Source organism: Caretta caretta, chromosome 10, assembly GCF_965140235.1.
Source record: "Caretta caretta isolate rCarCar2 chromosome 10, rCarCar1.hap1, whole genome shotgun sequence".
NCBI lineage: Eukaryota > Metazoa > Chordata > Testudines > Cheloniidae > Caretta > Caretta caretta.
Window position 1 is genome coordinate 16,786,817 of NC_134215.1, and position 139,695 is coordinate 16,926,511.

Here is a 139,695-nt window from a genome sequence, read left to right on the forward strand (position 1 = left end):
CTGGGTGTTTGAAAACTCCTCCTCACCTGCTGCTCTGTTCTTCCCCCACAGGCCACCATGGGGAGACAGCTGCTTTCAAAGAGACTCGCCTGAGACATTTGTCCATTTGATTTTCTCTTATAGTCTGGGATCCATGGAAGGGGCAGAAGCTTCTGGTACACAAGCAGGTGAGAATGAAACCAGAATGAGTTTTAATTCCCTCCCAACCTGTTGCCTCCTTTCCTGTTCTTCCATCTTCCCACCATCACCCCAGTACTTCAGGAAAAGCCCCAAACTCTGCATTTGAAGGGGCTCCAAGCTTTGGGCATCCTCTTGTTACCACTATACCTAAGACCAGATTACTTGTCTCCTTTCTAGACCTTTGTCACCCCACTTCTCAGCATCCAGAGACACCTCTTCTTTTGGAGGGTTGGGTATTTTGATACATGCTGCATTCTCATAAGATCTGGAGTGGGATACAGGGCAGATGGCCAGAGGAGAGAATGTCATTTCAGGGGAAGAGAGCTGGATATTACTTCATTCAGAAGACCTGCAGAATTTAGGATTGGCCCTGAAGAGCTTTATGAGAAATGTAGGGGTGCTTCAGGATAAGGTTTGTAAAGTTTCCGATTCTCTCTCCTTACAGAACAAAAAAGTCATCCAGACACTTTCGCTGGAGATTATGGAAATGGACCAATATCAGGTGAGGATAGAATCAAGAGCATGATCCAAAGCCCATTGGAGTCAATGGGGAGGTCTTTCCATTCATTTCAATGGGCTTTGGTCAGGCCCTCTCTTATTTTATGCTTTTATTCTTCCTGTCATGTGCTGCAGGGTGATCTAGTGTAGTGAATACAGGGCCAGAAATCAGGAACTTGGATTCTAATCCTCATTATAGTACAGACTTTCTACGTGATTTGGGGCAAATCACTTAGGAGTATGTTCACACTAGCTGGGAGTACGTCTCCCTGCATGAGCAGACAGACATAAGCTAGTTCCGTTTGAAATAGCGCACTAAAATGGCAGTGTGGACATCGTGGCATGGGTGGCGGCACAGGTTAGTCACCTGAGCTCGGAGCTGGGTGGACTCATATTTGAACAGCTAGTCTGTGCTGCAACATCCACATTAATTTTAGAGTCCTAGCTGGAGCGGAGCTAGTGCAAGTCTGTCTGCCCAGGCTGGGAAGCACTCTCCCAGCTGAGGCGTAGACATACCTTTTGGGCCTGATCACAAACCACATAAGAATATTGACTTCAGTGGATTTTAAGTTATGCCTTTTATCTTTCTGTGCTTTACCCTCCTCCATCTGTAATATGGTGGTAATCTTTATAAAGTGCTTTCAAATCATTGGAGGGAAAGTGCTGTGTAAGTTTAAATTAGGAGTAGTATTTCAGCTACACTGCCATAGCAGCCCAAAGTTTACATTTTCTTAAAACAGGGTACGGCAGATAAATCAGTTTTAACACAAGAAAGCTTGTTTTAAAATGCTTTTGCGGCAATCTCATCATTTTCCAGGCTTTTGGTCCAGAGGCAAGCTGAGGGTGGAGGGTTCATTTTGTGATCTGCATTATATTTGCTGGTGGAGTCAAGTTAGAATGAGCGGTCCTTTATTGTGTACTATTTATATTATGCATTTTAATGAACAGTGAATGCTCACAGTATAGCACCTAAAGAAATTAAATACATTTGCCAAGCACCAGTCCCTTCCTTCATGCAAGCAGCAGTGTGTAAAACCCATCTGCTGGAAATCTGGATATGAATCTTATCCAAAAATATTGACACAGGAAATTAATTTTCTCATATGAATTTACAGCTTTCTTGAAAGCTCTAACAGTTGGTGGCCTCGCTATGCTGTCATTTCTCTACCTCGTTCTCTTCCTTCCATGAATGCATACAGCCATTTAAAAAAATTATTCTAAAGTAATATACAATGTAAGCAATATTTGTTTGTTTTGCTCAATACAGTGTGTGAACTTTTAGAAACAGGCTTCTGAGTGTGTTGAGAAAAAGCTATTTTAGAAATATTTCTTTTTAGATTATTTATGGAATACACAACATAACTTTTACATAGGCGTGTTTTCTGGCACCTCTTCAGCAGCCCATCCCTATTCAGAAAAGCACTTAAGCGTATGTTGAACTTTAAGCATGTGGGACTTAAGTGCTTTGCTGATGAAATGAATTTAAGTACCTGCTTACTTGCTTTGCTGAGTTAGGGCTTGTTTTGGTGGAGTAAGAAAATCACAATATCATAATTTCAAGTAGTAAAATGTCCCTCTCACTTTCCAAAGGGCAGTTTCCAGCACTGGAAAAGATCTCTGAACATACTTTAAGTGCTACATTAAAGACCAATATTAAGATGGGAGAACAAGGATTAGGTCTTATAGTAATTCAGAATGGACCATATCTCCAGATAACAAGTCTTGTTCAGAAAGGCTCTGCAGCTAAGAATGGAAGACTCAAACCAGGTAAAAAAAAAATATAACCCTAATCTTCAGAATTCCATAGGTGTGTTCCATTCCAGAGTTTATACTTTGTTGCCCTGCTTTTGACCTCATTTATGCTGATGTAAATCAGGAGTAATATTGCTTAAATCAGTGGAATTACAGAGGCATAGAACTGGCTCAAGCAATATGAGAGTCAGGCTCAATGTCACAGAAATATCCAACTGATAAATTAAGCCAGTCCAGTTTTATATTAAAATTCCTATTGTCTTAATTTGATTAAAATTGGCTGACAGAGGTGACTATTTTTGAATTAGATCAAGAAAAAAGCATATCTAAATTGCACACACTTTTATATATATAATATAAACGGGATTGGAACAATGTGTTATGCATCTTACTTTAAGTATTCAAGACCAAAACAAATTGCTTACTCGTGTTTCATATATTTCATAGCTGCATTGTAATGTGCAGTTTTCTTACACAGGCATCTATAAACATGATAAAAATAATTAATATAAAGCAATCGGAAAGGATTAAAGAACAAAAAAGAATCACTCAAAGCCCAGCTTAGGTTGTCATAAAAATTAACAATGGAAAAGACATGTATTAGGTCATCTGTTTTCCCTAGACTAGGTTATCCATACTTCTTTTGGCAGCAGAGGGTGGATTGCCTAGTGGTTTAGTGAAAAAAATTGGTTGTTTCGGCATAGTCACTCCCCCCCCCCTTACTACCCTAATGTCTGAGGATAGTAAGAGAACCAGGGTGCAGCAGATGAGCAAATGTCAGAAACCCCACTACTGCGGCTGAACTTGGCAGCCTCCAGTTCTGCTGGTCCTTATGCCTTGTGAACTTCTTTTGATATTTTACTTCATTATTATTCCTGGTTCTTGGACCCCAATAACTGAAGTTCATGAAGAGAGGTCCTCTGTTGAAATGGGCATTTTTATTTATTTATTTTTTTTATAAAGGTAGCCCCTCTCCTATTATAATGAACATTTGCTTGTGCACAGGAATGGGAAAATGACACTTTGCTATAAAAGGGTTCTACTGTACTTAAAATTTCTCCTTTCTGGACACTGGATGCGCTTTCACAGCTGACAGCTTTTAACAAATAATTGTTCTTCATGTTAGAAGTCTTGATATAAGACTTTCAAAACAATAAATTCATGTCTCCATAAAATTAGGATTGTCATCATATGCTGCCTCTTGGAACAAATGTAATAGTTCTTTAGTCATCTGACTACTAGCCTGATTATAGTTAACATTTTTAACTAAAGTGAAAATATCTTAGGACAGTTTGACAAAAGGAGAATAAGGGTACTATTTAATCAGGGGTATCAAATTCGTGCAACCATTTTAAATTATGGTCTGTGAATAAAAGATATACAGTAACTCCTCAGTAAGTGAAACAATGTTAAATGAATCCAATTTCCTGATCAAAATAAATGTAAATGGGGGGGGGGTTAGGTTCCAGGGAAATTTTTTTCGCCAGACAAAAGACTATATATATACGTACACACGTATAAGTTTTAAACAATTTAATACTGTACACAGCAATGATGACTGTGAAGCTTGGTTGAGGTGGTGAAATCAGAGGGTGGGATATTTCCCAGGGAATGCCTTACTGCTAAATGATGAATTAGCACTTGGCTGATCCCTCAAGGGTTAACACATTGTTGTTAACATAGCCTCACACTCTACAAGGCAGCATGAATGGAGGGAGGGGAAACAGCATGGCAGAGAGAGACACAGACACACACCATGTATATGTGACAGAGAGAGATGCACATTGCCCCTTTAAGTACGCTGACCCTAAGTACATTGCCTTTTTAATTAGATCAGTTAGTTGAGACAGCAGCTGCTGCCAGAAAGCTCCCTCCGGCCTGAGCCCTGCCATGTGCCCCCCCTGCTCTGTGGAGATGGGGTAAAGGAGCAGGGGGCAGGAGCAGGGGTTAAGGGGACATGCTGACATTAGCACCCCTTTCCCCCCCCCCCAACCTCCGTCTGCACAGCAAGCAGGAGGCTCCAGGGAGCAGATCCAAGGCAGAGGGCAGGGGCAGGAGCAAGCAGGAGCAGCACACAGCAGCGGGGGGAGGGACACCTGAACTGGCCGACAATTGATAGCCTGCTGGGCAGCTGCCTTACAGGGAACTTAGGGGAGTAGGGAGCTGATGAAGGGGCTGCTGGTCCACCCTGGTTCCAAGCCTCCACCAGCTAGCTCCAACGGGCTGCTCTTTCTGCAAGCAGTGGACAAAGCAGGTGGCTGCCAAACAATGTTATAAGGGAGCATTGCGCAACTTTAAACGAGCATGTTTTTTAATTGCTTGGCAACGTAACCATGAAACAAGGTTAACTAGGACGACTTTAAGTGAGGAGTTACTGTCTAGAGTTGGGATTTTTATACTGAACACTCTTGAATTTTTCCCCTGGCAGGTGATATTTTGATTAAAATTGGACACGCTAACGTTTTAGGATGGACACTGCGAGAGCTTTGGCAACTTTTGCACAATATTCCCATAGGATCAGTTCTACAGATCAGGGTTTACAGAGATTTTGTTGAAGTACCTCAGCACTGGCAAAATGCACTTGAATTAGTTCCTGAAGTAAAGCCTCCTGTGAAGACAGAGTAAGAAACAAATGCTATTTTCAATGGGTTTCTTCACAATATATAGTTTAGTTATATTAGTCTACTGAGCAAGACAGGGAAATGACGTGGTAGCATTCTGGTTTTAGTTTCATTACTAATCAAGTATAAAAGGTAGAGTTCTTTTAAAAGTGTACCTCTTTCCAATGTAATTGTCTCCTACTCTTAGAAATATCTTGAAGGTAGTACAGCTACCCAGAAACTTACTTACCTGGAAAAGTCAACAGGTTTTCCAGTGTTTGTTGCCTAGACATTGTTCAAAAGTACTAAGATAAAACACCAAATTTCAATTTCAGACTTTTTCCCATCCTCAAAGGGCAACTGTCATTGGGAGAGCACCTCATCTTGTATAAGCTGGTTTAGCTTCCTTGACTTAAATGCAGCTATGCCTATTTACATAGTTAAGGACATAGATTATTATATGTACCTGATTTTACCAAGATACAGGTAACCAGAGACCTGTAACCAGATAAACAGTTTAATGGGTCACTAGTCATTCAATCATATTAACAATAAGGCCATGGCTTACTATGTTTAGTCCTCATGACCTCTTAATTGACCTTTCCAGAAATGTTTACATAGCTGTGTAGTGTTATGCTCAGTTTCTACAAAGATAAGTATTATGAGGCCTTTTTAAAAAAAAAGTCATAAGTTCTCATCTCCTAAAAATAAGCCTCACTATGACAAGTAGTAATCGATGCTAGACGGGGCACTAGGCAGTAAAAGTTTTTCTAAGGCATGGGGACAGATGTTCTAGTAGGGAGGGAAGACTAAAGCTCAGGAACAGGAAAGAAGATGGAGTTTACAGTGAAGAAGGTAGCTGGGAATGGGAACATCAAAAGCACCTGATTAGGGCACAAGAGTGATAAGAATGAAGGAGGAAGTTCAGGCAATTAGAAAGGGGACTGTCTGGAAGGTTAGTTCTTTAAACTTGCATTGCAACTAGGGCTGTTTTTGACAAATTCCTGCTGTTATTTATCACCTTATTATCTTCTAGGTGTTTGCAAATTGATTGCTTAATTATTTGCTCCATTATCTTTCTGGATACAGAAGTTAAGCTGACTGGTCTGTAATTCCCCAGGTTGTCCTATTCCCTTTCTATAGATGGAAACTAGATTTACCCTTTTCCAGGAAGACTGAAGACATTCCAGAAGCCATGACTTTCCAAAGATAATTGCTTATGGCTCATGTCCTAAATATAAAGGGAAGGGTAACCACATTCTGTATACAGCACTATAAAATCCCTCCTGGCCAGAGGCAACATCCTGTTACCGGTAAAGGGTTAAGAAGCTCAGCTAACCTGGCTGGCACCTGACCCAAAGGACTAATAAGGGGACAAGATACTTTCAAATCTTGGGGGGGGAAAGCTTTTGTTTGTGCTCTTTGTTTACATGGTTGTTCTCTCTTGGGACTGAGAGAGGCCAGACAGAAATCCATCTTCTCCAACCCATCCTAATTGAAGTCTCCAGTATTGCAACCAGTAGGGGTAAGCCAGGCAAGGCGGATTAGTTTATCTTTTGTTTTGTGTGAATTTTCCCTGTGTTAGGAGGGAGGTTTATTCCTCTCTTCTGTAACTTTAAGGTTTTGCCCAGAGGGGGATCCTCTGTGTTTTGAATCTGAATACCCTGTACAGTATTTTCCATCCTGATTTTACGGAGATGATTTTTGCCTTTTTTTTTTTTAATAAAATCCTTTTAAGAACCTGACTGATTTTTCCATTGTTCCAAGATCCAGGGGTTTGGGTCTTTGATGATTTTCTAACTACTTGGTTAGGATATTATTCTCAAGCCTCCCCAGGAAAGGGGGTGTGTAGGGCTTGGGGGGATATTTTGGAGGAAGACATCTCCAGGTGGTCTCTTTCCCGGTTCTTTATTTGAAACGCTTGGTGGCGGCAGCATACTGTTCAAGGACAAGGCAAAGTTTGTACCTTGGGGAAGTTCTTAACCTAAGCTGGTACGAATAAGCTTGGGGGGGGGGTCCTTCATGCAGGTCCCCACATCTGTACCCTAGAGTTCAGAGTGGGGAAGGAACCCTGACAGCTCAGATATCCCCTCAGTCAACTCCTTGAGTATTCTAGGATGCATTTCATCAGGCCCTTGTGATCTGAAGACATCTAACTTGTCTAAGTAATTTTTGACTTGTTCTTTCCCTATTTTAGACTCTGATCCTACCTCATTTTCACTGGCATTCACTAGGTTAGATGTCCACTCACCACCAACGTTCTTAGAGAAAACAAAAACAAAGAAGTCATTAAACACCTCTGCCATTTCCACATTTTCTGTTATTATCTTTCCCTTCTCATTGACTAACGGGCCCACCCTGTCCTTTGTTACATAACTGCACTCAAAAACAACATAAAACTTTAGAGCCTACAAGTCCATTCAGTCCTACTTCTTGTTCAGCTGATCGCTAAGACAAACAAGTTTGTTTACATTTATGGAAAATAATGCTGCCCGCTTCTTGTTTATAATGTCACCAGAAAGCAAGAACAGGTATTCGCATGGCACTTTTGTAGCTGGCATTGCAAGGTATTTACGTGTCAGATATGCTAAACATTTGTATGGCCCTTCATACTTCAGCCACCATTCCAGAGGACATGCTTCCATGCTGATGCTCGTTTAAAAAAGGCAGCGTGAATTAAATTTGTAACTTAAGTCTCCTTAGGGGAGAATTGTATGTCTCCTGCTCTATTTTACCCGCATTCTACTGTATATTTAGTGTTATAGTAGTCTCTGACGATGACCCAGCACATGTTCTTTTTAAGAACACTTTCACAGCCGATTTGACAAAATGCAAATATACACCAAGGTGAAATTTCTAAAAATAGCTACAGCACTCGACTCAACATTTAAGAATCTGAAGTGTTGTCCAAAGTCTCAGAGGGACGTGGTGTGGAGCATGCTTTCAGAAGTCTTAAAAGACCAACACTTCAATGCGGAAACTACAGAACTCGAACCACCAAAAAAGAAAATCAACCTTCTGCTGGTGGCATCAGACTCAGATGATGAAAATGAACATGTGTCAGTCCGCTCTGCTATGGATAGTTATCGAGCAGAACTTATCAGCATGGATGCATGTCCTCTGGAATGGTGATTGAAGCCTGAAGGGACATATGAATCTTTATCACCTCTGGCATGTAAATAAATATCTTGTGACACCAGCTACAAACATTCCATTCAAACGTCTTTTCTCACTTCCCTTGTAAACAAGACGTGGGTAGCATTATCTCCTGAAAATTGTAACCAAACTTGTTTGTCTGAGTAACTGGCTGAACAAGAAGTAGGACTGAGTGGACTTGTAGGCTCTAATATTTTACATTGTTTTATTTTTGAATGCAGTTATTTTGTACATAATTCTACATTTGTAAGTTCAACTTTCATGATAAAGTGATTGCACTATAGTACTTGTATTAGGTGAACTGCAAATATTTGTAATAAAAATATAAAGTGAGCACTGTACACTTTGTATTCTGTGTTGTAATTGAAATCAATATTTGAAAATGTAGAAAGCATCAAAAAATTTAAATAAATGGTATTCTATTATTGTTTAATCACACAATTAAACAGATTAATCCCTTACTGACTTAGTTGCAATTAGGGCTGTCGAGTCAAATTCTTTAATATTCTAAATGAACAGGTAAGGATAGCTTTGTTTTTATTTTACTGAAAAAAGATATTTAAATTGACACTCCCTTTTGTTGTTTAAAACCCAGATGTTGTAGCATTACGTTAAGTCCAAGCAGAAGAATACACAAAAAAAATTGCACAAATCTGATTTCAATTTTGACACCCTAATCACAAGTAAAGAACTTGTAATTAAAGCTATGTAACTGTTGTACATTTTTAGCATTTCAAGTAAAGACAGTGAGACAAAAGACGACACGTGGACAAGTAGTGATGATTATGAAGATGCAGACTCTGACAGAAGTCTTATATATGAAACTACACAATCATTTTGTTCTACCAAAGAATTGCCATCAATATCGAAAACTTGGCATGCATTTAAAAGAAAAAAACACACATTTACTGTAGGTGCTGACATTGGATGTGACATTATAATTCATAAAGATTTTGATGCATGGTATAGTTCTGACTTTGCTACTGATGGTATTAGATCTCTTTCATACTGGACTATGGAAACACATGACAGCGAGTCAACATCATCCTCTTCCTCTATATCAGATGCATTTTGGCTTGAAGAGTTTGCCAGTATTTTGGAATAACTAAATGGTCACATCCAATTTCAAGCCTTCAGAAACTGGATTTTTCTGAAACACTTTATCAGCAAAAGGTTCACTTTCAAAATATTGATTTTGAAATTAGCTAAACTGAAGATTTAGCATAGCATGCCTTGACTGCCTAGGATATTTGAAAAATCTGGATTCTCAGATGAGAGCTGCTATCCAAAGCCACTCTTCCAGATCTTAAGCAAAAACCTGCTAAAGTCTCCATCAATCCTACCCATGAAGGGAACATTAAACATTCTGCTTCGTTGAGTCCAGTGATCAAGGTACAGCAGGCAAGTGCTAGAACTGCAGTATATTGCTTTCAGCTTTTACAGGTAAGTCTGATAATTTACTTCAGGTAGATATGGTGCAAATGGCAATTTTACCAACAAGTATTCTTGAATGTGTTAAGGATATATAACTGGGATATTAACTGTGGCAATTACAAATTTTACCTGCATCAAGAATGTAGTTAGACTACTATTATTCTCTGGTAGTTTTTGCAAGGCACACACCAAAATGCCAACTAATTGTTTCACTATATTTAAGTATTTTTAATTGATAATGTTCAATGTTTCCATACTTATACATACCTTACTTTCAGTAGATAAATATTAACAAAAACGAAGCATATGAACGTAGCAATTTATTCAATATATGCAAGCCCACAAGTTAATTATCTATTAATTCAAATGTCAGAATATTAATCTAAACAGGCTGATTGTAACTTATGTATAATGTCATTGGCATACAGTGAAGAGTCCAGTTTGAATCTGCCTCAGTTTTTTTTCCTACTACAACTCATCAACAAAAGGGGTATTTCCCAAGTTCCCGCTAGCTGCCATTGATTTCTTCCCATCAACAAACTTCTTTGCAGCCTGAAAAGAAATAAATAAAAATTGGACATTAAGGAAACATCCATTAGGCACACTGAACAAGCTTATCTCATTGCTTCAGAGTCCCAGCTTCAACTGATTTATGGAATCAGCAATGTAATATTTCTTATGGCGATGATTTTTAATAAGCTGTCTAAACTGTCTCAGTTTGACAGATTAATGATATCAGCCTGAAGAATGTAGAAAAGTAGCAACTTTTCCCAGCTCTCTGAAGTGGTCATACATATGCCTAACGTAGAAAATATTTTCTATTTGGGTCAGAAAAGCAGCAGAAAGGTCGAGTGTATCAATCACTGAAGGTAGAGTCAGGAAACCTAGGTTCTATTCCCAGTTTGACCAGTGACCTCCTGTGTAACCTGAGCAAGTCACTTCGCTGCTCTATGAACTCTATGTCCCTCCCACCTTTTGTCTGTCTTGTCTATTTATATTATAAGCTCTTTGGGGTAGAGACCATCTCTTACGATAGGTTTATACAGTGCTGAGCGCAATGGAGCCTCTAGGTACTACTGTCATTCAAATGAGTAATAGCAGCTTTGTGAAGAGATTTTGATGTTCTAGATTTGTTTTCCCCACTAGATTTCCAGATGGAATTTGTTCAGTTCAGAAACCAAGATTATAATAATTGTTATTACCACTAGCACAGCGTCTCAATAAAATCCTGTGAGGTATTCATTTTGCTTCTTACAATCACACCCTAGGGTTGAATCCTCCATAACCTTACTCAGGTGGAGGATTCCCTACTGACATCAGTGGGACATCTCCTGACTGTAGTTTTGTATGATTAGGTAAATAGCTGGAATTTTTCCTATGTTTACTTGTAATGGTAGAATTCAGCTAAATTCTCACAGCTATATTGACTTTGCCATATACAATATTAAAGATTGTTCCCATCAGTAAACTAAGCAGACAACTGAAAAGGCATAGCCAGCAGAGATTTGTAAGCATCATAGAACCACTTTTTACAGGGTCCCTGTATACATATTCTATACACCCAGAAGAGTATGCTAGTCATAATTGTGCATAGCAAAGCTTATATGGAATCATTCTGTAAACAATGTATATGGACACATTTACTTACATTCACAATATCAGCAGTGGCTATGGAGTCAATGTTTTGAATTACAGCTGTTGGGGATGTATATATACCAGATGCCAATGCCTCGGAACCGATTTCATCAAGTAACCCGTCTGAGGTCTCAACTAACATCAAGTATGTGGCTTTCAGATGATTTCTGCCAAACAAAGTGTTGAGAATATCTGAGTAAGTAAATCTTGCAATGTTACTCAGTAGTTATAGACTAAATTAGAACTCCCAGTTGTGTGTAGTTTTATGCAACTTCGGGCTCTTAACTTCACTTCTGCTTTAATGCCCACCTCTGAAGCATTAGCATTCTGGGGATAAGCACCCTGCGATACTGGGATATTTTTATGGCTCTTCAACTCAATGATTTAAAGTCTCCTGCTGTGTTGAAACAGAAGCTTTCTCTTATGAGTATGGGAGTCTAAAACATATGATCAGCTGAAGAGGTAACAGAACTATTCAAAAAGACAAATTCCAGAAAGCTGAGAGGTAAGGTGGCAGAGGACCTCCCACCCCCTGCAATGGTAAGAAAGCTCTGGAAAGATTTTCAAGGGTCAGATACCAACTAGAGGCAGAAATAAAAGATGGAACCCTCAAGCAGGGCCTAAGGTAGGTATCTCAGCACACTACCCTTTCTCCAGTAGCGAGGGAATTTTTTTTTTTTTTAAAGCTTCTGGCTGGAATGTGAATATTTCAAGCCTTGTTGGGCAACTTTCAAACAAATTTAAAGAATGTGATCATTTCAGTATTTTCTAGCCATAGATGTTCAAGTTTTAGCGTTGGCAGTTTTTTGAAAATTAGAGATTTCTGGTTTTAGGTTTAAAACTAATTATCAGGTCTCACCTAGAAAAGTATAGACAGTTTTACTGCAAGGTGTAAACAATTAACAAAAACAATTAACACTTTTCTGTATAATAGGTTAGTGCTTCATTTAAAGAACTGTAGCATAATACTTTTTGTTCCCTTATTATTTATTTGCCTCAAGCAGGTTCCCATTGCTAGTCACAATCTAGTTTATGAAAGTTAGTGTTTATTTTTTATTTTTAAAAGTAAAATATTAACAGTTTAATCCAAAATGATGATCTATGGCACACACTATAATTGAGAAGTAGTGTTAATGTTATGACTGAATTCAACTAGGGCCACTAATACCTGCATCAAACAGTAATAATAATTATTTTTTTTTAAACTACACCCCAACTACAGGAAAAATTAGCAACATACTCCAAGGAAGATAATACGGAGAAAAACATTGCAGAAGAAAAGAAGTAGTGAAATTTATCTATATATATTAAGAAGATTTGTATTCAGTGCTATAAATAAACCAACAGGTAGAAGATTTAACATCTGGCTGATGAGAAAGGATATGATAATTTGTTTATCATGTTTTGTATGCAATCATGCAAAGTGTAACACCAATTTTCTTTAAGTTCTACATACAATCTTATAATAAATAGATTTTATATACGCAAGGACTCAGTCACTTCTATTCACTGTCTGCAGCTGAATCTCCTGTGGGCTGTAATACTTTGGCCTAATTTTGGCTGTTAGGTTTAATGTGTAGCAGTGGCCATTATATACAGAAGATCAGATTAGATGATCTGGTAGTTTCTTCTGGCCTTAAACTCTATGGGTATGCCTACACTGCAATTAGACACCCGGGGCTGGCTCGTGCCAGCTGACACGGGCTCAGGCAAAAGGGCTATTTAATTGTAGACATTCAGGCACGGGCACTATGATCCTGTGAGTTGGGAAAGTCCCTGAACTTGGGCTGCAGCCCAAGCCCGAACATCTACACAGCAATTAAAAGAAAAGGAGTACTTGTGGCACCTTAGAGACTAACCAATTTATTTGAGCATGAGCTTTCGTGAGCTACAGCTCACTTCATCGGATGCATACCGTGGAAACTGCAGCAGACTTTATATATACAGTGGGAGGAGGTATTGTTTCATATTCTCTGTGTATATATAAAGTCTGCTGCAGTTTCCACGGTATGCATCCGATGAAGTGAGCTGTAGCTCATGAAAGCTCATGCTCAAATAAATTGGTTAGTCTCTAAGGTGCCACAAGTACTCCTTTTCTTTTTGCGAATACAGACTAACACGGCTGTTACTCTGAAACACAGCAATTAAACAGACCCTTAGCCCAAGTCAGCTGGCACAGGTTCAGCTGCAGGTTTTTAATGGCAATATAGCTAAACCCTATGACTTGGGATAGTAGTTGAATTTTACTGCTTTAATTTAGAACAGAAAAATCACAATACAATCCCAGAAATTAACTGCACCTTAATTATTACAGTTGTACTCCTCTGTATTATTAGTTAGCTATTGTGTTTGCAGGCCTGCAAATCAGGAACTTCCAAAACTGTTAGTTTTGTCATCAGAGACGTGGCAATATTACTTTCTTACTTTATAGGGCTTTCAAGATTAGATACTTAATGTCCTTGGATAACGCACCACCATCAATTTAATGCTTTACGTTTTCAAAACATTTTAAAAATACCATTTGCAGGTCCTCAATATTAGTGTTTTGAAGATGTAAGTGCATGCTAAATATTGCTGGTTGGGGAATCATCTCAGTGTTATCTTGTAGGGAATTTCCTAAATAAAGCAGTTTAGAGAAGTATTTAAACTGGAATTGTATACTCTTGTGTGCTATAATTAAATCACAGCTTCTGCTGACAGCTGTCATTTACATCTAATGAAGTAGTTAACAATAAGCTATTCTTTAAGAACACTTTTTGCTGATTTAAAAAGTTCCTATAGGAATTGCTGCTAGCATAGAATTTGCTGTCATTTTCTTAACAGCAACAGCAATACTTTAATTGGGTAGGTAGTGTATACCATTCCCATCCCTGCATGCTTTTGCTAGGTATAATTACAGAGGAATGAGTCTCAACCTAGGTAGTTATACCGTACACCTACGCAGTTGAAACTGTTGCCCTACAGAAGCCTCTTTATAAATGCTTACTGACAGGAAGCTGAGCATCTGATGTTAAAACTCCACTTCTATAACAAATTAAAGCAGTGACACTCAGACCTCAGAGCCAAACTAGTGATCAACATTACCTAAAAGTTACAGTAGTGTAAATTCATTGTTTCATTTACTATAGTACTATATATTCATATTTAAACAGTATGTTAATATATATGAATTCTCACAGAAAAATGATTGACCAAATATTATTTTATCAACTACAATTGGTTAATAACAGAAAAAGCATCCTGATCGGTTAATAATTAAATCAGTGTTTTAATATCAATTGCTATAAAGAGCCACTTGCAGCTTGAAAGCCCCAGTCTGAGTATCACTGAATTAAAGTGTTTATTAGACTTTTTTGTATCAACTTACTTAGCCCTTGTGACATCTTCATCAGTGATACTGCCCTGAGCAATTGCCTTTACCTGGTTCAGAGCAGCCTTAATGACCTAGGACAAAAGTTAAGCAGTTTTTTAAATTTGGCACTAATGGCTTGATCATTCCCAACCCACAAGGAGTCTTCTCTTTACTGAGCAGAAACAAAAGACATTAAGTTTGAAAGGCTGCTTCATCTGTTTCACATTCCATTTTATTGGATCATCATTCTTCTCAACCTCCTCATATATTAACAGCCTCCTCCAATAACTATTCTACACTGTATTCAGTCAGGGGGGCTAACAAAAAAGTTTAGTCTGTGCTTTGAATCTCATACTGCCTCCAAAATGATCCCAAGTCCTTACACCAAATAAAATGCGATCACACTCTCTTCCCCCATTAGATTCAAACCCAGCTCTCACAGATGATCAATTCAGCCAGGTTTCTGCCAGCAGCCTAGTTCATTAGCATCCACTTCAAAATGGATACATTTAACTACTTATATTCAGCAATCTCAAGAATGCCTTCACTACTGCTACTTTATTTTTGTACTTGTACTTCCCCAAAAACAAGCCCTATTCCGTGCTTTGAGGAGTTAAGTCTTGTATCAATAATGCAATGTTAGTTTAAATCCAAGTCAAAAGAAACATTTCAAACTCTTGTTCAAACTACTAGATAGTTACACTAATAACTAGAATTTAATAAGCGAATATATCTGATCAAACCAACAAATTCTAATCAGCAACTTACCTCCCCAGCAGCAGAAGCCTGGGATATAGTATAAATCCCAAAGAGTCCAGAATCAGAGTAATTGACATTAAATGCTGTAGCCTGTGAAACAAAATTTTCAGTTACTGTTCCAATAATGAAGATTGGATACTCAATTTCTCCTTCAACAAAATAGCTACCAGTGGTATCCAATATGCTAGAATTTAGAAAGATGGGTTCCTTCTGTTGAAATGAAACCAGACATTCCATGAAATATTTTTAATTTGTGTGCTAATGATTAAAAGAAAGGTTCTAGCATATGGGGCTTTAATCTCTCAAAGGACAAGAACGGTTTGGTATATATTTTTCTATTGCATTTGTTTTTTGTTGGGAAGGAAAGTTGCAATAAACCTTTAAGCTTACATCAAATGGTTGATTAGTTGTCTTAGCGATAGCTTGGAACAGTTTGCTGGAAATATTGCTTCCCCTTTTAATAAGAGGTCCTGCACCTAGAATATGCTGAAGGACACTGAACGCATTTGCTTCTGCACTTCCAGTAGCAACTCCTTCTGCTACTATGGCAGCATGGACAAGGCTTTCACCATTCTGTTCCCTGATTTCACCTGAAAATAAGAACAAAGAAATTATAGTTAAAAATATAATGTATTAAACTTAATATGTGAATTAGTTTTTATCATATACCTCCAACAGTGGTTTCTAGTCAGTAAAGAAGAAAAGCCATTAATGAAGTTTAGTTGTAATATTAAGTCCACAGGATCTTGTTCCAAATATTGACAGTGGACATCAGCATTGACAGTTCAAGAAAAATAATCCCCTTGTTTTATAAAAACAGAAAAGGTGTAAGCCTTACTTTTTCACAACTTTCCCATAATCAAAGGGCCAAATTCAATGGAGATATACTTGCGTATTCCAGGTCTGAATATGGTCTAAGGGCTTGTTTGTATGGTGATTTAGTGCATGGGAAGCCAGGGTATGAATCTACAGTGCACCAGCCTGCCAGGCACTAACTGGCCATGGGGACCATGCTGCTGCACACTACAAGTTTGTAGTATGTCAAAGCGCACATATGGAATTAGTGCATGTCTGCAGAGTTCACACAGTTATTTAAGCGTACAGCAGGCTGGTGTGCAGTAGATTTATACGCTAGCTTGCTGTGCACTAAATCACTGTATAGACAAGACCTTAGATCCCCTATTGCAAAAGCTACAAAATCCATTGAATATCTGCCTGAAGGGAACGAGTTCTCACTCAATAGCTAGATTTTGACTGTCTGAAAGATTACTTATTCCACATTTTAGCCAACCCAAATGTAGTCCAGTTATCACCTAATTTTCTGACTTAAGACTGTTTTCAGCTGGTTGCAGAAATAACCAGATTGTTATGCAGAATGAAACTGTTTGAATATTAGTCCAAGATACTGCATCAAAAGACCTGAACTGGTACTCAAAGTTTGTTATGAAATATTTAGTGGCCTTCCTGGAAAGTGAGCTTTTCAATACTCCCCGGTATCCCTTTGTTACCTTCCACACCCCTGGGACACTTTACTGTTTCAAGTACACAAATTCTGGTATGGTGCCACTAGGTTGTGTGTTTTCACTTTATGGAATATAGTGGAAGGATGGCCCTGTGGTTAAGGCACTGGACTGGAGGTTAGAAGATTTGGATTCAGTTCCCAGTTTTGCCACAGACTGTTCGCCATCTTTGTCTTGCCCTTTGTCTATTTACATTGAAAACTGTCTCTATTCCTGTGTTTGTAAAGTACACAGTACAATGGGGGAATCAATCTCAACTGGGCTCTTGAGGTCATACTTAAGTCTTAATAGAGAAGACCAGCACAAACCTTGTAGTTACCAAAAAAACCCCCACCCCAAACATACACAGACTGTGTTTACCTCCACGATATTGGGCCTTAACACCAGAAGAACCAGCCCCGCTCCTGATATTTAGAAATTGCTGTCCAACTTGTTTTAGTTCAGAATGGCTTACACCTGCAATATATTTGTATTAAAAAGAATCACATGTAAATTAACAGTATTAGAAAATTAACTAGAGATGGCTAACAATAAGTAATTTAGATGTACTTTAAGAGTGCTACTTGTAGAGATGAAGTTTGATTACTTGCATAGTTTTCTTTTAGTGCACAGTATGACACACAAGACATACCTAGTCCCACCAGAGCCATTCTTGCACTTGTGAAGTTGTTCTGTACAAACTGGTGCAGCTGCAACAATAATGTTGTGCGTGTTAGGATATTTCCACAAATAATAATAAAAAAAAGGCAACAACCATGTGTCAGGTTACTCATTTGAAGTTTTTCTAGTGGCAAAGATCCTTCTAGGTGTCTATTTTGGTAATACTGAAGAACCCTTTAAAGCAGTGGTCTCCAACTTTAAGCAGAAGATCACTTTTTGAATTTAAGTGCAACCCAGGATCTACCCCACCCCTTCCCTGAGGCCCAGACCTGCTCACTCCATCCCCCCTCCCTCCATTGCTCGTTCTCCCCCACCTGCATTCACTTTCACCGAGCTGGGGCAGGGGTTGCAGGCTCTGTGCTAGGGCCGAGGGTTTTGGAGTGTGGGAGGGGGCTCCAGTCTGAGCCTGGGGCAGAGGGTTGGGGTGCAAGCTCTGGGAGGGAGTTTGGGTGCAGGAAGGAGCTCTGGGATTGGGCAGGGGATTGGGGGGCAGGAGGGGGTGCAGGCTCTGGAAGTTTGGGTGCAGAAGGGGGCTCAGGGCTGGGGGTTCGGGGTGCAGGCTCCAGCTGGGTGGCACTTTCCTAGAGCAGCAGGGCTAAGGCATGCTCCCTGCCTGCCACAGCACCACGCTGCTCCCAGAAGCTGCCAGCATGTCCCTGCGGCCCCTCCCTGCAGCTCCCATTGGCCGCAATTCCCCATTCTCGGCTCATGGGAGCTGCGGGGGTGGTGCCTACAGGCAGGAGCAGTGTGTGGAGACCCCTTCCCCCATGCAGGGACATGGTGGCCGCTTCTGGGAGTGGAGTGGGGCCAGGGCAGGCAGGGAGCCTGCCTTAGCCCCACTGAGCCACTCGACTTTTAGCGGCTGGAGACTGTGACTGACTGGCAGAGGCTCGGTCGATCGCAGTCTATCGGTTGGTGACCACTGCTTTAAAGACTCTTTCACAGAGCAAAGGTGGTGGTGTCACTAGCATGAAAAAGCTGTTACAAATAGAATTGGACGCCCAATGTCTTAGGTTAATAAGGAAGTTTAAAAAAAGATGGTATCTACAATTGCTTTGACTCAAAGGAGTGCTCTTTAAATATTTCCAAAGTTTACCAGGAATCAGGTCATCTACAGAACTGGTTCAATTTTTATAAAAACCATGGAAGAAAAACCTCAAGCCGTGAATAAAGTTTGATCTTGCAGTAGCACTTGTTGTCACTGCAAAAGTGACAACAGTTGCCAGTTGCACAGAGTTTAGGGATGCAGATAATTTCCTTTTTAAAAAAGCATGCTCTAATCTTAATGGGAAATTCTGTCCATCAATCTCTGCAAGGAGAAATTACAAACATACGTCCCTAAATGCATAAACTTAAAACTCCAAACTGTTACGCACACAAATCGTAAGCTGGAAAGAGCCAGACCCACCTGATTTTTTATTGAGTTTATTTATTCTGAGTGGCCTCAAGAGAACTGCAGTTTTAGCTCTTAAACTACTGTTAATTTTCACTGCAGTTCTGTAAGTAGGTGTATCCATTGTTCAAATATTGTAATTCTGACTGCAGCAAGTCTTGATGCTTCCAACAGCAGTTGTGTACAGGAGAGACTGTTTTATGCACTCTCCCCGTAGTGGCAGAAGCGTACTATTGTCCTACGTGGAAGTCACTAGCTCTTTGTACATGGATATCTGCACTTCAGTGCAGGTCCTATTGATAAATAATAGAAAGCCAGACACATAATACAATGTAGCCTTTTCAAAGGCTTTGGAATCACAGTTGATAAGAGCCACATGAAAATTTTATACCCAATAACAATTTACAGTCAGAAAAAGGCTGACTTTACTTCAGCATCAGACTAACATTTGAGATGAGGACGCATCTATATAAGGAGTATTATTTTGGGAGAATTGAATAAGCCAAAAATGCAGCTTTAAGTGTCATGAGAGAATAGTTTTATAAAAGAAACTAGAGTTGCAGATTCACATCTGTCTCTTTATACTGTGGCTACAATATGTAAGATATATATTCTTACCTGCTCTGGTGTCATTTTCCCAATCGCATAATCTGGACAGTACAAGGAGTTAGCAAGAGCATTCCGATAAGCTGCAGCATGCAAGTTTTCAAGAACACCTAAAAAAATGAACAGAAGAAACACTCTTACAAAAATGTAGTTTAATAGCTACTTTCACTGAAGAGTAGAGATGGGATGAACATAGGAACTGCGAAAATGGATCAGCATTGTGGTCTGTCTCATCCAGTATCCATTCAGCATCAGATGCTTCAGGGGAAATCACAAGAAATCCTGTATTAGGCAGAGGTCGAATAATCCAGGAGGTCTCATCTTTATCCCTAAAAATTAGAAATTGTCTTAAACCCTAAAGCATTGCTTTAAAAAAAAATTAGCATTAAATTTTAACAAATCTGGATATTCGTATTATCCATAGCGAAGTCCAATCCCTCTTTGAATCTCAGTTCTTCACCAGAACAGCACTGTGTGGCAATTAAACTGAAGTCATTACGCATTGTGTAAAAAAGTATTTCCCTCTACCACTTTTGGATATCCTGTCACTTGATTTCATTGAGTGGCCCTTGTTCTCATGTCCTGAGTCAGGGAGAACAGACACTTCCTGTTTACCTTTTATAATACTAATAATTTGTGTACTTTATGTTCCCCCTCATACATCTCCTTTCTAAAGCGAACAATCCCAGTTTTTTCTTTATCACACCCCTCTGAACCCTTTCAGAGCTTTATTGTTCTGAATGTTGACTTAATGATAAAGCTGACGTTCAACACTCAATGGTCTTTTGCCTAAGTATTACATACACAATAATACAACATATAATAGTAAGCAACATATAGATCTGAAACCCTTCCTCCAATAGCTACATACAAACAGGATGGGTTTAAGAACAGCGCATACTTAACGTTATATTTTCTTGCTTTAAAGTTACATCCATATTACTTCTTTTTTCTTTAAGACCTGACATGGTAGATCATGCTTACAAACCCTTTTAAAAATGGGAGTGTTTAGGCAGTTTAGTACTTTTACAGAAGAAGCTGTAATGTTTCATCAAAAGTAATAATTGTTTATTGTGCAAATATACAACATATCTATGTTTTTATAAATTATCTTAAGTACCCCTTATGAATACTATTGTATAAAAATATGCAGCTTTTAATAGTTCGATATCTTGGTCACAAAAGAGTTTCATCAAAATATCCTAAGTATGACTTGCAGACAAACCACCTATTTTCGGATAAGCTTAAAGAAACCAACATGATTCAATTTTATCATTAAAAAATACTTATTTGAACATCACCTGTTCAATGTGTCAGAGTTTTAGGAAAAGTGCCTGCGCTTCAAAATAAGCTACCAGTTTCCCAGAGAAAGAAATAGGATTCAACAGGGCATGACAATTTGGAGACTTCAATATGATTAAATGATTCAAAACAATGAGTGTCATACAGGAATACTAGTATTACTTAGATGATAGAGATCTTGAGACTTGAGCCCTAAGTTATGCAGATATCCTGAAACAATCTCACCTCTTTGTTGGGTTATTACTAATATACTGATGTAAGACTAGATTGTAATTTAGATTAATTTAATGAAAATGTTTGTTTTAGATAGCATAGGTAGTAAAATTCCATAGAACTTCAAGAAGCCATTTATCCATTCAATCCTAAATAGCTTTCTATTAAGAAAGTTTTTATAATGCAAATGGCTTTTTTTATAAGATGGGCTTACCATGCTCTCCCTCCCTATTCATTTCTGATTTCATGGAGAAACAGACAGACAACTATGACTTTCTCCAGAAGGGCAAGTGAAAAATTAACTGGAGGGGTCAAATTGCTCAAAGTTAAGTGAAGAATCTTCTTTACATTTGTGGGGTGGGGGGTGTTGGGTAAATATTTTTGTGAAACTGTCATAGCTGGTCATTTAAAGCATACTTACTAACTTGTGGATTTTGAAAGACAACTGCTTTATCAACTTTTAATTGTGCCTGAAGCTCTGTTACTTCCCAAGGTCTGAATTCTGGAGCTGTAGTGACATTAATTAGGTACTCCATTACTGTATCACTGAAACAAAAAGACAAAGTTATGAAGGAATCTAGTTAAAGATTTCTTTAAATAAAAGTGAATATAAAGTAGCACATATCCAAACATATCCAAGATATACTGTATTGATAGACCATTCTGTACAATAGTAAGAGTCCAATTTCATGCTACAAAGCACACACCTGAACACTGCAAAACTGTATGTAATTAAGTACAGTACATTAATACTTTGATAAAGTAAACAATAAGGGCATATGTTAGAAGTGATGTTGTTCCCTCCCCTTAAAATAATGGTATTCTGTAGCTTAACTACTATGGTTTCTTGCAGAATAGGCTTTAAACTCAATTGTTACATCTGGATACTTACACATAGTCACGTAGGCATTCAACAGAATAAATCATGTTTTCTCTAGTGGAGGTTACACTAAACGAGAAGAAATTTCAGAAAGTTATGTTGAAGATACTGGATTTGAACATATGTTCCTTGTTGATGTAAATTCCCTTGCCCAAATTCTGGACCAGAATGCAAAAACTCTATTATTTTTAAAAAAGATTGTACTGGTCTTTTAAACATTCAAATGGATAAAAGAAGTGCTAATGTAAAAACCATCTCCCATCTCTACACAAATTCTGAAAAATGCCAACAGCTATGAGGCATCTGTAATTCAGGTACAATTTGACATTTTACCATTACATTTTTAAATTGCAAACTCAACAGAATTTAGGTAGAATTGCCCAGAAAACCTGCCACGAGAGAAGTGTATTTCACTTTTGTCTTTCTGTTCATATTCAATAAAAACCAAGCCTCCTTAAATACATACTTTATTAAAGTTCTTAAATAAAGTATAAACATATCCCTTTGGGGTCAAAGGTTGTACCTTCAACTTAATATCCACTGGGCAACTTTAAGATACATTGTAATAGAATATATACAAGAATGCATTAAAAAAATCAGCAATGTCTTTTGCATTTCTAAGTGTTAGTTTTTGTACTTTGAACTCCCCACCATCTAATTACAAAAACTGCTAAAAATTATGTACACTTGTATTCTTTTGCAAATTTTTCATTTGTAAAACTATGAATAATTGATTACGATAAAGGAATAGAGAACAAGTTATTTTTTGTCTATTACCGATCTTTTTTGAAGCATTAAAAGAAGATTCATACTTCAAAGTTTACATATAATCACATAAGGCAGATCGGTCCATGTAGTTAATGTTCATTGGGCATGTTTATGTATTTATTCTTTTTTTTTTTTTTTTTTGGCACTTTGGGTCATTTTGCACATGGAAATTTTAGCCATACTACCTACAGTTTCCATTATTTTCTCAGCAATTCAGATTATCTTTAAATAATAGTTACAAACCTTAGGTTACCTCCAACAGCTTCAATGCCACGAGTAATCTTGAAGGAAGAGGCTCCCTTAGTAGTCTATAAAAACACAGAAGCAGTTTTTACACTTTTAGGTATTCCAAGAACAATTTTATTTGCATCAGGTTATTAAATATAATTCTAGGCACAACATTAAAAGATATTTCCAGTCTGTTTACCAAGAAATATTTTTTTCGTTTTCTTGTGTACTAACACATTTTCATAATCTTGAATTTTTAGCCAAATAACTAAAATTAATATGCTGTTAAAAAAAAATTAATTTTATCGAACACACTTAAGCAGTGGAAGATAGCTAAAACAGCCTGGGCAGTATTAGGTCTACAACCATAATTAATAAGGAGGTCAGTACTCGAAAAAGATGATTTCATCTACAACCACAGATATGCCCATATATTAAATCAGATCACCAGGGAGTGAAACTGAACTCAATAAGACCTCGTAAGGCACCCTGGAGCTTAAGATGTTCTTATCAGTAAGAAAAACTTTATTTGGACGTCAATTAAATAGTAAATACATATTAAACATTCAATTTATCTTTTACTGCATTCTGTGTATAGCCTCATTAAAAGATTGGTGCAATCGCTCAATTTCTTACAGAGCAACACTGAATTAATGCATCAACGGTTGTTGATGTTTGAGACACATTTCTGACTACTAGAAAGTAATGTGTCATCAACTCATTTCTCCCAGACAACTAAAGTCATCGAATGGTAACAGTTTTTTCACTAGCCACCTGTGTTCTATATGAACCAAGAAACCAGAGGTGGAATGATACATCATCATCATTCAGTTAAGCAATCCAGTACCTCTAGATTAATTTTAATTACGTGGGTGTCTCTAAAAGATCTCAAGCATTTCACCATTTTACCTATCTTCAAAGAATTAAATAGAGGAAAGATACCTACCAAGTTTGACGCAAGACGGAGCAAATGGGAAGTTCCCAAATTGTTGGTGGTTTCATATCTGCTACCTGCTTTAATGAACACACCAATCCTTGAAGCAGGGGAATAGTTTTCCAGAGAGGCAATCACTAAGCCATTTGGTAATTTTGTGATCTGTATAATAAAGAAAATAAAGACCTATTACAGTTTAGCAGTTCGTTAAAGGTACGGTCACCACACTGTTCCTTTGTGATCTGATTCAGTCCAACACAAAAAAAAGTTTAAAAATATTCATTTGCACTGACCTCGAGATCCTGTGGCTGTAGATGTAACTTTCCTCGCTCTGCAGCTGCTGAGGCTTCAACTTTGGGAGCAACGCTGAGAGAATAAAACCTCTTCTAAAACAGAAAATAACATCAAGCAAGATTAAATAGGAACGTATTTCTACTCTCAAATTATATATCACTGCAGTATCTAATGGAACACATTAAGCAATAATTCAGAACATACAGTTTTGAAATACATTAACTAGTGTATGGCAGAATGGTTACCATATCTTTTACCCCGAGGGTTTAATCTGAGCAGTTTCACATTCCTGTTGGAGCCCATTCAAAAAAATCACACAGGTGAAGAACTACAAATTTAAGAATGATAAAATTAATTCTGCAGTCGCAGACTACTTGGGACCTTGATTATCATCAAAATTGCCATATTACACTGTTGTATTAAATATTTAGTTACATGAAAATTATATAGCATACTCTGTGGTCACTACTGCAACTCACCAAGCAATTAATCACATGGAATTTAACTAAAATATAACATAACATGTGGAAGTGATACTCTTAACTCCTTGGTAGAAGTGGCCCTATCCTTAGAGCGCCACCTACCAGCAAATTGACCCAACTTCACTAATAACTGCATAGATGACATGGACTTTCTTTGAAAGAAAGGTTCTCAAACTTTTTTTAGCTAAACTCCCCTTCGGAAATTCATTTCCTATATATAACACCCTCACCCCACCCCTTGTATATCCAAGGGGCTAATCACCACATGGCAGTCAAGGAAGTCTTCTGCTCCCTGCAGTGGCCCTGTCAGCCCCCACGACTTCCATAGCACAGGCTCTGTCTGATAGCGAAAGCAGACAGGGCTCTGTCCAGCAGGCAGTCAGTAGTCCGGGGGGGTCCTGGTGGTCTGTCCAGCAGAGAAAGATATCTGTTGTTGTACAGTGAGAAGAGCAAGCAGCTATGGACAGAGCCCCCTCCTGAACCCTGGTCCTTCAGCACACTTCGTAGGCCCTTGCACCCTTGATAGTCTTGTGGTGCTCTCCCACCCCCACCCCAGGGAGCGCGCCCCACTGCTTGAGAACCTCTAGTTTAGACTCAGGACTACAACGAAACTACAGCAGTAGTCAAAAATCAGAAATGGAAGGCCTCCAAACTGAAGAGATGGACATTGGCATAAGAGCATCCCACACAGCCTATAAATCCCAAAACCAAGAAGTATAATTGAACTTCAAGTGTGAAACATTATTACCTTCTTCCTCAAATGTTAAGTTTATTTTTCATATAAAGACTCACTTTCTCCCCAAAACCTGAGAGTAACGAGTAAAAATTAAGTGACCAAAAAACCCCCCAAACCATGTTGAGGATCTGATAGAATTTTTAGGCCATTAACTTAAGTTACCATGTCTTTCTAGTTACACTATTACATGCTTTTCACTTAGCGACAGGGCTGGTTAATATATTTTGAAGCTACTTGTATCTCAATATAGGTTTTATCACCACAAAGGTGATAATTACTTCATCTCCAGACTCTTTCCTAGTTCGACTCAGTAGTACAGACATGTCTACAATTTATACAGAAAAATACTAGGGCTCCCAAGATATTTATTAGCCTACCTGTGCCACTATCTGCAACAGACAAGGCACCTTTCCCAGTAGGCCCTCAATAACGGTTAGAATTTTTCCACTACGTGCCGACACAAGTCAAGTCCGACAACCAACGGGCAGGCTAAGGCACTAACTAACAAGGTGAGGCTGCAGGTTTAAGGGCCCTACAGGGAATAACCCTTGCGGGGGAAGGAAGGAGATCCCGTCCAGCTGCCTCCCGAGGGATTCCTCCTCCCGCAGCTGCTCACTGCGCGGCTCCCATGGGAACTCGGAGCGGCGGCCCAAGCTATCCAGCCCGGCCTCCCCCAGCAGGGAACAGGCTGCTCGTTTCTGGGAGGGAGAAGGGCAGGTAGCAGGTCCCTACGGGAGCCCCAGGGAAGCTGCTCTGGCCGGGGACAGGCGAGGACTCCCACCCGCCGAGCGACAGCCGAGCTGGGGCCGAGGTGACCTTCAGACACTCAGCCCCGCTCCCTGCCCCGGACACAGCCGCGGGCTCCGCTCCATCCTCCCCAGCCTCCCACACGCCCCTCCCTCGGTCTCAGCTCCACGCCGCACCTGAGAAGGGGGCTGCCCTCAGCCCCCTTACCCGACAGCAAGGCCAGGGTCAACCCCGCCCGGCCCGGACCCAGCCCCCTTCCAGGTGTAAGGACTCCTCGCTCTGCCCCCCCAACCGCATCCCGCCGCACTCACCGAGAGGGAACGAGCGATAGTCGGGATCGCCTTCATCCTCTCCGTGCCGCTCCCGCAGCTGCCTCTGGTGCCCCCTCAGAGAAACAAGATGGCGACACCGGAGGAAGACTCTGCCTTCCCAGCATACACCGCGTCGCCTTGACCTTCTAGCTGTAGGCGACCAGCCTCTACTGCTCCCTGTTCGGGATTGGACAGCCTAGACAGCTAGACAACCTAGACAGCCCTCTTTCACGGCTCGGCCACTGCGTCCGAATGATGTGCGGCGTGCGCCTGCGTGGGGGCGCAAAGCCCCGCCCACTCCCTCCAGTAATTCCCACGGCTCTTCATGGGGCCCCGCCTTCTCTTGTGGAGCGCCCCCTGCGGGGTGCAGGCCAGGGTTGTGCGCTGTGGCCCGCGATCCGTTCTTGTCTGGGTGGGTCGTGCGGCGCCCGGGTGAGCGGGGGGCGGATCGAGGGCTTATGCCCTGCGGTTCAATAGAGAGCCATCACAAATCCCGGATTCTCCCCTTTCCTAGCTGCGCTCGTACCCGGAGATTCCGTAGGATCCCTCAGTAGCTGGGGTAGGGGTAGTGACCCCACAGCACAGGGCGTGGGATTAGTGAAGAGCCGTTGCAAAAAACTGTGATCCCGTGGGAAACAATGTGCTCCTTTATGGGAAACGCATTGCCCGTGCCCAGGGCGTGTCACCCAAGTGGAACAAACAGGTTGCAGGGCTGGGCTCAGGCGGGGACAGTTCCCACAACGGAGGCTCCCTCTATGGGGCATTACGTTACCCCCTGCCCACACGCACCGTGGGTTTACCCTCTCCCCGTGGCGGGTGACCTCCCTCCGCAGTGAGCGAGACACCCCACAGTAAGGGATAATAATGAGCCGCACAATGCGGGGAGTTCCCCATAAGAGTCTGTTCCTTAGAATAACGGGGAAAATGACACACACACACACACACCCCCGTGACCTGTACCTATGAGATTCCCTGGCGGTGATTCCCCCCTTTCCAAGATAAGGGTCCCATGTCCATAATGATTGGGACGTGGCAGCCGGGTCACATGCCGCCGTCCGGCCCCAATAGGCGAGGATGGATTCTCCAGAGTGTCCCGTGTACCCACTAGGTGGAGCCCCACGCGGCACATTTGCAGCAGCCTGGCGAGGGGGGTGGCAGCGTGGGTCCCGGACAAAACTTACAGCCAAGCGGGCACAAGAGGCTGCAGCCGGAGGCGCACGAGGGTCTGTGCTGCCCGTCCGGCCCGTGTGCTGGTCACCATGAGCGCCGCGCCGCCGGTTTTCCTGGGCTCCGAGGTGGTGGAGAAGCACCTGCAGCGCGCCAGCCTCCTGGTCCCTTCGCTGGAAGCTGCCCTGGCCAATTTCTCCAGCGGCGCGGAGGGAGGTGTCGTGCAGCCCATGCGCACCGTCGTGGCGGTGCAGAAGTACAGCGGGTAAGTAGGGGTGCACGCTCCAGGGATCCCCATCACGGGCACTCCACGAGGGCCCCCCTCTCGTCCTGAGCCAGCGTGGGGAGGTGTGGGGGGAATCCCTTTCTCAGTCCCTCTCCACGGTGAGGGCTTCCTTGACTGCCCCTGCCGTGAGAGTCCCCAGCTGTGTCTGGTTAGAGAGATTTCCAGCTGGGATACTGCAATGAGAGTAACCAGGCAGGCGCCCCTCTCCTGTCACGTCCCCTGCACCCGTCTATTAGTGAGCACTCGTGCAAACCGCTACAGTCTCTGAAGTGCCCGACCCAGGCTGGTGGAGCGGGGCTGTGCGCTGGAGCAGCAGGCAGCTGCGTAGGGCACCAGGCAGTTTGGTGACCCAAATTTTCTGGTGTCCTACGCAGCTGCGTAGTTTGCGTATGGGTAAGGAGGGCCCTGGCTGATGCTTCCTTCAAACGAGTTCTGGAGCTGGCTCCAAATTGCTTTGTGCCTTTAAAATCTATGCTGAAGATCAGAGATCCAGGCTGTTATAACGTGTGCCCATTGGCCGGTACTCTGCAGTAACAGGATAAATCACTGCTATGTCTCTGCGCAGAGAGAGACAAAGCGGGACTGCTAGTGTTTCAAGGATAATAGGGGGATAATAATTAGTAGGAAAAGGAGAAGACTGTGGGTGGAATCCTGGCCTCCTCTGAGGTCAAAGGGAGTTTTGCCATTGACTTCACTAGGGCAAAGATTTCACCCTGTTAGTTCTGAACTAAAGCTGTAAATAGTCATTAACAGCGCCTGGTTAGGAGGAAAGTCAATGTGCAAACCATTAAAGTTAAACTGTACTAGAAAGCTGGGGTGAAATCTTGGCCCATTGAAGTCAATGGCAAAACTCCCATTGGGGGCAGATTGCATCCTTCTTTAGAAAACACACATTTAAATAGCCTAGAAAATGTCTCCCAATTTAGAAGTGGAGAAAAGAAAAAGTAGGGCTATAGAGAGGGTTATTTATTACATTAGAGATCAAAAGCAGTTGCTTATTAACTTCTTGCTAGTTAGCTAACAAATTATAAAATTTGATGTTAAATGTATATTTTTTTCTCTTTCAAAGATTTTTAGGGGTCATGCCTGCTTACAGTGCAAAGGACGATGCTCTAACAACTAAACTGGTAACCTTCTATGAACACAAAAAGGATTCTTCTGTTCCCTCTCACCAAGCAACTATATTACTCTTTGACCCAAGAAATGGCTCTTTAAAAGCTGTAAGTTCAGTGTGCATTGATGCGTTCTGTTTTGTTAACAGTCTCTCAAAATCATACTTTGATTTTAGATGACATAGCTGGTGTAAATCGCCATCACTCCATTCACTTCAGTGGAGTTATGGTGATTTGTGCCAGCTGAGAATCTGGCCCTCAGTCTTGTCTGTTTCATTCTCTTTAATCTGTACTCCTTTCTTTGCTCTCTGAAACTGGTGATTTGAAGTTAAGCTGTTTATTTGAAGAAATCCCCCAACACCATGTTTAGTTGATATTTTAGGGGGAAAGAATAAATTGCCAAATATTCTGAACTGTTAAAGGCAATGCAAGTTTTACTGTTGGCCTCAGTGAGAATGGGATTAGGGGCTGTAATCGGAATTTTGGGATATTATCTTTCTTAATTAAAAATGAGGATAATGGTTTGAGAAGGGCCAGAACAGTGAAAGTGTCTGTTTCTCAGCGAGACTCCAGAATCCATTTTCACATGATAATTGAATATATAGAGCCAGAGTCTCCGTTGTGCTCACCCTGGGTGCAGTACAAGGTAGGGGGGCACTTGATTATGGCTCCATGATTCTCTGCCTGTGCCCTGCTTCATATACATGCTTGCAATAGTCCCCAACGCTAGCCAGAGTGCAGTGTGCTCTGGCCATGCCTTCATTGCTCTGAAACACCCCCAGTACTGGGATTTCCAGGAAGTGTAGTGTAGAAATGGTTATGTTGGATCGATGCCACTGGGATGATGGCCAGTTTCCACTCACTTTGTGCTGACTGAGTGTCATGAAAGGAGTCTAGCAGGGAAGAGAATCTGCCAATTTTACACAGAATATATTTGCAAGTGTTGCATAAATAATCATCTTCTCTCAGGTTTTCCTTGTCCCTTCACATGATAGTGAAGCACTAATTCACACATGGAGAAAGCAGCTGGCATTATGTTTTCAGTGTTCATTTCAGTCTATTTGATTTTCTTCTTTAAAAGGTCATGGATGGCAGTGTCATTACAGCAAAACGAACTGCTGCAGTTTCCGCAATAGCTACCAAGGTAAGTCTGATGCTTTATAAAGTGGGTTGAAGTAGATTATTGGTGTGTGACGAGGCAATCCTTCCTCGGGTGCCCTCCTGCAGCATGCTGCTGCACGACCCATGAACCTGCCACAGTTACCCCTTTCTTCCAGAGTCCCCAGTAACTCCAGGCAATCTTTTCAGGTACCAATACCCTTTCCAGCATTTATTTATTACAAGAGTCCCAAAACTGTAATCCAGAATTCCTCAGCACAGTCCAAATTCCCCAGTTCCACAGTTCAGCCAATCTTTCAAGTCACAACAGTTCATGAACACACCAAGTGCAGCCTTTATGTCTCTCACTATGCTCAGGCTCTCAGGTACAGCTCCAGCATCTCTCACCATGCCTCATCCTAGCCCCTCAACCTGGGTTGCTTCTCTGCCCTGTTTCATTCTCAGGTCTGGCTCTGACTCTCACCTGGAGACATCAGCAAGCTCACCCCTACATCTTCCGCCAGCCTTTAATCCTCTCTGGTCTTTCAGCCAGCAGGTGTCTCCTTCTGCCGCTCTCAGCCTTCAGCCCTCTCTATCCATGGCTCTCTGGCCTGGGGAAACTTGTATGTGATTCCTCAACTGCCTTTCACTTTCACTGGCCACATCTGGCTCACTGCTCAACACGGAACTCACAGCTCCTTCCTTCAGGGGCAGCCCAGCTCTGCCCTCAGCCTCTGGACTCTCTCTTGCCTTTGGGCTGTCTCTCATAACTCCCAGGAGCAGTCCCGCCCTCCTCATTACACCAAACTAGGGCACACCTGGACTGGAACAGGAGAGCTGGGCCAGTTGTCCTGTGACATGGTGTCATATAAAATAGCTTAGAGGTCAGATGCAAATGCGATATAAGAGCCTTTCAATCCATGACTGTTCTCTTTAATCATAGGTCAGTACTAGATTTATGACAATGTTCAATCCTCAAAGAAAAGCCTAAAACTTGGTTGTTCCTGTTTTAATTCGGAGGGAGTTGTGTAGAGTCAAATAGTTTAAGGCCAGAAGGGACCACCAGATCATCTAGTCAGACCTCTTGCACATCACAGGCCACTAGCTCCACCCAGTTAACCCAGTATTGAGCCCAATAACCTGAATTAGACTAAACTATTGTGTACCATAGACAGCAAATAGGAGGGACCAATGTGAACCAATGACCTAGCCCTCTGCAATAGCAGGGAATTGATTAGGTGAGCTATCCGAGATGATCCTAGTAAGTCACATGTCGCAGAGGAAAGCAAATAACCGCCAAGGTCCCTGCCAATATGACCTGGGGAAAATTCCTTTCCAACCTAAAATGGCAATTGGTATGACCGTGAACATGTGAGCAAGACCCACCAGCCAAGCATCTGAGAGAGAATTTTTCTGTCCCACCCTGTCTGGTGATGCCAGCTGTGCCATCTCCAATGCTTTAAAGGAAGGAGAACCACCCCGCAGAATACAACAGGGAAAAAATCCTTCCTAACCCCTACAGGTGACCAACTGAAGCCCTGCATCATGAGATTTAGGAACATAGGACTGGAAGGGACCCCCTTTGCCATCGAGCCCAACCCCCATCACTGCATGCAATGCAGTCCCACTCAAAAATTTTTAAGCTCTATTTTCAGACTAATTAGGTTGTTTACCAAAACAACTTCTATTGGGAGGCTGTTTCAAAACCTCATTCTTCAGATGATTACAAACTTTCTTCTAACTTCCATCCTAAATTTAGTCATGACCAGTTTGTACCCATTTCTTCTTGTGCCAACATTTTCCTTTAACCTAAATAGCTCTTCTCCCTACCTGTTGTTTATCTTCCGATGTCTTCATAGAGAGTAATCCTATCCTGTAGCTCACGAAAGCTCATGCTCAAATAAATTGGTTAGTCTCTAAGGTGCCACAAGTACTCCTTTTCTTTTTGCAAATCCTATCCTCTCTCATCCTTCATTTTGCCAGGCTAAACAAGCCAAGCTCTTCCAGTGTCCTCTCATAAGATACGTCCTCCATTCCCCTAATCACGTAGTAGCTCTTCTCTGCACCTCTTCCAGTTTATGGTCATCTTTCTTGAACATGAGTAAACAGATTTGTACACAGTATTCCAAATTAGGTCTTACTAATGCCTTGTACTATTACATTAATACTTCCCTATCTTTACTGGAAATACTCTTCAGTGTATACATGAATGATATGCCTGAAATGATAGCGCAGAAATTTGCGTACGCTGATGGTTTGGCACTCGCCACTTAGGCCCATAGCTTTAAAAAACTTGAAGTGACCCTTAGATCTGACCTTAAGCTGATGGAGAAATACTTTCAAAAGTGGCAGCTGAGACCAAATCCAAGCAAATCGGTAGTCTCTACTTTCCACTTTGACAATAGAATTGCACAAAACACTCTTAACTGTCAAGTTTCATGGTGAAACTGTGCATTACGACCCAATGCCAACATATTTTGGTGGCATTTTTGACTGCACACTGACCTTTCATGACCACCTCAAGAAAGTAGCCTCGAAAGTGAAAACTCATGTAAACATTATTTAAAAGTTAGTGGGAACACACTGGGGATCAACTGCCCTGGTTCTAGGAACATTGGCCTTGGCCCTTGTGTACTCAGTTGCAGAGTATTGTGTCCTGGTGTCAACAAGAAGCTGCCATACCCAGCTTGTGGAGAGGCAGCTGAATCAGACCATGCGAATCATCATGGAAACTTTAAAATCAACACCTCTACTGTGGCTTTCTGTGTTAACAAACATCGAACCTCCAGCTGTCCGTTGAGATGTAGCCACAGCACAAGAATTTAAATGTGCCAAAGACTATGCGGAACCTCCCATCTGGCAGGTTATGGATTACATAACCCCATCATGCCTGAAATTGTGAAAGTTACTATGGACCACACTTGACCACTTCTAGTCTCTAGATCTGGCTAGGGAATGGCAAAGTGTCTGGACCTCATCTGCTGTTCCAAACAAGCACATTATTACCGACCCAACAAACTGCCTCCCCGGTTTCGACCTGCCAGACAGATTTGGGACCTCATTGACCCACATCCAAACAAACAGAGGAAGATGTAGTTACTTGATGCACAAGTGGAAAATCAAAGACGATGTTTCACGTGACTACAGTGAGAACATCCAAACCAATGAACACATCATAACGCAGTGCCCCAAATGATATCCACAGTGTCACAGATTTCAGAGTAACAGCCGTGTTAGTCTGTATTTGCAAAAAGAAAAGGAGTACTTGTGGCACCTTAGAGACTAACCAATTTATTTGAGCATAAGCTTTCATGAGCTACAGCTCACTTCATCGGATGCATCCGATGAAGTCTCACAGAGGAAGCCTTGAAATGTCTTATGGACCTACAACTGCATCTATAAAATGTTGCTCTGCAGATGCCATACACGCCTGCGAGAGAGACTTGAAATACCTCACCTGATATATCCTAGGACCACATTTGCTTATTTCATAGCTGTATCATGTTCATGGTACATAGTCATCTTGTGATCAACTAACATGACCAGGTATCTCTCCTTCTCTGTCATTTTCAACTGATGAGTCCCCAGCTTATAGCAGGTTTCAGAGTAACAGCCGTGTTAGTCTGTATTTGCAAAAAGAAAAGGAGTACTTGTGGCACCTTAGAGACTAACCAATTTATTTGAGCATAAGCTTTCGTGAGCCACAGCTCACTTCACGAAAGCTTATGCTCAAATAAATTGGTTAGTCTCTAAGGTGCCACAAGTACTCCTTTTCTTTCAGCTTATAGCAGAAATTCTTATTATTGGTTCTTATGTTCATGACCTTGCACTTTTAAATTTCATCTCATTTCTATTACTCCAGGTCATCAGTGTGATCCAATTCTTCCTGTATAAAATTCCAGTCCTCCTGTGTATTGACAATGCCTCCTAACTTCGTGTCTTCAGTAAATTTTACTAGCACCTTCCTACTTTTTGTGTCAAAGTCATAAGTCCCAAGTCTGATCCTTTAGGAACTCTGCTAGGAACCTCCCTTCAGCCCAATTGTTCTTTCAACACAACCATTTGTCTTCTCCCCTTTTGCCAGTTTCTTAACCTCCTTAAAGTTACCCTAATCCCCATCTTCTTCAGCTAAATTACTAATTTTCAGTGTGTATGAAATGCCTTACTGAAGGCCAGATTAGATCTACTTCATTTTCTTATTTAAAAAATCAGTTATTTTATCAAAGAAAGGTATTTATGCTTGTATTGTATGTGATATGGGAGCGATTCATTCTGTGCATTGTTCTGAGAATATATTGGAGTGTTTTTGCTTAGCGATTTTTTTGTTGCCTTATATATGCACCTATAGGGCTTTGGGTAAGTGCAATGATAAATTAAAACTGATTAGACTACACAGTCTCTTCCCCAGTCTGGCCACTATGCCACTCCACATAACTTCAAATTCAAAGTAGGAATATTAATTCAAATAAATCTTTAAATACTAATTTTAAAATGTTTGTGTGGTCTGTTAATGCTGGGAATAAAGTAGATGACCCTTCTGAGGCCATCAGTTTGAAGGAAAGATTTAGTCTTCCAAGCCCTAGAATGAAGAAGATGGCAGATTTGATAAGTGCTAAATTTCCTGGCCCACTAACTCTCCTGCTTTAGACTGAAGACCAGATTCTATTCTCAAGTACATCAGTTTTATGCTGATGTAATTCAGCCCAAATCAGTGGAGTTACAGCCAACACAGAAGTGAGTATCTATCCCCAAGAGCCACTCTATTTGGAAGGGAGAAGAAGCGAACAATGAATTCCTGAGATGTTGGACTGTAGGGCTACTCTCAGCTCCGACCTTCCCCGCTTATAACCAGATCCTGAAGATTTTATACAGGCAAAGCTCCAGTGACTTCAAAGGAGCTCTGCCTGTATTAGAGCTTCCAGATCAGACCCTTATGTGTCATCTGCTGCTCTGTGAGATTTTCAGGACTGTTTGAGCCCAGCTTTCAGTTGTCGTCTTGTCCTCTTTATGGCAGTTCCTCTTCAATAAGACAATGCTTTTATGTAGGGAACTTTTGAAATCAGTGCTACAGAGTCGGTGTAATAAACATCGAAGTGGGCTCTTAGCTTTGAAAAATCTGCTAGATGAGAATTTTTTATTTCTTTGCAGCAGTCAGTTCAACAGGCATTGAAAGCACATATAGTTCAAAGGCTCCGAATACACAAGGGGCTATAACAAATGCACAAACAATAAATGCAGGTGGCTGGGGCTAGGTTCAAACATCCCTTTTATTCCCTCCCCAGTTCCTGATGAACCACAGAGGATGATTAAACAGGGAAATTCAGAGCTACCAGAGGAGTGAATTTTAAGTCTTGAGCCTCAAGCCACCCTTATGTTTGTAAATATTGACTGGTGAACACATACCCTGTTCTTAGGTTTCAGAGTAACAGCCGTGTTAGTCTGTATTCGCAAAAAGAAAAGGAGTACTTGTGGCACCTTAGAGACTAACCAATTTATTTGAGCATAAGCTTTCGTGAGCTACAGCTCACAGGGAAGTTCATCTATCTGAAGTGCTCTAAATCAGGGATGCCAAACAGTAAATAGATAGATGTAGCTACATCAGTACAAATGCAAAAGTGCAAATTGAATCAAGCCCACAAAAGTTTCTTTTAGGGATCAATGACCCCCCTGTAAAAAGTTTAAAAATAAACTCTCCAGTGTAAATGTGTCTCTCCAGTGTAAATATGCCTAAGATTGAGGTGTTTTAATTTAAAAAGCGGATCACCATCACAACTGTGTTTCTTCCATGACTACTGTCATTGATTTCTTTTCTGACTTGATATATTTTAGTTCTTAATGCCAGCTGATGCAGAAGTGCTGTGCATTCTAGGAGCTGGTGTTCAAGCCTATAGCCATTATGAGATCTTCACGGAGCAGTTCTCATTTAAAGAGGTAAGCCAAGGAATGCATCTCAAAGGAGAAGATTTATTTTTCTCAATTATTTTTCAGTAACACCAATAACAAATAATGTATATAATAACCAATAAAGTTGTATCTAATGGCTTGAGCATATTTCAATAAAATGTCTCTAGAGAACATAACACTTCTATAGCCTTTCCTCCTCCCATCTCAAAGCATTTTAATAACACATGCTTGAAACAAAGTCAAGTTTCAGACTTACTCTTCTCTAATTGAGACAATCCTACCATATATAAATTTCTTGGACAAGCTTCCTGCAGCCTTGATCAGTTCAGATTTTCTATTTAAAGTGTATTTTATAAATATAAAGATGCCATGAACTGTTATACTAGCATTGCAAGATAATCATGAAGGTGTACGAGCCCAGACACAAAATCTACTCCCCTGTTCTTTGCCAGGATGAGTAATGATAATGAAGAAAACTCATTGAGCATTTTAAAATAAGTGCTTGTTTGGGAATTTTGCAAGGATGGGTTACTCATATTATATAATCTCTACATGCTTTCCATGTTGCTTTGCAGGTCAGGATATGGAATCGCACTAAGGAGAATGCTGTGAAGTTTGCTCGCTCAGTTAGGGGTCCAGTGCAGGTTTGCTCCTCTGCTCAGGAGGCTGTCACCGGAGCTGATGTGATTATAACAGTCACCATGGCAACAATGCCAATTTTATTTGGAGAGTGGATAAAACCAGGTGCCCATATCAACGGTATGCCAGACTCTCATTGATTGGGGGGTTTCTCTGCTATTATTTATCATTATTATTTTATTTAGCTCTGATGTGCTCAGTGTGGTGCTGTATAATACTCACAAAGATGGTCTCTGCCCAGACTGGTCTAGATTTCTCAGAATAATCACTTCTCCTCTTTGAGCACGGTCCTGCTGGGTGTCTGGATTCAGTTCTATATAGGGATTCTGCTATTGTATGTTTGAGCAGCAGGTAATCTCATTTTTGCTTTTGTGGCCACCAAGGTGTGGCCTTGATATCCTTTTAATCTTAGATTTAAACAACACCCTAGAAACATGTTCCCAAAGTGATTTTTTAGTAGCACTACTTTTTCCCTGGTATTTATCAACCTTTCTATTGCCCTGTTTTGCAAACTCCTTAATTTCTTTTTTGTGGCTGAATCCCTTTGATCTCAGTGAGAGTTTTGCCTGAGTTAAGAACCGTGTAAAAACTGAGAGAACCCCAGGGTTTGGTCCCTTCACTGTGTTCTTTTTTTTAATTGTGTTTTCTGGTGATGATGTTGCTGCCCTAGCATACAGAGCCCCTGGGCTCCTTGGCATTTATTTACATTAATTAATTTGGACCTGGTTCAGATGACCTTGTGCACTTTCCAAGTGGTCTGGTAATGAGACAAAGGCAACTTGTAAGAGAGGACAATATAAAGGAAGTTCCCACATTTGAAAAGCACCCCACCAGTTTTTCAAACTTAGTTTAATTCTTTGTCAGTGATGTTGTTATCTATGCTGTCTCACAGCTGAGGCAAGGCATACACAAAGACCACCTCTCCTTGTTTGTTCCCAGAGGCATTCCTACTGCATGAGGCATTGAGACAACACTGGAGTTCTCACATCCCTACTGTCTGTAAAGTTGTATAGGAGAATTGTTTTACCCTTCATACTATTATTATTTGTGTTTATCTGTACAAAAGAAGTTGCTAGGAGTTTTACTTTTTTTTTTTTTTTTAATGATAAGCCTTTGTTCGCAAAACTGTTTCGGTAAGTAAAGATCTGTAAATGGGCTCCAATTGTACTGCTTCCAAAGTCACAAGAAAAGAATGGAAACTGCCGATTTAGAAATCGCAGATGATAATGTTCAGTCGTCGGTCTGCACGCACAATTCTCTGCAGCAAAGTGCTTCTTTGGTTCTGATATAATAAGGATAAGTGAGGGATCTTTTAATTGCATTTCTCTCTACAGGCACGTCACATCAAGACAGTCTGGATCAAAAACACTTAATAAAAAAGAATTATGAAATCCAAGGCTTTTGCAAATGAATTGAGGAGAGGGAAGTGGAGAGGGGCAAGAGATAATAGGAAAGGGGGGGAGGGAGGAATTGTGTCATTTACCTTAGATATCCACATCCTGCTGAGGAGGATGTTACAATCACAACATCCAGCAGGGCTTTGTCAGGAGCAGCAGGAAGAGGGTGAAGAACAGAAGAAGGGCTGATAGGATAAGAGAGGATATGATACAGCAGCATAGCACCCGCCAAGCCTGTTCTTGGATAGCTACCAAACTATAGTACAGTGTGGTTGTTTGTTAGTTAAACAACTTTATAAATACGCGTGTTATTTGAGAAAGGGTTGGGCTTGGCAGCCTTAGAGACTGAAGATCTGTGATTTATGATGAAAAGCACTATATGAGCACTAAGTACTTTTATTATCTGTAGCAGAGATACAGTGTAGGCAGTGACAGGGTGAGCTTCCCTATGTCGCCTTGCCTTGTTAGACTCGCCCTAAAGGGCGAAAGGGTAGCTGAGTCACTGTTGTACATCTGTCCTTGGTGCTAACCAAGCACTTGGCTTATCTGGTTTTGTATTAGTTTGTTAATGTCTTTGCCTGGTGTGAGATGGGCGGGCGGATACTGTGAGAATGGGAACAAGCTGGACACGGATAAAGCTCTTAGGCCAAACTGGGGAATGCACCTGTGTAACAAATAACATATTTTGCTCAAGGAGTTGCAGGTTTATTGGCAGATATTTCACTGTGATTACTTTGTAAATGCTATGCAGATCTCTACCTCCCTTTCTCTGCCTCCACTATGACCTCTCCTCTTTGGCTAAGCCTTCCAGAGGAGTAGAGATGTAAGCAGGAGGGCCAAGCGTAAGAGGAAAAGGCTGTCTAACGACAAATGCAAACAAAGAATTCTGCTCCCCCTTGTGAGTTCACCCTGCCATTGTGGATTTGCTCCCACATGAGTTTTATTTTTCTGTTAGCAGCCTGATCCTACAAGGCAGGGGTGGCCAGTCTGAGCCTGAGAAGGATCCAGAATTTGCCAATGTACAGCCCTGCCGATCAGCACCTCCCCCTCTCTCCTGCCCGCCGTGATCAGCTGTTTTGCAATGTACAGGAGGCTCTGGGATGGAGTGGGGAGGAGCAAGGTTGCAGCAGGCTCAGAGGAGGGGGCAGGAAAGGGCAGGGGAAAGTTGGCACCTGTAGCTCCAGCCCCGGAGTCAGCACCTATGCAAGGAGCTGCATATTAACTTCTGAAGAGCCTCATGCAGCTCCGGAGCCACAGGTTAGCCGCCCCTGCTACAAGGGGACTCATTGATTTCAGTGGTCCTGGTCGTGTTTTCACGGAATACAAGGATTTCAGTGAGAGTAGGATTAGACCCAATGAGGGCTGAGGGTGCTCAGCAGACATAACAGGAACTCAGCACTTTGGAGGATTGGACCCTAAGGGCTCAATCCTGCTTTGACATCAATGGGAGTAGAAGGTGCTAAGCAGGATCAAGCCCTAGATGCATAATGAATGGAGAGAAGCCCAGGACTTTCCCTAGTCAATCAGGCTGTTCTTGTTCTGTATCAGTGAACTTGTCCTTGGTTAATTTCAGGCTGCTTCTGCGTAAGTGACAACACTGCTGTGGAAAGGCATTATTCACCTCTGTTGAACAAGAAATGTGTTCTGTTGAATCCATTTTAAATATTTCTCTCTGAAGTTAATCACTTTTATCTTTTAGCTGTTGGGGCAAGCAGACCAGACTGGAGAGAGCTGAATGATGAAGTGATGAAGAATTCTGTCCTATATGTGGATTCTCGAGAGGCTGCTCTGAATGAATCCGGAGATGTTATATTATCAAGGGTAAGTCTTTCTTAAATGCTAGAGCTTCTCCCCTCGAATGCTACTTTTGCACTGTGCCATTTCTCATTGCTTTCAGATCCGTCCTGTATTAGATCTACACTTAAAAATGTTTAATGTTTAAAAAATGATTCTAAATCTTTCACTTTCATCCCAGAAGATCCCAAAGCAATTTATATATGATGGGACAAATTCTGCTCTGTTGCACCTATGTATCCCCATGATATATGTTTCAGCATAATTAAATTAGAACTGCCTCTAATGTGTGGAGGCCAGCAGTCAAACAGATGGCTGTCACACTGCACAAAATTGAGGAGAGGGGACCTTTTGTCATGCCCTTACACAAAGTGCCATTGGATCTTTTTTAATGTCCACACATAGCAGACAGGGCTTTCATTTTTAAGGTTTCATCTGCAAAACCAACACACTGTAAACTACATAGAAGTCAATTTATCTTTGTCAGCAAGGTAACAGGTCAATCATTTTGGGTAATAAAATTCAGGCAGATATTTTTCTCTGAAAGCCATGTTGTTCTTCTGGAATTTCTGTCCAGTTTCTACATTACTTGACCTAACAATGATCTGTTTTACTAGTTACAGAACCTTTCAAATTTTTTGTCTTCTCTTTCTTTTAAAATCACTCAAAACCAAGTTTATTTCTCTTGATGGCCATATCAAGCCTAAACGTGCATTTGTTTCACAGGCAGAGATTTTTGCCGAGCTGGGAGAGGTAGTGAAGGGGACAAAACCAGCCTTGCCTGAGAAAACAACAGTGTTCAAATCTCTGGGTAAGAACAAGCCCCTCCTATGTGTAAATCTGATGAGGAAAAATGCCTTTTTATTTATTGGTTTCAGACTAGCAGCCGTGTTAGTCTGTATCCGTAAAAAGAAAAGGAGTACTTGTGGCACCTTAGACTAACAAATTTATTAGAGCATAAGCTTTCGTGAGCTACAGCTCCCTCTTGCATGGGAAAGTTGATGATCTTCAAAGCTGCTGTCCCACCACCCACTACAGAGGACAGTAGCTACAGTATAAGATGAGTATTTTCCCTCCTTTCTCAATGTAACAAGGCTGATAAAATCAAAATTGAAAGGAAAGCAAACATGACAGAAAATTACATTGTCCATTTTGTTTAAGTTCCATTTACTCAACTCATGACTACATTGTTTACTAACATAACTTCATCCTGAACGTCCTACCCTGATGCCGCTGAAGTCTGTTTGATGTGAAGGTGATGTGACAAAGAAGTGCATTATTGAAAGCGATCAGAACACTGGATTACCATGGTCAAAGTAGAATGACCTAATAGCAAGGATCCATTGGTTCCAGTTGTGGTAGCTTTTACAGCATGGATACATGTCCAATGGGAATTGGATTGAAACTAATAAACTTCTTTCACACAAGGCACCTAGCAGCTATCTGATGGTGATAACTTCTTGTCATTATCAGTCTGGTGTCCTAGATTGCAGTGTGAAAGATTCTCTAGTCCATTGTCTAGTCATTCTGCTTCCCTGTGAAGTTAAATTATTTAATTCAACCAAAGTATTGGTTGTAGGTGATTTTAATTTTGTTATATATTTCAGGGATCGCAATTGAAGACACTGTGGCAGCAAAATTAGTTTATGATTCCTGGTCAGCTGGTAACTAAAACGAAGAGCCTGCAATACTAAGAAGGACAAAATAATATAAAGAAAATGGTTCATACTTAGTTTTCTTGTACCATTTCTTTATAAGAAAAGGAAATAATTCCATAGGGAATATAATACTTTATAACTTTCAATAGTCAATATTAAAATTACAACATATATAGCATTTGCTTTTATTCTTTAATATCAAATATCTAATGTTTGTGAAGTTACTAACAAATGTATTTCTGTGCATTTTGATATCCTTTGGAATAAACCACTTTTGCTTCCTAATGTACAATAGCTAGCAGAAAAACTGTGTGCAGATTTCATGTCTGTGGAGAGCTAATTGGTGCTGTGGTAAAATGCACTAGTGTGGAACTGTAGTTTAAATCTGGTATCATGTCACTAGTGATAGCTGTCTCACTTTAAATCCCAGTGGGACAGTTCTCAGCATGATGAAACCACCATCATTCAGACATCTATCCATCCGGTCTCTGGAAAGGCCTGAATCTGAAATGCTGTAGGTTACAGTTAGAGTGTGTTAATCAAAAAGACTAAATAGTTCAGTGCCTTTCTATGCTGGGACTTAGTATTATCAGTTTATGATGGTCATGAGATTCACCCAAAACTTAAGCGTTAAACAGTTTTTTCTTTAAAAATAAATAAATAATATTTCACATATTCTTTTGGGAGATTTCCTGATTTAATATGTTCATAAATTCTCTACTAAGGCTCTCTTAGGTTAGAGTCATGCTGACTTATTTCAGTGGGATAAACTTCTTTCCAGTGTGAAGACAAACCTTTTCAGTGCTGAGGTTTGTTTGTGTCTTGAGTAGGTGAGTGGACTGGTAATCATGCTTTTAGCCATCTGAGCATTGCTTTAAAGGAGCCTCTGTGATCCTTTCTTGACAGGGGAACCGAGGGTGACATGCTAGGTAAAGAAAAGTTCCTGTTCTATGCAAACAACCTAACTGTTTTGCATAGACTGCACATCTGTTAATAGATGTCTCTTGCCTTGGGAAAGAGTTCTGAGCTTGGGCTGTATTTGTGCCATATAAAATTGTTTGTATCTACGTTTTATACCATGCAGGTCATTAAATATTTCTTCATTCCATGGGGATGTATATAGCACAGTCATTTGTAATGCTGCTAGTACAGTATAGAGAAGCAATAGACAGGAGGTACAGTAGAATGTATTGTTAAATCTCTGGGTGGTGCATGAGTAAATTTATAAAGAGAATTATGGGCAAAAGTCACAGGTGACGTAATTTGTGTGTAAGTTACAAGCCTGTTGTAAACTCGTCAGAAAATCGGAGTAAATTGCATATTTAGCATTGAGGGGGTAACAAACCCATAAATCTTTTGGGTCAAATGATGCTCTCTTTTACGGGGGTGCAAAATCCAGAGTAATTCCACTGACTTTTTACTGGCATAAGTGAATGCAGAATTTGTCCTCTTAACCTTTGCATTTTTAAATTGTAATTATGTGACCTTAAAAATTCTGTTATGAAAAAATTAACATTTAATGTACTGAATATTTTGAAATCTGTGCATTCATTTAGCAGTGGTGGACTAACAACACTGGGATGATCCAAGTGTAACATGGGCTACCAGAGTGAGTTTCCACACACAACTCTGGCAAAACAGTAATATCATCTAGCAACACTGCTATCCCAGTGCTATGCCTCTCTTGAACAAGGATTACAGTTCTGGCCAGACTGAGTAACGTTTTGAGATGGGGAACTAATGGGGACTGAAATGAGAACCCCAAATGGTTCATTTCCACATGTGAAATAAGCCAGCCTTTCTGTTTGGTTCTCTGAAGGTGGAACAGTTTATGCACTAACTCGCTGCCCAGTGTTTTATTCTGATGTCTGAAAATAAAAAATGAGATGGATCCAATCGAAGGACTTGATCCTGACCACCTGGAATTTCCATTGGCTTCAGTGGGAAAAGCAGGTGCTCAGAGCCAGGCTCCAAAGCTCCACAACTGGACATTTCTAAACTTTGGGGAAGTTTGGATTCAACTCTGGATCCAGTTTTCATAAACTTAACTAAATACCCAGATCCAAGTGCCCCCCAACTTTGTAAACATTCAGAGCTGAATCTGAACATTACAGCTTGATCCCATCTCTAACGAAAATGATTCTTGGTCATTTTCCATTTGGGTATCATGTTAAATAGTTGCCAAAATGTGACTGTTATCAAAGTGCTGTATCAGCTGATTCACTTTCTGACTTGACATTTCTTTCTGTATTTTCCATTAGCATTTCCAATACCATACTGAGAGGGCCATTTAATTGTAGCAAAATTGCAGCACGTTCAGATGGAATTTCCAAAGAAGCCTAGGAACATTAACTGTACTTCAGTGGAAGTTGTATGCCTTAGCTTCCTTTGAAAATTCCAGCCTAGATTTATATATTTTTCTTCTTTCACAAATCCCAGTGGTACAGCCTCAGGATGAGTGTCATGTGCAAGAGATATGTAAGGTAAAATGAAGGGGAAACTTTTTTATTTGTAGTAATCTTTCATTTTATTGTCCATTATTTGTTAAAACTCTTTTTTAGAAAATCAAAACAACTTTTTCTATCTAATTTGTGCTGCATCTTCCTGTGATTTTTAGCTCTGCAAATATCAACCTGGCTGTCCATTATAGTAAATTACTTGCAGAGGGAAAAGAAAACAAGCCAACTCTGCCTCACTCCTGAGCCTGGACTTTCCAGGCTCTGGTAATGCAGCACAATTTGTATTCACTGTGCTGCCTGTCCAGTTTAGACTGTAAGCTCCGTGGAGAAGGGCCCACTGCTTCTGTATGCTACATAGGGCTCAGCACACTGGTGGGGCTTAACAAATAATTATGCGGGCATAGATTTGGCTGGATACTTTTACCCACAGTGTTTAAAGTCCTTCTAGATGAAAGGCACCGTATAAATGTAGGCCATTATTACTAATGGGTCGAATTTTGGGCCAATTATAAAGACTTCTGAATGGGCAGAGGGTTTGTTTAAACAAGGAGAGCTGCTTTTGAGAGAGCTTCAGGAAATGACACTGCAGATTTCATAAATGAAGAACTAAAATGCATCCCTCCAAATTGAAGCGTATTAACAGGTGGCCAGAGTGCTGTTCTACAGTAGGAGCCACTTATCAAAGATGTTGTTCTTCAAGGGAATTGCTTCAAGAAAAGTTTTTTTGTTTATCATTTAAAATGAAGGAACTTTATCATGTGCATCCAGGCAGTCAGCCCCCACATAGGATATTGCTGTCTGCACCATTAGGAGATGTGCTGATTCTCAAAGCTGGTATCAATAAAGTAGATTTACAAGTGGAAACACAAAGGGTCAGATTTTTAAAGGTATTTATGTGCCTAAAAATGCAGATAAATGCTTCTGAAAATGCCATTAACTGACTATCTGCATCTTTAGGTGTCTGCATACCTTTAAAACTTTGGCACAAAGAGCCATGTTATGCCTATGACTTTGTACTCTGGTCCAATTTCTTGTTGGCTATATTTTAACTGTACAACACAGTACAGAGACTGGTTATGTATTTCTGCTGAGACTCCAGTCAAACAGGCAACATCATCAGCATAGAATTATTGATGACTGTTCTGTGGTAAGGGTGGCCATGTAGCAGTTCCATCTTTAGTGGCTTCATTCCCAGATGGGTTGATGATGTGGTGAGAGAGTCCTAAATAAACACCGGTAACGTGTGGGGGGAGCCAGAGGTGAGGGGAGACTGCAAATTGTAACCGGATTTCAGACATCTGGAAAAGTCAATGCTCAAGTGGAGTTTAGCAGGTAAATAAGGAAGGGGAGGGTAATCATGGGCCCAGTCCAGCAGTCTATACTCAGGCAAAACCCACTGAGTTTTTAAATCAATTTGCCTGACTAAGGATGACAGGATTTGGCCCTTTGCGAGCCTCTTGTCAAATGGCTCAGCTAGGACACCTTCAAGCACATAAATATTTTTAAGATCCTTTTTCTTTCTGTGTTAAACATTTAGTTAATTATCAACTGGGGTTTTTTATATGGAAAAAAATGCTGTCTGGTTTAATTAATGTTCTGAGCACTGCAGCTATTGTAAGTTGCACAGCATGGAACTCCAGAACAACTGCCTAATAAAAAGAAGTGTTGACGCATCAATACATTGCCTTCCGTGGAGGAAAATAAACAATCTAAAGTATGGTTGAGGCAAGAAGATATGTAGTTTCAATAAACTAAGGAACAGGAGGAAGGAGCAAAAAGAGTGGATCATGAAAAGTGTTAAATAGATTAAAAACTGGTGCCAGTGTCCGCAAAGGCAATGTAAAAGTATAACTGGATTCAAAAAAGAATTAGATGAGTTCATGGAGCTATATAGGTCCATCAGTGGCTATTAGCCAAGATGATCAGGGATGCAACTCCATGCTCTGGATGTCCCTAATCCTCTTGACTATGAAACTGTGACTGGATGATGGGATGGATCACCTGGTCATTGCCCTGTTCTGTTCATTCTCTAAGAAGCATCTGGCATTGGCCACTGTCAGGATACTGAACTAGATGAACCATTGGTCTGCGCCAGAATGGCTGTTCTTGATGTACTTTCTAGGATCACAGCTGAGCAACAGCACAAATCCTGTATGTACAGGCTGAGATTTTCAAAGCCACCTAGGGGATTTAGAGGCCCAGCTTCCATTAATGAGTAATGCAGTCTCTCAGTACTCTGTGTGGCTTTGAAAAATCTATCAGACTGTAGCAGCTCCAGCAAAGTCATTGGGTCATAGAATCATAGACGATCAGGGTTGGAAGAGACCTCAGGAGGTCATCTCGTCCAACACCCTGCTCAAAGCAGGACCAACACCATTTGTCATAAATATAAAGGGAAGGGTAAACCCCTTTAAAATCCCTCCTGGCCAGAGGAAAAATCCTCTCACCTGTAAAGGGGTAAGAAGCTAAAGGTAACCTCGCTGGCACCTGACCAAAATGACCAATGGGGAGACAAGATACTTTCAAAAGCTGGGAGGAGGGAGAGAAACAAAGGGTCTGTGTGTCTGTCTATATGCTGCTTTTGCCGGGGATAGACCAGGAATGGAATCTTAAAACTTTAGTAAGTAATCTAGCTAGGTATGTGTTAGATTATGATTTCTTTAAATGGCTGAGAAAAGAATTGTGCTGAATAGAATAACTATCCCTGTCTGTGTGTCTTTTTTGTAACTTAAGGTTTTGCCTAGAGGGATTATCTATGTTTTGAATCTAATTACCCTGTAAGGTATCTACCATCCTGATTTTACAGAGGTGATTCCTTTACTTCTATTAAAAGTCTTCTTGTAAGAAAACTGAATGCTTTTTCATTGTTCTAAGATCCAAGGGTTTGGGTCTGTGGTCACCTATGCAGATTGGTGAGGATTTTTACCAAACCTTCCCCAGGAAGTGGGGTGCAAAGGTTGGGAGGATTTTTGGGGGAAAGACGTATCCAAACTACGTTTCCCAGTAAACCCAGTTAAAGTTTGGTGGTGGCAGTGGAAATTCCAAGGGCAAAGGGTAAAATTAATTTGTACCTTGGGGAAGTTTTAACCTAAGCTGGTAAAAGTATGCTTAGGAGGTTTTCATGCAGGTCCCCACATCTGTACCCTAGAGTTCAGAGTGGGGAAGGAACCTTGACACCATTAAATCATCCCAGCCAGGGCTTTGTCAAGCCGGGCCTTAAAAACCTCTAAGGATGGAGATTCTACCACCTCCCTAGGTAACCCATTCCAGTGCTTCACCACCCTTCTAGTGAAATAGTGTTTTCTAATATCCAACCTATACCTCCCTCACTGCAACTTGAGACCCTTGCTCCTTGTTCTGTCACCACTGAGAACAGCCGAGCTCCATCTTCTTTGGAACCCCCCTTCAGGTAGTTGAAGGCTGCTATCAAATCCCCCCTCACTCTTCTCTTCTGAAGACTAAACAAGCCCAGTTCCCACAGCGTCTCCTCATAAGTCATGTGCCCCAGCCCCCTGATCATTTTTGTTGCTCTCCGCTGGACTCTCTCCAATTTGTCCACATTCTTTCAGTAGTGGGGGCCCCAAAACTGAACGCAGTACTGCAGATGTGGCCTCACCAGTGCTGAATAGAGGGGAATAATCACTTCCCTCGATCTGCTGGCAATGCTCCTACTAATGTAGCCCAATATGTCGTTAGCCTTTTTGGCAACAAGGGCACACTGCTGACTCATACCCAGCTTCTCATCCACTGTAATCCCCAGGTCCTTTTCTGCAGAACTGCTGCTTAGCCAATCGGTCCCCAGCCTGTAGTGGTGCATGGGATTCTTCCGTCCTAAGTGCAGGACTCTGCACTTGTCCTTGTTGAACCTCATCGGATTTCTTTTGGTCCAATCCTCCAATTTGTCTAAGTCACTCTGGACCCTATCCTTACCCTCCAACGTATCTGCCTCTCCCCCCAGCTTAGCGTCCAGTTGATTTCAGGGCTCGCAGAGCGAGGCCCAACAAGCGCAACATGGGTTAAGAGGAGGGATTAACTCCCATCACACAGCCCTGGCTCTCTAGGGGACACTGCATGAGCAGTTCTACAGAGGATCTAATCCTCTGAGCAATCCCATCTTGTAGGTAGAGGTCTTCTCAATCCAGCAACCGGGAAGAGGGCTGGTCCTCCTTGGAACCAAGGCCCTCCCGCATAGTGCCATCACTTCCTTTTGAAGGCCTACTTCCCTAATGAGGGGAACCCAGCTGTGCATGACTCCGTCTAGGACAGAAAGTTATTTTTCCTTCCTCCCTATGGGTATATACACCCTAGCACATACAGCTTCCAAGCTGAGACCATGAGTGACCAGTGGAAAATACTGGGCATTAGGACTACAAATTCCATTAGAAATGCTAGGGCCCTAATTTCCAGAACTCTCTGGGGAAAATGTGTTTCTTTAGAGACCAAGCAAAGGGCATGTCAAATGAAACAGATACAAATGCTAGCCAACTAAAAAACAAACCAACCTACATCTTCCTGTAATTAAAGGCCTTGTATCCATTATAGAACAATAACTTTTGCAACTAATGTGACAAGAAAGAGGAACAAACAACTCAAACTAAAGGTGGCTCTGTCAGAAGTTTCACTTTTTAAAAAAACTAAGGAACATCTCTTGAACAGTGAGAAAACATGAATGACAGGAATATGAAATTTATTGGCACAAAGAGTTCATTCATTCAGAACCTATTATAGAGTCAATGGGATACAGTCAAAATCAAGATCAATCACCCAGTTCTCAAATAGTGTCAGTGAAGACACCTTGCAGCAATCTATTCAGAGTCTGAAAATTGTCTTATTTTGTGGGACAGAAAATCAAAGATCTCTGGCTGTTGGAAATGCGTTGTGGTTCATTGCTTATGGAGTGCAGTAACTGGCTGTCAGTAATATTTTAAACCATTAAGACTGTAAAAAGAAGATATGCCTAGCATGATCTTTAGGTGGGAAGGATTCAGCTCTGGAACTATTTCTTTTACCTAAAAATGTAAGAACATAAGAATAGCCATACTGGGTCAGACCAAAGGTCCATCTAGCCTAGAATCCTGTCTTCCGACAGTGGCCAATGCCAGGTGCTTCAGAGGGAATGAACAGAACAGGTAATCATCAAATGATCCACGCCCTGTCACCCATTCCCAGTTTCTGGCAAACAGAGGCTATGGACACCATACCTGCTCATCCTGGCTAATAGTCATTGATGGACCTATCCTCCATGAACTTATCTAGTGCTTTTTTGAACCCTGTTATAGTCTTGGCCTTCACAACATCCTCTGGCCCTTTCTTTGTTACCTATCTGCATACTCTTTCTTTTTGTCAGGAGCTAAAGGTCATCCATTCAAACTGATGTTCTCTATTGGTCCCATTGTGCATGGTTAATCAGCTGGAAACCTCTTTGTCTTTTCCTGTGGAAGATGCCTGAAAAGAACCATACATGGCTTTAAAATAGCAAAAGCATGATGAATTAATGCATAGTTATTGCAACAGGCACATTTATTTATAAGCGAGTATCTACAAGCTTTCCAGGTTTCTCCAGTGCCTGCTTTCTTCTATCTGCTGCACTGAGGACTTTCTTCCTTGGGCCCAGCTGTATTTGTATGCTCAGTAGGTCTTCATTGGAACATAGCATGAGGGCATCTAAATCAATCTTTTCTCTCATGAAGACAGGAACAAACTCATTCAGATTCTGTGATGCCAGAAATACCTCAAGAGGGGTGCTCTCTGCTTCATCGTCATCCCATCCAATTTCATCCTCATTCCAAGGGACATCAAAATCATTTTCAGTGTCTAGCTCACTTGCGCTCTCAGCCCTTTCATGCCGAAAAAGCTCAGTTGGCATTTTAAAACTTATTTCTTCTTTCTCTGAGAACATCTCTTCAGCATTTATCCCTGCAGCCAAATTCCGTCTAAACACAATATTGCCAAGACCTGGCCGTTTGAAAATGGACACATGCTCCTGCTCGCTATCATCTTCAGAAATATTTTTCCCTTTAAAGTAATTACATAATTCATCCTCATCTTTTTCACTGAATACATCCATCACGGTAGTTCGCCCAGCCCTGTCATCTTCTTGGCCATTGCTTTGTGCTTCCTGATCACCTGTGTTTTCATCTTTCTTTTTTGTCTTCATCCTGAAAGTGTCCTTCAGATTTTTGGGGAAAGAGCCCAATGTATTAGAAATAAAGAAATTGGACACCTTTGTTCTGGAGGCTGTCCCACTGGCAGAACTCACTGATCCATACTTTTCTTTGTTATAATTCCTGGTCATTTCATGTTGGTGTTTCTCTTGGCGCTTTTCACATTCTTTTATTTGTTTCTCTGCATTCCTCGGGGCCTGGGCTTTGAGTTTGGCCACTCTTTTGGGATTCATTACATTCTGTTCGGTAGCAGCTTTGTCTAGGATTCTGACACATTCATGCTGGTCCCTGCTGGCAGCTGCATCCAGAGGAGTGCGCAGATCATTATCCAGGGCAAATATATTGGCACCGAAGTTAATCAAGAATGAGACACAGTGAATGTGACCATTAGAAGCCGCATGATGGAGAGGTGTGTTCCCCCAGATGTCGCACTTGTCAGGGTCACCGCTGAAAAGCAAAATAGGAGTAAGGTGTGCATGTCAAAACACAGCTCAAACATAGCACTCAACGCAGTGGGAATGAACTGTGATCCAGGGCCAAATTCAGCACTGCTGTAAGTGGATGCAGCTCTACTGCAGACAAGTGGGTGCAAATCCACTGTCTTTAATGGTGTTGCACCTGGTTAGTCGAGGGCTGAACATGGCTGGATGTGTGGCCTGAGCTCTAATCCCAGCCCTAACACCAACGCCCTCTATGGTGCTGGGCAAACTCTTAGGGCTAGAACATGATGTGGACTACAGGCCCACACAGGCATAAGAACTCTCCTTTGTACCCTGGCTTGGGCTTCCCAGATCTTGACTCCAAGCCTTCCATGCTTGTTCACTAACCCCTTGAGCAGAGGGGTGGGGAGTGGGTGAGGGCATGCTGCACCTGCCAACAAGCCAGCTAGTATGACTGAGCTAACCCGTGGGTGTCATGCCTCGTGTTAACCAGCAACAAACTACCATCCCCCTCCCCAGCCTAGGAGAAGCTGGTCAGGAATGGTGTCTCAAATGGGCACTCAGAGAGTTTTACCATTGACTTCAATGGGAGTGGGATCAGACCCTAGATTCAGTGAAATCCTAGCCCCATTGAAGTCAATGGCAAAATTCTCATTGAATTCAATGGGACCAGGATTTCACTCAAAATGTTTTTAAGAATTATTGCTGAGCCTTTCCTTTTGAATGTAAAATGCAGGCACAATGGGCGGAGACTACTGTATTTGACTACCTCAAAAAATACTTACAGTGTCCATGGAAGTAACTTTTATGATAGTTAATAGGTAAATTATTAGGAACAAAGCCCTGACGCTACACATTTGTCTTCACTGCAATTAAATATAGTTCAGAGAGAAGCTATCATTTTTCTTCAGCTCCTTTGTTCTTCTTAAGCTGTTTTTGCCCCTGGGTTTTTAAAAGCAGAAACTCATTTGAAAATAAAATTGTCATGTCCATTCATTTTAATTTAAAGCCAGTGAGAAGTATAATTTCTCTCTTCCTCTTGCATTAATTTCACACAAACCTGATGTCTATAGATTAGAATAACTTGGAATCTTTTCTCTCATATTAGGCAGACTTAAATGATATTATCAGCAGCTCAAAAGATAACAATGTTGTGCGTCTTTTTACCAGTGTGGTCACATTTTCCCACAGCTTTTAAAGTTCAGAGCATGATTCACCTAATGTGAATGAAAGAGATTGTATCATCACAAAATCTCCAGCAGGCATCAGTCTCTGGCATCAAATGTCACTGGAAGAGACGCTTTAAATGATTCACCTTTAATTCTAAGTTATTTATTCAGCCCCCATTACCCTGGTATCTGAGCACCTCACAACTTCTCCTGTATCCTCACACCCCTGTGACATAGGACAGTGCTACCACTCCCATTTTACAGCTAGGGAACTGGAGCACACAGAGACTAAATGACTTGCCCATTGTCCCAAGGGAAGTATCTAGTGAAGTACGGAATTAAACCCAATAAGGCGAGCATCTTACTAGACCATTCTTTCTCGCATTGTGATGTGTATTAAAAAGGTGGTTGCCTATGTCCATAATTTTAGCCATCGATCATTTGTAATTTTTTTCTCTTCTGATGTCTTCCATCCTAGCATCTCAAAACACTTTGCAAACTAGGTGCTGATTCTAACTCAAGTCAATGGGACAATGGAAAAAATTAGTCACGTGTTCATGAATTTGCCCTCTTTGGGCTCTCTTGTACTCTTGGGCACTAGGAAGCAGCGGGCCTGATAACTCAAAGGAAGCTGATTCTTCCAGTCACTGGGGCTGCAAATAGGAGGAAAGCTTTCTTGCTTTCTCCTCCACTTGTGCAGTACACAGAGGCCAGGCACAATCTGGCCCTTCATGACTGAGGGCAAGTGCAATGTAGATGACAATGGCTCATTATTACTGCGGTTTTGTTTTACATTAGTATGAATACGTTCCAAGCTTCAGAGCCTGGAAATCTGCAGCCATTCTGAGGAAAAACTTCCACTGTATGTGAGTGTCTTTGTCCAGAAACTGTAGAAAGCTGCTCTGCTTTGAGGATAAGAGGATTTTATTAAAAATAATAGCTACCAAGAAAATGCCATCTGACTGGAGCCTCTTTTTAAAACCTTCCAAAATTCAGCATCTCCCAGAGACCCAAACGGACATTTTTCAGACTAGAACAGTGTCTCTGTGAGTCACCGTGGACTACCTACAAAGTCAGAGAATCTCAGGTTAAAATGGGTGACGAGTTCCTGAAAACTGTAACTACTATTTGAGGCTCTAAATGGCAACAGCATCCCAAAGTTGTCATGTCTCAAGATGATTTGAATTAAAAGATATCAGATTAAAAATGAAGAGAGAAAACATTCTTGTGGAAGTTTGGATGCTCTGTGACACATGCCCTGACTTATACGTCATAACACAAGACATTGGAACCTAGGAAAATATAATCTTATCTTCTTTTTCTCTGTTAGTTGCTCCTTCTCTTCTATCTTCTAAACATTGTGGGTCAAAAATTCAGCTGCTGTAAACTGATGTAGCTCTGCTGACTTCAGTAACTTCAGTAGAGCTATGTTGATATACCGCAGCTCAGGATCTATTTTTGCTTCTCTTAAGGTTATTGCAATGACCACACAGTTTATAGGTCTCCTTTATGGGTAATAAAGTATTACTACTGCCACACCTAAGATCAGTGAGCAAAGAGGAACCTCGAGCTGTTACGCTTTACCATGCACAGAACCCATTTGCATTCTATAGCTTATGTTCTGTCTTTAAGAAAAAGACAAAACACATCTAAACAACTATTAATTTTTCATTGGTTTTCTGATCTTCCCTCTGGTTTATTGTACCTCATATGAAAGTACCTATTGATTTAATTTCCCTCCCATACTAGAAAGAACATTTGTTTCAATGGGACCCAGCACAGGAAAAAAAGGTATCCTCTGGTGAATCTTATTGCAGGATCAAAGCCTAAAAGACAGATTCAGAGGAAACAGAATACAGTGGGTAATCTAGAGGAGGGAGTGACTTTTTATGTTATTTTTCACTATTTGTACATTTAGGAATTAGCATTAGAAATATTACTGCTACCAAGTACCGAAGTAGAGAAAGCTCCTGGAGGTATACTCTATATTTAATTCCTTTCCAGTCTGCAAGAAGCCTAACTAAAACTCCAGTAACAGCTCTGAATGCTATCCAGGCATTATGGCTGTTTCTAATACTACAAACAGCAGAGAAATCATAATTTTGTGTTCAATCCTCTCTAACACCCAGTTCTGGCTTCCTTCTGAAAATCACCGTGAGGTTGTAGGTATTTACATTTACAAAATATCTGTATTTTGGAAACAAGTGGCATTAACATTTTGATAAAATGTATTGTTTGCTGCTGTGGACTTATCAAGGAGGCATTTCTCTGCTGAGCCAGTTTCTAAGGAATATTAAAACAAAGGGTGTGATCCCCACCACTGAAGTCAATGGCCAATCTCCTGTTGTCCTGAAGTGTTAATTGTGGAAACTGCTCCATGAAGGCAGCTCCCTGTAGCCCCATTGACGTCAATGGGGCTCAACTGGAATACAGGGGTCTGTTCACCTAGGGCAGTTTACAGGATTAGGGCCTAAGTCAGCGTAACTGAAATGAAGAAGCTACTGATACCAGCTATAAAACAAACTACAAATATTGGTTTAAATGTTAAGTCCCATTCCCACCACCACCACCATAACCCCAGCGTCACATCTAAGTCAATTAGAGAAGAAGGAATGATCTGTTTGCTCCACAATTTGCATTAATGGAGGCCAAATACTAGCTATAATTTTGTCCAGCAGGCTTTGGGAGACCAAGCTCTGCTATACTTACCCTCTCCTACATATGACTTCCACTGCCTCCAGGTACCCATGGTAAGCTGCCAGGAGGGTGGGTGTCATTCCGTCTTCATCTGAGGTATTGAGATCTTTTCTGGTGGCTTCTTTCAACAGGTCTAGGTTGCCATCCGCAGCTGCTTTGTGATACCTGGTTGACATTTCCAATAGCTCCCGGGTCCCCAAGGCTGTGTCTCTTGCTCTGAATTGCAGCTGAGATGCACAGCCGCACTTTCACTACCAGGATAGTTAGTTAATAATTACAAGCCGAGACGTCAGCTTCAGCAGGCTAGAAATGAGAAGGCAAAGTTCATCCCCATAGAACTTGTCCAGATCTCTGCATAGTTAATGCAGCAGCTGTACAAATAGGTGTCTTGGTTTTCCAGAAGAATGACTGTGCCATTTGCCATTAACTCCAGTATTCTATATCTGAAAGGCATGTGGGTTTTGTTCATCTACCATGTGTCCCTACTCCCTTTTTTTAATACATATGGGGTGAAATTCTGACTACGCTGAAGTTATAGGAAACTTTGCCATTGACTTACATGGGGCCAGGCTTTCACCATTGGTGTTAAGATGAATCCTGATTTTGAGACGTGAAATACTGGAGGAAGAAGCATACCTTAGACTGGGCAGCATTTACCATTACCAGTGAAGCTGTTTACATTGAAGTCCCATCGTCTGTCACATAAGATGGAAATAAACCCAAGAATATGGCACTTTGCACCTATGTAGCCCATTTCATCCGAGGATCTTAAGGTGCTTCACAAATATTGATTAATGTAATAGGCATTGTTATCCATATCTTACAGATGGATAAATGGAAGTATAGAGGCCCAGATGCTCAAATGTATTGAGGCACCTAACTCCCATTGATTTCAAGGGAAGTTAGAGCCTAAATACTTTTGGAATCTGGCCAAGAGCGTTTAAATTACTTGCTTAAGGTAACGTAGTGAGTTAATGCCAGAGCTGGAAATAGTACCCAGTAGTCCTGTATCGTAGGCCTCTTTTCTAATCACTACACAGCATTCCCTGCAATGTAATATATGGGCCTGACCCTGCAAACCCTTACTCCTATGAGTGGCCCCATTGATTTTAACAGGACTGCTTGTATGAGTAAAGGCTACCTGTGTGAGTAAAGACTTTCAGGATTGCACACTAATTCCAATTTGGAGATTCAAAATAGAAAGAGTAAACTTCCATTTTGAAGCAGAAGCTGAGGAGAAATTAAGGAAGATTGAGTAATAAAATGCCCCCTTATCATCTATCCTGGTCATGATCAACTTGCCATTTGACGTATTTTCTCCCCTTACTGTTTTCTATATTTAATTTGCATTTGACAGAACCCAATGCAATAATTAGGAACAACAGTATTTGAGCCTTTTACTATGTATTACGTTCCCAGGAAGAGTAGTGGTAGCAATTACAACCTGGCATTTTTGGTAAGTGAGGAGTCTAATTACTGACTGCAGTAAACCCTCATTTATTTCCCACAATGCATACCACATAATCCAGTGAGGTCTCTACACATGAGTTTTTTTTCAGATGCTGGTTAGGAGATCTTCAAGAGCTGAGTTTTTCATATGTTTTCCCATATGGAGAAAGAGAGTTGGACCAGACTGATCCTGGAAGGGCATGGTCCATCCCATCCTCTGGTGCCCCAGAAACCTTTCAGACTCTTCAGTAAGTGGCAACTTTGTGTGAATGTATTTACATCACTACCACCTATACAGTCATGCAGCAAAGTATTTACCGTGCTTCTTGCTCTGTTCCACAGGGCCAGAGAGGAACTGCAGTCTCCCTTTCTCAATATATTAGCACTTACTATATTCAGGTAGCTCAGGTCCTCACTCCCTTCCTGCATCTTCTTTTATACCTCTAGGCTGATGGCTAACTGATTCATCAGCCCTCCCAGCCTGATCAGCTAATGAACTGTATATCCCCAATCCGCCTTCTCTGGGAGAACTTATTGGTGCCTAAAAGATCAGCATGCTGGGTCACTGTTAGCTCCTAGCACTCTGCCACACACCTCCCTCCCTCGCTCGTTGAATGCTGAGGTTCCTTTTCCCTGGCACCTGCTCTTCTTTAGAGGTGCCACCAGGTACCTTTTTCCTGTGCTTGCCCCCAGGGTGGTTATCCTTCCTCCACCCACTGAGCTCACACTTTATGGGTGGGAGATTTGCCCATAATTCTGTTTCAGATCACTGGTCTTCACACCAGGACCCCCTTACCCTTATTCTTTTGGGGCAGGGCATGTCCTAGCCCTTCATCATCTCATTTCCCCTCATTCTCCTTGTCCTACCAATGTATCTTGGGGTTCCTCCTATCAAGACCCTGGTAGTGAACATTCTCTAGACAGCCCATCGTCCTCCAATACTTTCAGGTTTCCTTTCCTCTGATGCCTGCTTGGCCAGTTCTTTCTTTTCTCCACTTTCTCCTCAGGAATGTTCATTCCTCTCTTTCATCCCCGGTTTTGTATCCCGTCATCTAGGGGTCTCTGGCTCCCCTACTTCGCGCCCTTTCTCTATGTTCTATGGCAGCTCATTTCCCTTCTTTCATGGGCCCTGGATGCCTACTTTCTTACTAAAGGGGAAGGGAGTCCAGTCCATCCCTAACAGTACTGGATGAAGACACCTATCCACACCACCAACCCCTTTTCCATCTGACCTTTCCCTAGATCTCCCGGGGTATCTCAGCCATTGTCAGTGTAGTTAAGCACTGGAATAAATTGCCTTGGGAGGTTGTGGAATCTCCATCACTGGAGATTTGTAAGAGCAGGTTAGACAAACACCTGTCAGGGATGGTCTAGATAATACTTAGTCCTGCCATGAGTGCAGGGGACTGGACTAGATGACCTCTTGAGGTCCCTTCCAGTTCTTTGATTCTATGATCCTAGGCTTACTGGATCATTAATAGATAAAAAGAGCCAGCAGTATCCAGTGAAGAAAAAAAATTGACCCATCTCAAGAAATGTTGATGCCAAACATTAAAATTACATACCGTGTCATACATGACCTATGGCTTCATACAGCTATGGTTTGCCTTTTCCATATTTAGCTCAGAAGCAGGGGAAGCAGTAAACACAACCACTGGCAAATGAAATAAATTTATATAAAGTATCTGGTGAGAAAACTATTGCTGGTGATGATGTTATTTGCCCATGGAGATTGAGACAGGGGCTGCCCATGCAAGTGGAATTGTGTTCTGAGCTAGGGCTGGATGAACCTTGCAGTGCCCTGATCCAGGTATACAGTAAGTGCATGGTATGAGAGATGAGACACTGTCTAGTGGGCTTGAATTTTAAATTGTTAGCTGTATCCCTTAGTTGCCTTAAAACTAGGGAGTTACAAAATAATATTTTCTATATGGCTCTCCAAAATTATTGGTTTCTATTATAAAGACAAATTTATTGGCTCCTGTAGCACAACACACTGATTTCTGAGTACTCTTAATTTCTCAAAATGAAAAAACCCACTTTTGTTTAGAATGTTAATCCTTCCGATGAAACAGGTTTTTTGTTGAAAATTTTAATTGGAGGCAAAGCAAAACCTACTTCAAAAAGAAAGAAACTACAGGACTTCACAAGCCTTGTAGTTATTTATGTCACAGAAACAGGCAGCACAAAAAAATCAAACAAAAACTTCATTTAGTTCTAAAACCTCGGTGTTTGGTAGTCTTTATTTTTGTCGTCTTTCTAAAAACTTCAGCTTAAAATGTAATAAATGATTCAGGGTCAAATGAGCTGATTTCTTTCAGCCTGCATGGAGATTTTTCTCCTTAGAGGAGAGTTCAAAACTGTGAACTTTTTAAGGCCCCTGAAGGGTTAGAATGAAGCTTTTCTTTTTGTGCTGAAAGGAAGTTCCAAACCATTCCACTTCAAATTGAAATGTCTTACCAGGCTCAGGAGAAACTCTGCTGCTGTTGTATGTGCCATTGTAAACTAATGGATTATTTAACTAGCAGTTTTTATCTGTGATTGGATTTCTCAAGATCCATGATTATTGTTCTCCTATTTTCTTCCAAGGTCAGAATATAAATAAAATATAGGCAGATAGACACACTGTTCGGATTTTAAAAACCAATTGTTAGTAATTTTATTCACAACAGTTCCAGACAATTCAGAGCCCTGTTTTTCTTTATGCCCAAGAGAAAGACAGAGCTGTTGTGCCATCTGTTTTGCATGAGCTATTATCCAGCACACCATTTCCTGACTGTACCTTTTGTGAATGGTAACTGCAGCATGGTAAAGCTAATAGGAGGGGGAAGCAAGTGTGTCCCCTCTGCTTGTCTAATGAAATACACTGCTGCTAATAGGCTCGGAGATGAATGAATCCAGTCACACTGGGTAATTGCGGCTACATGATTTGACGACGACAACAGCAACTGCTAACAACAGCAAGAGCTCAGTTGTCCAGTCCTTGTACAAGCAAAACTCCCACTGCAGTCCTAAATGAACTCTTTAACAGTACCTGGGTCAGTCGTCTCCCCCATATCTCCCCTCTGGGCTCCCAGTGAGGGGTTTGAGAGCATAGAGCAGGAGAATGGGGACATGTGGACCAACGCCCCCTCCTGCAATGATCTCCACTTAAGTGAAGTCAGTGGGGCTCTGTGCAGGCACAGGGGTCTGCTTGTGCACAGCTCATTGCAGGATTGTGGGAGCTGATGCCAGCTCTCACAAAGCCCCACCTATTTTCTACCCATCCATCCTCCTGATACTCACAAGAGCATATGTAGGGGCATTTGTAGGGCCAGAGGGAATGGAGGAGTGTGATCTCACTTAGGCTTATCTTCCTTCTAACCAACAATGTTCTTTCCTGCTGTTAGTGCTTAGGAGCAGATGGACATGATCTGTTCTTTTGCTTTTTGCACTCCTGAATGTCAACCCCACTCAGCAAATTCATTTTTCTCCCTGATAACTTCAGCAGCGCAAACAGCACTGAATAGAAAGAGAACGTTGCCTTTCTTGCCATCTGAAATTCTTGCCTCCTATTAATGTCTGACATAAACTGACACTCAACTCTCACAGAAAACTGTGCCCATGCTCAGAGGAGCTGAGTTTTCCTGAATTGCTAATTCACTGCCTCAGTGAGTTCAGGTGTTCAGGGCTAGCCTTGGACAATAACATTTTCTTCCAAAGTCAGAAAATCAAAGAGAAAAAGGCAAAAGCTGAAGCATGGGAGATGTGCCAGTCTTCCGCAATGGAAGTGATATTATTCATCAGATAATAACAGTGCTTAGGTACTGCAGGGATCAACGCTATAGAAGACCCTAAAATAGATGGCAAATATTTCAATAGTTTAATTCCTGAATTAATAATTTTTTCTACTGCACTAAGAACCTAATTATTCTTTCATGTTTCTACAATCCTAGTGGGTTGAATTTAATTTCCTGAGATGAGGAACAGTGGTTGTTTTCTGTAGTTTAAGTAGCACATTTTAAATTCAGAAATATAATAAAGCAACTATTTATTATCTTAGCATATTGTTGGTTAATCGCCTTCTAAAAACTCATAAGCTAAAAGACTGAGACAATGAGCTTCTGGTGCTGCAGGTCCCTCTATGTTATGTTTCTTTCCTTCTATCCTTCTTATACATTGACTGGTCCATCCCTGCCCTAAGCTAACATGAGCTTTCTATTCCGTTTATAACCTGCTGCTACATATCCAGAAGCCACTCAGATCTGATAAGATCCCTAGGTTGTGAAATGTAGAAGCAAAAGGAAGGCATGTCCCTCCGCTAAAGGATGAGGATCATCTCCACCACCTCTTCCTGTTGTTTTTCCCCAAACTACCTGCACTGCCTTTGTCTTACCCAGATTGAGCTTCAACCAGCTAGCTTTCCTCCTAGCCCAGTCTCTCCACTGACTTCCAGGGACTTTGAGTCAGGCCCTGGGGAATCAAGTGAGTGCAACAGTGTACAATTTGGCCCTAAACTGGAAATATCAGGTATATAATTCAGAGACAAGGTGGCAAATCTCTCTCAACTTTTGTGACTTACTGTTTCAGGGATTTCAAAAAAGTGTACTTCTTACCAAAAATGGGCCAAATGCTAGTCCCACTGATGTCAATAGCATGTTCCCATTTACTTTATTGCTACTAAGATTAGCCAGTATCTGATCTAATCTATTTTAGGATTTTGGATAGTACCTATTGCCATAATAGGTAGTGAGTAATCTAGGCACCATATATTCTGCGTTGCCTTTCCATGCCCACTTGACATAGTGGTGTGTGACAGTGTTAACTCTGAATTTCCCATTATTTCATATAGACAATGATTACCTTAAAGGAACAGGTTTCAGAGTAGCAGCCATGTTAGTCCGTATTCGCAAAAAGAAAAGGAGTACTTGTGGCACCTTAGAGACTAACAAATTTATTTGAGCAGAAGCTTTTGTGAGCTACAGCTCACTTCATCGGATGCATTCAGTGGAAAATACAGTGGGGAGATCTATATACATAGAGAACATGAAACAATGGGTGTTACCATACACACTGTAACGAGAAAAGAAAAGGAGTACTTGTGGCACCTTAGAGACCTTTTCTTTTTGCGAATACAGACTAACACGGCTACTACTCTGAAAACTGTAACGATAGTGATCACTTAAGGTGAGCTATTACCAGCAGGAGAGCGGGGTGGAGAAACCTTTTGTAGCGATAATCAAGGTGGGCCATTTCCAGCTGTTGACAAGAAAGTCTGAGGAACAGTGGGGGGTGGGGATGGGGAATAAACATGGGGAAATAGTTTTACTTTGTGTAATGACGCATCCACTCCCTGTCAAATAACATAGGTTCCCAAACTAGCTATAGTATCACCGTCTGCTGGTGCTATAGCAGCTTGGCTATGCAGAACACTGGTGACAAGCAAACACACTGCCAGCTGCCTGCCACCATTTATTATCCTAGAGCCCAACACTTTGGTCCCCATCAGCATCTGGGACTCCAGTTCTTTTCTTCCTTTTCAAGCTGTTGTTCCTACCCATAATGCCGTTATCAGAGGGTGAGGACGTGCCAAATGTGGCTGCAGATTACAAGTCCCTAAGAGCAACTCTGAGTATGAATATATAAACTGCAGAAAGAAAGATACGTAGATGTCTAAAGATACTTAGACCTTGAACAAAACTACTGCACAATTCCCCCATGCACCAATTTAACATCCCACTCACTAATTACCATCTCTAATCTTAAAATTTTCTACAGTTCCTACAAGGAATCTTTCCATTTTCTGATCTCTGAGAAGTCAATCACTTTTAAAAATAGGATTCTCTGCATTTTTCTACAAGTCCGGTGAATTCAAGAACATCAGTAAAGCTGAAAGATAAAATAAATAACTCAGAGAGGTTTATAGAAATAAGATGGCAATCAATATTGGTCTAGTGATCAGTGCAGGTAACTAGATAGCAGGACTCCTTTGGATCCTCTCTGGAGCTCTGCCACTTACTTGTGCCTCAATCTCTCCAGTAAAGTGAATCGCAAAAAACCAAAAAACCACTAACTTCAATGAGAACAGGATTAGCCTCCACACAGTCCATTTAAGAAGAAGAATAGGTGTGTGGTTAAGGCCCTAGTCCAGGAATCACAACAGTCAGATTCAAGATCCACTGCCTCCTGTGTAACCTGAGCCCTAATCACTCTGTAATATAGATCCCTGTCTTATAGATGGGGGTAATAATCTGAACTTTCTCCCACCATTCTTCTGTGCTCTCTATTTAGATTGTAAACTCTTCATGCCAGGGACTGGCTCTCACTCCATTCATACAGCACCTAGCACAATGGGGGTGGGGTGGGGTGTTGAGATGCTATCATAAAGCAAGCGCTAATTAATAAGTGGCTTTGGGCAAATCTCTTTGTGTCCCACTTTTCTCCATCAATAGAATGGCATTTAACAAAGTATTTCTAGGCCTTTCCATCATACAGATTAATACTGACAACAACCATTCCTCTATTTCCCTGAGGGTTGGGAGGATTCATTCACATTGGTAACAGTTATGGCAAACTAGTTATTGGGTAAACTGTCCCTCCTGAACAGAACTACCCTGGCAATGAAGATTTCCTGAGCAGGGGCTACTGAGGATAGTTCCCAAGCATTGGGTGACCAAAAAACCCCACGGCTGAGCACAAGGCTGTTTTAGTGGGCAGAAGAGCCCAGCAATGCCAAGTGTTCTCCTTGGTAAGGGGCAAAGGGCTAGGGGAGCTTAAGGCTGCCACACAAAGCATTTGTCTGTTTCTAGCTCGTCAGCTATATTGCCCCATCTTCCAGCGGAGGAGGAAAGGCAGTGGAAGAGCAGGGTGAAAGGAAAAATGGATACCAAAAATCATCTTAAAAGTGAAGGGAAACAGAAAATTGTGCAAAGGGGCATAAAATCCCCTTGAAAGAGGAGCTTTGTCCCTAAGCTGCCCCTCCTCACTGATTGCAGCACAGAACAGGGCCAGGTGCAAACCATCAGCCTCAGAGTCAGCTGCTAGCAGGTGTTGAGGAAGCATCCCAGGTGTTTTCCAAGAGCTGCTGGTGTGCTGGGGCTGCAGCCCCTCCTATATAACCCCGGTAGCTGAGTAGGAGGTGAGTTGTTCTGGTGTTTTCATGTGGGTGGCTTGACTCTGAGCCATGAGGTTACCTGTATTACAGCTAGGCTGGTCCTTTTACAGCATGTGGTAAGTGCAGGGTGGGTTGTGTAGGGTTCTGTTTAGGAAGGGTTCTGTTTGCTGTGCTGGCTTCTGAGCATCTTCTCTCTTGTTTGCAGGCTGCTTCTTTTACTTGGTTGTCTTATAGTGCCCTTGACAGCTGGTGTTACTAGTTCCATGGCTCTAGACTTCCCAGGTAACTAGGGCATTCCCCTGATCATGGTTGGGGGGGGGCAGGAGTGGACTTGTCTTGAGGCTGATAGGATAGTTTTACTGACCCTGGAGTGTGTTCCTGGGGTGACTCTCCTCTCCATTTGCTGGAGTGAGTGGGTTTTAGCATACTAACAGCCTGTATGCTGTCTCCTATCCTGTGTTGCAAGGAGTTGATATCAGACTGCTCACTTCCTCTTGTAGGGACGGTGTCTTGTCACACTGACAAAATGTTGATTGGGTTTCCCAGAGAGCTTGGAAGCAACTTCTGGCAGGTCCATGTAGTTGGTATGTATTGCTGCATGTTTAGCTAGGTTCTCAAGGCAACTTCTAGCAGCATAGCTGACCAGCTTACTCTTTCTAGATGGAAGTGGTGAAGAGATTGTAGACTGTGACTACATGGTGGATCATGAGAGGCTGACTCTAACTGCTCTGTATGTGAACTGCACCAGACTAGAGGTAAAACTGTCCCTCTGCTTTGGGAACATGCTCACTTGACAGAGGCTCCAAAGTGACTCCTACTAAGTGACCCAACTACAGTGTTGGGTCATGTAATGTACCATCTCTCTTTCCTGGGAGACTCCTTCTCCCCAGAGCACCCACTGAGGTGGTGCTTCCATGTAATAATGACTAATTGAATGGCTCCCAACAAATCAAATTCCTTCCTTTGAGTAACCCTGCCTCTTCTATAGACAGCAACTTCAGCTGAAGCAAATTCTCAACTTGAACATGTGGCCTCTGAGGGTTGGCTCTAATTGCTGATCTGAGGCAACATCTAGTAATGTAAAACGGTGTCACTGTCTTATTCTGACCAATGTGTTCTCTTGCTATAGCATGGCCAATACCAGCTGAGACTAGAGCTGCTGGTGCTCAACAAAACCATTGCAAGGGACAAGAATGTAACCTACAGTATTGGCTGTGATTCTCTTCAAGCAGATGAAGTCGTCCCTACTATTTTTACAGGAGCTACAAACTGTACTAAAGACTTCATGGCAGTAAGTGGGGCAGTTTGACAATCCCTTGGAAAGGGAACTGCTCTCAGCTGTAGAGAGGAGTCTGACACCTGAATGGCATCTCAGTCAAATCTTGAAGATGTGTCTGTAGACTCTCTTTGGGTGGTGGGAGTAAGGAAATAAGACTGACTAGCAGGATGATGGTGGATTTTCCCCTTCCTGATCTCTGGGAAGACTCAGATTAAAGACTAGCCTTCTTATTTGTAAAAACTCTAGCTAGTTACCTTTACCTCCTCCTTTGTGTACTTCTAAGGGCTTCCCTGGCTAGGCTTGGCACAGCTTACTGAATTATGTAGACCCCTCTATTGGCTAATGGTCAGTAGCTGTCAACAGGTGCCCTAAACTACAGGGGGAGAACAGCATTTGCTGCTTCCCCACCTTGTTCCTCCAGAAACAAGCCAGGCCTCTAGCCACTGCAGCACACTTCCTCAGAAGGCTCCCCGAAAGCTTCCATTTCTCTAATGGGTTAGAGGCTCCTTGTTCCATTCACCATGGAAAGCTTGCTTGGTATCCTCTTCTCTTTGAACAGTGTGCTTTGAAGTCAGCTGCTGTCCCGTTCTCTTTCAGGTTGTATTTCCAAGACTCCTTCCCAGTTTTGCTGATGAACACATGGTATGAAACGTCGGTCCTAAATGGGGGCTGGGTGTGCAAAGTAACATGCCTCTAAAGTAGAACTGCTGCATGTAGAAACTGCCACTTTGGTGATGCTTGCTAAAGTAGCAAACTGGACCCTTCAGTATCTCTCTCGTGTTGGTTAGCCAAGCTGCCACTCACAGCAGTCTTAACACTTCTTAAAGATAAGAACAATAACCCCCTTGCTCGGTAATGAAAAGCCTAATGCCTGACTGACCAGAAGTCTCAAATTGCAGACTACAGAATCTCAGATGGCCTGGATACTGTCCATAGATGATGGAACACGAACACACAGGCTAAGCCTTAGGCAAGCCATGCAGCAAGGGTATACATTCCTAGCTGACAGCAACAACCTAATCTTCCAGGTTTCTTTTGGTGCAACTGGAGTCACCTCTTACAAGGTAGGTGCACAAGACTGTCTCGAGGCCAAAAGGCAAAACTTGCCATTGGCAAATGATGGTGTCTATAAATAGAACCGTGAGAAGCCTCAGGCTTCTGAGGCTCACTAGTCTGAGCTATTGGGGCAGTCTGATTAGTCTGACTCTACATGCAGTCCATGAGGGCATCTGGAAATGGGAGTGTGTGAGAGCTACCTCCCTACTGAAACAGCTGCAGCTTGACTTCTGGTTATGAATCCATGTGGTGCATGAGGGCCTAGAATGGAGCTTGTACACCCTTCCCAAGAACTCCTGTGTGTAGGAGTAATGTGAAATGGCTAGGGTGTAACTCCAGTGGCTAACATGCCCTGCAAGACTTCTGAAGTCTCTTCAGAACTACAGCCTGGCTTACTGAATCCTAATAGGCTTCTTTTATACCTGGCACTGGGAACTGCACTGTGAATAACCTGCTGTTCTCAACTGTATCTATCCTCTGCAGCAAGACAACCAGATGCTATATACTGTGGCACTCAAGCTTTCATATGGGCCTCCTGACCAGCGGCTAACTGTAGAATCAAGAATGATCTGTGCACCAGGTAAAACTTCCCCTCTTCACAGAGGAAGCTGGTCCCTCCTCTGACCCGAGAGGGACTTGTACCTTAAAATGTCTCTGGACACTAACAGAGCTATTCTTGCAGGCCCAGCAACCTGTAACTCCACACACATGACTGTTGCCATCCCAGCTTTCCCAGGGATCCTCTCTGCTGTGAGTATAGACAACAGAAACATTCCCATGACCCAACTCCAAGCAAATGGAATTGCTCTGGACACAAGAAGGGGCGTGAAGCTGCACATCAACAAAAGAATCCTGAAGTCCAGAGTAAGCTCCCTACAAACTAGTATCTGACTCCAATTATGACCATTCCTAAATGTAACTGAAATGCAAACCATAGATGCAATAGAAAGAGCTTAACTACAAATCAGATTTGCTGTCCTACCAGCAGAGTCTGTTCCAAGCCATAGGACTGGACTAGACTGTAGGTATCTGTACCTTCGGCAGCCGTCGTGTGGCTGCCATCTGATTTCTTTTCCCTCAACTCTCACAACCAGGCAATATCCAAATCTTCAGAGTAATGGTCATATAAACCACTAACTTTTTTCAGGCACTAATCTGATCTCCATTACTGCAATACAAGCCCCCTCTCTATAGCCCTTTCCAAATGTGTGGTTTTTTTTTAAATACTTCCTTGCTTAACATTCAAGCAATGTTTCCTGACAACAAACTACCCCTTGCTACTGCACTGGACTTGAGCTACTTGTTCTGGACCTTGTCTTGTCTTGGTAACATGACACTAGCTCTGCCATTCTGCAGCCTGGACAGGCAACCTGTCTACTACTCCCACAATACTCCAGGCTGGCAGTTATCCCTGGAATGATCTGTAAGGCTATTGCTCTTCTCAAGAAATTAGAATACCCCCATGGATAGAATGAGGAGTTTGGTCTAATATACCTAGATAGAGATGGTATTCAGTTTCCTGTAGATTGTGCTGCTTATGTGAGATCTCTGGGTCGGGGATGACTCTGAGAATAAAACCTAGCCTGCTGTATTCTAACGCTTACAAATGAGTTAAAGTTGTGAGAACCCAGGCTGCTGGACTACTTAGTCTGGTTCTGCAGAGCCAAATATATATACTTAAAGGATTGACTGAGCTCTGGACAAGGTCTAAATATCTTTCCTAAAGATGACACTCTAAATCAGTTAGGGATGTAAAATTTACAAATTTCTACTTCTCTCTCCAGGAGATTGAGTAGGCTGGTTTAGAAGTAGCTAATTAGACACTCCTTTAGACTGGACTGATCTTGAACAAAAGGCTACCTTTGCCACTGTCATCTTACCAGCAAACATAAATAACTACAATTACCATTACAGACTTGCAGCTGTCTTAAATAACAAATGTTGTGGCCTGCCTCCCTCTCTTCCAGCTGTACAAGGAGAGCTGCTTAAGACTTCAGTCGTACATCGCATCTCTAAGGCTAACTTTCAACTTCCGTGGAGAAATGGTGTCAATGGTCACTTACCCAGAGTGTCCCTGTGAGCAACATGCACCAATAGGTAAGACCACATGTACTTCTGTCAACTCATTCTGTGCTGGTTCAGCTATCCCAGAAGTACTGGCCTACAAATGAGACTTCATCACGCTCAGCATGAAATACTGAAGCTGGCTGTCATCCACCTCCGTACAGGAGAACATGAGTGGACCTCAAACTGCAGCACACACCAAGATTCATTGGGTGAACATATGGCTAAAGTGTTGATATATTTGGTGTAAACTCTTAATAGCTGGCAAGCAAAACTTACAATGTAGGGTGGTTCTCAGCAACTAATGGGCTCCACTATAAAGATGCCAAGTCACACTAAAGCAATCTAAAATGGATGCCCCTTCCTAGGTGGTGGGGCATCTCAGGCCTATGTATCTGATTACATATTTAGATATTCTGGACATCCACTCCTTGGAAGTGGAAGGGAGTCTTCGGTGTCTGATCAAAGTGCATTTGTGTCCACTGTAAAATGAACTGCTTTCCTCCTCCTTCTCCCTCCCCTCTTGCATGCCCCTGCCGCCAAGGTGGCAGGTAGGCAGCCCCACATACAACTGAACATCTCATAAGCTTTTCCCATAGTTCCTGGCTCCCCAGCAGCTGCTAGCTCTCTGCTGCAGAAAAGAATTCACCAGCTGTCCCCCAACCTACAGTGCCACTAATCTTGACCTGGAGCCATACCACTTCTCCTGCCCAGCCTGCCCTAAACAACTCCTAATGGAATGTTTCTAGCCTAGTCTCAGGTTTTGGTTCCCCCTCATCTAAGCCATAGAGCACTGCTTGCCAGCAGCTCTGGGTCCTTGAGCCTCCTGGCATGAGCTGTTGCAGGATCCTTGCCCTCCAGGTCATGCTATACAAACTGGAGATACTACAATCCAGTAGGCTCAGGACAGCTCCTCCTAGGGTAGTTAGGGCCCCTGTGCACACAGCTCAGAATACTCTAGTCCCTCACTGAACTGAGGCAGGAGCTGCCATAGCCCCATGTCCAGGAACCCCCTAGAGCAACCCATCCCAATTCCTTGAATGTTTCAGCTGCTGTGTGCACTCAGGATGGCTACATGGACTTTGAAGTACAGAGTGACAGGACAAAACCAGCCCTAGACTTGGATACCATCAGGCTAAGAGATCCTACATGCAAACCAGTCTTCAAGTCTCCCTCAAATGACATGGTTCGGTTTCACGTCCCACTGAACAAGTGTGGGACAAGGCAGAGGGTAAGTGTCAGGACAGTGACTGCGAAAGGCGCTCATGTGGCAGGGCAGTCACTAAGTCTCCTGTATCCCCTGTAGTTTGAAGGCGAGAGGACAACTTATGAGAATGAAGTGCGTGCCTTGTGGGCAGATCAACCACCACGCAGGATTTCTAGGGACAGTGAATTCAGGTCAGTCCACAACTCTGCTGGTGACAGCCCATCGCAACACTAAGCAAAGTGACTGACTGCAAATTGCCAGCTAAGCTGATGCTGCGCATTCTGTCTTTCAGGCTGACCGTATTGTGCACCTACAAAAGTGGTGATGCGTCCCTGAGCGTAAGGATAAGCAGTCTCCCTCCTCCAGTTTCTTCAATAAACCAGGGTCCTCTCTCCTTGATCCTGCTGATCTATCCAGGTAAAGCTTGCATCTAGCCACAAATTGTGTCCAGGGCAGAAATGAAGTGATTCCCTCCATAGTCAAAGGAGCTCTTCAGTCCCTACTATCCAGAGCAGTAGACCCAGAGACCTTTTGATATCCAGGGGTGGCATGATTCCATCACTGGTGGTCTGTGACGTAGACCTGGCAGGCTAGGTTTTAATAGAGCCTCTTGCAATGGGGGAATCCAGTAGGGATGTTGAGTTTAGGAGGCTTTTTCTCTCCCTGTGCAAGGAGTTCAACTAAAGCACTCACGAGCTGTGTCCTTCTATGCACCTACAGTACCAGACTTCTTCCATAGCTGGCTGCTTCATCTCTCTAGATTGAGATTCCTACCTCTTGCGAACTGGGCTGTCAACTCTGCCGTCTTTGGTTTTTTCAGATGACTCCTACATGCAGCCCTACAGTGACGACCAGTACCCTATTGTGAAATATCTGCGGCAACCAATCTTCTTGGAAGTGCAAGTTCTGAACCGTAATGACCCCAACATCCGACTGGTACTGGATGACTGCTGGGCAACAACATCGCAAGATCCAAGCTCTCTGCCCCGGTGGAACATTGTTGTGGATGGGTAGGTATATTCCAACTCCTGTAGGAACATAGGTGAGGCTGGCCTGCTCAAGTGTTTCCCTGAAGTGCTATGCAAAGGCTTGTTGGAGCTGTGAGCGCAATGTTCCTCACACAGATGTAGGAGCAAAGGGTTGCTGTCTGGCTATGATCTGACCACAAAGTGTAGGTCGCTCTAGCCTTAGGTCAAGCTAGACATCTGAGAGTGCACATGCTCAAGGACTAAAATGTGTAAATGCCAACTGTCACTCTAATGGCTCACAACTGAGTGACTCAACCCCAATGAATTGCTGTCCTAATGCAGGCTTCCAAGCTCTGGCAGATCTCTAGGAAACAGTATTGAGGGTCTCTTGGGTAATGGACTAAATATTAAACTTGAATGTTAATGACGCAAACCTTCCAAGACTCTCTCTTCTTGCCTGATTTCAACTCTGCCCTCTCTGAGAAGCTGCCTTTCTACATGACCTCCTGTAGGTGTGACTATGAACTCGATAACTACAGAACCGCATTTCATCCAGTGGGCCTAGCAGTCAGCTATCCCAACTATCGCCAGAGATTTGAAGTGAAGACCTTTGCCTTCGTAGCGGGTGACAAGGCTCTCGCTAGCCTAGTAAGTGCAGTCCCTCTAGCTCTAGCTAAAGGCTCGGGCTTCCTGTGCTCCAAATGTCTCTCCCTTATCTTTGCTCTAGGTGTACTTCCACTGCAGTGCTCTTCTCTGTGACAGACTTCATCCAGACTCCCCTCGGTGTTCAACACGATGTCCTCCCTCAGCCAGAAACAAACGAGGTAGGATTTAGTCACTGCTGGCAACTAGAATGTCATGTAAACATGCTGTCCTACCACAGCAGAATAATGTAGGTGTGAAAGGGAACTTGCTAGGTCTTCTAGTCAGTCTCCTGCACTCAACCAGGACGAAGTACTATCTAGCCCACGCTACTTTCGTTAACAACCACCAGTGACCAATTCTGCAAACCATCTAGGTAACTTTGCTCCAGTGCCTGCCTACCCTTGCAGTTAGACATTAGGAGAGAAACCTTCCCTAACCTAAACATCCCTTGCTGTGATTCAAGCCCCTGATTGATCCACACTGTTATCAGTGGAAAGTCTTCAAGCATGTCAAAGTAAGGTACCGCTCAGTTGTCTTTTCTGGACTAAACAACCCACTTTCCACCTTCTTGTAGCCATGTTTTCTAGACCTTGAAGCATTCCTGTTGATAGTCCAGTTAGCTTGCTATGTTTGTGGATTTCCAGACTCCAGTTAGTCAGAATTATGTGGTGACTAATCTCTTGCAGATGCTGTTGTGATGCAAGCAGAGAACTCCGGTGTAGCAAGCTTACCTGGTCCTGTTAGCTTTGTAGCAGATGAATGGCCTTCAACCCAAGGTATGGAACAAATACCTCTCCTTGACCTAACTGAGGCATGTTGTTGCCAATCCAAGTTATGGCATAATCTGGCCACTAACTTGTGGTTCACCCTTTTTTTTCCCTCCCTACAGAAGAAACTCCCCTGAGAGAAGGAGCATGGACCACTGTAGTAGCAGCAGCTACTGTGGTCCTTGGCCTGATGGTCACTGCACTGGTGTCAGTGGCTCTCTTTAAAAATCTGAAGAGGACAAAAGCTGTAATGGGAAAGTGATATGCTCAATGACCTGTGACAAAATAAACTGCTGGATGCACTAGTTCATGGTGGACTCTCTCCTTTTATTTCAGAAGTAGCCCCTTCTGAAAATCTAGCTTCTAGTTTCCACCAGAAGCCAGTGAGACTTGGCGCCTCTCTAAAGCCCAGACAAACCAACCAGCCAGTCCCATGGTACAAAATGTTAACTCAATAGTAACTGCACTAGCCTGACAACTGTCCTAATTCCATTGTTTAATTGTCGTAAGTACCTATTCTACTATACAGCTGCTCCTTACTGTTCAGTTAATGTAGTAGGGTGAAGGCACTTGTATTGTTGGCAGTATTTTAGAACCCTTATTCTGTAGATACACCAAGGAGAGATTGAGCCTAATCTCAACCTAACCTACATTCATCATTAAGGTGACAACCCTGGGCCTCGGTCTTTGCGCTAAAGAGCTCCATGTTTCCTCTGATCCTATCCACGACTCAACCAGTAGAAGTTAATGCCCATCAGTACATGAGCAGTAGCAGCAAGGTAGATCTGCAAAAGTCTGCGTACTAGCCCTACATTTTTAGGAGATCTTGTGTTCTTATACCAACAGCGCCATGTCTAGCACTAATGAAACTAACCACTCATAGTGCCTATTACAAAAGCAATTGGACTCACTACACTTGACACTATGGGGCATTTTTGAAGAGACAACTCTATTCTAGAAAATGTTGTGCTGTCTGTCAACCTTCTGCTACTCTTCTAGCTTACCCATGCAGTTGCAGGGCTAGGGTCTCCAGCCACGCTCTGTGTAGCTCAAGTGTCCTGGCATAGTGGTGGTGACTCTGGCAGATACTAGGCTTAAACTTAGGCCAGCAATAGGGGTTTCATAAAGCTGTCCTCCATAGCTGTGGTCTTCTGTGAACACCAGCTCCCAAAGATGAAGCAGGCAAGAACAAACCGTAGTCCTGATTTCTGAATTGGCAATACTTGCCCTACACAAAACATAGAGCCACACAGCAGTTGGTGACCAGTAACTGGAGCTAGAAAAGTAGACTTGTCCAAAACAAGATCTTGCTAAAATCAACCCTGTCCCTTCTGAGTCTTTGACAGGGTTATTTTGGCAACATCTCTTCTCTGCCATAGTCTCTGACAACTCCATGTGGGCTGAGGTACCTACGCTACATGCAGAAAGTGACAACTGCTCAGGAATAGGCAATTCCATGCCCAATGTGTGGGGTGGGAATGCTGGACTTGGGCTTGGTTTTTTTGGCTTAATTGGCTAGTTTGAGGGTGGGTGTAGGGTTTCTAAATTGCCTCTAGGGCAGGGGGAAGAAGAGTCAGGGCTACACAGCATGCCTGCCACAGTTCCAGGCTACACACCCAGTGGATCTAATCACAGAGTGTTGGGGTTCTTGTTTTGAAATGGGATCAACTTGAGGGGTTTTTTTTTTTTACCCTTTGAAAATCAGGGTGCTTACTTGCTACATAACAGAGCAACTGTGCCACAGTTGCTACCTTTAACTGGAAAATTTAAATGTCCCTACTTACTCTATGACCTACTCTGGCCATGGCATAAAATCAGTGAGGATACTTCCATAAAGGCAGGGTAGACAGAGAATAGAGTCATCTTTTTACTAACTACTATCATCAGATTTAAAGTGAACTCTTCATCAGGCTATTTACACCCCCTTCAAGGCTGAGTAACTTGCCTGGCTGACAAAAGACTTAGCTGGTTTAAGAAACAACTGAAAAGCAAACTTCCTCACAATTGTGTAATTAACTTGAGGGCCCTCTCCTCTGGGGCTGGACAGTAGCTTAACCCTAGTGTCAGATATCACTATACCAGCACCTAAGGTGACTGTATTCTCCACAGCTGCTGCTTTCCTAGATGTGCGAAATTGCTAGGATCTCTAGTGCCATGGAACTGAACACTTACTACACATCTTCCCCCATCCCAAATTCTGTGCTTTCTTTCAAGTTAGAATTTAATGGGATAAATTGTCTGAACTGTGATTTTTTTTCTCTGCATGAATAACTAAATATCTCACTGCTTCCTACTTTCCTCCCCCACATAATCCTTTAGAATAACTATAGCTACATTAGGATGAGAGCAGTGCCTGTTCCTCTTGCTGTTTGAGGATCTTTTGTTGGAATGACTGAGTATTCCTGTCACCTAACCCTACTCCATTTCTCATGTTTGCATATCAAGGGAAGCTCAAGTAATAGCAGTGAGGAAGCACTGTTAGAGGGCTGCTGGCAGAATCTGAGGGGGCTTCCAGTGCGGATTTCTTCCCCTTCCACTCCCCACAGTACCTCTCTAGGTAAATCTCCTTCCTTGCTCTAAGAACTACATTAGGAGGCCTAGTCCTGTATATAGTTCTCTATATTGCCTACACTGTGCAAGGGGCAGGGGCAGTGAGTTGTTTGGGCCCATGGTGCCCAGGCTCCAGAAAATTCAGGGCCTGGGAGGGCCCAGCTTCACCAATGTTGAGGGCAGGTCTTTCCCCAGGGCCCACCTGCCACCCCTGTGTGCCTCACCTGGAGCATCCCTGCCTGTCGTGGGCAGCTGCCCCCTGCAGCTCCGTGGTGCGCTTCCTCGCTGGCCGCTGCCAGCTACAAGGGAGCGGCACTGGGGGCAATCTGAGGTGGCTGCTGCGCCTGACTGCGGGGGGCTTCTCCTGGCTGGACCTCCTGAGCAGCAGCCACGGAGGGCTTGGATGAGTGTTGTGCTGGGGAGGGGCCCTCCTCCCTCCCCAGTACTTGCTGCTGCCAGGGGGGTAGAGGGCTGGGGGGAATTCTCCTCTCTGGCCCCCAGCCCCAGGGCAGCCTGCTTTCTGCATCCCAAACCCCTCATCCTTGGCCCAGCCCTGCACCCTAACCCTCTGTCCCAGGCCAAAGCCTGCACGCAGCACCCAAAGTCTCTCTCAGAGTCTGCACCCCTCCTGCACCTAAACTCCCTCCCAGAGCCTTAGGCAGGTGCATGGGGGTGGGACGTGGACCCTTTCTGAGCACCACCCAAAATAATGCAGAGCTGCTGCCCCTGGCTAGGGGTGCGAAGAGATGCCAGGGAACAAACACAGTTTTCAAAGCTCTGCTATCTCACCTAGCGTGTGACTTGAAATAGCATGGTGGAAAGGAGACTAATGCTAGTCTCATATAGCCAAATTTCAATTGCAGTGTATCCATTACACTTGCAAAGAGGACTATTAAACAGATAATGACCAGACCTAGCCCTGCTAGCAGGGATGCTGTGTGTTGGACACTTGCTCTTGTGGTGGCTGCACGCTCTCAGGCTCTAAGTGGTAGGACCCTTCTTTCCAGTGTCGCCCCTGCCCTGTCAGGGTTATGATCCAAACCTGGCCTGCAGAGCCTCTTGGCTCAGGCGTCTCCCTGTGCTGGGCCCGCTGCCCAAGGTCCCCCTCGCTCTCCCCAACTGCTCACCATACCCATCGACCCTTCCCTCTTTTTAGTACTGGGAGCTAGCAACTAAAACACCCCCACTGAATGTTAGTAAAGGGGCAACAGTCCCCTTACATACAGATTAATACTGACGACAACCATTCCTCTACTTCCCCGAGGGTTGGGAGGATTCATTCACATTGTAACAGTTATGGCAAACTAGATATTGGGCAAACTGTCCCTCCTCAACAGAACTACCCTGGCAATGAAGATTTCCTGGGAGGGGGCTACTGAGGATAGTTCCCAAGCGTGGGGTGACCTACAAACCCCCCGGCTGAGCACAAGGCTGTTTCAGTGGGCAGAAGAGCCCAGCAATGCCAAGTGTTTTCCTTGGTAAGGAGCAAAGGGCTAGGGGAATTTAAGGCTGCCACACAAAGCATTTGTCTGTTTCTAGCTCCTCAGCTATTTTGCTCCATCTTCTAGAGGAGGGAGAAAGGCAGTGGAAGAGCAGGGTGAAAGGAAAAATGGATACCAAAAGTAATCTTAAAAGTGAAGGGAAACAGAAAATTGTGCAAAGGAGTATAAAATCCCCTTGAAAGAGGAGCTTTATCCCTAAGCTGCCCCTCCTCACTGATCGCAGCACAGAACAGGGCCAGGTGCAAACCATTAGCCTCAGAGTCAGCTGCTAGCAGGTGTTGAGGAAGCATCCCAGGTGTTTTCCAAGAGCTGCTTGTGTGCTGGGGCTGCAGCCCCTCCTATATAACCCCTGTAGCTGAGTAGGAGGTGAGTTGTTCTGGTGTCTTCATGTGGGTGGCTTGACTCTGAGCCATGAGGTTGCCTGTATTACAGCTAGGCTGGTCCTTTTACAGCATGTGGTAAGTGCAGGGTGGGTTGTGTAGGGTTCTGTTTAGGAAGGGTTCTGTTTGCTGTGCTGGCTTCTGAGCATCTTCTCTCTTGTTTGCAGGCTGCTTCTTTTACTTGGTTGCTTTATAGTGCCCTTGACAGCTGGTGTTACTAGTTCCATGGCTCTAGACTTCCCAGGTAACTAGGGCATTCCCCTGATCATGGTTGGAGGGGGGGCAGGAGTGGACTTGTCTTGAGGCTGATAGGATAGTTTTACTGACCCTGGAGTGTGTTCCTGGGGTGACTCTCCTCTCCATTTGCTGGAGTGAGTGGGTTTTAGCATACTAACAGCCTGTATGCTGTCTCCTATCCTGTGTTGCAAGGAGTTGATATCAGACTGCTCACTTCCTCTTGTAGGGACGGTGTCTTGTCACACTGACAAAATGTTGATTGGGTTTCCCAGAGAGCTTGGAAGCAACTTCTGGCAGGTCCATGTAGTTGGTATGTATTGCTGCATGTTTAGCTAGGTTCTCAAGGCAACTTCTAGCAGCACAGCTGACCAGCTTACTCTTTCTAGATGGAAGTGGTGAAGAGATTGTAGACTGTGACTACATGGTGGATCATGAGAGGCTGACTCTAACTGCTCTGTATGTGAACTGCACCAGACTAGAGGTAAAACTGTCCCTCTGCTTTGGGAACATGCTCACTTGACAGAGGCTCCAAAGTGACTCCTACTAAGTGACCCAACTACAGTGTTGGGTCATTTAATGTACCATCTCTCTTTCCTGGGAGACTCCTTTTCCCCAGAGCACCCACTGAGGTGGTGCTTCCATGTAATAATGACTAATTGAATGGCTCCCAACAAATCAAATTCCTTCCTTTGAGTAACCCTGCCTCTTCTATAGACAGCAACTTCAGCTGAAGCAAATTCTCAACTTGAACATGTGGCCTCTGAGGGTTGGCTCTAATTGCTGATCTGAGGCAACATCTAGTAATGTAAAACGGTGCCACTGTCTTATTCTGACCAATGTGTTCTCTTGCTATAGCATGACCAACACCAGCTGAGACTAGAGCTGCTGGTGCTCAACAAAACCATTGCAAGGGACAAGAATGTAACCTACAGTATTGGCTGTGATTCTCTTCAAGCAGATGAAGTCGTCCCTACTATTTTTACAGGAGCTACAAACTGTACTAAAGACTTCATGGCAGTAAGTGGGGCAGTTTGACAATCCCTTGGAAAGGGAACTGCTCTCAGCTGTAGAGAGGAGTCTGACACCTGAATGGCATCTCAGTCAAATCTTGAAGATGTGTCTGTAGACTCTTTGGGTGGTGGGAGTAAGGAAATAAGACTGACTAGCAGGATGATGGTGGATTTTCCCCTTCCTGATCTCTGGGAAGACTCAGATTAAAGACTAGCCTTCTTATTTGTAAAAACTCTAGCTAGTTACCTTTACCTCCTCCTTTGTGTACTTCTAAGGGCTTCCCTGGCTAGGCTTGGCACAGCTTACTGAATTATGTAGACCCCTCTATTGGCTAATGGTCAGTAGCTGTCAACCTGGGCACAGGTGCCCTAAACTACAGGGGGAGAACAGCATTTGCTGCTTCCCCACCTTGTTCCTCCAGAAACAAGCCAGGCCTCTAGCCACTGCAGCACACTTCCTCAGAAGACTCCCCGAAAGCTTCCATTCCTCTAATGGGTTAGAGGCTCCTTGTTCCATTCACCATGGAAAGCTTGCTTGGTATCCTCTTCTCTTTGAACAGTGTGCTTTGAAGTCAGCTGCTGTCCGTTCTCTTTCAGGTTGTATTTCCAAGACTCCTTCCCAGTTTTGCTGATGAACACATGGTATGAAAAATCGGTCAAAATGGGGGCTGGGTGTGCAAAGTAACATGCCTCTAAAGTAGAACTGCTGCATGTAGAAACTGCCACTTTGGTGATGCTTGCTAAAGTAGCAAACTGGACCCTTCAGTATCTCTCTCGTGTTGGTTAGCCAAGCTGCCACTCACAGCAGTCTTAACACTTCTTAAAGATAAGAACAATAACCCCCTTGCTCGGTAATGAAAAGCCTAATGCCTGACTGACCAGAAGTCTCAAATTGCAGACTACAGAATCTCAGATGGCCTGGATACTGTCCATAGATGATGGAACACGAACACACAGGCTAAGCCTTAGGCAAGCCATGCAGCAAGGGTATACATTCCTAGCTGACAGCAACAACCTAATCTTCCAGGTTTCTTTTGGTGCAACTGGAGTCACCTCTTACAAGGTAGGTGCACAAGACTGTCTCGAGGCCAAAAGGCAAAACTTGCCATTGGCAAATGATGGTGTCTATAAATAGAACCGTGAGAAGCCTCAGGCTTCTGAGGCTCACTAGTCTGAGCTATTGGGGCAGTCTGATTAGTCTGACTCTACATGCAGTCCATGAGGGCATCTGGAAATGGGAGTGTGTGAGAGCTACCTCCCTACTGAAACAGCTGCAGCTTGACTTCTGGTTATGAATCCATGTGGTGCATGAGGGCCTAGAATGGAGCTTGTACACCCTTCCCAAGAACTCCTGTGTGTAGGAGAAATGTGAAATGGCTAGGGTGTAACTCCAGTGGCTAACATGCCCTGCAAGACTTCTGAAGTCTCTTCAGAACTACAGCCTGGCTTACTGAATCCTAATAGGCTTCTTTTATACCTGGCACTGGGAACTGCACTGTGACTAACCTGCTGTTCTCAACCGTATCTATCCTCTGCAGCAAGACAACCAGATGCTATATTCTGTGGCACTCAAGCTTTCATATGGGCCTCCTGACCAGCGGCTAACTGTAGAATCAAGAATGATCTGTGCACCAGGTAAAACTTCCCCTCTTCACAGAGGAAGCTGGTCCCTCCTCTGACCTGAGAGGGACTTGTACCTTAAAATGTCTCTGGACACTAACAGAGCTATTCTTGCAGGTCCAGCAACCTGTAACTCCACACACATGACTGTTGCCATCCCAGCTTTCCCAGGGATCCTCTCTGCTGTGAGTATAGACAACAGAAACATTCCCATGACCCAACTCCAAGCAAATGGAATTGCTCTGGACACAAGAAGGGGCGTGAAGCTGCACATCAACAAAAGAATCCTGAAGTCCAGAGTAAGCTCCCTTAGGAAAGGTCACAATTGCCATTCTTTCTTTTTGAAATGAAGTGCAGGCTACAGGTGGAGTAGAGAAGGATTTAGTTACAATGAGGCCGACGGAGGCATCTGTCTGGTCAGTGCCTTGGTATTGACTCCAGTCAGACCTTCTCGTGCCACCACTTGGCAGCTGTATGTACCGTGACCCCCCTTCCCCTTCCCCTCCCAACCACCTCAATCTTCCTAACCATAACCTCTAATGCAGCTAGAACTGTCTCCATTATGGCAACCTCCTTCCTGACACCCCCACAAGCCCCATCTCTACCAGCGCTCTCCAGATACATCTCCTAGAAATCTTCCTTGCAGACCATTCTAGCAAGGTCTGTCAGCAAACTACTCCTTGCTACCTCATCAAATTCAGGCTGCTTGTTCTAGTATCCACAGTCCTGATCCTTCCCTTGTCTTGTCATGCCAGTAGCTCAACCCCTGGGCTTGCCTGGACAGGTGTCATGTCTGCTATCCCTAATCCTGAAGCACCCTCCTGAAATTCTCCAGAAGGATATAGATTATCCCTACTGGATGGGATGAGAGGCAAGGACAAGAGGAAGCTAGCCTAATAGGCTTAGATATGAAGGGGGAGGGAATACCATGCTGTGTTGCTGCTGCTGATGTCCGTTTGGGGTCAGGAATGTTTTGTGGACAGAACATAGCGTGCGGCAATCTGATGCCCCTAAGTAAGAGTGAGTTCCAGTTGAAAGAAAATGGACCACATGCTGACTCTCTGTAAGGTCAAAAGTACACTTGAATGGCTCACTTGGAAGGTCCATCTAGGTCTAACATGCATCATTCCATGAACAGACACTTCAGTTTCAGTCAGTAACTGACCTTAAACTCACTTAGGACGGAAGAACCCAATGCACAGCTACAGACTAGGGACCGAATGGCTAGGCAGCAGTTCTGCGGAAAAGGACCTAGGGGTGACAGTGGACGAGAAGCTGGATATGAGTCAGCAGTGTGCCCTTGTTGCCAAGAAGGCCAATGGCATTTTGGGATGTATAAGTAGGGGCATAGCGAGCAGATCGAGGGACGTGATCGTTCCCCTCTATTCGACATTGGTGAGGCCTCATCTGGAGTACTGTGTCCAGTTTTGGGCCCCACACTTCAAGAAGGATGTGGATAAATTCGAGAGAGTCCAGCGAAGGGCAACAAAAATGATTAGGGGTCTGGAACACATGAGTTATGAGGAGAGGCTGAGGGAACTGGGATTGTTTCTTCTGCAGAAGAGAAGAATGAGGGGGGATTTGATAGCTGCTTTCAACTACCTGAAAGGGGGTTCCAAAGAGGATGGCTCTAGACTGTTCTCAATGGTAGCAGATGACAGAACGAGGAGTAATGGTCTCAAGTTGCAGTGGGGGAGGTTTAGATTGGATATTAGGAAAAACTTTTTCACTAAGAGGGTGGTGAAACACTGGAATGCGTTACCTAGGGAGGTGGTAGAATCTCCTTCCTTAGAGGTTTTTAAGGTCAGGCTTGACAAAGCCCTGGCTGGGATGATTTAACTGGGAATAGCTCCTGCTTCGAGCAGGGGGTTGGACTAGATGACCTTCTGGGGTCCCTTCAACCCTGATATTCTAGGATTCTCCAAATCCCTATTACTTGACCCAGGAGATGTATTGGAATGGCGGATAAGTATCCTTCTGAGACACTAATATTCCTGGCTAGATTAGTCCCATCTAAATGACTGATTCAGAGGCCAAGTCTTAACTTCCCCTGGAGGGGACAGAACTGCTACAAACTGTCATGGCCTCCCTCTCTTCCAGCTGTATGAAGAGAGCTGCTTCGGACTTCAGTCATACATGGCATCTCTAAGATTAGCTTTCAACTTTCATGGAGAAATGGTGTCAATGGTGACTTATCCAGCATGTCCCTGTGACCAACATGCACCAATAGGTGAGACGGTCTGTTTTTCCTGGGAACTCTTTCTGTAGTAGTGCAGTTTTAGCTGTCCCTGAAGTGCTGATCAACATGAGAGATTTCAAGCTTCCAAGATTTGCAGTGTTGCAACTCAGTGGCTCCATGAAATGAATTTCCTTTAATGCAGGAGACTGAGTAAACCCTCAGCACATTACGCTATGAATCTGGAGGGCCCATCTTTGATGGGAACACTTTAGCCATAGGTTGAGCTCAGCTACAAGTGCAGCTATGTCTGGTGCAAACTCCTAGTAGCTGGCAAACAAAACTTCTGCTGTAGGGGCTCTCTGCACCTTTGTCTTGGAGCCCATTTAGTTGCAGTCGTGTTTCCTGGGTCAAATATAGATGCCCTTCCTTTGCTGGTGAGGACTGTTTCTTGGGTTGACATTTGGGTGACCTGGACATGACCACCTACTTGGTGATGGGAGGCGTCACACAGTCTGATCACCTAACTCCTCTGAGAATCCACGTAGTAATGACCGCTCCCTTTTCATGGAGGTGGCAGAAGGCATAACCAATCACAACTCCATCTGAGGACTTTCCCCCCAATTTTGCAGCCAGTCAGCAGCTACTGGAGGGCTGTTTGTTCTGCCCTGCTCCTCCCCGTATACTCCCTTAAGGATTGGCTCTGGTGCTGTCACACCCAGCCCTTGTTTACCTGCTCTACAGGGTAGGTAATAGACTAGAACCAGACACCAGGTTCCCCTGCCTGAGCTGGTTAGGGCAGGGCTAATGGGTAGACTCCAGCCTACCCTCCAATCTGATTCATCCTCCTAGAGCACTGCTTTGTGAGCAGTTGATGGGTCCTTGAGCTTCCGGGCATGAGCTGTTGCAGGATCCTTGCCCTCCAGATTATGCTATATAAAATGGAGACCAGGGACAATCCAGTAGGTGCAGAAAAATTCCTAGGGTAGTCAGGGCCCCTACACACACAGCTTGGCTAAAACACTCTCCGTGTAGTTGCTCACTGAACTGAGGCAGGAGCTGCCATAGCCCCATGTCCAGGAACCCCCTAGAGCAACCCATCCCAATTCCTTGAATGTTTCAGCTGCTGTGTGCACTCAGGATGGCTACATGGACTTTGAAGTACAGAGTGACAGGACAAAACCAGCCCTAGACTTGGATACCATCAGGCTAAGAGATCCTACATGCAAACCAGTCTTCAAGTCTCCCTCAAATGACATGGTTCGGTTTCACGTCCCACTGAACAAGTGTGGGACAAGGCAGAGGGTAAGTGTCAGGACAGTGACTGCGAAAGGCGCTCATGTGGCAGGGCAGTCACTAAGTCTCCTGTATCCCCTGTAGTTTGAAGGCGAGAGGACAACTTATGAGAATGAAGTGCGTGCCTTGTGGGCAGATCAACCGCCACGCAGGATTTCTAGGGACAGTGAATTCAGGTCAGTCCACAACTCTGCTGGTGACAGCCCATCGCAACACTAAGCAAAGTGACTGACTGCAAATTGCCAGCTAAGCTGATGCTGCGCATTCTGTCTTTCAGGCTGACCGTATTGTGCACCTACAAAAGTGGTGACGCGTCCCTGAGCGTAAGGATAAGCAGTCTCCCTCCTCCAGTTTCTTCAATAAACCAGGGTCCTCTCTCCTTGATCCTGCTGATCTATCCAGGTAAAGCTTGCATCTAGCCGCAAATTGTGTCCAGGGCAGAAATGAAGTGATTCCCTCCATAGTCAAAGGAGCTCTTCAGTCCCTACTATCCAGAGCAGTAGACCCAGAGACCTTTTGATATCCAGGGGTGGCATGATTCCATCACTGGTGGTCTGTGACGTAGACCTGGCAGGCTAGGTTTTAATAGAGCCTCTTGCTATGGGGGAATCCAGTAGGGATGTTGAGTTTAGGAGGCTTTTTCTCTCCCTGTGCAAGGAGTTCAACTAAAGCACTCACGAGCTGTGTCCTTCTATGCACCTACAGTACCAGACTTCTTCCATAGCTGGCTGCTTCATCTCTCTAGATTGAGATTCCTACCTATTGCGAACTGGGCTGTCAACTCTGCCATCCTTGGTTTTTTCAGATGACTCCTACGTGCAGCCCTACAGTGACGACCAGTACCCTATTGTGAAATATCTGCGGCAACCAATCTTCTTGGAAGTGCAAGTTCTGAACCGCAATGACCCCAACATCCGACTGGTACTGGATGACTGCTGGGCAACAACATCGCAAGATCCAAGCTCTCTGCCCCGGTGGAACATTGTTGTGGATGGGTAGGTATATTCCAACTCCTGTAGGAACATAGGTGAGGCTGGCCTGCTCAAGTGTTTCCCTGAAGTGCTATGCAAAGGCTTGTTGGAGCTGTGAGCGCAATGTTCCTCACACAGATGTAGGAGCAAAGGGTTGCTGTCTGGCTATGATCTGACCACAAAGTGTAGGTCGCTCTAGCCTTAGGTCAAGCTAGACATCTGAGAGTGCACATGCTCAAGGACTAAAATGTGTAAATGCCAACTGTCACTCCAATGGCTCACAACTGAGTGACTCAACCCCAATGAATTGCTGTCCTAATGCAGGCTTCCAAGCTCTGGCAGATCTCTAGGAAACAGTATTGAGGGTCTCTTGGGTAATGGACTAAATATTAAACTTGAATGTTAATGACGCAAACCTTCCAAGACTCTCTCTTCTTGCCTGATTTCAACTCTGCCCTCTCTGAGAAGCTGCCTTTCTACATGACCTCCTGTAGGTGTGACTATGAACTCGATAACTACAGAACCGCATTTCATCCAGTGGGCCTAGCAGTCAGCTATCCCAACTATCGCCAGAGATTTGAAGTGAAGACCTTTGCCTTCGTAGCGGGTGACAAGGCTCTCGCTAGCCTAGTAAGTGCAGTCCCTCTAGCTCTAGCTAAAGGCTCAGGCTTCCTGTGCTCCAAATCTCTCCCTTATCTTTGCTCTAGGTGTACTTCCACTGCAGTGCTCTTCTCTGTGACAGACTTCATCCAGACTCCCCTCTGTGTTCAACACTATGTCCTCCCTCAGCCAGAAACAAACGAGGTAGGATTTAATCACTGCTGGCAACTAGAATGTCACGTAACATGCTGTCCTACCACAGCAGAATAATGTAGGTATGAAAGGGAACTTGCTAGGTCTTCTAGTCAGTCTCCTGCACTCAACCAGGACGAAGTACTATCTAGCCCACGCTACTTTCGTTAACAACCACCAGTGACCAATTCTGCAAACCATCTAGGTAACTTTGCTCCAGTGCCTGCCTACCCTTGCAGTTAGACATTAGGAGAGAAACCTTTCCTAACCTAAACATCCCTTGCTGTGACTGAAGCCCCTGATTGATCCACACTGTTATCAGTGGAAAGTCTTCAAGCATGTCAAAGTAAGGTACCGCTCAGTTGTCTTTTCTGGACTAAACAACCCACTTTCCACCTTCTTGTAGCCATGTTTTCTAGACCTTGAAGCATTCCTGTTGATAGTCCAGTTAGCTTGCTATGTTTGTGGATTTCCAGACTCCAGTTAGTCAGAATTATGTGTTGACTAATCTCTTGCAGATGCTGTTGTGATGCAAGCAGAGAACTCCGGTGTAGCAAGCTTACCTGGTCCTGTTAGCTTTGTAGCAGATGAATGGCCTTCAACCCAAGGTATGGAACAAATACCTCTCCTTGACCTAACTGAGGCATGTTGTTGCCAATCCAAGTTATGGCATAATCTGGCCACTAACTTGTGGTTCACCCTTTTTTTCCCTCCCTACAGAAGAAACTCCCCTGAGAGAAGGAGCATGGACCACTGTAGTAGCAGCAGCTACTGTGGTCCTTGGCCTGATGGTCACTGCACTGGTGTCAGTGGCTCTCTTTAAAAATCTGAAGAGGACAAAAGCTGTAATGGGAAAGTGATACGCTAAATGACCTGTGACAAAATAAACTGCTGGATGCACTAGTTCATGGTGGACTCTCCTTTATTTCAGAAGGGGCTACTTCTAGTTTCCAATAGAAGCCAGTGAGACTTGGCTCCTCTCTAAAGCCCAGACAAACCAACCAGCCAGTCCCATGGTACAAAATGTTAACTCAATAGTAACTGTACTAGCCTGACAACTGTCCTAATTCCATTGTTTAATTGTCGTAAGTACCTATTCTACTATACAGCTGCTCCTTACTGTTCAGTTAATGTAGTAGGGTGAAGGCACTTGTATTGTTGGCAGTATTTTAGAACCCTTATTCTGTAGATACACCAAGGAGAGATTGAGCCTAATCTCAACCTAATCTACATTCATCATTAAGGTGACAACCCTGGGACTCGGTCTTTGCGCTAAAGAGCTCCATGTTTCCTCTGATCCTATCCACGACTCAACCAGTAGAAGTTAATGCCCATCAGTACATGAGCAGTAGCAGCAAGGTAGATCTGCAAAAGTCTGCGTACTAGCCCTACATTTTTAGGAGATCTTGTGTTCTTATACCAACAGCGCCATGTCTAGCACTAATGAAACTAACCACTCATAGTGCCTATTACAAAAGCAATTGGACTCACTACACTTGACACTATGGGGCATTTTTGAAGAGACAACTCTATTCTAGAAAATGTTGTGCTGTCTGTCAACCTTCTGTTACTCTTCTAGCTTACCCATGCAGTTGCAGGGCTAGGGTCTCCAGCCACGCTCTGTGTAGCTCAAGTGTCCTGGCATAGTGGTGGTGACTCTTGCAGATACTAGCCACTACACTAGGCTTAAACTTAGGCCAGCAATAGGGGTTTCATAAAGCTGTCCTCCATAGCTGTGGTCTTCTGTGAACACCAGCTCCCAAAAATGCAGCAGGCAAGAACAAACTGTAGTCCTGATTTCCGAATTGGCAATACTTGCCCTACACAACATAGAGCCACACAGCAGTTGGTGACCAGTAACTGGAGCTAGAAAAGTAGACTTGTCCAAAACAAGATCTTGCTAAAATCAACCCTGTCCCTTCTGAGTCTTTGACAGGGTTATTTTGGCAACATCTCTTCTCTGCCATAGTCTCTGACAACTCCATGTGGGCTGAGGTACCTACGCTACATGCAGAAAGTGACACCTGATCAGGAATAGGCAATTCCATGCCCAATGTGTGGGGTGGGAATGCTGGATTTGGGCTTGGTTTTTTTGGCTTAATTGGCTAGTTTGAGAGTAGGTGTAGGGTTATTTTAATTGCCTCTAGGGCAGGGGGAAGAAGAGTCAGGGCTACACAGCATGCCTGCCACAGTTCCAGACTACACACCCAGTGGATCTAATCACATAGTGTTGGGGTTCTTGTTTTGAAATGGGATCAACTTGAGGGTTTTTTTTTAACCCTTTAAAAATCAGGGTGCTTACTTGCTACATAACAGAGCAACTGTGCCACAGTTGCTACCTTTAACTGGAAAATTTAAATATCCGTACTTACTCTGTGCCCTACTCTAGCCATGGCATAAGATCAAGATCCTACTTCCATAAAGGCAGGGTAGACAGAGAATAGAGTCATCTGTTTACTAACTACTATCATCAGATTTAAAATGAACGCTTCCTCAGGCTATTTACACCCGCTTCAAGGCTGAGTAACTTGCCTGGCTGAGAGAAGACTTAGCTGGTTTAAGAAACAACTGAAAAGCAAACTTCCTCACAATTGTGTAATTAACTTGAGGGCCCTCTCCTCTGGGGCTGGACAGTAGTTTAACCCTAGTGTCAGATATCACTATACTAGCATCTAAGGTGACTGTATTCTCCACAGCTGCTGCTTTCCTAGATGTGCGAAATTGCTAGGATCTCTAGTGCCATGGAACTGAACACTTACTACACATATTCCCCCATCCCAAAATTCTGGTCTTTCTCTCAAGTTAGAATTTAATGGGATAAATTGTCTGAACTGTGATTTTTTTTTCTCTGCATGAATAACTACAAATATCTCCCTGCTTCCTACTTTCCTCCCCCCCATAATCCTTTAGGCTAACTATAGCTACCCTCAGATGAGAGCAGTGCTTGTTCCTCTTGCTGTTTGAGCATCTTTTGTAGGAATGACTGAGTATTCCTGTCACCTAACCCTATTCCATTTCTCATGTTTGTATATCAAGAGAAGCTCAAGTAATAGCAGTGAGGAAGCACTGTTAGAGGGCTGCTGGCAGAATCTGAGGGGGCTTCCAGTGCGGATTTCTTCCCCCTTCCATCCCCCACAGTACCTCTCTAGGTAAATCACCTTCCTTGCTCTAAGAACTACATTAGGAGGCCTAGTCCTGTATATAGTTCTCTATATTGCCTACACTGTGCCAGGGGCAGTGAATTGTTTGGGCCCATGGTGCCCAGGCTCCAGAAAATTCAGGGCCTGGGAGGGCCCAGCTTCACTAGTGTTGAGGGTAGGTCTTTCCCCAGGGCCCACCTGCCACCCCTGTGTGCCTCACCTGGAGCATCCCTGCCTGCTGTGGGCTGCTGCTCCGTGGTGCGCTTCCTCGCTGGCCGCTGCCAGCTACAAGGGAGCGGCACTGGGGGCAATCTGAGGTGGCTGCTGCGCCTGACTGCGGGGGGCTTCTCCTGGCTGGACCTCCTGAGCAGCAGCCGCGGAGGGCTTGGATGAGTATTGTGCTGGGGAGGGGCCCTCCTCCCTCCCCAGTACTTGCTGCTGCCAGGGGGGTAGAGGGCTGGGGGGAATTCTCCTCTCTGGCCCCCAGCCCCAGGGCAGCCTGCTTTCTGCATCCCAAACCCCTCATCCTTGGCCCAGCCCTGCACCCTAACCCTCTGTCCCAGGCCAAAGCCTGCACGCAGCACCCAAAGTCTCTCTCAGAGTCTGCACCCCTCCTGCACCTAAACTCCCTCCCAGAGCCTTAGGCAGGTGTGTGGGGGTGGGACCTGGACCTGTTCTGGGCACCACCCAAAATTATGCAGAGCTGCTGCCCCTGGCTAGGGGTGCGAAGAGATGCCAGGGAGCAAACACAGTTTTCAAAGCTCTGCTATCTCACTTAGCGTATGACTTGAAATAGCATGGTGGAAAGGAGACTAATGCTAGTCTCATATAGCCAAATTTCAATTGCCGTGTATGCATTACGCTTGCAAAGAGGACTATTAAACAGATCATGACCAGACCTAGCCCTGCTAGTGCTCTTGGTATATGAAAGTAACCGCCTCTAAAAGCAGCATATCCTCTGCTCTTCTACTGGTGTAGTGACAAACTGAAGAGGATTTAACTATCAATGTTGCATGTGCTCAGCACAGCATTTGATGTGGCATGAGAAAGAGCATGAAACTGTGGGCATCTGTAGTAATGACAACACTTCCAGGTTTTGACTTGTAGGCAAATACACACACTTTCACATACTTTTGGTTAATCAGAAAACCAGAATGCCTTTTCGGGGATCTGAAACTGTTCATAGTCACCTTTCCTGAGCCCCTTAGACATAGTCTGCAGTCTCCCGGGGGTCCGTAGACCCCAGGTTGAAAACTGCAGCTCCATCTGATTAATAAGTAGTACAGACACTCTAGGAACCAGCTATGCAAGTAACCAAGTACCCTCAGTGCCTGATAAAGCCAGTAACTGCTAAGGGGTGGCAGCAAGTTGCAGGACCTGTCCCTTGGTGAAGAACATCATGGGAGCAGCCAGGCACATAATTCATTTCTGCAGGGAAGTGGCCTGGCCAATGAATGCATTATTAGCAGGGGAATTAAACTAAGCCTATCTGGACTCATTGGTTTCTGAATAAAAGTGAGGCACTAGAAGTTGTGTGTTTTCGAAGCTACTTTTTAGGAAGATGGATATTTGAAGGATTTTTAGAGCAGCATTGTTCCTACCACTGCAATTAAAGGTCTGTTGGCATTTCCTTACCAATCCTTTTTCTTTTTCTTCTTGGGGAACAAATATGACATTCAAAGCTAGGATAGAGAGAGAGGCCCAGATCCTCAAAGGTATTTAGGTGCCTAACTCCCATTTCTTTCAATAGGAATTACCTTTGAGGTTTTGGGCCATCCTACCTTGCGAAAGAGATGCCAGCCTTAACTTTGAATTTTCCTCCACTCTTTGTTTTAGTTTTGGAGCAGAGATCTACCTTGTCCAACTGGTGTTGGAGCTGCTTTATGGAGTTCACTATCAAAATGTGCCTCCATTGTCTTACCTGTTAAATTTTGAAACAAGAACCTTTGTGATTTCTCCCATGCTGCCCCTCACACCTGGGAGGAGCTCCCCATCAACATCACAAATTCACCTCATTGTTTACCTTCAAATCCCTCCTCAAAGTCTCCTTTCTTGTGATGCCTACAAAAGACTTGACAACACGTAGGCCGCTGGAGTGCTGAGACCACTGCCCACCATGCTGAGCAATCCTGTTTCCTAGTTTCCTTGTATTCACCTGTCTGATTGTTTGTGCCCTTCTGTTGTCTCCTGTCTTATACTTAGGCTGTCAGCTTTCTGGGGCAGGAGCTGTCTTTTGGTTCTGTTTGTACAGTGCTTAGCACAATGGGGTCCCGGTCCCTGATGAGGGCTCCAGGGCACGATGGTAATACAAATAAATAATAATTGTGGAACTGGGACTGCATTCAATATTGGTCTAGTGGTCAGCGGAGGTAACTAGGTAACAGGACCCTGGATACCTCTGTGGCTCTGCCACTGACTTGTGGCCCAATCCTTCAAGTAAAGTACCTGAGTTCATGTGCTAACTCCTCTCTCCGCTTCCTGTGTGACCTTAGCATTCATCACGCTGTAACATAGATCCCTGTCTGTATAAATGGGGATAATAATCCGTCCCTTCTCCCACCCTTCTTCTGTCTTGTCTCGTTAGATCGTGAAGTCTTTGGGGCAGGACTGTCTCTCACTGCATTCACTAGCACCTAGCACAAAGGGGCCCTGATCACGGGAGGATAGAGGAGTGGGGGGCAAAGTGCTACCATAAAGCAAATGCTAATTAAGTCGCTTTGGCCAAATCACTTGATCTCTTTGTGTCTCACTTTTCCCCATCAATAGAATAGGGTTTAACAGTGTGATTCTAGGCCTTTCCATCATACAGATGAAGACTGATGACAACCATTCGTCTACTTCCCCGAGGGTTGGGAGGATTCATTCACATTGGTAACAGTTATGGCAAACTAGATATTGGGCAAACTGTCCCTCCTCAACAGAACTACCCTGGCAATGAAGATTTCCCGGGCGGGGGCTACTGAGGATAGTTCCCAAGCGTGGGGTGACTTACAAACCCCATGGCTGAGCACAAGGCTGTTTTAGTGGGCAGAAGAGCCCAGCAATGCCAAGTGTTCTCCTTGGTAAGGGGCAAAGGGCTAGGGGAGCTTAAGGCTGCCACACAAAGCATTTGTCTGTTTCTAGCTCCTCAGCTATTTTGCTCCATCTTCTAGCGGAGGGAGAAAGGTGGTGGAAGAGCAGGGTGAAAGGAAAAATGGATACCAAAAGTAATCTTAAAAGTGAAGGGAAACAGAAAATTGTGCAAAGGGGCATAAAATCCCCTTGAAAGAGGAGCTTTGTCCCTAAGCTGCCCCTCCTCACTGATTGCAGCACAGAACAGGGCCAGGTGCAAACCATCAGCCTCAGAGTCAGCTGCTAGCAGGTGTTGAGGAAGCATCCCAGGTGTTTTCCAAGAGCTGCTGGTGTGCTGGGGCTGCAGCCCCTCCTATATAACCCCTGTAGCTGAGTAGGAGGTGAGTTGTTCTGGTGTCTTCATGTGGGTGGCTTGACTCTGAGCCATGAGGTTGTCTGTAGGCTAGACAGCTAGGCTGGTCCTTTTACAGCATGTGGTAAGTGGGTGGGTTGCATAGGGTTGTGTATAGGGAGAGTTCTGTTTGCTGTGCTGGCTTCTGAGCATCTTTTCTCTTGTTTGCAGGCTGCTTCTTTTACTTGGTTGCCTTATAGTGCCCTTGACAGCTGGTGTTACTAGTTCCATGTCTCTAGACTTCCCAGGTAACCAGGGCATTCCCCTGATCATGGTTGGAGGGGGGGCAGGAGTGGACTTGTCTTGAGGCAGATAGGATAGTTTTACTGACCCTGGGGTGACTCTCCTCTCCATTTGCTGGAGTGAGTGGGTTTTAGCATACTAACGGCCTGTATGCTGTCTCCTATCCTGTGTTGCAAGGAGTTGATATCAGACTGCTCACTTCCTCTTGTAGGGACGGTGTCTTGTCACACTGACAAAATGTTGATTGGGTTTCCCAGAGAGCTTGGAAGCAACTTCTGGCAGGTCCATGTAGTTGGTATGTATTGCTGCATGTTTAGCTAGGTTCTCAAGGCAACTTCTAGCAGCATAGCTGACCAGCTTACTCTCACTAGATGGAAGTGGTGAAGAGATTGTAGACTGTGACTACATGGTGGATCATGAGAGGCTGACTCTAACTGCTCTGTATGTGAACTGCACCAGACTAGAGGTAAAACTGTCCCTCTGCTTTGGGAACATGCTCACTTGACAGAGGCTCCAAAGTGACTCCTACTAAGTGACCCAACTACAGTGTTGGGTCATGTAATGTACCATCTCTCTTTCCTGGGAGACTCCTTCTCCCCAGAGCACCCACTGAGGTGGTGCTTCCATGTAATAATGACTAATTGAATGGCTCCCAACAAATCAAATTCCTTCCTTTGAGTAAGGATGCAAATACAGCCATTTTTAAAAACTAACCCTGCCTCTTCTATAGACAGCAACTTCAGCTGAAGCAAATTCTCAACTTGAACATGTGGCCTCTGAGGGTTGGCTCTAATTGCTGATCTGAGGCAACATCTAGTAATGTAAAACGGTGCCACTGTCTTATTCTGACCAATGTGTTCTCTTGCTATAGCATGACCAACACCAGCTGAGACTAGAGCTGCTGGTGCTCAACAAAACCATTGCAAGGGACAAGAATGTAACCTACAGTATTGGCTGTGATTCTCTTCAAGCAGATGAAGTCGTCCCTACTATTTTTACAGGAGCTACAAACTGTACTAAAGACTTCATGGCAGTAAGTGGGGCAGTTTGACAATCCCTTGGAAAGGGAACTGCTCTCAGCTGTAGAGAGGAGTCTGACACCTCAATGGCATCTCAGTCAAATCTTGAAGATGTGTCTGTAGACTCTCTTTGGGTGGTGGGAGTAAGGAAATAAGACTGACTAGCAGGATGATGGTGGATTTTCCCCTTCCTGATCTCTGGGAAGACTCAGATTAAAGACTAGCCTTCTTATTTGTAAAAACTCTAGCTAGTTACCTTTACCTCCTCCTTTGTGTACTTCTAAGGGCTTCCCTGGCTAGGCTTGGCACAGCTTACTGAATTATGTAGACCCCTCTATTGGCTAATGGTCAGTAGCTGTCAACAGGTGCCCTAAACTACAGGGGGAGAACAGCATTTGCTGCTTCCCCACCTTGTCCCTCCAGAAACAAGCCAGGCCTCTAGCCACTGCAGCACACTTCCTCAGAAGACTCCCCGAAAGCTTCCATTCCTCTAATGGGTTAGAGGCTCCTTGTTCCATTCACCATGGAAAGCTTGCTTGGTATCCTCTTCTTTTTGAACAGTGTGCTTTGAAGTCAGCTGCTGTCCCGTTCTCTTTCAGGTTGTATTTCCAAGACTCCTTCCCAGTTTTGCTGATGAACACATGGTATGAAACGTCGGTCCTAAATGGGGGCTGGGTGTGCAAAGTAACATGCCTCTAAAGTAGAACTGCTGCATGTAGAAACTGCCACTTTGCTACTTTAGCAAGCATCACCAAACTGGACCCTTCAGTATCTCTCTCATGTTGGTTAGCCAAGCTGCCACTCACAGCAGTCTTAACACTTCTTAAAGATAAGAACAATAACCCCCTTGCTCGGTAATGAAAAGCCTAATGCCTGACTGACCAGAAGTCTCAAATTGCAGACTACAGAATCTCAGATGGCCTGGATACTGTCCATAGATGATGGAACACGAACACACAGGCTAAGCTTTAGGCAAGCCATGCAGCAAGGGTATACATTCCTAGCTGACAGCAACAACCTAATCTTCCAGGTTTCTTTTGGTGCAACTGGAGTCACCTCTTACAAGGTAGGTGCACAAGACTGTCTCGAGGCCAAAAGGCAAAACTTGCCATCGGCAAATGATGGTGTCTATAAATAGAACCGTGAGAAGCCTCAGACTTCTGAGGCTCACTAGTCTGAGCTATTGGGGCAGTCTGATTAGTCTGACTCTACATGCAGCCCATGAGGGCATCTGGAAATGGGAGTGTGTGAGACCTGCAGCTTGACTTCTGGCTATGAATCCATGTGGTGCATGAGGGCCTAGAATGGAGCTTGTACACCCTTCCCAAGAACTCCTGTGTGTAGGAGAAATGTGAAATGGCTAGGGTGTAACTCCAGTGGCTAACATGCCCTGCAAGACTTCTGAAGTCTCTTCAGAACTACAGCCTGGCTTACTGAATCCTAATAGGCTTCTTTTATACCTGGCACTGGGAACTGCACTGTGACTAACCTGCTGTTCTCAACCGTATCTATCCTCTGCAGCAAGACAACCAGATGCTATATACTGTGGCACTCAAGCTTTCATATGGGCCTCCTGACCAGCGGCTAACTGTAGAATCAAGAATGATCTGTGCACCAGGTAAAACTTCCCCTCTTCACAGAGGAAGCTGGTCCCCCCTCTGACCCGAGAGGGACTTGTACCTTAAAATGTCTCTGGACACTAACAGAGCTATTCTTGCAGGTCCAGCAACCTGTAACTCCACACACATGACTGTTGCCATCCCAGCTTTCCCAGGGATCCTCTCTGCTGTGAGTATAGACAACAGAAACATTCCCATGACCCAACTCCAAGCAAATGGAATTGCTCTGGACACAAGAAGGGGCGTGAAGCTGCACATCAACAAAAGAATCCTGAAGTCCAGAGTAAGCTCCCTTAGGAAAGGTCACAATTGCCATTCTTTCTTTTTGAAATGAAGTGCAGGCTACAGGTGGAGTAGAGAAGGATTTAGTTACAATGAGGCCGACGGAGGCATCTGTCTGGTCAGTGCCTTGGTATTGACTCCAGTCAGACCTTCTCGTGCCACCACTTGGCAGCTGTATGTACCGTGACCCCCCTTCCCCTTCCCCTCCCAACCACCTCAATCTTCCTAACCATAACCTCTAATGCAGCTAGAACTGTCTCCATTATGGCAACCTCCTTCCTGACACCCCCACAAGCCCCATCTCTACCAGCGCTCTCCAGATACATCTCCTAGAAATCTTCCTTGCAGACCATTCTAGCAAGGTCTGTCAGCAAACTACTCCTTGCTACCTCATCAAATTCAGGCTGCTTGTTCTAGTATCCACAGTCCTGATCCTTCCCTTGTCTTGTCATGCCAGTAGCTCAACCCCTGGGCTTGCCTGGACAGGTGTCATGTCTGCTATCCCTAATCCTGAAGCACCCTCCTGAAATTCTCCAGAAGGATATAGATTATCCCTACTGGATGGGATGAGAGGCAAGGACAAGAGGAAGCTAGCCTAATAGGCTTAGATATGAAGGGGGAGGGAATACCATGCTGTGTTGCTGCTGCTGATGTCCGTTTGGGGTCAGGAATGTTTTGTGGACAGAACATAGCGTGCGGCAATCTGATGCCCCTAAGTAAGAGTGAGTTCCAGTTGAAAGAAAATGGACCACATGCTGACTCTCTGTAAGGTCAAAAGTACACTTGAATGGCTCACTTGGAAGGTCCATCTAGGTCTAACATGCATCATTCCATGAACAGACACTTCAGTTTCAGTCAGTAACTGACCTTAAACTCACTTAGGACGGAAGAACCCAATGCACAGCTACAGACTAGGGACCGAATGGCTAGGCAGCAGTTCTGCGGAAAAGGACCTAGGGGTGACAGTGGACGAGAAGCTGGATATGAGTCAGCAGTGTGCCCTTGTTGCCAAGAAGGCCAATGGCATTTTGGGATGTATAAGTAGGGGCATAGCGAGCAGATCGAGGGACGTGATCGTTCCCCTCTATTCGACATTGGTGAGGCCTCATCTGGAGTACTGTGTCCAGTTTTGGGCCCCACACTTCAAGAAGGATGTGGATAAATTCGAGAGAGTCCAGCGAAGGGCAACAAAAATGATTAGGGGTCTGGAACACATGAGTTATGAGGAGAGGCTGAGGGAACTGGGATTGTTTCTTCTGCAGAAGAGAAGAATGAGGGGGGATTTGATAGCTGCTTTCAACTACCTGAAAGGGGGTTCCAAAGAGGATGGCTCTAGACTGTTCTCAATGGTAGCAGATGACAGAACGAGGAGTAATGGTCTCAAGTTGCAGTGGGGGAGGTTTAGATTGGATATTAGGAAAAACTTTTTCACTAAGAGGGTGGTGAAACACTGGAATGCGTTACCTAGGGAGGTGGTAGAATCTCCTTCCTTAGAGGTTTTTAAGGTCAGGCTTGACAAAGCCCTGGCTGGGATGATTTAACTGGGAATAGCTCCTGCTTCGAGCAGGGGGTTGGACTAGATGACCTTCTGGGGTCCCTTCAACCCTGATATTCTAGGATTCTCCAAATCCCTATTACTTGACCCAGGAGATGTATTGGAATGGCGGATAAGTATCCTTCTGAGACACTAATATTCCTGGCTAGATTAGTCCCATCTAAATGACTGATTCAGAGGCCAAGTCTTAACTTCCCCTGGAGGGGACAGAACTGCTACAAACTGTCATGGCCTCCCTCTCTTCCAGCTGTATGAAGAGAGCTGCTTCGGACTTCAGTCATACATGGCATCTCTAAGATTAGCTTTCAACTTTCATGGAGAAATGGTGTCAATGGTGACTTATCCAGCATGTCCCTGTGACCAACATGCACCAATAGGTGAGACGGTCTGTTTTTCCTGGGAACTCTTTCTGTAGTAGTGCAGTTTTAGCTGTCCCTGAAGTGCTGATCAACATGAGAGATTTCAAGCTTCCAAGATTTGCAGTGTTGCAACTCAGTGGCTCCATGAAATGAATTTCCTTTAATGCAGGAGACTGAGTAAACCCTCAGCACATTACGCTATGAATCTGGAGGGCCCATCTTTGATGGGAACACTTTAGCCATAGGTTGAGCTCAGCTACAAGTGCAGCTATGTCTGGTGCAAACTCCTAGTAGCTGGCAAACAAAACTTCTGCTGTAGGGGCTCTCTGCACCTTTGTCTTGGAGCCCATTTAGTTGCAGTCGTGTTTCCTGGGTCAAATATAGATGCCCTTCCTTTGCTGGTGAGGACTGTTTCTTGGGTTGACATTTGGGTGACCTGGACATGACCACCTACTTGGTGATTGGAGGCGTCACACAGTCTGATCACCTAACTCCTCTGAGAATCCACGTAGTAATGACCGCTCCCTTTTCATGGAGGTGGCAGAAGGCATAACCAATCACAACTCCATCTGAGGACTTTCCCCCCAATTTTGCAGCCAGTCAGCAGCTACTGGAGGGCTGTTTGTTCTGCCCTGCTCCTCCCCGTATACTCCCTTAAGGATTGGCTCTGGTGCTGTCACACCCAGCCCTTGTTTACCTGCTCTACAGGGTAGGTAATAGACTAGAACCAGACACCAGGTTCCCCTGCCTGAGCTGGTTAGGGCAGGGCTAATGGGTAGACTCCAGCCTACCCTCCAATCTGATTCATCCTCCTAGAGCACTGCTTTGTGAGCAGTTGATGGGTCCTTGAGCTTCCGGGCATGAGCTGTTGCAGGATCCTTGCCCTCCAGATTATGCTATATAAAATGGAGACCAGGGACAATCCAGTAGGTGCAGAAAAATTCCTAGGGTAGTCAGGGCCCCTACACACACAGCTTGGCTAAAACACTCTCAGTGTAGTTGCTCACTGAACTGAGGCAGGAGCTGCCATAGCCCCATGTCCAGGAACCCCCTAGAGCAACCCATCCCAATTCCTTGAATGTTTCAGCTGCTGTGTGCACTCAGGATGGCTACATGGACTTTGAAGTACAGAGTGACAGGACAAAACCAGCCCTAGACTTGGATACCATCAGGCTAAGAGATCCTACATGCAAACCAGTCTTCAAGTCTCCCTCAAATGACATGGTTCGGTTTCACGTCCCACTGAACAAGTGTGGGACAAGGCAGAGGGTAAGTGTCAGGACAGTGACTGCGAAAGGCGCTCATGTGGCAGGGCAGTCACTAAGTCTCCTGTATCCCCTGTAGTTTGAAGGCGAGAGGACAACTTATGAGAATGAAGTGCGTGCCTTGTGGGCAGATCAACCGCCACGCAGGATTTCTAGGGACAGTGAATTCAGGTCAGTCCACAACTCTGCTGGTGACAGCCCATCGCAACACTAAGCAAAGTGACTGACTGCAAATTGCCAGCTAAGCTGATGCTGCGCATTCTGTCTTTCAGGCTGACCGTATTGTGCACCTACAAAAGTGGTGACGCGTCCCTGAGCGTAAGGATAAGCAGTCTCCCTCCTCCAGTTTCTTCAATAAACCAGGGTCCTCTCTCCTTGATCCTGCTGATCTATCCAGGTAAAGCTTGCATCTAGCCGCAAATTGTGTCCAGGGCAGAAATGAAGTGATTCCCTCCATAGTCAAAGGAGCTCTTCAGTCCCTACTATCCAGAGCAGTAGACCCAGAGACCTTTTGATATCCAGGGGTGGCATGATTCCATCACTGGTGGTCTGTGACGTAGACCTGGCAGGCTAGGTTTTAATAGAGCCTCTTGCTATGGGGGAATCCAGTAGGGATGTTGAGTTTAGGAGGCTTTTTCTCTCCCTGTGCAAGGAGTTCAACTAAAGCACTCACGAGCTGTGTCCTTCTATGCACCTACAGTACCAGACTTCTTCCATAGCTGGCTGCTTCATCTCTCTAGATTGAGATTCCTACCTATTGCGAACTGGGCTGTCAACTCTGCCATCCTTGGTTTTTTCAGATGACTCCTACGTGCAGCCCTACAGTGACGACCAGTACCCTATTGTGAAATATCTGCGGCAACCAATCTTCTTGGAAGTGCAAGTTCTGAACCGCAATGACCCCAACATCCGACTGGTACTGGATGACTGCTGGGCAACAACATCGCAAGATCCAAGCTCTCTGCCCCGGTGGAACATTGTTGTGGATGGGTAGGTATATTCCAACTCCTGTAGGAACATAGGTGAGGCTGGCCTGCTCAAGTGTTTCCCTGAAGTGCTATGCAAAGGCTTGTTGGAGCTGTGAGCGCAATGTTCCTCACACAGATGTAGGAGCAAAGGGTTGCTGTCTGGCTATGATCTGACCACAAAGTGTAGGTCGCTCTAGCCTTAGGTCAAGCTAGACATCTGAGAGTGCACATGCTCAAGGACTAAAATGTGTAAATGCCAACTGTCACTCCAATGGCTCACAACTGAGTGACTCAACCCCAATGAATTGCTGTCCTAATGCAGGCTTCCAAGCTCTGGCAGATCTCTAGGAAACAGTATTGAGGGTCTCTTGGGTAATGGACTAAATATTAAACTTGAATGTTAATGACGCAAACCTTCCAAGACTCTCTCTTCTTGCCTGATTTCAACTCTGCCCTCTCTGAGAAGCTGCCTTTCTACATGACCTCCTGTAGGTGTGACTATGAACTCGATAACTACAGAACCGCATTTCATCCAGTGGGCCTAGCAGTCAGCTATCCCAACTATCGCCAGAGATTTGAAGTGAAGACCTTTGCCTTCGTAGCGGGTGACAAGGCTCTCGCTAGCCTAGTAAGTGCAGTCCCTCTAGCTCTAGCTAAAGGCTCAGGCTTCCTGTGCTCCAAATCTCTCCCTTATCTTTGCTCTAGGTGTACTTCCACTGCAGTGCTCTTCTCTGTGACAGACTTCATCCAGACTCCCCTCTGTGTTCAACACTATGTCCTCCCTCAGCCAGAAACAAACGAGGTAGGATTTAATCACTGCTGGCAACTAGAATGTCACGTAACATGCTGTCCTACCACAGCAGAATAATGTAGGTATGAAAGGGAACTTGCTAGGTCTTCTAGTCAGTCTCCTGCACTCAACCAGGACGAAGTACTATCTAGCCCACGCTACTTTCGTTAACAACCACCAGTGACCAATTCTGCAAACCATCTAGGTAACTTTGCTCCAGTGCCTGCCTACCCTTGCAGTTAGACATTAGGAGAGAAACCTTTCCTAACCTAAACATCCCTTGCTGTGACTGAAGCCCCTGATTGATCCACACTGTTATCAGTGGAAAGTCTTCAAGCATGTCAAAGTAAGGTACCGCTCAGTTGTCTTTTCTGGACTAAACAACCCACTTTCCACCTTCTTGTAGCCATGTTTTCTAGACCTTGAAGCATTCCTGTTGATAGTCCAGTTAGCTTGCTATGTTTGTGGATTTCCAGACTCCAGTTAGTCAGAATTATGTGTTGACTAATCTCTTGCAGATGCTGTTGTGATGCAAGCAGAGAACTCCGGTGTAGCAAGCTTACCTGGTCCTGTTAGCTTTGTAGCAGATGAATGGCCTTCAACCCAAGGTATGGAACAAATACCTCTCCTTGACCTAACTGAGGCATGTTGTTGCCAATCCAAGTTATGGCATAATCTGGCCACTAACTTGTGGTTCACCCTTTTTTTCCCTCCCTACAGAAGAAACTCCCCTGAGAGAAGGAGCATGGACCACTGTAGTAGCAGCAGCTACTGTGGTCCTTGGCCTGATGGTCACTGCACTGGTGTCAGTGGCTCTCTTTAAAAATCTGAAGAGGACAAAAGCTGTAATGGGAAAGTGATACGCTAAATGACCTGTGACAAAATAAACTGCTGGATGCACTAGTTCATGGTGGACTCTCCTTTATTTCAGAAGGGGCTACTTCTAGTTTCCAATAGAAGCCAGTGAGACTTGGCTCCTCTCTAAAGCCCAGACAAACCAACCAGCCAGTCCCATGGTACAAAATGTTAACTCAATAGTAACTGTACTAGCCTGACAACTGTCCTAATTCCATTGTTTAATTGTCGTAAGTACCTATTCTACTATACAGCTGCTCCTTACTGTTCAGTTAATGTAGTAGGGTGAAGGCACTTGTATTGTTGGCAGTATTTTAGAACCCTTATTCTGTAGATACACCAAGGAGAGATTGAGCCTAATCTCAACCTAATCTACATTCATCATTAAGGTGACAACCCTGGGACTCGGTCTTTGCGCTAAAGAGCTCCATGTTTCCTCTGATCCTATCCACGACTCAACCAGTAGAAGTTAATGCCCATCAGTACATGAGCAGTAGCAGCAAGGTAGATCTGCAAAAGTCTGCGTACTAGCCCTACATTTTTAGGAGATCTTGTGTTCTTATACCAACAGCGCCATGTCTAGCACTAATGAAACTAACCACTCATAGTGCCTATTACAAAAGCAATTGGACTCACTACACTTGACACTATGGGGCATTTTTGAAGAGACAACTCTATTCTAGAAAATGTTGTGCTGTCTGTCAACCTTCTGTTACTCTTCTAGCTTACCCATGCAGTTGCAGGGCTAGGGTCTCCAGCCACGCTCTGTGTAGCTCAAGTGTCCTGGCATAGTGGTGGTGACTCTTGCAGATACTAGCCACTACACTAGGCTTAAACTTAGGCCAGCAATAGGGGTTTCATAAAGCTGTCCTCCATAGCTGTGGTCTTCTGTGAACACCAGCTCCCAAAAATGCAGCAGGCAAGAACAAACTGTAGTCCTGATTTCCGAATTGGCAATACTTGCCCTACACAACATAGAGCCACACAGCAGTTGGTGACCAGTAACTGGAGCTAGAAAAGTAGACTTGTCCAAAACAAGATCTTGCTAAAATCAACCCTGTCCCTTCTGAGTCTTTGACAGGGTTATTTTGGCAACATCTCTTCTCTGCCATAGTCTCTGACAACTCCATGTGGGCTGAGGTACCTACGCTACATGCAGAAAGTGACACCTGATCAGGAATAGGCAATTCCATGCCCAATGTGTGGGGTGGGAATGCTGGATTTGGGCTTGGTTTTTTTGGCTTAATTGGCTAGTTTGAGAGTAGGTGTAGGGTTATTTTAATTGCCTCTAGGGCAGGGGGAAGAAGAGTCAGGGCTACACAGCATGCCTGCCACAGTTCCAGACTACACACCCAGTGGATCTAATCACATAGTGTTGGGGTTCTTGTTTTGAAATGGGATCAACTTGAGGGTTTTTTTTTAACCCTTTAAAAATCAGGGTGCTTACTTGCTACATAACAGAGCAACTGTGCCACAGTTGCTACCTTTAACTGGAAAATTTAAATATCCGTACTTACTCTGTGCCCTACTCTAGCCATGGCATAAGATCAAGATCCTACTTCCATAAAGGCAGGGTAGACAGAGAATAGAGTCATCTGTTTACTAACTACTATCATCAGATTTAAAATGAACGCTTCCTCAGGCTATTTACACCCGCTTCAAGGCTGAGTAACTTGCCTGGCTGAGAGAAGACTTAGCTGGTTTAAGAAACAACTGAAAAGCAAACTTCCTCACAATTGTGTAATTAACTTGAGGGCCCTCTCCTCTGGGGCTGGACAGTAGTTTAACCCTAGTGTCAGATATCACTATACTAGCATCTAAGGTGACTGTATTCTCCACAGCTGCTGCTTTCCTAGATGTGCGAAATTGCTAGGATCTCTAGTGCCATGGAACTGAACACTTACTACACATATTCCCCCATCCCAAAATTCTGGTCTTTCTCTCAAGTTAGAATTTAATGGGATAAATTGTCTGAACTGTGATTTTTTTTTCTCTGCATGAATAACTACAAATATCTCCCTGCTTCCTACTTTCCTCCCCCCCATAATCCTTTAGGCTAACTATAGCTACCCTCAGATGAGAGCAGTGCTTGTTCCTCTTGCTGTTTGAGCATCTTTTGTAGGAATGACTGAGTATTCCTGTCACCTAACCCTATTCCATTTCTCATGTTTGTATATCAAGAGAAGCTCAAGTAATAGCAGTGAGGAAGCACTGTTAGAGGGCTGCTGGCAGAATCTGAGGGGGCTTCCAGTGCGGATTTCTTCCCCCTTCCATCCCCCACAGTACCTCTCTAGGTAAATCACCTTCCTTGCTCTAAGAACTACATTAGGAGGCCTAGTCCTGTATATAGTTCTCTATATTGCCTACACTGTGCCAGGGGCAGTGAATTGTTTGGGCCCATGGTGCCCAGGCTCCAGAAAATTCAGGGCCTGGGAGGGCCCAGCTTCACTAGTGTTGAGGGTAGGTCTTTCCCCAGGGCCCACCTGCCACCCCTGTGTGCCTCACCTGGAGCATCCCTGCCTGCTGTGGGCTGCTGCTCCGTGGTGCGCTTCCTCGCTGGCCGCTGCCAGCTACAAGGGAGCGGCACTGGGGGCAATCTGAGGTGGCTGCTGCGCCTGACTGCGGGGGGCTTCTCCTGGCTGGACCTCCTGAGCAGCAGCCGCGGAGGGCTTGGATGAGTATTGTGCTGGGGAGGGGCCCTCCTCCCTCCCCAGTACTTGCTGCTGCCAGGGGGGTAGAGGGCTGGGGGGAATTCTCCTCTCTGGCCCCCAGCCCCAGGGCAGCCTGCTTTCTGCATCCCAAACCCCTCATCCTTGGCCCAGCCCTGCACCCTAACCCTCTGTCCCAGGCCAAAGCCTGCACGCAGCACCCAAAGTCTCTCTCAGAGTCTGCACCCCTCCTGCACCTAAACTCCCTCCCAGAGCCTTAGGCAGGTGTGTGGGGGTGGGACCTGGACCTGTTCTGGGCACCACCCAAAATTATGCAGAGCTGCTGCCCCTGGCTAGGGGTGCGAAGAGATGCCAGGGAGCAAACACAGTTTTCAAAGCTCTGCTATCTCACTTAGCGTATGACTTGAAATAGCATGGTGGAAAGGAGACTAATGCTAGTCTCATATAGCCAAATTTCAATTGCCGTGTATGCATTACGCTTGCAAAGAGGACTATTAAACAGATCATGACCAGACCTAGCCCTGCTAGTGCTCTTGGTATATGAAAGTAACCGCCTCTAAAAGCAGCATATCCTCTGCTCTTCTACTGGTGTAGTGACAAACTGAAGAGGATTTAACTATCAATGTTGCATGTGCTCAGCACAGCATTTGATGTGGCATGAGAAAGAGCATGAAACTGTGGGCATCTGTAGTAATGACAACACTTCCAGGTTTTGACTTGTAGGCAAATACACACACTTTCACATACTTTTGGTTAATCAGAAAACCAGAATGCCTTTTCGGGGATCTGAAACTGTTCATAGTCACCTTTCCTGAGCCCCTTAGACATAGTCTGCAGTCTCCCGGGGGTCCGTAGACCCCAGGTTGAAAACTGCAGCTCCATCTGATTAATAAGTAGTACAGACACTCTAGGAACCAGCTATGCAAGTAACCAAGTACCCTCAGTGCCTGATAAAGCCAGTAACTGCTAAGGGGTGGCAGCAAGTTGCAGGACCTGTCCCTTGGTGAAGAACATCATGGGAGCAGCCAGGCACATAATTCATTTCTGCAGGGAAGTGGCCTGGCCAATGAATGCATTATTAGCAGGGGAATTAAACTAAGCCTATCTGGACTCATTGGTTTCTGAATAAAAGTGAGGCACTAGAAGTTGTGTGTTTTCGAAGCTACTTTTTAGGAAGATGGATATTTGAAGGATTTTTAGAGCAGCATTGTTCCTACCACTGCAATTAAAGGTCTGTTGGCATTTCCTTACCAATCCTTTTTCTTTTTCTTCTTGGGGAACAAATATGACATTCAAAGCTAGGATAGAGAGAGAGGCCCAGATCCTCAAAGGTATTTAGGTGCCTAACTCCCATTTCTTTCAATAGGAATTACCTTTGAGGTTTTGGGCCATCCTACCTTGCGAAAGAGATGCCAGCCTTAACTTTGAATTTTCCTCCACTCTTTGTTTTAGTTTTGGAGCAGAGATCTACCTTGTCCAACTGGTGTTGGAGCTGCTTTATGGAGTTCACTATCAAAATGTGCCTCCATTGTCTTACCTGTTAAATTTTGAAACAAGAACCTTTGTGATTTCTCCCATGCTGCCCCTCACACCTGGGAGGAGCTCCCCATCAACATCACAAATTCACCTCATTGTTTACCTTCAAATCCCTCCTCAAAGTCTCCTTTCTTGTGATGCCTACAAAAGACTTGACAACACGTAGGCCGCTGGAGTGCTGAGACCACTGCCCACCATGCGGAGCAATCCTGTTTCCTAGTTTCCTTGTATTCACCTGTCTGATTGTTTGTGCCCTTCTGTTGTCTCCTGTCTTATACTTAGGCTGTCAGCTTTCTGGGGCAGGAGCTGTCTTTTGGTTCTGTTTGTACAGTGCTTAGCACAATGGGGTCCCGGTCCCTGATGAGGGCTCCAGGGCACGATGGTAATACAAATAAATAATAATTGTGGAACTGGGACTGCATTCAATATTGGTCTAGTGGTCAGCGGAGGTAACTAGGTAACAGGACCCTGGATACCTCTGTGGCTCTGCCACTGACTTGTGGCCCAATCCTTCAAGTAAAGTACCTGAGTTCATGTGCTAACTCCTCTCTCCGCTTCCTGTGTGACCTTAGCATTCATCACGCTGTAACATAGATCCCTGTCTGTATAAATGGGGATAATAATCCGTCCCTTCTCCCACCCTTCTTCTGTCTTGTCTCGTTAGATCGTGAAGTCTTTGGGGCAGGACTGTCTCTCACTGCATTCACTAGCACCTAGCACAAAGGGGCCCTGATCACGGGAGGATAGAGGAGTGGGGGGCAAAGTGCTACCATAAAGCAAATGCTAATTAAGTCGCTTTGGCCAAATCACTTGATCTCTTTGTGTCTCACTTTTCCCCATCAATAGAATAGGGTTTAACAGTGTGATTCTAGGCCTTTCCATCATACAGATGAAGACTGATGACAACCATTCGTCTACTTCCCCGAGGGTTGGGAGGATTCATTCACATTGGTAACAGTTATGGCAAACTAGATATTGGGCAAACTGTCCCTCCTCAACAGAACTACCCTGGCAATGAAGATTTCCCGGGCGGGGGCTACTGAGGATAGTTCCCAAGCGTGGGGTGACTTACAAACCCCATGGCTGAGCACAAGGCTGTTTTAGTGGGCAGAAGAGCCCAGCAATGCCAAGTGTTCTCCTTGGTAAGGGGCAAAGGGCTAGGGGAGCTTAAGGCTGCCACACAAAGCATTTGTCTGTTTCTAGCTCCTCAGCTATTTTGCTCCATCTTCTAGCGGAGGGAGAAAGGTGGTGGAAGAGCAGGGTGAAAGGAAAAATGGATACCAAAAGTAATCTTAAAAGTGAAGGGAAACAGAAAATTGTGCAAAGGGGCATAAAATCCCCTTGAAAGAGGAGCTTTGTCCCTAAGCTGCCCCTCCTCACTGATTGCAGCACAGAACAGGGCCAGGTGCAAACCATCAGCCTCAGAGTCAGCTGCTAGCAGGTGTTGAGGAAGCATCCCAGGTGTTTTCCAAGAGCTGCTGGTGTGCTGGGGCTGCAGCCCCTCCTATATAACCCCTGTAGCTGAGTAGGAGGTGAGTTGTTCTGGTGTCTTCATGTGGGTGGCTTGACTCTGAGCCATGAGGTTGTCTGTATTACAGCTAGGCTGGTCCTTTTACAGCATGTGGTAAGTGGGTGGGTTGCATAGGGTTGTGTATAGGGAGAGTTCTGTTTGCTGTGCTGGCTTCTGAGCATCTTTTCTCTTGTTTGCAGGCTGCTTCTTTTACTTGGTTGCCTTATAGTGCCCTTGACAGCTGGTGTTACTAGTTCCATGTCTCTAGACTTCCCAGGTAACCAGGGCATTCCCCTGATCATGGTTGGAGGGGGGGCAGGAGTGGACTTGTCTTGAGGCAGATAGGATAGTTTTACTGACCCTGGGGTGACTCTCCTCTCCATTTGCTGGAGTGAGTGGGTTTTAGCATACTAACGGCCTGTATGCTGTCTCCTATCCTGTGTTGCAAGGAGTTGATATCAGACTGCTCACTTCCTCTTGTAGGGACGGTGTCTTGTCACACTGACAAAATGTTGATTGGGTTTCCCAGAGAGCTTGGAAGCAACTTCTGGCAGGTCCATGTAGTTGGTATGTATTGCTGCATGTTTAGCTAGGTTCTCAAGGCAACTTCTAGCAGCATAGCTGACCAGCTTACTCTCACTAGATGGAAGTGGTGAAGAGATTGTAGACTGTGACTACATGGTGGATCATGAGAGGCTGACTCTAACTGCTCTGTATGTGAACTGCACCAGACTAGAGGTAAAACTGTCCCTCTGCTTTGGGAACATGCTCACTTGACAGAGGCTCCAAAGTGACTCCTACTAAGTGACCCAACTACAGTGTTGGGTCATGTAATGTACCATCTCTCTTTCCTGGGAGACTCCTTCTCCCCAGAGCACCCACTGAGGTGGTGCTTCCATGTAATAATGACTAATTGAATGGCTCCCAACAAATCAAATTCCTTCCTTTGAGTAAGGATGCAAATACAGCCATTTTTAAAAACTAACCCTGCCTCTTCTATAGACAGCAACTTCAGCTGAAGCAAATTCTCAACTTGAACATGTGGCCTCTGAGGGTTGGCTCTAATTGCTGATCTGAGGCAACATCTAGTAATGTAAAACGGTGCCACTGTCTTATTCTGACCAATGTGTTCTCTTGCTATAGCATGACCAACACCAGCTGAGACTAGAGCTGCTGGTGCTCAACAAAACCATTGCAAGGGACAAGAATGTAACCTACAGTATTGGCTGTGATTCTCTTCAAGCAGATGAAGTCGTCCCTACTATTTTTACAGGAGCTACAAACTGTACTAAAGACTTCATGGCAGTAAGTGGGGCAGTTTGACAATCCCTTGGAAAGGGAACTGCTCTCAGCTGTAGAGAGGAGTCTGACACCTCAATGGCATCTCAGTCAAATCTTGAAGATGTGTCTGTAGACTCTCTTTGGGTGGTGGGAGTAAGGAAATAAGACTGACTAGCAGGATGATGGTGGATTTTCCCCTTCCTGATCTCTGGGAAGACTCAGATTAAAGACTAGCCTTCTTATTTGTAAAAACTCTAGCTAGTTACCTTTACCTCCTCCTTTGTGTACTTCTAAGGGCTTCCCTGGCTAGGCTTGGCACAGCTTACTGAATTATGTAGACCCCTCTATTGGCTAATGGTCAGTAGCTGTCAACAGGTGCCCTAAACTACAGGGGGAGAACAGCATTTGCTGCTTCCCCACCTTGTCCCTCCAGAAACAAGCCAGGCCTCTAGCCACTGCAGCACACTTCCTCAGAAGACTCCCCGAAAGCTTCCATTCCTCTAATGGGTTAGAGGCTCCTTGTTCCATTCACCATGGAAAGCTTGCTTGGTATCCTCTTCTTTTTGAACAGTGTGCTTTGAAGTCAGCTGCTGTCCCGTTCTCTTTCAGGTTGTATTTCCAAGACTCCTTCCCAGTTTTGCTGATGAACACATGGTATGAAACGTCGGTCCTAAATGGGGGCTGGGTGTGCAAAGTAACATGCCTCTAAAGTAGAACTGCTGCATGTAGAAACTGCCACTTTGCTACTTTAGCAAGCATCACCAAACTGGACCCTTCAGTATCTCTCTCATGTTGGTTAGCCAAGCTGCCACTCACAGCAGTCTTAACACTTCTTAAAGATAAGAACAATAACCCCCTTGCTCGGTAATGAAAAGCCTAATGCCTGACTGACCAGAAGTCTCAAATTGCAGACTACAGAATCTCAGATGGCCTGGATACTGTCCATAGATGATGGAACACGAACACACAGGCTAAGCTTTAGGCAAGCCATGCAGCAAGGGTATACATTCCTAGCTGACAGCAACAACCTAATCTTCCAGGTTTCTTTTGGTGCAACTGGAGTCACCTCTTACAAGGTAGGTGCACAAGACTGTCTCGAGGCCAAAAGGCAAAACTTGCCATCGGCAAATGATGGTGTCTATAAATAGAACCGTGAGAAGCCTCAGACTTCTGAGGCTCACTAGTCTGAGCTATTGGGGCAGTCTGATTAGTCTGACTCTACATGCAGCCCATGAGGGCATCTGGAAATGGGAGTGTGTGAGACCTGCAGCTTGACTTCTGGCTATGAATCCATGTGGTGCATGAGGGCCTAGAATGGAGCTTGTACACCCTTCCCAAGAACTCCTGTGTGTAGGAGAAATGTGAAATGGCTAGGGTGTAACTCCAGTGGCTAACATGCCCTGCAAGACTTCTGAAGTCTCTTCAGAACTACAGCCTGGCTTACTGAATCCTAATAGGCTTCTTTTATACCTGGCACTGGGAACTGCACTGTGACTAACCTGCTGTTCTCAACCGTATCTATCCTCTGCAGCAAGACAACCAGATGCTATATACTGTGGCACTCAAGCTTTCATATGGGCCTCCTGACCAGCGGCTAACTGTAGAATCAAGAATGATCTGTGCACCAGGTAAAACTTCCCCTCTTCACAGAGGAAGCTGGTCCCCCCTCTGACCCGAGAGGGACTTGTACCTTAAAATGTCTCTGGACACTAACAGAGCTATTCTTGCAGGTCCAGCAACCTGTAACTCCACACACATGACTGTTGCCATCCCAGCTTTCCCAGGGATCCTCTCTGCTGTGAGTATAGACAACAGAAACATTCCCATGACCCAACTCCAAGCAAATGGAATTGCTCTGGACACAAGAAGGGGCGTGAAGCTGCACATCAACAAAAGAATCCTGAAGTCCAGAGTAAGCTCCCTTAGGAAAGGTCACAATTGCCATTCTTTCTTTTTGAAATGAAGTGCAGGCTACAGGTGGAGTAGAGAAGGATTTAGTTACAATGAGGCCGACGGAGGCATCTGTCTGGTCAGTGCCTTGGTATTGACTCCAGTCAGACCTTCTCGTGCCACCACTTGGCAGCTGTATGTACCGTGACCCCCCTTCCCCTTCCCCTCCCAACCACCTCAATCTTCCTAACCATAACCTCTAATGCAGCTAGAACTGTCTCCATTATGGCAACCTCCTTCCTGACACCCCCACAAGCCCCATCTCTACCAGCGCTCTCCAGATACATCTCCTAGAAATCTTCCTTGCAGACCATTCTAGCAAGGTCTGTCAGCAAACTACTCCTTGCTACCTCATCAAATTCAGGCTGCTTGTTCTAGTATCCACAGTCCTGATCCTTCCCTTGTCTTGTCATGCCAGTAGCTCAACCCCTGGGCTTGCCTGGACAGGTGTCATGTCTGCTATCCCTAATCCTGAAGCACCCTCCTGAAATTCTCCAGAAGGATATAGATTATCCCTACTGGATGGGATGAGAGGCAAGGACAAGAGGAAGCTAGCCTAATAGGCTTAGATATGAAGGGGGAGGGAATACCATGCTGTGTTGCTGCTGCTGATGTCCGTTTGGGGTCAGGAATGTTTTGTGGACAGAACATAGCGTGCGGCAATCTGATGCCCCTAAGTAAGAGTGAGTTCCAGTTGAAAGAAAATGGACCACATGCTGACTCTCTGTAAGGTCAAAAGTACACTTGAATGGCTCACTTGGAAGGTCCATCTAGGTCTAACATGCATCATTCCATGAACAGACACTTCAGTTTCAGTCAGTAACTGACCTTAAACTCACTTAGGACGGAAGAACCCAATGCACAGCTACAGACTAGGGACCGAATGGCTAGGCAGCAGTTCTGCGGAAAAGGACCTAGGGGTGACAGTGGACGAGAAGCTGGATATGAGTCAGCAGTGTGCCCTTGTTGCCAAGAAGGCCAATGGCATTTTGGGATGTATAAGTAGGGGCATAGCGAGCAGATCGAGGGACGTGATCGTTCCCCTCTATTCGACATTGGTGAGGCCTCATCTGGAGTACTGTGTCCAGTTTTGGGCCCCACACTTCAAGAAGGATGTGGATAAATTCGAGAGAGTCCAGCGAAGGGCAACAAAAATGATTAGGGGTCTGGAACACATGAGTTATGAGGAGAGGCTGAGGGAACTGGGATTGTTTCTTCTGCAGAAGAGAAGAATGAGGGGGGATTTGATAGCTGCTTTCAACTACCTGAAAGGGGGTTCCAAAGAGGATGGCTCTAGACTGTTCTCAATGGTAGCAGATGACAGAACGAGGAGTAATGGTCTCAAGTTGCAGTGGGGGAGGTTTAGATTGGATATTAGGAAAAACTTTTTCACTAAGAGGGTGGTGAAACACTGGAATGCGTTACCTAGGGAGGTGGTAGAATCTCCTTCCTTAGAGGTTTTTAAGGTCAGGCTTGACAAAGCCCTGGCTGGGATGATTTAACTGGGAATAGCTCCTGCTTCGAGCAGGGGGTTGGACTAGATGACCTTCTGGGGTCCCTTCAACCCTGATATTCTAGGATTCTCCAAATCCCTATTACTTGACCCAGGAGATGTATTGGAATGGCGGATAAGTATCCTTCTGAGACACTAATATTCCTGGCTAGATTAGTCCCATCTAAATGACTGATTCAGAGGCCAAGTCTTAACTTCCCCTGGAGGGGACAGAACTGCTACAAACTGTCATGGCCTCCCTCTCTTCCAGCTGTATGAAGAGAGCTGCTTCGGACTTCAGTCATACATGGCATCTCTAAGATTAGCTTTCAACTTTCATGGAGAAATGGTGTCAATGGTGACTTATCCAGCATGTCCCTGTGACCAACATGCACCAATAGGTGAGACGGTCTGTTTTTCCTGGGAACTCTTTCTGTAGTAGTGCAGTTTTAGCTGTCCCTGAAGTGCTGATCAACATGAGAGATTTCAAGCTTCCAAGATTTGCAGTGTTGCAACTCAGTGGCTCCATGAAATGAATTTCCTTTAATGCAGGAGACTGAGTAAACCCTCAGCACATTACGCTATGAATCTGGAGGGCCCATCTTTGATGGGAACACTTTAGCCATAGGTTGAGCTCAGCTACAAGTGCAGCTATGTCTGGTGCAAACTCCTAGTAGCTGGCAAACAAAACTTCTGCTGTAGGGGCTCTCTGCACCTTTGTCTTGGAGCCCATTTAGTTGCAGTCGTGTTTCCTGGGTCAAATATAGATGCCCTTCCTTTGCTGGTGAGGACTGTTTCTTGGGTTGACATTTGGGTGACCTGGACATGACCACCTACTTGGTGATTGGAGGCGTCACACAGTCTGATCACCTAACTCCTCTGAGAATCCACGTAGTAATGACCGCTCCCTTTTCATGGAGGTGGCAGAAGGCATAACCAATCACAACTCCATCTGAGGACTTTCCCCCCAATTTTGCAGCCAGTCAGCAGCTACTGGAGGGCTGTTTGTTCTGCCCTGCTCCTCCCCGTATACTCCCTTAAGGATTGGCTCTGGTGCTGTCACACCCAGCCCTTGTTTACCTGCTCTACAGGGTAGGTAATAGACTAGAACCAGACACCAGGTTCCCCTGCCTGAGCTGGTTAGGGCAGGGCTAATGGGTAGACTCCAGCCTACCCTCCAATCTGATTCATCCTCCTAGAGCACTGCTTTGTGAGCAGTTGATGGGTCCTTGAGCTTCCGGGCATGAGCTGTTGCAGGATCCTTGCCCTCCAGATTATGCTATATAAAATGGAGACCAGGGACAATCCAGTAGGTGCAGAAAAATTCCTAGGGTAGTCAGGGCCCCTACACACACAGCTTGGCTAAAACACTCTCCGTGTAGTTGCTCACTGAACTGAGGCAGGAGCTGCCATAGCCCCATGTCCAGGAACCCCCTAGAGCAACCCATCCCAATTCCTTGAATGTTTCAGCTGCTGTGTGCACTCAGGATGGCTACATGGACTTTGAAGTACAGAGTGACAGGACAAAACCAGCCCTAGACTTGGATACCATCAGGCTAAGAGATCCTACATGCAAACCAGTCTTCAAGTCTCCCTCAAATGACATGGTTCGGTTTCACGTCCCACTGAACAAGTGTGGGACAAGGCAGAGGGTAAGTGTCAGGACAGTGACTGCGAAAGGCGCTCATGTGGCAGGGCAGTCACTAAGTCTCCTGTATCCCCTGTAGTTTGAAGGCGAGAGGACAACTTATGAGAATGAAGTGCGTGCCTTGTGGGCAGATCAACCGCCACGCAGGATTTCTAGGGACAGTGAATTCAGGTCAGTCCACAACTCTGCTGGTGACAGCCCATCGCAACACTAAGCAAAGTGACTGACTGCAAATTGCCAGCTAAGCTGATGCTGCGCATTCTGTCTTTCAGGCTGACCGTATTGTGCACCTACAAAAGTGGTGACGCGTCCCTGAGCGTAAGGATAAGCAGTCTCCCTCCTCCAGTTTCTTCAATAAACCAGGGTCCTCTCTCCTTGATCCTGCTGATCTATCCAGGTAAAGCTTGCATCTAGCCGCAAATTGTGTCCAGGGCAGAAATGAAGTGATTCCCTCCATAGTCAAAGGAGCTCTTCAGTCCCTACTATCCAGAGCAGTAGACCCAGAGACCTTTTGATATCCAGGGGTGGCATGATTCCATCACTGGTGGTCTGTGACGTAGACCTGGCAGGCTAGGTTTTAATAGAGCCTCTTGCTATGGGGGAATCCAGTAGGGATGTTGAGTTTAGGAGGCTTTTTCTCTCCCTGTGCAAGGAGTTCAACTAAAGCACTCACGAGCTGTGTCCTTCTATGCACCTACAGTACCAGACTTCTTCCATAGCTGGCTGCTTCATCTCTCTAGATTGAGATTCCTACCTATTGCGAACTGGGCTGTCAACTCTGCCATCCTTGGTTTTTTCAGATGACTCCTACGTGCAGCCCTACAGTGACGACCAGTACCCTATTGTGAAATATCTGCGGCAACCAATCTTCTTGGAAGTGCAAGTTCTGAACCGCAATGACCCCAACATCCGACTGGTACTGGATGACTGCTGGGCAACAACATCGCAAGATCCAAGCTCTCTGCCCCGGTGGAACATTGTTGTGGATGGGTAGGTATATTCCAACTCCTGTAGGAACATAGGTGAGGCTGGCCTGCTCAAGTGTTTCCCTGAAGTGCTATGCAAAGGCTTGTTGGAGCTGTGAGCGCAATGTTCCTCACACAGATGTAGGAGCAAAGGGTTGCTGTCTGGCTATGATCTGACCACAAAGTGTAGGTCGCTCTAGCCTTAGGTCAAGCTAGACATCTGAGAGTGCACATGCTCAAGGACTAAAATGTGTAAATGCCAACTGTCACTCCAATGGCTCACAACTGAGTGACTCAACCCCAATGAATTGCTGTCCTAATGCAGGCTTCCAAGCTCTGGCAGATCTCTAGGAAACAGTATTGAGGGTCTCTTGGGTAATGGACTAAATATTAAACTTGAATGTTAATGACGCAAACCTTCCAAGACTCTCTCTTCTTGCCTGATTTCAACTCTGCCCTCTCTGAGAAGCTGCCTTTCTACATGACCTCCTGTAGGTGTGACTATGAACTCGATAACTACAGAACCGCATTTCATCCAGTGGGCCTAGCAGTCAGCTATCCCAACTATCGCCAGAGATTTGAAGTGAAGACCTTTGCCTTCGTAGCGGGTGACAAGGCTCTCGCTAGCCTAGTAAGTGCAGTCCCTCTAGCTCTAGCTAAAGGCTCAGGCTTCCTGTGCTCCAAATCTCTCCCTTATCTTTGCTCTAGGTGTACTTCCACTGCAGTGCTCTTCTCTGTGACAGACTTCATCCAGACTCCCCTCTGTGTTCAACACTATGTCCTCCCTCAGCCAGAAACAAACGAGGTAGGATTTAATCACTGCTGGCAACTAGAATGTCACGTAACATGCTGTCCTACCACAGCAGAATAATGTAGGTATGAAAGGGAACTTGCTAGGTCTTCTAGTCAGTCTCCTGCACTCAACCAGGACGAAGTACTATCTAGCCCACGCTACTTTCGTTAACAACCACCAGTGACCAATTCTGCAAACCATCTAGGTAACTTTGCTCCAGTGCCTGCCTACCCTTGCAGTTAGACATTAGGAGAGAAACCTTTCCTAACCTAAACATCCCTTGCTGTGACTGAAGCCCCTGATTGATCCACACTGTTATCAGTGGAAAGTCTTCAAGCATGTCAAAGTAAGGTACCGCTCAGTTGTCTTTTCTGGACTAAACAACCCACTTTCCACCTTCTTGTAGCCATGTTTTCTAGACCTTGAAGCATTCCTGTTGATAGTCCAGTTAGCTTGCTATGTTTGTGGATTTCCAGACTCCAGTTAGTCAGAATTATGTGTTGACTAATCTCTTGCAGATGCTGTTGTGATGCAAGCAGAGAACTCCGGTGTAGCAAGCTTACCTGGTCCTGTTAGCTTTGTAGCAGATGAATGGCCTTCAACCCAAGGTATGGAACAAATACCTCTCCTTGACCTAACTGAGGCATGTTGTTGCCAATCCAAGTTATGGCATAATCTGGCCACTAACTTGTGGTTCACCCTTTTTTTCCCTCCCTACAGAAGAAACTCCCCTGAGAGAAGGAGCATGGACCACTGTAGTAGCAGCAGCTACTGTGGTCCTTGGCCTGATGGTCACTGCACTGGTGTCAGTGGCTCTCTTTAAAAATCTGAAGAGGACAAAAGCTGTAATGGGAAAGTGATACGCTAAATGACCTGTGACAAAATAAACTGCTGGATGCACTAGTTCATGGTGGACTCTCCTTTATTTCAGAAGGGGCTACTTCTAGTTTCCAATAGAAGCCAGTGAGACTTGGCTCCTCTCTAAAGCCCAGACAAACCAACCAGCCAGTCCCATGGTACAAAATGTTAACTCAATAGTAACTGTACTAGCCTGACAACTGTCCTAATTCCATTGTTTAATTGTCGTAAGTACCTATTCTACTATACAGCTGCTCCTTACTGTTCAGTTAATGTAGTAGGGTGAAGGCACTTGTATTGTTGGCAGTATTTTAGAACCCTTATTCTGTAGATACACCAAGGAGAGATTGAGCCTAATCTCAACCTAATCTACATTCATCATTAAGGTGACAACCCTGGGACTCGGTCTTTGCGCTAAAGAGCTCCATGTTTCCTCTGATCCTATCCACGACTCAACCAGTAGAAGTTAATGCCCATCAGTACATGAGCAGTAGCAGCAAGGTAGATCTGCAAAAGTCTGCGTACTAGCCCTACATTTTTAGGAGATCTTGTGTTCTTATACCAACAGCGCCATGTCTAGCACTAATGAAACTAACCACTCATAGTGCCTATTACAAAAGCAATTGGACTCACTACACTTGACACTATGGGGCATTTTTGAAGAGACAACTCTATTCTAGAAAATGTTGTGCTGTCTGTCAACCTTCTGTTACTCTTCTAGCTTACCCATGCAGTTGCAGGGCTAGGGTCTCCAGCCACGCTCTGTGTAGCTCAAGTGTCCTGGCATAGTGGTGGTGACTCTTGCAGATACTAGCCACTACACTAGGCTTAAACTTAGGCCAGCAATAGGGGTTTCATAAAGCTGTCCTCCATAGCTGTGGTCTTCTGTGAACACCAGCTCCCAAAAATGCAGCAGGCAAGAACAAACTGTAGTCCTGATTTCCGAATTGGCAATACTTGCCCTACACAACATAGAGCCACACAGCAGTTGGTGACCAGTAACTGGAGCTAGAAAAGTAGACTTGTCCAAAACAAGATCTTGCTAAAATCAACCCTGTCCCTTCTGAGTCTTTGACAGGGTTATTTTGGCAACATCTCTTCTCTGCCATAGTCTCTGACAACTCCATGTGGGCTGAGGTACCTACGCTACATGCAGAAAGTGACACCTGATCAGGAATAGGCAATTCCATGCCCAATGTGTGGGGTGGGAATGCTGGATTTGGGCTTGGTTTTTTTGGCTTAATTGGCTAGTTTGAGAGTAGGTGTAGGGTTATTTTAATTGCCTCTAGGGCAGGGGGAAGAAGAGTCAGGGCTACACAGCATGCCTGCCACAGTTCCAGACTACACACCCAGTGGATCTAATCACATAGTGTTGGGGTTCTTGTTTTGAAATGGGATCAACTTGAGGGTTTTTTTTTAACCCTTTAAAAATCAGGGTGCTTACTTGCTACATAACAGAGCAACTGTGCCACAGTTGCTACCTTTAACTGGAAAATTTAAATATCCGTACTTACTCTGTGCCCTACTCTAGCCATGGCATAAGATCAAGATCCTACTTCCATAAAGGCAGGGTAGACAGAGAATAGAGTCATCTGTTTACTAACTACTATCATCAGATTTAAAATGAACGCTTCCTCAGGCTATTTACACCCGCTTCAAGGCTGAGTAACTTGCCTGGCTGAGAGAAGACTTAGCTGGTTTAAGAAACAACTGAAAAGCAAACTTCCTCACAATTGTGTAATTAACTTGAGGGCCCTCTCCTCTGGGGCTGGACAGTAGTTTAACCCTAGTGTCAGATATCACTATACTAGCATCTAAGGTGACTGTATTCTCCACAGCTGCTGCTTTCCTAGATGTGCGAAATTGCTAGGATCTCTAGTGCCATGGAACTGAACACTTACTACACATATTCCCCCATCCCAAAATTCTGGTCTTTCTCTCAAGTTAGAATTTAATGGGATAAATTGTCTGAACTGTGATTTTTTTTTCTCTGCATGAATAACTACAAATATCTCCCTGCTTCCTACTTTCCTCCCCCCCATAATCCTTTAGGCTAACTATAGCTACCCTCAGATGAGAGCAGTGCTTGTTCCTCTTGCTGTTTGAGCATCTTTTGTAGGAATGACTGAGTATTCCTGTCACCTAACCCTATTCCATTTCTCATGTTTGTATATCAAGAGAAGCTCAAGTAATAGCAGTGAGGAAGCACTGTTAGAGGGCTGCTGGCAGAATCTGAGGGGGCTTCCAGTGCGGATTTCTTCCCCCTTCCATCCCCCACAGTACCTCTCTAGGTAAATCACCTTCCTTGCTCTAAGAACTACATTAGGAGGCCTAGTCCTGTATATAGTTCTCTATATTGCCTACACTGTGCCAGGGGCAGTGAATTGTTTGGGCCCATGGTGCCCAGGCTCCAGAAAATTCAGGGCCTGGGAGGGCCCAGCTTCACTAGTGTTGAGGGTAGGTCTTTCCCCAGGGCCCACCTGCCACCCCTGTGTGCCTCACCTGGAGCATCCCTGCCTGCTGTGGGCTGCTGCTCCGTGGTGCGCTTCCTCGCTGGCCGCTGCCAGCTACAAGGGAGCGGCACTGGGGGCAATCTGAGGTGGCTGCTGCGCCTGACTGCGGGGGGCTTCTCCTGGCTGGACCTCCTGAGCAGCAGCCGCGGAGGGCTTGGATGAGTATTGTGCTGGGGAGGGGCCCTCCTCCCTCCCCAGTACTTGCTGCTGCCAGGGGGGTAGAGGGCTGGGGGGAATTCTCCTCTCTGGCCCCCAGCCCCAGGGCAGCCTGCTTTCTGCATCCCAAACCCCTCATCCTTGGCCCAGCCCTGCACCCTAACCCTCTGTCCCAGGCCAAAGCCTGCACGCAGCACCCAAAGTCTCTCTCAGAGTCTGCACCCCTCCTGCACCTAAACTCCCTCCCAGAGCCTTAGGCAGGTGTGTGGGGGTGGGACCTGGACCTGTTCTGGGCACCACCCAAAATTATGCAGAGCTGCTGCCCCTGGCTAGGGGTGCGAAGAGATGCCAGGGAGCAAACACAGTTTTCAAAGCTCTGCTATCTCACTTAGCGTATGACTTGAAATAGCATGGTGGAAAGGAGACTAATGCTAGTCTCATATAGCCAAATTTCAATTGCCGTGTATGCATTACGCTTGCAAAGAGGACTATTAAACAGATCATGACCAGACCTAGCCCTGCTAGTGCTCTTGGTATATGAAAGTAACCGCCTCTAAAAGCAGCATATCCTCTGCTCTTCTACTGGTGTAGTGACAAACTGAAGAGGATTTAACTATCAATGTTGCATGTGCTCAGCACAGCATTTGATGTGGCATGAGAAAGAGCATGAAACTGTGGGCATCTGTAGTAATGACAACACTTCCAGGTTTTGACTTGTAGGCAAATACACACACTTTCACATACTTTTGGTTAATCAGAAAACCAGAATGCCTTTTCGGGGATCTGAAACTGTTCATAGTCACCTTTCCTGAGCCCCTTAGACATAGTCTGCAGTCTCCCGGGGGTCCGTAGACCCCAGGTTGAAAACTGCAGCTCCATCTGATTAATAAGTAGTACAGACACTCTAGGAACCAGCTATGCAAGTAACCAAGTACCCTCAGTGCCTGATAAAGCCAGTAACTGCTAAGGGGTGGCAGCAAGTTGCAGGACCTGTCCCTTGGTGAAGAACATCATGGGAGCAGCCAGGCACATAATTCATTTCTGCAGGGAAGTGGCCTGGCCAATGAATGCATTATTAGCAGGGGAATTAAACTAAGCCTATCTGGACTCATTGGTTTCTGAATAAAAGTGAGGCACTAGAAGTTGTGTGTTTTCGAAGCTACTTTTTAGGAAGATGGATATTTGAAGGATTTTTAGAGCAGCATTGTTCCTACCACTGCAATTAAAGGTCTGTTGGCATTTCCTTACCAATCCTTTTTCTTTTTCTTCTTGGGGAACAAATATGACATTCAAAGCTAGGATAGAGAGAGAGGCCCAGATCCTCAAAGGTATTTAGGTGCCTAACTCCCATTTCTTTCAATAGGAATTACCTTTGAGGTTTTGGGCCATCCTACCTTGCGAAAGAGATGCCAGCCTTAACTTTGAATTTTCCTCCACTCTTTGTTTTAGTTTTGGAGCAGAGATCTACCTTGTCCAACTGGTGTTGGAGCTGCTTTATGGAGTTCACTATCAAAATGTGCCTCCATTGTCTTACCTGTTAAATTTTGAAACAAGAACCTTTGTGATTTCTCCCATGCTGCCCCTCACACCTGGGAGGAGCTCCCCATCAACATCACAAATTCACCTCATTGTTTACCTTCAAATCCCTCCTCAAAGTCTCCTTTCTTGTGATGCCTACAAAAGACTTGACAACACGTAGGCCGCTGGAGTGCTGAGACCACTGCCCACCATGCGGAGCAATCCTGTTTCCTAGTTTCCTTGTATTCACCTGTCTGATTGTTTGTGCCCTTCTGTTGTCTCCTGTCTTATACTTAGGCTGTCAGCTTTCTGGGGCAGGAGCTGTCTTTTGGTTCTGTTTGTACAGTGCTTAGCACAATGGGGTCCCGGTCCCTGATGAGGGCTCCAGGGCACGATGGTAATACAAATAAATAATAATTGTGGAACTGGGACTGCATTCAATATTGGTCTAGTGGTCAGCGGAGGTAACTAGGTAACAGGACCCTGGATACCTCTGTGGCTCTGCCACTGACTTGTGGCCCAATCCTTCAAGTAAAGTACCTGAGTTCATGTGCTAACTCCTCTCTCCGCTTCCTGTGTGACCTTAGCATTCATCACGCTGTAACATAGATCCCTGTCTGTATAAATGGGGATAATAATCCGTCCCTTCTCCCACCCTTCTTCTGTCTTGTCTCGTTAGATCGTGAAGTCTTTGGGGCAGGACTGTCTCTCACTGCATTCACTAGCACCTAGCACAAAGGGGCCCTGATCACGGGAGGATAGAGGAGTGGGGGGCAAAGTGCTACCATAAAGCAAATGCTAATTAAGTCGCTTTGGCCAAATCACTTGATCTCTTTGTGTCTCACTTTTCCCCATCAATAGAATAGGGTTTAACAGTGTGATTCTAGGCCTTTCCATCATACAGATGAAGACTGATGACAACCATTCGTCTACTTCCCCGAGGGTTGGGAGGATTCATTCACATTGGTAACAGTTATGGCAAACTAGATATTGGGCAAACTGTCCCTCCTCAACAGAACTACCCTGGCAATGAAGATTTCCCGGGCGGGGGCTACTGAGGATAGTTCCCAAGCGTGGGGTGACTTACAAACCCCATGGCTGAGCACAAGGCTGTTTTAGTGGGCAGAAGAGCCCAGCAATGCCAAGTGTTCTCCTTGGTAAGGGGCAAAGGGCTAGGGGAGCTTAAGGCTGCCACACAAAGCATTTGTCTGTTTCTAGCTCCTCAGCTATTTTGCTCCATCTTCTAGCGGAGGGAGAAAGGTGGTGGAAGAGCAGGGTGAAAGGAAAAATGGATACCAAAAGTAATCTTAAAAGTGAAGGGAAACAGAAAATTGTGCAAAGGGGCATAAAATCCCCTTGAAAGAGGAGCTTTGTCCCTAAGCTGCCCCTCCTCACTGATTGCAGCACAGAACAGGGCCAGGTGCAAACCATCAGCCTCAGAGTCAGCTGCTAGCAGGTGTTGAGGAAGCATCCCAGGTGTTTTCCAAGAGCTGCTGGTGTGCTGGGGCTGCAGCCCCTCCTATATAACCCCTGTAGCTGAGTAGGAGGTGAGTTGTTCTGGTGTCTTCATGTGGGTGGCTTGACTCTGAGCCATGAGGTTGTCTGTAGGCTAGACAGCTAGGCTGGTCCTTTTACAGCATGTGGTAAGTGGGTGGGTTGCATAGGGTTGTGTATAGGGAGAGTTCTGTTTGCTGTGCTGGCTTCTGAGCATCTTTTCTCTTGTTTGCAGGCTGCTTCTTTTACTTGGTTGCCTTATAGTGCCCTTGACAGCTGGTGTTACTAGTTCCATGTCTCTAGACTTCCCAGGTAACCAGGGCATTCCCCTGATCATGGTTGGAGGGGGGGCAGGAGTGGACTTGTCTTGAGGCAGATAGGATAGTTTTACTGACCCTGGGGTGACTCTCCTCTCCATTTGCTGGAGTGAGTGGGTTTTAGCATACTAACGGCCTGTATGCTGTCTCCTATCCTGTGTTGCAAGGAGTTGATATCAGACTGCTCACTTCCTCTTGTAGGGACGGTGTCTTGTCACACTGACAAAATGTTGATTGGGTTTCCCAGAGAGCTTGGAAGCAACTTCTGGCAGGTCCATGTAGTTGGTATGTATTGCTGCATGTTTAGCTAGGTTCTCAAGGCAACTTCTAGCAGCATAGCTGACCAGCTTACTCTCACTAGATGGAAGTGGTGAAGAGATTGTAGACTGTGACTACATGGTGGATCATGAGAGGCTGACTCTAACTGCTCTGTATGTGAACTGCACCAGACTAGAGGTAAAACTGTCCCTCTGCTTTGGGAACATGCTCACTTGACAGAGGCTCCAAAGTGACTCCTACTAAGTGACCCAACTACAGTGTTGGGTCATGTAATGTACCATCTCTCTTTCCTGGGAGACTCCTTCTCCCCAGAGCACCCACTGAGGTGGTGCTTCCATGTAATAATGACTAATTGAATGGCTCCCAACAAATCAAATTCCTTCCTTTGAGTAAGGATGCAAATACAGCCATTTTTAAAAACTAACCCTGCCTCTTCTATAGACAGCAACTTCAGCTGAAGCAAATTCTCAACTTGAACATGTGGCCTCTGAGGGTTGGCTCTAATTGCTGATCTGAGGCAACATCTAGTAATGTAAAACGGTGCCACTGTCTTATTCTGACCAATGTGTTCTCTTGCTATAGCATGACCAACACCAGCTGAGACTAGAGCTGCTGGTGCTCAACAAAACCATTGCAAGGGACAAGAATGTAACCTACAGTATTGGCTGTGATTCTCTTCAAGCAGATGAAGTCGTCCCTACTATTTTTACAGGAGCTACAAACTGTACTAAAGACTTCATGGCAGTAAGTGGGGCAGTTTGACAATCCCTTGGAAAGGGAACTGCTCTCAGCTGTAGAGAGGAGTCTGACACCTCAATGGCATCTCAGTCAAATCTTGAAGATGTGTCTGTAGACTCTCTTTGGGTGGTGGGAGTAAGGAAATAAGACTGACTAGCAGGATGATGGTGGATTTTCCCCTTCCTGATCTCTGGGAAGACTCAGATTAAAGACTAGCCTTCTTATTTGTAAAAACTCTAGCTAGTTACCTTTACCTCCTCCTTTGTGTACTTCTAAGGGCTTCCCTGGCTAGGCTTGGCACAGCTTACTGAATTATGTAGACCCCTCTATTGGCTAATGGTCAGTAGCTGTCAACAGGTGCCCTAAACTACAGGGGGAGAACAGCATTTGCTGCTTCCCCACCTTGTCCCTCCAGAAACAAGCCAGGCCTCTAGCCACTGCAGCACACTTCCTCAGAAGACTCCCCGAAAGCTTCCATTCCTCTAATGGGTTAGAGGCTCCTTGTTCCATTCACCATGGAAAGCTTGCTTGGTATCCTCTTCTTTTTGAACAGTGTGCTTTGAAGTCAGCTGCTGTCCCGTTCTCTTTCAGGTTGTATTTCCAAGACTCCTTCCCAGTTTTGCTGATGAACACATGGTATGAAACGTCGGTCCTAAATGGGGGCTGGGTGTGCAAAGTAACATGCCTCTAAAGTAGAACTGCTGCATGTAGAAACTGCCACTTTGCTACTTTAGCAAGCATCACCAAACTGGACCCTTCAGTATCTCTCTCATGTTGGTTAGCCAAGCTGCCACTCACAGCAGTCTTAACACTTCTTAAAGATAAGAACAATAACCCCCTTGCTCGGTAATGAAAAGCCTAATGCCTGACTGACCAGAAGTCTCAAATTGCAGACTACAGAATCTCAGATGGCCTGGATACTGTCCATAGATGATGGAACACGAACACACAGGCTAAGCTTTAGGCAAGCCATGCAGCAAGGGTATACATTCCTAGCTGACAGCAACAACCTAATCTTCCAGGTTTCTTTTGGTGCAACTGGAGTCACCTCTTACAAGGTAGGTGCACAAGACTGTCTCGAGGCCAAAAGGCAAAACTTGCCATCGGCAAATGATGGTGTCTATAAATAGAACCGTGAGAAGCCTCAGACTTCTGAGGCTCACTAGTCTGAGCTATTGGGGCAGTCTGATTAGTCTGACTCTACATGCAGCCCATGAGGGCATCTGGAAATGGGAGTGTGTGAGACCTGCAGCTTGACTTCTGGCTATGAATCCATGTGGTGCATGAGGGCCTAGAATGGAGCTTGTACACCCTTCCCAAGAACTCCTGTGTGTAGGAGAAATGTGAAATGGCTAGGGTGTAACTCCAGTGGCTAACATGCCCTGCAAGACTTCTGAAGTCTCTTCAGAACTACAGCCTGGCTTACTGAATCCTAATAGGCTTCTTTTATACCTGGCACTGGGAACTGCACTGTGACTAACCTGCTGTTCTCAACCGTATCTATCCTCTGCAGCAAGACAACCAGATGCTATATACTGTGGCACTCAAGCTTTCATATGGGCCTCCTGACCAGCGGCTAACTGTAGAATCAAGAATGATCTGTGCACCAGGTAAAACTTCCCCTCTTCACAGAGGAAGCTGGTCCCCCCTCTGACCCGAGAGGGACTTGTACCTTAAAATGTCTCTGGACACTAACAGAGCTATTCTTGCAGGTCCAGCAACCTGTAACTCCACACACATGACTGTTGCCATCCCAGCTTTCCCAGGGATCCTCTCTGCTGTGAGTATAGACAACAGAAACATTCCCATGACCCAACTCCAAGCAAATGGAATTGCTCTGGACACAAGAAGGGGCGTGAAGCTGCACATCAACAAAAGAATCCTGAAGTCCAGAGTAAGCTCCCTTAGGAAAGGTCACAATTGCCATTCTTTCTTTTTGAAATGAAGTGCAGGCTACAGGTGGAGTAGAGAAGGATTTAGTTACAATGAGGCCGACGGAGGCATCTGTCTGGTCAGTGCCTTGGTATTGACTCCAGTCAGACCTTCTCGTGCCACCACTTGGCAGCTGTATGTACCGTGACCCCCCTTCCCCTTCCCCTCCCAACCACCTCAATCTTCCTAACCATAACCTCTAATGCAGCTAGAACTGTCTCCATTATGGCAACCTCCTTCCTGACACCCCCACAAGCCCCATCTCTACCAGCGCTCTCCAGATACATCTCCTAGAAATCTTCCTTGCAGACCATTCTAGCAAGGTCTGTCAGCAAACTACTCCTTGCTACCTCATCAAATTCAGGCTGCTTGTTCTAGTATCCACAGTCCTGATCCTTCCCTTGTCTTGTCATGCCAGTAGCTCAACCCCTGGGCTTGCCTGGACAGGTGTCATGTCTGCTATCCCTAATCCTGAAGCACCCTCCTGAAATTCTCCAGAAGGATATAGATTATCCCTACTGGATGGGATGAGAGGCAAGGACAAGAGGAAGCTAGCCTAATAGGCTTAGATATGAAGGGGGAGGGAATACCATGCTGTGTTGCTGCTGCTGATGTCCGTTTGGGGTCAGGAATGTTTTGTGGACAGAACATAGCGTGCGGCAATCTGATGCCCCTAAGTAAGAGTGAGTTCCAGTTGAAAGAAAATGGACCACATGCTGACTCTCTGTAAGGTCAAAAGTACACTTGAATGGCTCACTTGGAAGGTCCATCTAGGTCTAACATGCATCATTCCATGAACAGACACTTCAGTTTCAGTCAGTAACTGACCTTAAACTCACTTAGGACGGAAGAACCCAATGCACAGCTACAGACTAGGGACCGAATGGCTAGGCAGCAGTTCTGCGGAAAAGGACCTAGGGGTGACAGTGGACGAGAAGCTGGATATGAGTCAGCAGTGTGCCCTTGTTGCCAAGAAGGCCAATGGCATTTTGGGATGTATAAGTAGGGGCATAGCGAGCAGATCGAGGGACGTGATCGTTCCCCTCTATTCGACATTGGTGAGGCCTCATCTGGAGTACTGTGTCCAGTTTTGGGCCCCACACTTCAAGAAGGATGTGGATAAATTCGAGAGAGTCCAGCGAAGGGCAACAAAAATGATTAGGGGTCTGGAACACATGAGTTATGAGGAGAGGCTGAGGGAACTGGGATTGTTTCTTCTGCAGAAGAGAAGAATGAGGGGGGATTTGATAGCTGCTTTCAACTACCTGAAAGGGGGTTCCAAAGAGGATGGCTCTAGACTGTTCTCAATGGTAGCAGATGACAGAACGAGGAGTAATGGTCTCAAGTTGCAGTGGGGGAGGTTTAGATTGGATATTAGGAAAAACTTTTTCACTAAGAGGGTGGTGAAACACTGGAATGCGTTACCTAGGGAGGTGGTAGAATCTCCTTCCTTAGAGGTTTTTAAGGTCAGGCTTGACAAAGCCCTGGCTGGGATGATTTAACTGGGAATAGCTCCTGCTTCGAGCAGGGGGTTGGACTAGATGACCTTCTGGGGTCCCTTCAACCCTGATATTCTAGGATTCTCCAAATCCCTATTACTTGACCCAGGAGATGTATTGGAATGGCGGATAAGTATCCTTCTGAGACACTAATATTCCTGGCTAGATTAGTCCCATCTAAATGACTGATTCAGAGGCCAAGTCTTAACTTCCCCTGGAGGGGACAGAACTGCTACAAACTGTCATGGCCTCCCTCTCTTCCAGCTGTATGAAGAGAGCTGCTTCGGACTTCAGTCATACATGGCATCTCTAAGATTAGCTTTCAACTTTCATGGAGAAATGGTGTCAATGGTGACTTATCCAGCATGTCCCTGTGACCAACATGCACCAATAGGTGAGACGGTCTGTTTTTCCTGGGAACTCTTTCTGTAGTAGTGCAGTTTTAGCTGTCCCTGAAGTGCTGATCAACATGAGAGATTTCAAGCTTCCAAGATTTGCAGTGTTGCAACTCAGTGGCTCCATGAAATGAATTTCCTTTAATGCAGGAGACTGAGTAAACCCTCAGCACATTACGCTATGAATCTGGAGGGCCCATCTTTGATGGGAACACTTTAGCCATAGGTTGAGCTCAGCTACAAGTGCAGCTATGTCTGGTGCAAACTCCTAGTAGCTGGCAAACAAAACTTCTGCTGTAGGGGCTCTCTGCACCTTTGTCTTGGAGCCCATTTAGTTGCAGTCGTGTTTCCTGGGTCAAATATAGATGCCCTTCCTTTGCTGGTGAGGACTGTTTCTTGGGTTGACATTTGGGTGACCTGGACATGACCACCTACTTGGTGATTGGAGGCGTCACACAGTCTGATCACCTAACTCCTCTGAGAATCCACGTAGTAATGACCGCTCCCTTTTCATGGAGGTGGCAGAAGGCATAACCAATCACAACTCCATCTGAGGACTTTCCCCCCAATTTTGCAGCCAGTCAGCAGCTACTGGAGGGCTGTTTGTTCTGCCCTGCTCCTCCCCGTATACTCCCTTAAGGATTGGCTCTGGTGCTGTCACACCCAGCCCTTGTTTACCTGCTCTACAGGGTAGGTAATAGACTAGAACCAGACACCAGGTTCCCCTGCCTGAGCTGGTTAGGGCAGGGCTAATGGGTAGACTCCAGCCTACCCTCCAATCTGATTCCTCCTCCTAGAGCACTGCTTTGTGAGCAGTTGATGGGTCCTTGAGCTTCCGGGCATGAGCTGTTGCAGGATCCTTGCCCTCCAGATTATGCTATATAAAATGGAGACCAGGGACAATCCAGTAGGTGCAGAAAAATTCCTAGGGTAGTCAGGGCCCCTACACACACAGCTTGGCTAAAACACTCTCAGTGTAGTTGCTCACTGAACTGAGGCAGGAGCTGCCATAGCCCCATGTCCAGGAACCCCCTAGAGCAACCCATCCCAATTCCTTGAATGTTTCAGCTGCTGTGTGCACTCAGGATGGCTACATGGACTTTGAAGTACAGAGTGACAGGACAAAACCAGCCCTAGACTTGGATACCATCAGGCTAAGAGATCCTACATGCAAACCAGTCTTCAAGTCTCCCTCAAATGACATGGTTCGGTTTCACGTCCCACTGAACAAGTGTGGGACAAGGCAGAGGGTAAGTGTCAGGACAGTGACTGCGAAAGGCGCTCATGTGGCAGGGCAGTCACTAAGTCTCCTGTATCCCCTGTAGTTTGAAGGCGAGAGGACAACTTATGAGAATGAAGTGCGTGCCTTGTGGGCAGATCAACCGCCACGCAGGATTTCTAGGGACAGTGAATTCAGGTCAGTCCACAACTCTGCTGGTGACAGCCCATCGCAACACTAAGCAAAGTGACTGACTGCAAATTGCCAGCTAAGCTGATGCTGCGCATTCTGTCTTTCAGGCTGACCGTATTGTGCACCTACAAAAGTGGTGACGCGTCCCTGAGCGTAAGGATAAGCAGTCTCCCTCCTCCAGTTTCTTCAATAAACCAGGGTCCTCTCTCCTTGATCCTGCTGATCTATCCAGGTAAAGCTTGCATCTAGCCGCAAATTGTGTCCAGGGCAGAAATGAAGTGATTCCCTCCATAGTCAAAGGAGCTCTTCAGTCCCTACTATCCAGAGCAGTAGACCCAGAGACCTTTTGATATCCAGGGGTGGCATGATTCCATCACTGGTGGTCTGTGACGTAGACCTGGCAGGCTAGGTTTTAATAGAGCCTCTTGCTATGGGGGAATCCAGTAGGGATGTTGAGTTTAGGAGGCTTTTTCTCTCCCTGTGCAAGGAGTTCAACTAAAGCACTCACGAGCTGTGTCCTTCTATGCACCTACAGTACCAGACTTCTTCCATAGCTGGCTGCTTCATCTCTCTAGATTGAGATTCCTACCTATTGCGAACTGGGCTGTCAACTCTGCCATCCTTGGTTTTTTCAGATGACTCCTACGTGCAGCCCTACAGTGACGACCAGTACCCTATTGTGAAATATCTGCGGCAACCAATCTTCTTGGAAGTGCAAGTTCTGAACCGCAATGACCCCAACATCCGACTGGTACTGGATGACTGCTGGGCAACAACATCGCAAGATCCAAGCTCTCTGCCCCGGTGGAACATTGTTGTGGATGGGTAGGTATATTCCAACTCCTGTAGGAACATAGGTGAGGCTGGCCTGCTCAAGTGTTTCCCTGAAGTGCTATGCAAAGGCTTGTTGGAGCTGTGAGCGCAATGTTCCTCACACAGATGTAGGAGCAAAGGGTTGCTGTCTGGCTATGATCTGATCACAAAGTGTAGGTCGCTCTAGCCTTAGGTCAAGTTACTCATTTGAGAGTGCACATGCTCAAGGACTAAAGTGTGTAAATGCCAACTGTCACTCTAATGGCTCACAACTGAGTAACTCGATCTGTCTCTACTGGAAATGAGTTGCTGTCCTAATGCAGGCTTGCGAGTTCAGGCAGATTCTTCTGAAACAGTGCAGAGGATCTCTCTCTCCTGGGCAACATACTAAATATTAAACTTGAATGTTAATGATGCAAACCTTCAAAGACTCCCTTCTCTACCTGATTTCAATTCTGACCTCTAAAAAATCTGCCTTCCTTCCCTCCCCTCCATGACTTTCTACATGTATCTTCTATAGGTGTGACTATGAACTAGATAACTACAGAACTGCATTTCATCCAGTGGGCCTAGCAGTCAGCTATCCCAACTATCGCCAGAGATTTGAAGTGAAGACCTTTGCCTTTGTAGCGGGTGACAAGGCTCTCACTAGCCTAGTAAGTGCAGTCCCTCTAGCTCTAGCTAAAGGCTCGGGCTTCCTGTGCTCCAAATGTCTCTCCCTTATCTTTGCTCTAGGTGTACTTCCACTGCAGTGCTCTTCTCTGTGACAGACTTCATCCAGACTCCCCTCTGTGTTCAACACCATGTCCTCCCTCAGCCAGAAACAAACGAGGTAGGATCTAATCACTGACAACTGGAATGTCCCCCTGAACACAGTGTACCATACCAGAATCACAATTTCAAAAAGGCCTATTGAGGTCCCCTCCAATGCTACATCTAGTCCATTCCCCTGTACTGAGGCAGGATAAAGTATTCTCATGACCATCGTCCTTAAACCACCAGGGACTGATTCTGCAAACTTTCTAGGTAACTTGCTTCAGTGCTTAACTGCCCTTATTAGGGAAGTTTTTCAATTGAAGCCCATGACTTATTTGTCTCCTTGTACACACAGTCTTCAAGTATTTATAAGGCTGTTAGTGATCTTGTCCAGTTATGTACCCCCTCAGTTTTTCCCAGACTAAACCAAGTATTTTATTTAGTCACAAATTTTAGACCTTTAATTCTGTCCAGAGGAGGAGAACAGAAATGGACTATAGCCAGTTAACTTAGTACATGGAAATCCATTACTCAACTAATCTGTGGTGACTGATCTTTTGCAGATGTTGTGATGCAAGCACAGAACTTTGGTGTAGCAAGCTTATCTGGTCCTGTCAGCTTTGTAGCAGATGAATGGCCTTCAACCCAAGGTATAGGAAAAAATGCTCTTCTCCCTTACCTAACAGCATGTTGGTGCTAATTCAGGCTTATTACAAAATACTGTGGTCACAAATTTGTGGTTCTACCCTATTTCCCTATAGAGACTCAACTGAGAGAAGAAGCATGGACCACTGTTGCAACAGCAGCTACTGTGATCCTCTGCCTGATGGCCACTTCATTGGTGTCAGTGGCTCTCCTTAATCTGAAGAGGATAAAAGCTGTAATGGTAAACTGAGTCACTAAATGACTTGTGACAAAATAAACTGCTATATGCATGATGCATTAGTTCATAGTGGAATCTTATTCTGAAAATTTCTATCATGATCCTTCGACTGATTTCAGTCATGAGCATTTCTAAAGCCTGGATTGGGGGGTGAGGGGGGAAGCTTTTCCTGCCTGGGCTGTGACAGATCTCAAGATCATGCTGCATGAGCATGGTAACTCTTCCCCTGACACTCGACTGTCATAGGTACTTACTCTTCATGGTGGGGAGGCGTGTCCAGAAGTGGCCCTGCCATTGATCTTGGCACATGAGTTTCCCTCTAGACAAGGATGGTGGTCTACTGCTGTAGTGTTTGATCCAATGCACCCTAATGGACGTGATTATAGATGGAAGTGGATTGCAGCAAGCCCACAGCTCCACCTACAACTGCAGGCAGTATGTTTACATGTGCATTCAGCAATACAGATCAGGGTAGGTAGGGGTTATACACGTATACTGACCTGTTCTAGTTTTAAGTAACACTATATAATGTACAAAAGAGCAACTCTAGTCAGAAGCCAGGAACATGAAGCTGTGATCGATCTTCTTTTAAGAATTGCCTTCTGTTGCAATAAGACTCATGGAAATCTTAAGCATCTTTGGGCTCTCTACTCCCAGGGGCTGTAACTCCCATTGCTGTCAATAAGTGTTATGCTGGCACAGAAGCCAAATCTTGTAAGGCAGTGAGCATTCCTACTGAAACCCACTTGACTGAGAATACTCATAGCACCTTGAGGAGCAGGCTGCCATAAGTGAAGTCCAAGCTGGTCCTTGGTCACTGACTAGCTGTGATAATGATCTGACAAAGGCTACCAGTGTCTTTGTCTAGAAGGTTTCAGAGTAACAGCCGTGTTAGTCTGTATTTGCAAAAAGAAAAGGAGTACTTGTGGCACCTTAGAGACTAACCAATTTATTTGAGCATGAGCTTTCGTGAGCTACAAGTGAGCTGTAGCTCACGAAAGCTCATGCTCAAATAAATTGGTTAGTCTCTAAGGTGCCACAAGTACTCCTTTTCTTTTTGTCTAGAAGATAAGCTTGCTTTTTCTTTGCGTAGTCTTATTTCTGCTTGACTTATGCTAGTAATATTGAAGATGACCTCTTTAAACTGGTACATTAATCTTAAAATGAGATAGTGGAACTTGAAAAGATCAAGTCAAGATGCCTAAAACTAGGAACACAGTGAGGCCATGTAATTTTCAAAATGGCAATAGTACAAGGAGGCTGATCTGAGCTGCTTGAAACTCCTTAGGAAAGATTGAATGAATTTTTTGTTCCAAATTGGAACATTCAATTTTTTCCAGAAAAATTAATACTTTCACACAAGGTTGTAATAACAGCTAGTTTTGACTTCTATCAACTTGATTTTTTTGTCATATAGACATGCCATAATACAAGTCTACATAATATACTATTTTTGTATTTCCAATGTTTTCACCTTTATTAAAAAAATAACACCAGGTTTATTAGCTGAGGTCTTGTATGTTGCACTAGCATTGACATTCCTGTGTTTTGAGCTTAAAACCCTTGTTACTTTCCTCCTACCATTAGACAATTTATTTACTTGCAAGAATTGGGGCAGGAAGGAACACTGTTACTATGGAAATAAAGTACAATAGCAATAATAAAGCTAGAGGAAGATGAAATTTGTCACCATGAACAGTCTAGTATTAAATCAATACTGCATGACTAACTCTGGCATACTGTGCACCACCACTGCTAAAGTATAAAACAGCCTGTCCAATTAAAAAGAACATGACAGTAAAATTAGACTCCAAACCCAGGCGGGCTCCTTATGAGATTTATTTGGCTCAAATAGCTTATTTTTGAATAAGGAATTTCTAAAAAACTCAAATTGGGAAGTCTTTCATATTCAGCATTTTACTTTAGGTGATTTAGTCTTTCTATGAAACTAAGATGTTAATCTCCTCCAGACTACTGACTTCTAGCTCATAACTTTCATGTCCAGGTCAAGGGATTCTTGATGTATAATTAGGGAGGCAAGACAGGGAACAGAATATGGGGCTATAAGCAGCTGAGGTATGAGGCTTCATTTTGAAGCAAAATATTATCTACAACTGATAAAGTGCCTAGAATTTAAAACAACACAAGCCTAAAACCTCCATTTATACTACATCAAAGAAAAATACCAGCATTACACAAATGGCAGATCAAGAACTTGCACCCTTTCAAGGTGGTTATTTCAAACTGATATGTTTGATTCAGGGCACTTACAAAGCATGGGGCGTAGTTACTGTGATTGATTTCCAGTGTACTAGAGCCTACCCTTTTAAAGATAACTAGAGGGGAAAAAGCAGTCCATTACCACTAGCAACTGGCTCAAGCTCATTTTCACAGCCTGTGCCTCTCTTAAAAGGGGAGCTTTAGGATAAAATTTGAGATGAGGCATGATAGCTCAATGCAAGTACCTGTAATTAAGAATATCTGAAAATGTTCTTCAGGCCTCTGGTGAAATAAAAAAGTACATACCACCATTGAATAGCTGCTCACCAGAAATGTCCTGACTTCAGTCCCTGGCCCTTGTGATGAAACCAGATGGATGGTAATTTGGTTGCCTTTGACTATCTCAGCTGTTGAGGAGAGATCTCACAATTTTGGAGGGCAAGGAGGGGAGACTGAAAAAGTTGGGATTGTTCAGAGAAAAGACATGCTCGATAAACTACAAAATAACTGATGGTATAGAGAGGGTGAATAGCAGGGCCTGATTTACCTTCTCTTTCTCATAATACAGGGAGATGGGGATATTCAGTGAAACTGAAAAGCAAGACATTTAAAACTGAAAAAAGGAAATGCCTTTTTTACACAGTTCATAATTAATCTGTGAAACTCATTGCTAAGAGCTATCAGTGAGTCCAAAAGATTAGTAGCATTCAGAAAAGAACTGAGCAGTTCTGTTGGTAATGAAAGCATCTTCTGTTACATTAGAGAGGATAGATCACATTTTTGGAAGGAATGCCAATGGCTGACTGCCCAGGGTTAGGAAGAAACTTCACCTAGGGGCAAATTCTGCCATAACAGTCCATCACATGGATTCTTCCCACTGTCAGGGACAGGCTACTAGACTATGTGAATCACTCATCTGATCTGGTATCACAATTTCTAGGTTTAACTAATCTTGTAAAAAGTGGGCAGAGAGGTGGTCCCTGAGGTATTCAGGACATAACTGTTTAAGGCATTGTAGATCAAAACCACACCTTAAAAGCTGGTAACAGACTGGATCCCCATGCAGGGCTGAAGGAAATGCCCTTAAACAAACAGGTCACTGCATTCTGTGGTTGGTGTGGTTTCTGAACCCCAACCAGGGGTGCTGGAACAATCTGTATATTGGGGGTGCTGAGAGCCATTGAACCAAACTGTAAACCCTGTATATAATGGAAACCACCTTAAGCCAGGGGGTACTGCAGCACCCCTAATTCCAGCACCTATGGCCCCAGCTAGAGTGCATTACATTAGTTCAGCCTCAAGATGGCAAAGTTCACATTTAGAAGAAGAGTCAGTAAGCTCCCACCAGCTAGCAATGCTGAAAAACAAACATGGTTACTGCTGTGATATGGCCATCCAGAAGCACTGGATGTTTCATTCCTATTGTCTGCACAGCATTATATGGTACACTGTTCATTCAAAATCCACACTTCCCTCTGTTCTATATGCATACACATTCATAGCATTCTCCCCTGAGTTATTACAGGGTGCCTAGCTTTTGTGACAAGGGGGAAATTGCCAGGAACTTCAAGCCCACTTCTCACTTGCCTACATAAATGTTTAAAAACAAGAATGACTACACCAAGCTATGATGTTTGCTCCAAAATGTATGTTGACAGATATGTGAATTGATTGTTTACCAGCAGTAAACACTGCAGCTGACCAACTTTGTCCTGCCCACGATTACACAAGAAAGTGACATATGTTTTGAGGGATCACATTTGACTCTCATATACTCCTATATTATTAAAATAAATTACTGGATTTGGAAATATTGAATCATGACACTGAGGTGACATAAACTTTATGCATATCAAAGAAATTAATCCCCCATAACTTCCAGCTCCCTCTTCTATCAGTCTTGTGTTCCTCATTTTGGGCCTTTGATACATTAATCCTCACCAGGTAGAAAGCTCTTGCTTGCAGTCTTACAAGGTGACATCTTCTAAGGGGTATTTCCTTAACACATGTGAGCATTATACATCTAAAAGTCAAAAATGGTGTTAGAATAGGCATCTAAAACTGCCCTTTTAACTTTGTTTTGATATAAAATGTAAGTATAAAACAAAACATAAAAATACATACATGAGGAGGAAATAGCATATAAATAATAACGTTCAATGTTCATTATTTGCAAAACCTGAACCTCCCTCCCCTCAAACCGCCCTGAACCTGTAAAGGTCATGCAGGGCATTAATTATTGAAGTGACTAAATAGATAAATAAGTGAGAACATAGTCTATGAGTATCGGGGACTAATATATAATAAATTGCAAAGGTATACGATAGTTTCATGTGTGACCAGACTTCCTGGTATTTTTTCTAAGCACGTCTATTAATGCAGTAGTAAGAACTCACTCAGTCAGTCTGTGTAGGAGAGAGGAATTGCAGATTTCCATTTTCTCAAAATAACTCTTTTTGGCCACTAGAATAGTTACTGCAATCCATTTCTTAATGTTAACCAGTAATTCCAACTCATCCAGCACCCCTAAAACTGCCTTTAGGATTCAGGACTATTCTGAAAAGTGACTCTGTAAAAACAGTCCCTTCATGGTCTGTGGATCTGCTCCTTCTGTGTTGCCAGATAGATATCTGCTCATTTCAGTGTCAATGTTTTTACTATTTTTAGTTCCTGTCAGCCATGCAGGGCCAACACACTATGGCAGAGTGAGCTGGACTCTGTTCTTCCTTGTGCCTCATCATTAAGTTCCGATTACAGGGCCAGTCAGTTACATTGTTTCCAACCCAGGAAGGCATTGTGCATTGACAGCAGAATCTGAAGTGGGTGGGCTTGCTCAGATGTTACCGAGGGCAGGATTTGACCTGCAGAACCTTTAGTATGAGTGAAGCTGCATGGAAAGGAAAGAACCCAGGCTAAATTTCATTTACAAGTTGAGTTTACAGGCCTGGAAGTTAGCAAAAAAAATCTTTATACTTGTAAACCAAGCACATTTACTGTAGGGATTATTGAGAGTTAAACGTGTGCCATTTTTACAGAGTTGCTTTTCCAAGTAGAGCCGCATTTAATATTCCAGTCAGCAGAATGATCTCAGGACTGCATGGTAACAACAACAAAAATAGAATTTTTTTAAAAGTCAAATGTTTTTAGCAGCTTTAATTTATTCTCCATTATTTCTAAACTACTCTAAGCAAACAAGAAATTGCCTTCCTTAATAGCTATGCCCTTTTCCATTTTGCATATATGTAATCCTCCCTTCCCCCAGCTTCCCAATGTTTTTAGTGGATCTTAAAATTAATGAGGCTTTTTCTTCATGGACTTCCTTGGTGGCACCCCGCCTCTGCTCTGGGAGTTGTTTGCTAGGAACCTTGTGCTCCCTCTGCTGGCTGTATAAGAGCAGAGAGCACCAAATACTGGGCTATATCAGGCCATTAATTTTTAAGCAGCATTCCCTAGTGGAAATGATGTGGTATTGTGCTGAAATATCTGTGGTGGGATATGTCCTGTTTTATCTATGGTTTCAGAGTAACAGCCGTGTTAGTCTGTATTCGCAAAAATTTATTTTTTGTTTTATCTATGTCCCTGCATAAACAGAAGTGGTTCTTGAAAACATTTGCACTCAATGATAGAAGAGCACCCTTAAAAAATGTTCTCTCTTTTACCCACAGTGCTATTGTTCACATTGCCTGGACCTGAGCTATTAGGGCATCCAATTCCTCATTAAACCACACACTAGTCTTCTCCTGACATTATTAAGGTTGGTAGAACTCCTATTCCCAGTCCCTATTACTAATCTGGAATTGCAGTTTGCTTTGCTGTCTGGAGACTGTTCATATTAAGGTTATTTATGTACCTACATGACTCGACTGCATACACAGCTGCCAACAGTCACAATCAAACCAGAGCTGTTCCAAGCTTTGCAAACCCCTCCTGGGCAGCCACAGACTTGGCCAGCATGCCAGGGTCTGTATAGGGCCACCTCCCAGCATTGCAGCGATGTGCACAGCAGGGCGTGGGCCACCCTGGTCTCCATTGCACACTCAAGCCTGCTAGAGCGGGAAGTGTCCCAAGATACTCCCTCCCCCCCCCAAGATAGTGCTAGTCAGCCTGGGAACAGGACAAAGAACAGGCAGTCCCTTTTCCTCTGGGGAAGCTGGAGGTTGCTGGTCATGTGCAGGAGGAAGTGGAGTTAGTGTGCCTGGCCTGAACTTTGATGGAGGATTTGACTGAAGGCAAGGAGGAGAACAAATGTGGGGAAGGAATTTCTCTGGGTTGGGGGATGCACCGCAGGGACCCTAAAGAGATGGGAAAAAAACCTAAATGTCTCCCAGCTTTCAGGAGAGGGACAAATGGGAGAGAAAACTGGAAGCTCCTTGATGAAGAGTGGGGATGATCTCCCATGCTGGTCAATCTTCATGGACAGAGGGTGGAAGAATCATCCTCAAGATACAGAGAGAGGAATGGGCCTGCTAGACGCTGGGGCAGGCACTACAGGCTAGTGTACCTTTCCTAAGATGGCAGCTGCAGGTAAGTGGAGGTTGTTTGGGGAGGAGAGTGCCTCCCCTGGCTGCTTAGCTGAACCCTTAGCTTTCTGAGATCCTGAGAATTGAGAAATCCATGTCAAATCTGTATCCGTATCCCCCTGCAGCCCTCAGAAGTAATAATGGGCTTTCATAATATTTAGCTCTTCTAACACTTTCCATTTTCAGAGTGCTGTGCAAACAGGAGCTAATCCTTCTAACACCCCTCCTAGGTATGTAAGGATATACTATGATTGTCCCCATTTCACAGATGAGGAAACTGAGGCAGAGAAGTTGTGCTTTGCCTGTTCAGCTACAGCTGAGGAGTTCCTGAATTCCAGCCCTGTGCTTCCTCTAGACAAAAAGGCTGAGCTTTTCAAAGCTGCCTATGGGATTTGAATGCCCAAGTCCCATTACAATTAAGCACTTTTAAAATGCCTTTAAAATAGCTAATCAGAAATGTGTGACTCAATGTTAGTGAATATGTGCTGAAAAACCTCTTTTTTGGTATACTTGAGAAAGGTATAAGGTTAAAATAAGTACCTGGTAGGTAAAGGTGAATGACTAGAAGAAGAGTTAAATGCAGGGAACGATTATGTTATTATAATTACTCCTTCCTCACTTGCAGTAGATTTGTAAGATGCCTTGTAAGCTTTAAACCACCACAAAGTCCTTGCCCTGAGTAGTTTATTATCTAATTAAGGCAGGATCAGAGCAGAATAACAAGAAGTGTGAGGGACATGGGTGTGGGAAAGAGCATGTGGGAGGTGAACTCTGCTCCTGAGTAGTGGTTTTCCCATGGAGAGCAGAGAGTAAGTAGTATATACTGTTTGTTTCATGTGCATCTTGTTCAGTATATTTGAATAGGTTTTTTTTACGCATCCTGTAGCTTGCAATGCTCTGATCTAATATTGAATATCAAAAGTCCCACTTTGTCTTTAATTGGTTAATCATCAGTTACTATTCGTCAGCTACTGCCCATGTTGAACTAAGTATTTCATTCTGGAAATGTGCCATATGAACCATCACTATCTTCTTTTCTGCTCCAGTTATTAGCTGTGTCTGTTGTTTGGTCATCATCTGTCTCTTGAGTTCTGGCCCTGAGGTTCACAGATGTACTGTCACTGGTAGCATATTAGAGGATCGCTGTTGTATGTGCTTAGTTTTTGCTGTTTTCTCATAGACCAACAGCAGTCCCTTACTTGAGATTATTACAGTAATTGATCATGAAACCAAGCATGTCACTCTTCAAACCGAACCCAATGGAGCAGACTCTGCTCCCAGTTACACAGCCTGTGAATAATATTGCCTTTGTGCACTGACTCCAGATAATGGACACACATGTAATAATATGCCTATAGGGGAAGTTTCTTCCCAGACTTCTCAGTTAGTACTACTGCTAATCCCATCTAGTTCTTATATGCCCTCATCATCTGTAAATCTCCAGGTGTGCTGTGAAAGAAGTTTGCATCTAACAGCTGGGGAAACTGAGGCACATAGAGGTTATGGTGCTTGCCATGGTCACCCACCAAAGCAGGAGTAGAACTGGGAATAAACCCAAATCTTTCCTGAGTCCCAGGTTAGAGTTCTATTCACTAGGCCACACTGCTTCCCAGTTAATGTTTGACCACTGGATGCCCGGAAACATGAGGGCTTGGGTTTAACCCTTCTTTAAAAATGATATATCCCATCTAATGTACTTGTGGATGCTTTTGTTTTTCCATAGAAGTGTCTAATCTGTTTTCAGTCCTACTCATCTCTTGGCCTTTGCAGCAATGAGTTCCATGGGCTAACTGCATTGTGTAAAAAATAGTATTTAACTGAATTCATGTTGTACTTGTAGCCTGTTGTATTGTTGCCTGTTGTATTGTTCTTCCACTGTGAGAGGGCAAATAGGAAGGCTCAGGATAGCGTTTCTGTACCATTCACTATTTATGCTGCCCCATTTGATCCTTCTAAGCCTGAGGGAGTATGGTTCACTGATGGCAGTGCCAGGCTGGTAAAAGGAAAATGGAAGGGAAAAGCTGCAGCAGTGCCTGCAGACACCTCTGCAGCACCCCTAACTGCTGAAATTGATGGGTCAGCACAACTTGCAGAATTGGCTGCAATTAAACTGGCCTGTGAAGCAGGAGCCACCGCAGTATATACGGACTCCTATGCGGTATGGGCAGGTGCCACTCAGTGGATCACTAACTGGAAAAATAACCACTGGGAAATAGGAGGTAAACCAGTATGGGGACTGGAATACTGGAAGTGGTTATATCAGCATGGCCTGCAACAACCCCTGTCTATAGGACATGTCTCAGCTCATCAGAGGAATAATACCCCAGCTGCACAGTTAAACAATTTAGCCGATGCAGCTGCCCAGCTCTTTACCACACAAGTAGAATGGGAACACTTATATTCATGGTTACATGATAATTTAGGACACACAGGAAGTGATGAGTTAGTGCGGCAAGCACATATCAGGGGGTGGCCTATCACCCACAGACAGGCTAGAGACCTGGTGCAAGCCTGCACTATTTGTGCTGAGACTAGAAAACATATAGCAGAAGGACAAAGGTTTGCCAGGCTAAGAGATGGAAAAACACTATGGGCAACCTGGCAGGTCGACTATGTCGGACCACTGCCCACTACAAGGCAGAGGTGGAAATACATCTTGACTGGAGTAGAAATTGTTTCAGGGATTGGTTTTGCATATCCAACCCGATTGGCAACAGGGTTGTCCACAGTTATGGGACTAAACCGCTTAACAGCAATTGTCCCAATGCCTCAAGAAATCCAATCAGATAATGGTTCGCATTTTAAGAATAAACTTGTAAGGGAATGGACCCTTAACCATGGAGTCCAATGGATCTTCCACCTTCCATATCGACCTCAGTCTAATGGCATGGTCGAGTGCTGGAATGGGTTGCTAAAGAATCACTTGAAGCCTACTGATGGCACATGGGGAGACAGACTGGACGAAGTGGTGCAGAGATTAAACAACAGACAGACTCCTACAGGAAGTCCAATCAGCAGGGGATTCTTCCCTACAGGGAAAGCTATCTCCCCTGCCAGAACACCACTGCACAGTTCCAAGTATGCTCCCGGAGACACTGTTGTGATTAAACACCCAGCCCTGGGAACCTTTACCTGCGTTTTGCACGCCTATAAAGAGAAAGGTGTATGGAGTGCCTTAAATGCTGATAAAAGGCTAATAACCATTACAGAGGCTTGGATCGCATCCAAGACCGGCTGACCATGTGATTTATTGCAGGAATGGTCCCATGGTTCCGAGCAACCTGCCAGCTAACCTGTCAGCAAAATGGATCATGCAGCAGACCTGTTTGATCACTAGAGACTACTATGGACTGTTGATATATTTGCCATTACTTATAATAGCAGGTGTAATTTTTGCTTTTGGTTTTAAAATAAGTTTTTTAGCTAGAACACGACCCACAAGAGATATGTTCCTGCAAGCCCTCATGATCCTTCTGTTGGCTCCAGTCACCTTGGCAATACCAGAACATCCTCTTCGGGGAGCAATCCAAACCATCGCCTCAGCTGCTGGTGCTACAAATTGCTGGATGTGCACCTTGCTAGATTCAACCAATGGACTGGGAATTGAATTTGTACCACTACATGCAGTGGCTGAGAATGGACAAACCTCATGGATGCAATGGTTAGCTCAACACTTGGGATTTTCCCTCTCCCCGTTTTTACATTCGGTTGTGAATACTGTTTTAACCATTTTAATTATTGTAATTGTTTTTTGTGTAACTTTATGTATTATGAAGCGTTTGATTCAAACTGCTCTTTCCTCCACGCAAATCAGATACTTAGAGCTAAAAAGCGATCCTAACCAATTCCGCGAACCCTCATCCTCTAATTTGGTTGTTGGGTATTTCTAGATTTCCCCAAGGAGGGCAAGAGGTGCTGGCATCACCGCCACCTTGCAATCTGGGATGTAGTGTGGTGCATCAGGGGGTGGAATGTAGCCAGACAGCCAGCCCCCCCCCCCCCCAGACCAGCATTGCTGGAAACACAGGAGGAAGCCGGAACAGGGCACTTAACATATATTCCAGCACAGCCTTTGAAGCTGTGAAAGCACAGGTGTGCTGCTACAATGTGCCTCTGGGAGCAGATACAACGATTAAGCTCACAGCAGGCAGAGGCCCTGTGACAGACATGGCTCTTAGCCCCTACTAAATAGCGTGATGCACACACACCAACATCCTAGGTGGAAAAATATTTACCCTGATAAAAGAAATGTCCAGTAGTCGAAACTTATTGTTTCTCTCCCTTGCAAGTGTAAACTACTCTTGCGAAAGCTGGCGTCACCCCGACAGACCAGCCTCAATTTGGCATAAGAAAGGAGAAAGAGAATAAAGGAGTACAGAGGTATAAGTAGGGGACCTACAGCACCATGATTTTTGAGTGCTTTTCACTATCTATCTGCTGGTCAGATAAGTGACAGCCTCCCAAGGCTTCTGCAGCTAAGAGGGTCCCTACGCCTTGTCCCTTAT

General features: G+C 44.3%; 9 protein-coding genes and 1 long non-coding RNA gene across 10 annotated transcripts; 7 read left to right on the top strand and 3 right to left on the bottom strand.

The window, feature by feature from the left end:
* Positions 1-2,179: 2,179 nt before the first annotated feature.
* PDZD9 (PDZ domain containing 9) lies at positions 2,180-9,291 on the top strand. The gene is made up of 3 exons (XM_048865863.2): positions 2,180-2,445; positions 4,859-5,051; positions 8,916-9,291. Exons 1-3 carry the CDS (start codon positions 2,247-2,249, stop codon positions 9,289-9,291), a joined length of 768 nt encoding a protein of 255 aa, XP_048721820.1. The 5' UTR covers positions 2,180-2,246.
* Positions 2,758-7,457, bottom strand: LOC125643384 (uncharacterized). Its single transcript, XR_007358711.2, has 2 exons — positions 7,241-7,457; positions 2,758-5,038 (listed from the first exon to the last, which is right to left on the bottom strand). It is a non-coding gene; the product is annotated as an uncharacterized LOC125643384 (long non-coding RNA).
* A 636-nt stretch (positions 9,292-9,927) lies between the features above and the next one.
* UQCRC2 (ubiquinol-cytochrome c reductase core protein 2) lies at positions 9,928-26,636 on the bottom strand. The gene is made up of 14 exons (XM_048865860.2): positions 26,441-26,636; positions 24,164-24,256; positions 23,883-24,032; positions 22,952-23,016; positions 21,953-22,009; positions 21,482-21,606; positions 19,558-19,655; positions 17,518-17,575; positions 17,247-17,342; positions 15,757-15,956; positions 15,376-15,456; positions 14,623-14,699; positions 11,269-11,422; positions 9,928-10,172 (listed from the first exon to the last, which is right to left on the bottom strand). The coding sequence occupies exons 1-14, from the start codon at positions 26,474-26,476 to the stop codon at positions 10,089-10,091; spliced, it is 1,374 nt and encodes a 457-aa protein (XP_048721817.1). The 5' UTR covers positions 26,477-26,636; the 3' UTR covers positions 9,928-10,088.
* Positions 26,637-27,566: 930 nt separating this feature from the next.
* Positions 27,567-42,170, top strand: CRYM (crystallin mu). Its single transcript, XM_048865862.2, has 8 exons — positions 27,567-27,872; positions 28,963-29,113; positions 30,087-30,149; positions 35,933-36,034; positions 36,583-36,766; positions 39,743-39,864; positions 40,564-40,648; positions 41,445-42,170. The coding sequence occupies exons 1-8, from the start codon at positions 27,700-27,702 to the stop codon at positions 41,507-41,509; spliced, it is 945 nt and encodes a 314-aa protein (XP_048721819.1). The 5' UTR covers positions 27,567-27,699; the 3' UTR covers positions 41,510-42,170.
* Positions 42,171-49,456: 7,286 nt separating this feature from the next.
* On the bottom strand, positions 49,457-54,676 carry ANKS4B (ankyrin repeat and sterile alpha motif domain containing 4B). Its single transcript, XM_048865861.2, has 2 exons — positions 54,437-54,676; positions 49,457-50,565 (listed from the first exon to the last, which is right to left on the bottom strand). The coding sequence occupies exons 1-2, from the start codon at positions 54,598-54,600 to the stop codon at positions 49,479-49,481; spliced, it is 1,251 nt and encodes a 416-aa protein (XP_048721818.1). The 5' UTR covers positions 54,601-54,676; the 3' UTR covers positions 49,457-49,478.
* A 1,150-nt stretch (positions 54,677-55,826) lies between these two features.
* Positions 55,827-71,214, top strand: LOC125644099 (zona pellucida sperm-binding protein 2-like). Its single transcript, XM_075133315.1, has 18 exons — positions 55,827-55,880; positions 63,119-63,248; positions 63,467-63,550; positions 63,627-63,721; positions 64,096-64,257; positions 64,843-64,887; positions 65,145-65,309; positions 65,785-65,881; positions 65,984-66,165; positions 67,269-67,398; positions 68,415-68,596; positions 68,672-68,763; positions 68,865-68,989; positions 69,393-69,582; positions 70,053-70,188; positions 70,268-70,364; positions 70,872-70,961; positions 71,075-71,214. Exons 1-18 carry the CDS (start codon positions 55,827-55,829, stop codon positions 71,212-71,214), a joined length of 2,196 nt encoding a protein of 731 aa, XP_074989416.1.
* Positions 71,215-75,669: 4,455 nt separating this feature from the next.
* On the top strand, positions 75,670-84,389 carry LOC142073328 (zona pellucida sperm-binding protein 2-like). Its single transcript, XM_075132716.1, has 16 exons — positions 75,670-75,931; positions 76,008-76,102; positions 76,477-76,638; positions 77,229-77,273; positions 77,530-77,694; positions 78,170-78,266; positions 78,369-78,550; positions 80,352-80,481; positions 81,551-81,732; positions 81,808-81,899; positions 82,001-82,125; positions 82,529-82,718; positions 83,189-83,324; positions 83,402-83,498; positions 84,005-84,094; positions 84,207-84,389. Exons 1-16 carry the CDS (start codon positions 75,787-75,789, stop codon positions 84,344-84,346), a joined length of 2,073 nt encoding a protein of 690 aa, XP_074988817.1. The 5' UTR covers positions 75,670-75,786; the 3' UTR covers positions 84,347-84,389.
* Positions 84,390-90,421: 6,032 nt separating this feature from the next.
* On the top strand, positions 90,422-99,092 carry LOC142073329 (zona pellucida sperm-binding protein 2-like). Its single transcript, XM_075132717.1, has 16 exons — positions 90,422-90,627; positions 90,704-90,798; positions 91,204-91,365; positions 91,951-91,995; positions 92,253-92,417; positions 92,873-92,969; positions 93,072-93,253; positions 95,055-95,184; positions 96,254-96,435; positions 96,511-96,602; positions 96,704-96,828; positions 97,232-97,421; positions 97,892-98,027; positions 98,105-98,201; positions 98,708-98,797; positions 98,910-99,092. Exons 1-16 carry the CDS (start codon positions 90,483-90,485, stop codon positions 99,047-99,049), a joined length of 2,073 nt encoding a protein of 690 aa, XP_074988818.1. The 5' UTR covers positions 90,422-90,482; the 3' UTR covers positions 99,050-99,092.
* A 6,028-nt stretch (positions 99,093-105,120) lies between these two features.
* On the top strand, positions 105,121-113,791 carry LOC125644098 (zona pellucida sperm-binding protein 2-like). Its single transcript, XM_048867525.2, has 16 exons — positions 105,121-105,326; positions 105,403-105,497; positions 105,903-106,064; positions 106,650-106,694; positions 106,952-107,116; positions 107,572-107,668; positions 107,771-107,952; positions 109,754-109,883; positions 110,953-111,134; positions 111,210-111,301; positions 111,403-111,527; positions 111,931-112,120; positions 112,591-112,726; positions 112,804-112,900; positions 113,407-113,496; positions 113,609-113,791. The coding sequence occupies exons 1-16, from the start codon at positions 105,182-105,184 to the stop codon at positions 113,746-113,748; spliced, it is 2,073 nt and encodes a 690-aa protein (XP_048723482.2). The 5' UTR covers positions 105,121-105,181; the 3' UTR covers positions 113,749-113,791.
* A 6,022-nt stretch (positions 113,792-119,813) lies between these two features.
* Positions 119,814-128,462, top strand: LOC125643302 (zona pellucida sperm-binding protein 2-like). Its single transcript, XM_048865689.2, has 16 exons — positions 119,814-120,029; positions 120,106-120,200; positions 120,606-120,767; positions 121,353-121,397; positions 121,655-121,819; positions 122,275-122,371; positions 122,474-122,655; positions 124,457-124,586; positions 125,656-125,837; positions 125,913-126,004; positions 126,106-126,230; positions 126,634-126,823; positions 127,332-127,467; positions 127,547-127,643; positions 128,131-128,217; positions 128,329-128,462. Exons 1-16 carry the CDS (start codon positions 119,885-119,887, stop codon positions 128,460-128,462), a joined length of 2,064 nt encoding a protein of 687 aa, XP_048721646.2. The 5' UTR covers positions 119,814-119,884.
* The last annotated feature ends 11,233 nt before the right edge of the window (positions 128,463-139,695 follow it).

Excerpts from the sequence above, each read along its gene's own strand:
- PDZD9 (XM_048865863.2), top strand. The coding sequence starts at position 2,247 with ATGTCCCTCTCACTTTCCAAAGGGCAGTTTCCAGCACTGGAAAAGATC. Across the intron at positions 2,446-4,858 it reads GAATGGAAGACTCAAACCAG|GTGATATTTTGATTAAAATT; the intron begins GTAAAAAAAAAA and ends TTCCCCTGGCAG. Across the intron at positions 5,052-8,915 it reads AAGCCTCCTGTGAAGACAGA|CATTTCAAGTAAAGACAGTG; the intron begins GTAAGAAACAAA and ends GTACATTTTTAG.
- UQCRC2 (XM_048865860.2), bottom strand. The coding sequence starts at position 26,476 with ATGAAGGCGATCCCGACTATCGCTCGTTCCCTCTCG. Across the intron at positions 15,957-17,246 it reads TAAGGCCCAATATCGTGGAG|GTGAAATCAGGGAACAGAAT; the intron begins GTAAACACAGTC and ends TCTTATTTTCAG. Across the intron at positions 15,457-15,756 it reads CAACTAATCAACCATTTGAT|GCTACAGCATTTAATGTCAA; the intron begins GTAAGCTTAAAG and ends TTTGTTTCACAG.
- CRYM (XM_048865862.2), top strand. The coding sequence starts at position 27,700 with ATGAGCGCCGCGCCGCCGGTTTTCCTGGGCTCCGAGGTGGTGGAGAAG. Across the intron at positions 36,035-36,582 it reads AGCAGTTCTCATTTAAAGAG|GTCAGGATATGGAATCGCAC; the intron begins GTAAGCCAAGGA and ends GTTGCTTTGCAG. Across the intron at positions 40,649-41,444 it reads AACAGTGTTCAAATCTCTGG|GGATCGCAATTGAAGACACT; the intron begins GTAAGAACAAGC and ends TATATATTTCAG.
- ANKS4B (XM_048865861.2), bottom strand. The coding sequence starts at position 54,600 with ATGTCAACCAGGTATCACAAAGCAGCTGCGGATGGCAACCTAGACCTG. Across the intron at positions 50,566-54,436 it reads GAAGTCATATGTAGGAGAGG|CGGTGACCCTGACAAGTGCG; the intron begins GTAAGTATAGCA and ends TTTGCTTTTCAG.
- LOC125644099 (XM_075133315.1), top strand. The coding sequence starts at position 55,827 with ATGTATTACGTTCCCAGGAAGAGTAGTGGTAGCAATTACAACCTGGCA. Across the intron at positions 55,881-63,118 it reads ATTACAACCTGGCATTTTTG|GAAGGGTTCTGTTTGCTGTG; the intron begins GTAAGTGAGGAG and ends GGTTCTGTTTAG. Across the intron at positions 64,258-64,842 it reads GTACTAAAGACTTCATGGCA|GTTGTATTTCCAAGACTCCT; the intron begins GTAAGTGGGGCA and ends GTTCTCTTTCAG.
- LOC142073328 (XM_075132716.1), top strand. The coding sequence starts at position 75,787 with ATGCTGTCTCCTATCCTGTGTTGCAAGGAGTTGATATCAGACTGCTCA. Across the intron at positions 81,733-81,807 it reads AGTGTGGGACAAGGCAGAGG|TTTGAAGGCGAGAGGACAAC; the intron begins GTAAGTGTCAGG and ends TATCCCCTGTAG. Across the intron at positions 83,499-84,004 it reads CTCAGCCAGAAACAAACGAG|ATGCTGTTGTGATGCAAGCA; the intron begins GTAGGATTTAAT and ends AATCTCTTGCAG.
- LOC142073329 (XM_075132717.1), top strand. The coding sequence starts at position 90,483 with ATGCTGTCTCCTATCCTGTGTTGCAAGGAGTTGATATCAGACTGCTCA. Across the intron at positions 91,996-92,252 it reads GTTTTGCTGATGAACACATG|ACTACAGAATCTCAGATGGC; the intron begins GTATGAAACGTC and ends CTCAAATTGCAG. Across the intron at positions 98,028-98,104 it reads ACAAGGCTCTCGCTAGCCTA|GTGTACTTCCACTGCAGTGC; the intron begins GTAAGTGCAGTC and ends TCTTTGCTCTAG.
- LOC125644098 (XM_048867525.2), top strand. The coding sequence starts at position 105,182 with ATGCTGTCTCCTATCCTGTGTTGCAAGGAGTTGATATCAGACTGCTCA. Across the intron at positions 106,065-106,649 it reads GTACTAAAGACTTCATGGCA|GTTGTATTTCCAAGACTCCT; the intron begins GTAAGTGGGGCA and ends GTTCTCTTTCAG. Across the intron at positions 107,669-107,770 it reads AAGAATGATCTGTGCACCAG|GTCCAGCAACCTGTAACTCC; the intron begins GTAAAACTTCCC and ends CTATTCTTGCAG.
- LOC125643302 (XM_048865689.2), top strand. The coding sequence starts at position 119,885 with ATGCTGTCTCCTATCCTGTGTTGCAAGGAGTTGATATCAGACTGCTCA. Across the intron at positions 126,231-126,633 it reads GATCCTGCTGATCTATCCAG|ATGACTCCTACGTGCAGCCC; the intron begins GTAAAGCTTGCA and ends TGGTTTTTTCAG. Across the intron at positions 128,218-128,328 it reads TGAATGGCCTTCAACCCAAG|AGACTCAACTGAGAGAAGAA; the intron begins GTATAGGAAAAA and ends ATTTCCCTATAG.